The sequence below is a fragment of the Ipomoea nil genome, unplaced genomic scaffold, assembly GCF_001879475.1.
Source record: "Ipomoea nil cultivar Tokyo-kokei standard unplaced genomic scaffold, Asagao_1.1 scaffold2036, whole genome shotgun sequence".
NCBI lineage: Eukaryota > Viridiplantae > Streptophyta > Magnoliopsida > Solanales > Convolvulaceae > Ipomoea > Ipomoea nil.
The window spans coordinates 4,798,481-4,928,905 of NW_017618464.1; the positions used below are offsets into that span (position 1 = coordinate 4,798,481).

General features: G+C 34.5%; 15 protein-coding genes and 2 long non-coding RNA genes across 28 annotated transcripts; 7 read left to right on the top strand and 10 right to left on the bottom strand.

The window, feature by feature from the left end:
• The first annotated feature begins 7,252 nt into the window (after positions 1-7,252).
• Positions 7,253-11,241, top strand: LOC109148168 (mitochondrial substrate carrier family protein B-like). Of its 6 annotated transcripts, XR_002048765.1 has the most exons (10): positions 7,253-7,294; positions 7,331-7,605; positions 8,030-8,206; positions 8,328-8,477; positions 8,588-8,689; positions 8,811-8,881; positions 9,029-9,096; positions 9,731-9,794; positions 9,887-10,009; positions 10,632-10,704. XR_002048765.1 is itself a non-coding variant. In XM_019296001.1 (9 exons), the coding sequence occupies exons 2-9, from the start codon at positions 7,345-7,347 to the stop codon at positions 10,632-10,634; spliced, it is 879 nt and encodes a 292-aa protein (XP_019151546.1). In that variant the 5' UTR covers positions 7,253-7,294; positions 7,331-7,344; the 3' UTR covers positions 10,635-10,737. The 6 variants fall into 6 exon arrangements, 4 of the variants coding, with proteins under 4 accessions (XP_019151546.1, XP_019151547.1, XP_019151544.1 ...); XR_002048764.1 differs by having other exon boundaries at positions 9,731-10,009; XM_019296001.1 differs by lacking the exon at positions 9,731-9,794 and having other exon boundaries at positions 9,963-10,009; positions 10,632-10,737.
• A 365-nt stretch (positions 11,242-11,606) lies between these two features.
• Positions 11,607-15,713, bottom strand: LOC109148166 (protein DA1-related 2-like). 3 transcript variants are annotated; one of them, XM_019295996.1, is made up of 12 exons: positions 15,098-15,712; positions 14,813-14,976; positions 14,093-14,180; positions 13,815-13,953; positions 13,609-13,729; positions 13,444-13,527; positions 13,249-13,368; positions 12,942-13,154; positions 12,800-12,862; positions 12,578-12,696; positions 12,285-12,343; positions 11,607-12,208 (listed from the first exon to the last, which is right to left on the bottom strand). In XM_019295996.1, exons 1-12 carry the CDS (start codon positions 15,150-15,152, stop codon positions 11,874-11,876), a joined length of 1,560 nt encoding a protein of 519 aa, XP_019151541.1. In that variant the 5' UTR covers positions 15,153-15,712; the 3' UTR covers positions 11,607-11,873. The 3 variants fall into 3 exon arrangements, with proteins under 3 accessions (XP_019151541.1, XP_019151543.1, XP_019151542.1); XM_019295998.1 differs by having other exon boundaries at positions 11,874-12,208; positions 14,813-14,949; positions 15,098-15,713; XM_019295997.1 differs by having other exon boundaries at positions 11,874-12,208; positions 14,813-14,973; positions 15,098-15,713.
• A 2,986-nt stretch (positions 15,714-18,699) lies between these two features.
• On the bottom strand, positions 18,700-24,737 carry LOC109148164 (folylpolyglutamate synthase). 2 transcript variants are annotated; one of them, XM_019295993.1, is made up of 17 exons: positions 24,490-24,737; positions 24,360-24,380; positions 24,061-24,200; positions 23,885-23,950; positions 23,582-23,691; positions 23,113-23,173; positions 22,796-22,879; positions 22,658-22,714; positions 22,485-22,545; positions 21,827-21,873; positions 21,590-21,667; positions 20,977-21,141; positions 20,604-20,897; positions 20,320-20,398; positions 19,887-20,036; positions 19,587-19,750; positions 18,700-19,207 (listed from the first exon to the last, which is right to left on the bottom strand). In XM_019295993.1, exons 1-17 carry the CDS (start codon positions 24,698-24,700, stop codon positions 19,148-19,150), a joined length of 1,848 nt encoding a protein of 615 aa, XP_019151538.1. In that variant the 5' UTR covers positions 24,701-24,737; the 3' UTR covers positions 18,700-19,147. The 2 variants fall into 2 exon arrangements, with proteins under 2 accessions (XP_019151538.1, XP_019151539.1); XM_019295994.1 differs by lacking the exon at positions 18,700-19,207 and adding an exon at positions 19,472-19,509 and having other exon boundaries at positions 19,551-19,750.
• Positions 24,738-26,675: 1,938 nt separating this feature from the next.
• Positions 26,676-30,643, top strand: LOC109148165 (protein YIPF1 homolog). The gene is made up of 6 exons (XM_019295995.1): positions 26,676-27,024; positions 27,837-27,876; positions 27,970-28,053; positions 28,931-29,096; positions 29,663-29,936; positions 30,053-30,643. Exons 1-6 carry the CDS (start codon positions 26,971-26,973, stop codon positions 30,245-30,247), a joined length of 813 nt encoding a protein of 270 aa, XP_019151540.1. The 5' UTR covers positions 26,676-26,970; the 3' UTR covers positions 30,248-30,643.
• Positions 30,644-33,421: 2,778 nt separating this feature from the next.
• On the top strand, positions 33,422-36,163 carry LOC109147673 (CASP-like protein 5B3). Its single transcript, XM_019295299.1, has 4 exons — positions 33,422-33,655; positions 33,753-34,003; positions 34,619-34,751; positions 35,728-36,163. Exons 2-4 carry the CDS (start codon positions 33,873-33,875, stop codon positions 35,926-35,928), a joined length of 465 nt encoding a protein of 154 aa, XP_019150844.1. The 5' UTR covers positions 33,422-33,655; positions 33,753-33,872; the 3' UTR covers positions 35,929-36,163.
• A 1,238-nt stretch (positions 36,164-37,401) lies between these two features.
• LOC109148178 (mannose-1-phosphate guanylyltransferase 1) lies at positions 37,402-41,156 on the bottom strand. The gene is made up of 5 exons (XM_019296015.1): positions 40,767-41,156; positions 39,154-39,282; positions 38,961-39,023; positions 38,632-38,871; positions 37,402-38,317 (listed from the first exon to the last, which is right to left on the bottom strand). Exons 2-5 carry the CDS (start codon positions 39,262-39,264, stop codon positions 37,646-37,648), a joined length of 1,086 nt encoding a protein of 361 aa, XP_019151560.1. The 5' UTR covers positions 39,265-39,282; positions 40,767-41,156; the 3' UTR covers positions 37,402-37,645.
• A 7,362-nt stretch (positions 41,157-48,518) lies between these two features.
• On the top strand, positions 48,519-50,356 carry LOC109148228 (eukaryotic translation initiation factor 3 subunit G). Its single transcript, XM_019296100.1, has 2 exons — positions 48,519-48,929; positions 49,604-50,356. Exons 1-2 carry the CDS (start codon positions 48,584-48,586, stop codon positions 50,134-50,136), a joined length of 879 nt encoding a protein of 292 aa, XP_019151645.1. The 5' UTR covers positions 48,519-48,583; the 3' UTR covers positions 50,137-50,356.
• A 634-nt stretch (positions 50,357-50,990) lies between these two features.
• On the bottom strand, positions 50,991-54,041 carry LOC109148270 (BTB/POZ and MATH domain-containing protein 3-like). Of its 2 annotated transcripts, none has more exons than XM_019296153.1 (4): positions 53,506-54,041; positions 52,861-53,209; positions 52,460-52,724; positions 50,991-51,480 (listed from the first exon to the last, which is right to left on the bottom strand). In XM_019296153.1, exons 1-4 carry the CDS (start codon positions 53,874-53,876, stop codon positions 51,263-51,265), a joined length of 1,203 nt encoding a protein of 400 aa, XP_019151698.1. In that variant the 5' UTR covers positions 53,877-54,041; the 3' UTR covers positions 50,991-51,262. The 2 variants fall into 2 exon arrangements, with proteins under 2 accessions (XP_019151698.1, XP_019151699.1); XM_019296154.1 differs by having other exon boundaries at positions 51,317-51,480; positions 52,420-52,724; positions 53,506-54,040.
• Positions 54,042-54,603: 562 nt separating this feature from the next.
• LOC109147971 lies at positions 54,604-66,676 on the bottom strand. Its single transcript, XR_002048740.1, has 3 exons — positions 66,664-66,676; positions 55,834-55,837; positions 54,604-54,733 (listed from the first exon to the last, which is right to left on the bottom strand). It is a non-coding gene; the product is annotated as an uncharacterized LOC109147971 (long non-coding RNA).
• Positions 55,866-60,630, top strand: LOC109147967 (probable methyltransferase PMT11). The gene is made up of 9 exons (XM_019295655.1): positions 55,866-56,803; positions 57,217-57,366; positions 57,457-57,727; positions 58,241-58,351; positions 58,742-58,901; positions 59,087-59,344; positions 59,450-59,572; positions 59,823-59,900; positions 60,108-60,630. Exons 1-9 carry the CDS (start codon positions 56,111-56,113, stop codon positions 60,313-60,315), a joined length of 2,052 nt encoding a protein of 683 aa, XP_019151200.1. The 5' UTR covers positions 55,866-56,110; the 3' UTR covers positions 60,316-60,630.
• Positions 60,906-64,092, bottom strand: LOC109147968 (protein HESO1-like). Its single transcript, XM_019295656.1, has 9 exons — positions 63,918-64,092; positions 63,470-63,713; positions 62,881-63,048; positions 62,603-62,778; positions 62,424-62,519; positions 62,282-62,351; positions 61,873-62,003; positions 61,670-61,780; positions 60,906-61,581 (listed from the first exon to the last, which is right to left on the bottom strand). The coding sequence occupies exons 1-9, from the start codon at positions 64,005-64,007 to the stop codon at positions 61,120-61,122; spliced, it is 1,548 nt and encodes a 515-aa protein (XP_019151201.1). The 5' UTR covers positions 64,008-64,092; the 3' UTR covers positions 60,906-61,119.
• Positions 66,677-72,558: 5,882 nt separating the features above from the next.
• LOC109147972 lies at positions 72,559-81,356 on the bottom strand. The gene is made up of 2 exons (XR_002048741.1): positions 81,315-81,356; positions 72,559-72,785 (listed from the first exon to the last, which is right to left on the bottom strand). It is a non-coding gene; the product is annotated as an uncharacterized LOC109147972 (long non-coding RNA).
• On the bottom strand, positions 72,789-74,336 carry LOC109147969 (protein phosphatase 2C 37-like). The gene is made up of 4 exons (XM_019295658.1): positions 73,855-74,336; positions 73,453-73,761; positions 73,262-73,367; positions 72,789-73,180 (listed from the first exon to the last, which is right to left on the bottom strand). The coding sequence occupies exons 1-4, from the start codon at positions 74,272-74,274 to the stop codon at positions 72,846-72,848; spliced, it is 1,170 nt and encodes a 389-aa protein (XP_019151203.1). The 5' UTR covers positions 74,275-74,336; the 3' UTR covers positions 72,789-72,845.
• A 5,156-nt stretch (positions 81,357-86,512) lies between the features above and the next one.
• LOC109147970 (AT-hook motif nuclear-localized protein 15-like) lies at positions 86,513-89,381 on the top strand. Of its 2 annotated transcripts, none has more exons than XM_019295660.1 (3): positions 86,513-86,923; positions 87,354-88,908; positions 89,022-89,381. In XM_019295660.1, exon 2 carries the CDS (start codon positions 87,659-87,661, stop codon positions 88,562-88,564), a length of 906 nt encoding a protein of 301 aa, XP_019151205.1. In that variant the 5' UTR covers positions 86,513-86,923; positions 87,354-87,658; the 3' UTR covers positions 88,565-88,908; positions 89,022-89,381. The 2 variants fall into 2 exon arrangements, with proteins under 2 accessions (XP_019151205.1, XP_019151204.1); XM_019295659.1 differs by lacking the exon at positions 86,513-86,923 and adding an exon at positions 87,214-87,287.
• Positions 89,382-91,253: 1,872 nt separating this feature from the next.
• On the bottom strand, positions 91,254-95,621 carry LOC109147966. Of its 2 annotated transcripts, none has more exons than XM_019295653.1 (5): positions 95,496-95,621; positions 92,830-95,311; positions 92,047-92,242; positions 91,761-91,957; positions 91,254-91,676 (listed from the first exon to the last, which is right to left on the bottom strand). In XM_019295653.1, the coding sequence occupies exons 2-5, from the start codon at positions 95,243-95,245 to the stop codon at positions 91,645-91,647; spliced, it is 2,841 nt and encodes a 946-aa protein (XP_019151198.1). In that variant the 5' UTR covers positions 95,246-95,311; positions 95,496-95,621; the 3' UTR covers positions 91,254-91,644. The 2 variants fall into 2 exon arrangements, with proteins under 2 accessions (XP_019151198.1, XP_019151199.1); XM_019295654.1 differs by lacking the exon at positions 95,496-95,621 and adding an exon at positions 95,355-95,379 and having other exon boundaries at positions 92,830-95,320.
• Positions 95,622-96,869: 1,248 nt separating this feature from the next.
• Positions 96,870-102,682, bottom strand: LOC109148155 (pumilio homolog 1-like). Its single transcript, XM_019295973.1, has 9 exons — positions 101,699-102,682; positions 99,427-100,787; positions 99,203-99,344; positions 98,895-99,002; positions 98,371-98,583; positions 98,163-98,273; positions 97,690-97,884; positions 97,383-97,557; positions 96,870-97,275 (listed from the first exon to the last, which is right to left on the bottom strand). The coding sequence occupies exons 1-9, from the start codon at positions 102,287-102,289 to the stop codon at positions 97,232-97,234; spliced, it is 2,940 nt and encodes a 979-aa protein (XP_019151518.1). The 5' UTR covers positions 102,290-102,682; the 3' UTR covers positions 96,870-97,231.
• A 7,011-nt stretch (positions 102,683-109,693) lies between these two features.
• LOC109147677 (glycerol-3-phosphate acyltransferase 5-like) lies at positions 109,694-111,599 on the top strand. The gene is made up of 2 exons (XM_019295304.1): positions 109,694-110,265; positions 110,438-111,599. The coding sequence occupies exons 1-2, from the start codon at positions 109,696-109,698 to the stop codon at positions 111,410-111,412; spliced, it is 1,545 nt and encodes a 514-aa protein (XP_019150849.1). The 5' UTR covers positions 109,694-109,695; the 3' UTR covers positions 111,413-111,599.
• The last annotated feature ends 18,826 nt before the right edge of the window (positions 111,600-130,425 follow it).

The following is a 130,425-nucleotide window of genomic DNA, read 5'->3' on the forward strand; positions in this document are numbered from 1 at the left end:
ATCCCTTTTAAGTCCAATTTTGATTGCTGTATTATAACTATATTATCAATCATGCATATTTAATAAAAATTAAAAATTGAAGTAAATAAAAATTAATCAAGTCAAGTCTCAATCCATTCTAATCCAAAATTTTACTTTTCTAATTCAATCATGCAATTATATATATCCTCAAAAATTTTACTTTTCTAATTCAATCATGCAACTATATATATCCTCAAAAATTTTACTTTTCTAATTCAATCATGCAACTATATATATCCTCAACCATGCAAATATTCACGTGCAGTGGTTGAGAGAGGCACACGTTCACGTGGGCAAGAGATTACATACATTAAATTTAATTAGAGAGTTAAAAAAAATTTATGTGGTTTCAGATTCGTCGAATTAATCTTAAATTCACATGACTCCGTCTCTAGAGTTTTTGAGATGGTAAATTACAAGCCGCACAATCACTCCGCGAGTCATATCTTAATTTTCATGTGCGCATAAGGGATCTAATCCAGACCTTCAAGCATCTTTGGACAATTTTTTCCATACTTGTTTCTAGTAAATTTGAACCTCACACTATCGACTCATGTTATGCTTTAAGTCAGGATGCGAACCAATTACGCTAAACTTCGAGGGCAATTAGAGAATTTAATGCTATTCATGGATGTTAATGAAAGAAAAATTACATATTTTTATTTTATTTCTAAACACACACACACACACACACACAAAAAAAAAAAGAATCTATAATTATTATATAAAAATATATATCAAATAAATTTTCTTATGTATAATACTTTGTAAATTACATGAAAATAAAATACAATATTGTATTCTGTACTAAAAATATATTGTGCGATGGGCTCCACCTCACTTATTTTGAGGCAAATTACAGATGTTTTTTTTTTTGAAATACAGATGTTTTAATCACACTACTAAACTAATAAATGAAATTGAGATCGGTACAAAGTCCTTTTCAACCCGCCCGTACCTAAAACATCACAAAAACGTGGGATTTCTTTTCAAAATAATTGAAGAATCATGATTGTATTCAATGGTTAAAGTGCATGCATATTTATAAATCAAAATGCATAACATAAAGACATAAAGTTTTTCCTATTTTTCGCAATAGTCACGATAGATCTTTTCATAAATTAATTTTATTTCATTTTTGACATCTCAATTGTTGTAATATTTTTTACTTTTAATCTTAATTTGTTCCATTTTATTTTTCAAATATTCAGTTTGAAGTCTAAATATTCAAAAATATTATCACATTCGTGTATTTAATTTAATTATATTTTGAACTAACAATTGTACAACTTGATCTAAAAGACGGAAAATAAAATTAAAAATGTTAACATGATTGCAATACTAAAAATAAAAGGAAAAATTATCAAAATCGTTTTTAAAGTTGAACAAATAGTATAATTGCTTCTTGTAACTAACGTAAAGTTTCAACGAACCGCTTTAACTTGATAAAAAAAAATTACAATTGAGTTTAGTTGTTACCTACGGAGTTTATTGGTTGGACTCACATGCGAAAGACCTCATCAAGTCATCAACGTTCCACGAGGAAAATACTGGCACTCCATAGCAGTAAATTATGCTGTGGACATGTGCCCACCTTGCAAGGTGTGCACAGTTACACAACGACGCCATTCTAATTAAAAAAAAAATATTTTTCACTTATCGTTAACGTGTTTCTCTCTTCGCAATCGCACAGTTTAAAAATTATAAATTTACTGTATTTAAATTATGAATCTACAATATAGAATTATGAATCTACAGTATTAAGTTTGTGATAATGTGATAGAACATTATGTTCATAATTTTATAAATATATGTTCATAATTATAGAGCTATATGTTCATAATTTTTTATGTTCATATATCCAATTGTTGGAGTTGCAAAAAGCTAATTAACCAAACATTTATATTGATATTTTAACTAAATCAAACAATTAATAGTGATCAAATAAGTTAAAATTGACCTCTAGGCCATTTTTTTACCAAACAGGGCCTTTATGAATCTACAGTATAGAAATTATGAATCTACAACTGTGCCCACCTTGCAAGGTGGGTACGGTTCCACAGCATAACGCTCCCTCCATGGCAACCAGGTCCGAATTTTGGGCTATGCAACAGCACAGGGTCCCAAATTTTAGAGGGCCCCCAAATTTTAAAGAGCATTTGATCTTGAATGGATCACTAATTACTAATTTTAGTTGAATATTGTGATCGTTTATGGTTTGTGTTGAAGATCATGCATTAAATTTAGTCTTTTCAATAATTATTTCATATTTTCTACTTTACCATGCACATTTTTGCCTTTCCAGAGTTCTAGTGCATATTGTCCCTTCTTCCAGAGCATATTGTTGTGCCTTACAGTGCACATTGTTGTACCTTCAACCTTTAAACCTTACCATACACATTTTTGCCTTTCCAGAGTTCCAGTGCATGTTGTCCATTCTTCCCGTGCACATTGTTGTGCCTTACAAGCATGGTTGCAAAAATCGCGCCTAGGCGCTAGGCGGCTGCCGGCCGCCGCGAGGAAGGCCGGAATCGGCCTCCTCCGCGGCCTGGCGGCTGAACCGACGCTGAAATTTTTTAAATTTTTATTTTTATTTATTTATTTTTTTTTTTTTTTTGCGTTTTCAAGTGGAAAAAGTTCGGGAAGGCATAACTTTTGACTCGGTTGTCCGTTTTGGACAATTTTTTTTTTTTAAATCATGTATTTTTTCGAGATCTATCCACCGAAGGCAGTTTGGTCAACTAATTTCTCCAAAAAATGCTTCTTTTGCTCTTAATTTTAGTTTTTTATGTATTTAAATGGTTTCAATAATCTTTTGAACACTTTTACAACCACTTACGTAAATAGTTTGTAAGAAATAACTATGGAAATCTTATATTTTATTATTAAATTTTTAATTAAAAAAATAAAAAAAATAAAAAATAAATACATAATAAATAAATAAATAAATAAATAAAAATAAATCGGAGCCTAAGCGCCTAATGTTTTTTGCCACATTGCTTACAAGACACATTGTTGCGCCTTCAATCTTTAAGATCGTAGGTATTATATATATATATATATATATATATATATATATATATATATATAGGGAAAATTGCACTTTTTCCCCCTTTGTTATATACTTATAGCACTTTTCCCCCCTAAATTATTTAAGTGGCAGTTTTTTCCCCTTATATATTAAATGGACATATTTACCCTTAAAATAAATATTTCATTTATTTTTCTTCTCCAACAAATTATAACCACGATTTGAAAAAATAAAATACATTAAGTGTTAAATTTAGAATATTTTAAAAATAAAAAAAATAAAATTTTAAAAGAAAGTTTGAACCAACCGTTCAAATTGGATCCAAAATCGTGAACCGACGGTTCAAAATAAAACTCAAATCGCGATTATATATACTTATATGTGAGAGTCAATATAAATGCGGAAAAAAACATGCACTATTTGCAAATATTATAATTCTAATTTAAGCTATTGCTAGTAGTTGTTCCGATTTGAACCTCCGGTTCACGGTTTAGGATCCATTTTTTTCCAGTTCACGATTTTAATAAACGGAAACCCAAATATTGGGTTATGTTATGAATAATAACCGAAATTTTTTAATTTGATTGCTATAGTGTTTGGTTCAGTTCGAACCGAACCGTGGTCATCCCTACGTATAAGCAATAATTTGGTGAAGAAGAGAAATAAATAAAATATTTGTTTTAAGGGTAGAAATGTCCATTTAATATTATCAGGGGGAAAAACCGCCATTTCTATAATAATTGAGGGGGCAAATGTGAATGCATGAATAACTCAGGGGGAAAAAGTGCTATAAGCATATAACACAGGGGGAAAAAGTGTCATTTTCCCTATATATATATATATATATATATATATATATATATATATATATATATATATATATATATATATATATATATATATATATATATATATATATATATATATATATATATATATATATAAGAGCATTTGATCTTGAATAAATCACTAATTATTAATTTTAGTTGAATATTGTAATATTTTATGATTTGTGTTAAAGATCGTGTATTAAATTTAATCTGTCAATAGTTGTTGCATATTTTTGTGCTTTACAATGCACATTGTTCCTCCTTCCAGTGCACATTGTTGTGGCTCGCATGTGACGAAATCTTTCTTTTAAAGATGAGTTAATGAATGATTGATGAACCCCTATATATATATATATATATATATATATATATATATATATATATATATAAAAGTAGTTGCACCAATAGTTATAAATAGTTGCACATATAGTTATAAGCACACCCAGGTGTATGAATGTTAGCGGAAAGTGAATGCTAACAAGGCAAAATTACATGCACTTATAGGTGAAAGTAGGTGCGCCTATAGTTATAAGTAGTTGCACCTATAGTTATAAATAGTTGCACATATAGTTATAAGCACACTCAGGTGCATGAATGTTTGCGGAAAGTGAATGCTAACAAGGCAAAATTACATGCACTTATAGGTGAAAGTAGGTGCACTTGTAAGTGATTTTACTTGCACTTCGATGTTCAATTATTTACGAAAATGTCACCGCGTTTTTTTTTTTAAGTTATTAGATCTGGACACGTGTCGCACGCTGATTCGTTCGCATTTCCCTCCTGAGCACTTATTCGCACCTGAATGCATCCCTATATATATATATATATATATATATATATATATATATATATATATATATATAATTTTATTCTTAAGCTATTGCTGGCTGTAGTCATATTCCAATCTCAAATAAAACAAGTTAGCAAGTGCGTGCTGCATATCTCCACGAATATCCCTATTCCCAAAACCAGATATTCCTTGGCTCAACACTCTAAAGATTCAATTAGCTTGGTTGGGATGAGTGGTCGCTCACTCTCGTTCATTATTAAGAGAGGTCATGAGTTCGAACGCCTTCTCGAATGAAAAAATCAATCTGGCCAACACTTTGTTCTTTAATTGGACCGACCCAGTACGAACGAGGATTAATCTAACTATTGCTAAAACACTTTGTCCCTTAATAAAATTATACGGAGTGTGTATATATATATATATATTGTGTAGGTTTATTATTAATTTAAAATTTTAATTAAAATATAACATATCATTCAATTTTGATCAAAGGCATGTACAAATTATATTTTAAAAAGCATTAAGGTACATTATTTTATAGTATGTAATGCTTCTTCAGTTTTTTTTTTTTTTTTTTTTTTCATATTTAATTTTAAGAGTTTCACATGATTCAATATTGCATTGAAATGAGTAATTATGTGAATAAAACATGATTCTCTTACGAATCATAAATTTGAATTATCACATTCACACCAAAATTGATACTGACGCACTAACGATATGAAATTACCTTGACTCACACAATGGCCACAAAATATTTTATTTGTCCAAACCCATACACATGTTTGATAACATAACATATTTTTGTATTTTCCATATTCAAATTTGTATAAATTTTAAAATTTTAAATAAAATTGAAAATGCATTCAAATTCTATTATTTTAGGTTATAGAATATATATATTTATATCAATCTTTATTGGTTTTGGACCTTTATTTGCCACTTAAATGCATTAGATTTAACTATAAATTTTTTTATTTTTTTTTTTTAGAAAAAAGGAGGGGAACACCCAAGGTCAATATCTGATCCTCACATTGACACTGCTACCAAGAAGCCCAAGCTCGTCCTCACGGATGAAGCGTTGCATGTTCACGGTAGTTTGCTCGTAGACTTGTTCCTCCCGATCATCGTCTAGAGCCATGCTAGAGATGAGGTCCGCCAACCTATTTTGCTCCCTTGGGATATGCCTAAAGATGATTTCCCAGTTCCAAGTTTCTGTATAATTCAACTAAGTTTCTTCCCGGGCCGTTGTATTCATCATCCCTGCTTATAAGATCGATAGCTTTGGCACTGTCAGGTTCTACAACAATTTTGTTGAAACCTTGATCCCTTGCTTGCTTGAGGCCATTATAGATGCCCCAGAGCTCAGCTTCCAGCGGTCCACACAACCCCAGCTGGTTGGAAAAAGCCATTAAGAAGTTAGCTTTCTCGTTTCTGATGACGCCTCCACATGTTGCTTCGTTCTTGCTCCTGCTCCAACTGCCATCCGTATTCATCTTGATCCAGCTAGTAGGTGGTGCAGACCAAAGGTTATGTCTTATGGTTTTCCGATTTTGATTATTCTACCGCGATATCAACTTACTAATAATTAAAATCTCATATTTAGATAAAAATTTAGAAATAATATTACCTTTCTCTATCTGAACAATAAATTATAATTGAATGTGTTGGCCATTATTATAATACTAATTTATCTCTAAATCTCTAATCTCATTTAGTATAATAATACCAATAGAGTCAAATCAAATAACTTCTCTTTTTTTTACTATAATAAGTATCATCATTATTATTGTCGAATATTTTATTATGGTAAACAGATATTTGTACTATTGTAAAATATAAAATATAAAATATAAAATAATAATAATAACAACAACAACAAAAATAATTTTTTTTTATTTCACTACAATATTTTAATTCCATCTCATGTATTTAATTTGGTTTGGTTAATTATATATTTTTTTATAAATTAATATTTATTTAGTATTTGTAAATAAAATTCATATATTTAAAAAAGATATTAAAAACTTATATTAAATACAAAAGACAATTTTATAAATAATAAGAAAATATTAACAAAATAAAAAGAAAAATATACATAATTTTATCTATAATTAAAATTATCATTAATGTATATGAACTTTCGACATATATTCATATATATAAAATTATCATTAATGTATATGAACTTTCGACATATATTCATATACAATTAATTGTAAATCACCTACCTATGTAATTATCTTGTTATCGTTCCCCATAATCACCTTACCTACCTACATTAATATTATTATTGTCTGTATTATAATCACCACAATTATAGATAGATTCGGAGTATTTGTTAATTTTGGAAAAAAAAAATTATTTTGAATTTAAAAGGAATAATATTTTGTAAAAAATTTAAATAAATTCCCATCAGTAAATAGATTCAAACTCTGACTCAGCTGCTACCTAGTGCTGCTCGTTTCAGAGATACGTCGTCGTTACGAGCAATCATCTCCGGCAATTACAAATCCTTAACTGAGAAGACCAAAGAAAACCATTCGGTCCTTTAAAAACCGTGAACGCAACAAAGAAAATTCAATTCAGCTGCAAAGATTTCACCTTTCCCTGAAAAGCGTTATAGAGAGAGAGAGAGAGAGAGAGAGAGAGAGAGAGAGAGAGAGAGAGAGATGCAGACGGAGGCGAGGAGAGCAGGTGTGGCGGTGGAGGGAGGCGGAGGACAGATGGCGCTGAACGCGGGGCATGGGGCGGTGGTGGTGGACGGTGGCGCCGCGCGTAAGCTGATCAAGCAGCACCAACAACAGCAACAGCAGCGGAGAAGCCAGCAATCGCAGATCGGAACCATATCGCAGCTTCTCGCCGGAGGCATAGCCGGCGCCGTGAGCAAGACTTGTACGGCGCCGCTTGCTCGCCTCACTATCCTCTTCCAGGTTCGTAATTTCTCTCTCTTTCTTCTGCTTACCCTTCTGTGTATATGAATTTTATTCATCTATCGTCATTTCTTTGCATTCTTTGAACTGATATCTAGTAATCCTGGGAGGCTATTTGGGCGTCTCGCTATTTATCTCTTCCAGCCCCTCTTGTCAGGGTTTAGGGGCTTAGGATTAGTCTAGTTTAAGCTGGAAACCTAAACCTAATGTATAAAAAAGGGTTTAAATTTGTAAATTAACAACAACATTGTCTTTGTACTCTCAGAATAAGAAAAATGTGTTCTTTAGAAAATATTAATCCTCAATTTTTATTTTCTTCCCTACTTTTGTGTTGATGCAAATATCAATTTCAGTGTTTGGAATTTATGCTGCCACACTACATTCTAGATTATAATGTTAACATCTCTTTGCTCCAATCTAATAGGTGCAAGGAATGCACACGGATGCCTCAAACTTAAAAAAGGCTTGTATATGGAGGGAGGCTTCCCGTATTGTTCGTGAAGAAGGGTTTAGGGCGTTCTGGAAGGGAAATTTGGTCACAATTGCTCATCGGCTTCCTTACTCTTCTATCAGCTTTTATGCGTTTGAGCGTTACAAGAATGTTGGTAGACTTGTCCTATGAACAGTTTATGTTATGGTTTTTGGAAAGACTAACTAATTTATGTTGTACACAGCTTCAAATTTTAAATTTTGACTGTTTTCTTTGATCAATTGTGTCACAGTTGTTGCATTTTATGTTGGGAGTTGAAGGTCAAGGAGAAAGGTTTAGTGCGGATATTTGTGTACGGCTTGTAGGCGGTGGTTTGGCTGGGATTACTGCTGCTTCTGTTACATATCCGCTGGATCTTGTCAGGACACGTCTAGCTGCACAGGTAATAGACTGGTCTTACTCTGCTTAACATATAGTCTCATAGAGCTTTTGTCTGTTTCCTTTCTTTTTGCTATTTTATATATACCCTCATCTTGAAATACTTGACTGCAGACAAGTGTAATATACTATAGAGGTATATGGCATGCCTTACGTACCATAAGAAGGGAAGAAGGTGCCAGAGGCCTTTATAAAGGACTTGGTGCAACTCTATTGGTATCGTTTTGCAACTCTAATTCTTCTTGCTTGTCAAAAAGACTTCATTTCGATAAAATATTTGGCTGCAGAATGCTGCTTTTGTTTTGTTGTTTCCTGATTGAGCTGTGTATTTATGCAGGGTGTTGGTCCTAATTTGGCGATTAGCTTTTCAGTTTATGACACTGCAAGGACCTATTGGCAGGATCATAGGTAATCTTTTCTAAATATGCTTCTGATTTTGAGTGTACTAAGGTGGTTAGTAAATAATTATTTGATGGGCTTACAATTTCTGTTTGTTCATATTTTTTTCTCTTATTCTGTAATGGTAGTGATTTAACACTTACATGTTGATGCCAGGCCGGATGATTCTATGGCTTTGGTCAGCCTTGCTTGTGGTAGTTTGTCAGGTGTTGCATCATCAACAGGTACCAAATCTCATTATCATCAAACAAAGAAAAATATGTTAGAATAGTACTTTGAAATTTAAGCATGTTACACTGATGTTGAAATGTTGAATTAATTTTTGGTTGTTGGAGGACATCTCAATAAGCTCGATAATCATGTTTGTGTGTTCTTAAAAAGAAATCACTGTTTGTTTTTAGTAGTATTGCAATTAGAATTTATGCCAATTTTAGGCTGCCTATACCGATAAACCTCATCTTAAGCCCCTGCTCTGCACAACTCGAATGGCATGATGTTGGCAATATCTTCCTTTTGTTTAACTTTCATTAAAAATTCACAATGCCAAATTGCCTTGCCATCCCTTGATGTCATGGTTTTGAACCACGAACATCACAAAGCAAAGTGGTATCATGCAAAATAGTTCAAACAGCGTGTAAGGAAACTGGCTGTAAAGGTCTATGGACTATTGAGCAGAAATTTTTATTCTTTTGGCAATTTTTTCTGCTTCTGCCATGTATTCTAGTAGTTATCCTTTACCCATAGATTATTCAACAGACGTAAGGTTGTTGCTTTGAATTATTATATTATTGAACAGTTATTAAAGTATTTAATCGTAGATGTTGATGCCTGTAGCTGTCTTCAATGCTTTTGATGCAGAGAAGCAGGTTGAGGTGCAGGCTTGTTACTTAGTATCTAACCCTTAGAGCTAAAGTTACACCGTGTATGTATGGCATACGGGAATTTTAGTAAGAACTGAGAAAGTGCAACTTGCTTCTTGTCTTTCACAAAACTAACTTGTTTTTCAATATCAAGATGTTACTCCTACATATATGGGATAGCTTGGCTCTCCAAACATGCAGTTGGCTCTATTATGATGTGGCTATTTCAGGAGCCTCTATCTGCTGTTGCCAAACCATGAGAGGCGTCCTCTTTGAGGTATGCTTCTCAGTTAGGTTTCACGTGTTATTTCTCCCTAATTAACACTAAAACCTCAAAAGTTGGAAAGCATTTCTGTGACCAGCCTTTTGTTGACAAATTGACGTGTCTGTGAAAAATTAGTCAGAACAACCACCTGTGGTGTATTTCCCAAAATTAAAGGGGAGGGTACCTTCTTAACCCCATGAGCTTATTTGCAGAGTGATATAGAAGGACCTGTTTATAGGAAATGACTGGTAATAGGAATTAAAAATAACAGGGAAATTGAGATGAATGAATGCAATGTGCTGAAACATCTTCCACCGTCCACCAAGAAATGACTCACATCCAATGCAGCCACAGCTATTATATGCTTGTAATACCATCATTTTTTTCTTTTTGTTGCTCTTTTGGCTACTTTGCTCTCTGTACCACCTTGGTACTGGTAAGGCAAAAGTTGTTTGGCATTGTGAAGAAATGCATCTCTAATTTTGGATTTTTTTTTTTTCATAATAGAATTGAGGAAGGATATAAATGGCCAATCGGATTTCCCCCCTGTATTGTATGTTAATAATTAAAATTGCTTCATGTCTGGAGGAGACTCACTTTCGATTTCTTTTCCTGGTTTGTGTACTTTTTGCAGTGACTTTCCCTCTGGATCTTGTTAGGAGAAGGATGCAGTTGGAAGGGGCAGGTGGTCGTGCTCGTGTTTACACGACTGGTCTCTTTGGTGCATTTAGACACATAATCCGCTCAGAAGGGATTCACGGGTTATACAGAGGAATTCTTCCTGAATATTACAAAGTTGTACCGAGCATTGGCATTGTTTTCATGACATATGAGAAAGTGAAGCAACTTCTGTCAGATATACCTTCGTGATGGTAAATCATCAAACAAGGCTGAATATAGGTCGCTTATATATAGAAAAACCCAGGGATATAGTTTAGTCGAAAGAAAGAAAGAAAAGCTTATGATGCACCAGATTCTCGGAATTGCTGGCTAATTTTTGCTCGATTTGCAATTGTTGACCGGAAAGTGTATTATTGCATGTGTATTGTACCTAGAGGAGCACACATTTGATTATAAATCTCAAATGTGTAAACACTGCTATTCACATTAACGATCTTTATAGCATAGCAGGCTATTAGCGATACAGGTCACTGTTGTACTATTTTACATTCTTTTACATCAACATTGTATTTGATTCTTTAAAGCAATTTCAGAAATGGTAACTTGCTTCACAGTTTACAGTTCCTCCTTGCTTCCTCCTTTTGGTGACAACTTTTATGGCTTTTCCAGTTTGCATTTTTGTTGATGACCATGTTCAGGTTGTGTTTACATGAAACAATTCATTGCAACACAAGTTTTGACATCAGAGTAGCTCTGGCTCAGTTGGTTCTTGGGTGACATATTGGGGATAAAGATGTAAGATCGATATCTTGTAGGGGTGGCTCTTTGTGGGCACAGACACTAGTCTTCCCACCTACTGAGCTGTTGAGCCACTGTGATTTACCCCTCCATTCTGAGCGAGGGTTTTCACCTTATGTGGGCAAGAGTAAAGGTTTTTTTTTTTTTTTTTCTTGTAAATCAAGTGGATACTCAAGAAAGTTTCTGCAAATAATGTGTCAAGCTTCTTTTATTGCTGTTGAATATGGCAAACTCTGATACAAGACAACCTCATAAACATGTTTTTTGTTTTCTTGTTTGAAGATTACAGGTCAATTTAGCATGTGTCCTCAAGGACCCCAGGAAAAAGTAGGGGGAGTCAATGTAACTCAGTTCTCAGGAGGAACATTCCATTCCATGTTCTTTGACATGCCAGAAGGAAGCATCAGAGCAGATTTTCAACAGGAGAGAGATCAGGGAGGGTGAATGTAATAGAGGTTTACAAGGGAAAATTTCCTGTGAAATGAATGTGATCCAAGGTGCGTCGTAAACCGTACTTATTCACAGCTTCATTGGCTGCTCTAAACCCTCCTCCATAGGCTGGAGAAGTGTCATGAGCTATCTGGTGCATGAAAAACTCTCCCAACTTGTTTTCGGCCCCAGACCTCCCGCCTTTCTTGGATGACGATGATGGCCATGCCGATGAGGAGGAGGACGAAGCTGCTGATGTGGATGGCATGTTTCTGAACCCAGGCATCACCTCTGACTCGAGCCACATGTGAGACAGCACTTGGCATATTCCTTCCTCCACCTCTGGGCTCAGATTTCTGAAACCTGCAGAATTCAATGTAAGTTCTCCCTTCTCTCGATCTCAAGTTGTTCGAATACACAAATTCTCAAGTATACTTACCTTTCAGGCGCAACCACGCATGCATTAATTCATGCGCTAGAATGGCTCCAGTGAGTAATCTGCATCAAGAACACGACGAAACAGGCTCAGAGAGAGTTGTGTGTTGTGTTGAGCATACAGCCATTAATGTGGAATCCAACTATCAGCTTAGGCTTTTAGTTGAGATGAAGCACATGCTTCAATTTGGTATCAGAGCCAGACCAAAGTTCATGGGTTCAAATCTCAGCGCCACCCATAAGCGACAATTGAAAGGGCATGGTTGCAGACTGGAATTACAAGAAATTAAACACTACCTTGGGAGGCCATATAGAACCAAGATGGCTGTAACCTCACATTTTCGGGTTAGTCTCTGAGGCTGTGTTCTCATTCCTACCAGCCCGCCTCGCCCAGCCATTCTTGGCCTTTTCAGTATCTGGATATTCGAGAACCAAAACCATTCATTCAGATTCTACAGGCAACAAAACCAGTTATATAACAATAGAAAATTCGAGTGATTTTGAGAAAAGCATACATACACTAGTAACAGTCTGCTCCTCAGATAAGCAGAGACCCCTGGTTTCAGGCAAGTGATGGAAGCCCTGGAAGTTTTTCAGAGTTAGAAAACGACAAAAATGGCAGAAAACCGAAGAAAAGAAGAAAGAGAAGCAAGCTATATACGTGTTTCTCCCCTTCGATAGCTTCATTAAGGGCGTGCCTTTCAACGAGAAGCATAGGAATTTGCTGGTCGATTTTCATGTTCATGCCTTCATAATAGTCTCTGATGGCATGGTAAAGCGGTTGGCAGTCCCCGGTGTCCATGATAGCAGATTCCATACACTCCAAGCATAAGCTCCGCCCATCTCCAAGCGATATATATTTCGCATCCCATGACTTGAAAAAAGGTCGGAAAACAACATAAAAACAACCATGAATCTGCAGATCGGGTTTTAATCGAGAGGTAGAAAAGATTTCAGCTTGATCCTACCTCGAGGCGCTCACAACTACAGCATCGTGCAGTGACATCACGCTCGTGTGAAGGGCAATATTTCTGAGACCAAAACGGGTGGCATCTATACTCGATCAAACCAGCGCCATTTGTGGGAATCTGAGGATGTGAAATTGGAATAAAGAATAATTTCGAGTTCAAAAAAACAGCAAAAAAGAAGCAGAATGGTCTTACGAATTGATGGCAGACTTCACATTTGGGATGAGTGAGTTCTTTGAAGCACAACTTATGATACGTCTTGTTCCCTGACAGAGAAAACTTGAATCAACAAAGAAAAACCAATAAGAGCTCGATATATAACAAATTTTACAAAAGTTGTCGTCTTTGGAAACAGATTACCTCATGTTCTGTGATTGGATAACCACAGGCATAACAGCAAAAGCATTCTGGGTGAAAGAAAGTCCCCATGCATCCCAAGTAGTTGCCATAGCCAATTTCTCGGTGGCAGCCACCACATACTCTGAAGTAACACGAAGAATCATCTCTAAGATCACAAATCTGAAAAGTCGTCTACACGACTACACTTATATATATGTCAATATTACCTATAGTCTCTTGGATAATAGTCCCTCGGGACATAGGGAGCAGGAGGAGGAGCGGGAGGAGCATAAGGCGGGAATGATGAAGAACCAAGACCATCATAAAGAGACCTCGCTAGATCATCGTTGTCTGCCCATCTGTATCCTGACAAAGTATGAACCACCGCACATTTTCAGCAAAAAACAGGTAAATCTAAACTCTTGAAGAGAACTACAAAGGACAGAGAGAATTTTTTTTAATTTTAACGCAAAAGAATAGGAAAGCTATGCAGAAACAACGGTACCATTTGGCCTCTTCAAATCTTCAGCTTGAGAGCGTGCAATTGCACGGTCCAGTTCCTCCTTTTCTTTATTGGCTCTAGGGCGATCATCCTAGAATGCGGAATCAATAAAAGAAAAACGCATGTTGTTCTTGAACCTCTAGACATGAGAAATTATATGCTAGACATGGAAAATCATAGGTTATTTTTGCATATATCACCCCATCTTCTACATAGCATTTCACCCTCCTTTTTGCAGGCAATTCAAAAGCAGAAAGCAGGTATTTTTCAACCAAAAATTCACAATGCCTTATTTTTGCCAAAACAACTAAAGATGACCATCTACTCTATCCTGGGGCCCAAGAAGGAAAAGCAAGTCAATTAATGACAAAAGGATAATCTTATCTCTTTAATCATCTCAGTCTCAAGTAAAAAAGGACTTTCTAAGGGACAACTCCAGCCAAATTAGTCAGACTGGTAGATATACACAAGGTCACAAGTTCGACTCTCAGCAAGAGCGGCCTATTGGTCTACTTGGTTTTAGTCGGGGCAACCTAGGCTGATTTAACTCTTTGTGGTTCTTTGACAGCTAGGATCACAAGCCATCTGGTAGTGGCCACGGGGTTTCCCTCGTCACCCGAAAAAGGACTTTCTAACACAAGAAAGGTACTAGGCTACTAGCATGCTCAGGAATGAAAGAAAAGAAGAACTCCAGACAAACAAATCAGAAAATAGAGTGATTACCAAGGATCTAATTGGAGCAGGCAAAGCTATATTTTCATCTCCCAGGAGCTGAGGTTGTCGTCCACCTGGCAATCCCCTACTACTTGAACACCCCTTGAAAATCTTACTCAGCCATTTCATAAACCTTGACTTTCGCTCTGCGTGTGAAGAAACAAAGTGCCCTGCTTAAAATCCCACAACCATATTAAAACTCAAAAAAATTTAAAAATCCAATCTTTACAACTTGAAAGCAACACATTGAAGAAAAGAAAAACAAAAAAGACTTAAACTTTAACCCAAACATACCATAAATGCAAGGCTGAGAGAGATGATTGACGCTAGCTGAAGAAGACATTGGCATGTATAAAAGAGGAGCTTTCTGGGTTGGCGCGGGGACGACGAAAAGGGCGGGCAAGAATGAAAATGACTAATGGAGAGAGAATTTGGAACAGTAGAGGGAAAAGGAAGGGTAGAAGAGAAGAAGAATGGCATCATTGATAAGCTTTAGAGAGAGAAAGAGAGAGAATCTGTGGGAGGGAAAAAGAGATTCTTGGCTTGGGGAGAGAAAGAGAAATGGGGAATCTGCTGAGCCGGATTGAGATGGAAAAGGGGAATGGGGGTAAAAAGGTGAGACTACAGAGTGGATTTCTGGACGGCTCAGAATTGCTGGATTGGGGGATTTGATGGAGAAATCTGATCAGTTATGCAAACATTCAAGAATCAAGAATTTCTTCCTAGCTACAGCTACTATGGCCGTCTGAATATTTTGAAGAGAAAGTTGCCGGGGAAAAGCAAATGGAATTTAACTATTGGCCCTTCTTTTTTTCTTCCAAATTACAACACTCACCCACTTAATTTTTATCCCCCATTTTCGATTTTATTTGGCGATTAGTAGTCAGTAAATAACAAATTGTAATAACTTCGATACAATCAATTCTTGTCATGTCAAGTGAAAATTTAGTTGATAGAGAAGCAAACTTTTGGGCGTGCACTTCTCAAAAACTGAGAAAAATCACTATTGTAGTTGCTCTTACAAGTTTGGAGATAGTGTGTTGATTTTATATCCTATTATTTTTCTCTATAAAATTCTTACAAATAGATTTTAATGTTTACAACGTTTATTATTATGTGACATGATAATGCCACATCTCTATTTTGGTGACTAATATACATACATATACACACATGCATCAATACGTGTGCGCGTGCATATACTCATATAGAGAGTATGTTTGTGTTTTTAAGTGTGCACGTGCATATACTCATATACAGAGAGCATGTTTGTTTCTTTACGATCGATTTTTACATTGATTGATGTATTTTACCGCTTAGAATTATTTATTTATTTATTTATTGAGATTGGGATTAAAAAAAAAACATAATATTGTTATAATTAATTGTGTAATTGGGATGTCATCTTTGATTTCTGTTTATGCAACTTTGGAAGCAACCTATAAATGAGGTTGTAAAGGAAGAATCAGTTGCCTTGAGTGTGGCAACATAGGTCATCTAGCACCACAAGTCTTTGGATCACCTTTCATTTTCATTTTTATTTTTATTTGGAATGACAAGGGAAATTCGTAGTTATAACTCAAAAATATGCATCATGTAAATCTCGTTTCCGTGTAATAGTTCATAAATTACATAATCTAATAATAACTCGCCCCGTAATCTTTGGTTTGCCCCGTCCCACCAACCCGTATTAACAGCTCTAATAATAATAATAATCCGAAAATCACCTTTCATTTTTATTAAAAAAGGAATATAAACTGAAATAACTAGAAGGGCTAGCCAACAATATCATCATCATCATATATTCCACCTTTAACTTTTAGTTTTTTTTTTTTTTTTTGACTTTGTTCAAAAGTCTTCTTTGGCGACTTTCTCCCACCACAAGTTTTCAAAACCTAACCATTTTATTTGTATAAGTAGGTAAATGGCCGAGCATCGAGAAATTTTACAACTTACTCTTAACTCTTCTGAAAAATCTAAGACGTTTTTACTGATGATAAACAATAAGATGTTATCATATTCTATGTAATTTTCTTTTATTCCTCCACCGGTACTCGTGCATACTAGCTTTAAAATCTCTGCCACAAACTTTAATTAACCTTGCAAGTATCTCCAGCGGTTATATGCTTGAATTGGGAAAGTAAAGAGATGAGCTATAGGAATCAATACCCCCTTTTCTTTTGGGTTGTCAATTGCTTATTCTAATATCTGACCAAGCACTGCATTTGCAGATTGAACAACAATTTTAAATAAAAAAAATCATATTTTACATCTTATATTTTGATTAGATTTTCTCTTTATCATGCGAATCGTCTAAGATTTGATAACAAATCTTACATTAACAAACTCGTCTAAGAGAATAATATTTATTCTCTACCAACTAATAAAGAGAAAATATAAATTGTTATTCCTAACCCTGGGATCGGATCTCTCAAAATGGATAACATGCAAACAACACCCTTTCAATTAAGCATGTCGCATTAGGTATTCATTGTACAATTTATATCTCCTATAGTTATATGTGATTTGCAAGTTATTACACAGGATGACATAGCAAGTTTACCCAATGCATATAATTAGGTAGTAGTTGTGTGCTTCCCTCATTAGCAATATATATATATATATATATATATATATATATATATATATATATATATATATATATATATATAATAACAAAAGAAAAAGAAATAAAAAGTTAAAAAAAAAAAAAAATTGTGGTGGAGCATCTTCAACTCAAGCAGTAGATTGTCTGTCACTGAATAAAGCAGTCTGGAAAATATGCTATCCTGCATTTTAGGATGTCCAGAATTATATTCAAAAGTATGATTCTTAATTTTACATTACAAAAATTTAGGACCTGTTATTTAGGGCAATTGACAAACGAAAATTGTAAGATTAAAAAATCGATTTTATATGTATATAGTCCAATTGGCACAAATTATATTGTGGACCTTGATCCAGATTATGTACTTAGAGTTAATATATTATCTAAATGTTCTAATATTGTTCTAAGTCATTATATGTGAACTGTAACTAATTAATATATTATTTACATGTTCTAATATTGTTCTAAATCATTATATGTGAATTGTAACTAAATAAACTGGAAGTACATAATATTTTAACTACATATACATAATCTGAACCAGGATCTACAATACATATGGTGAACCCTCCAGATCCATTGCTATAGTTTCTTGGTCTCAACCCATTCATTTTAGCAGCCTAATTTTATTCCCTTTATGTTCGTTAGAGATTGAACACAACTCTTTTATGTAAATACCAAATTTAAGGATGTGTTATGTCTTAACTACAACGTCAGTAAAATTATACTCGGTACATTTTTATGTTTTATAAAGATGACAGTAAAAGTGTAATTTTTGATCAGTAAAAGTGAAATTTTTGTGGATCTCCATAGTTGAGGCAGGTCAGAGATCTCCTTAAAAGTGGATTTTTGTCAGTGGCAACTGGTGGCAGGGAATAAAGAAGCTTGAAGCTGAATACCTAAACCCATATGCATGTGAAAATGTGAAGCCAACAACAATTAACTACTTTGTGTAAAATTTTCTAATTTTCGGGACAACCCCGATCAAATTGGTAAGACTCTTAATTTAATAACAACAAGATTACAAGTTCAACTTCCAATTAGAGCAGCTTATTAGTCTTCTTGATTTAAACAAACCAACTATATGCAATCTAAACTGGTTTATCTCATTTTAATCTTTTGCTAGCTAAAGTCATAAATCGAGATTTACTCAGTACACACCCTCGAGTAATAGTTACGAGTTTTCCTCCTCCAATGGAAACAGCCAATAGTAATGTACAATATTAAAGAAAGTGAGGAATCCCAAAGTGGAATTTAGGGTGGAGCATAGTCATATGAAGTCACTCAATAAAGCAAAGTCCAGTAATTATGCCTGGAATAAACTATCACCCACTTTTAAACATTACACATTCACAATATTCTTCCTCCACAACTCCACATTTAAAAAAAGAACTACGAGTTTCAGAGACGAAACGTTTTCAAAACAGAAGGAAACGCTACCCTCTAAAAGTTTCCGAGTGTCATAACTCATAACAATTGTGCATAACGTATGTGTGCTTTCAATAATGGAGAATGAGTTAAAAGAGTACATGGATATGAAACCAACGAGTATTCTATTTTCTATAACTCGTGAAAATGTCAGTACTAAAATGGGACGAGTACTTCACATGAACATTTGAAAACGGAAATGTACCTGGATGGAACACGGGAATACATTCTTGCCTTTGGTATTTGCGTAGTATGATCTGTTTGTGAAAAGAATCAAATGGAAAGGACTCCAAACAGCGTTTAGAGCCTCATTTCTTCACTAGTTTCAGAACGTCACCCACGAGGTGTAAAGACCCCGTTACTAGGACCTGCAAAGACATGTGGTAAAGGCTCAGACAGAGAAAACACAACACTATAATGACACGTTTGGTTCACGGAATGAATTTTGAGGGAATAGGAATTTTATTCCATATGGAATGGAATAGGTAAGGAATAGAACAGGAATTGTATTCCATTGTTTGGTTTGAAGTAGGAATGTTATTCCAGTGTTTGGTTGGTTTAAGGAATATCAATGGAATATATATGTTTAAAAGACATAAATACCTTTATACAAAATATATAATAATAATCACCCGTGTTTTGCAACATTGAAATTGGTCATGGTCTAGAGCCTGGCGAAGGCTTTTATGGCTCGTAAAATAAGAACTCATGTGAGGAATAAGCAGGCATAGTTTCAAATGATAGTACCTGGAAGCGAACGGACTGATTCTTTCGAACGTTATCCCTGAGCCAGTTAATTGCAACTGGAAGCGAAGGAAAAACTGTACTGTTTTCACAACTTCGAGTTCCTTTCTCTGTATCATCGGGACCTTCATCACATATTTGATCTGCATTCTTCGCCATGTCTCTGCCTGCAAGTAGACGGTCAGAGCAACATATATCCTCGACTTAAGAGGGAAATTTTACAACGCCGAAAAGGACCCACAGTTGCTACTATAAACGGAAAGGGACATCACAATATAGTCGGGTAATGTAAAAAGGTTATACCTTTCTCACGGACAAGGTTTTCCCAGAATCTTTGAAGAGTCAACTGCCACGAGATATCTACTTGATTATCAGCTGGAATCGTAGAACCGGTACCCACCTTATTATACACTGATATGTTAGGAACAAACAATGCCTTCTTAAAGTAGATTCCTGGAAAAAAAACAAAAACAAAACGGAAATTTTGCGGTTGAGTCAAAATATGTTGACTGTCAAACTCAACGAGGGTCTTGTTTGGCCCCCAACATAATGGAGCTTATTGAGATGCAAAGCATAAGTCGGGCCAAAATATGAATGAGAAAAAGATAAGAGGCAAAAGCCGTTTTTTTTTCAGGAAGCTCCAAAGTTGAAGCTTTTTAAAAACGCCTCTTCTTCAACAACCTTAAATCGAGCCAAAAAATCACTGTTTTAAAGAATAGTGTGTTCAAGTGTTCACCGTGCATTTCACAAGCACTCATCAAGCGCGGAAGGAGCAGTTGAGGATCCCTCACCGACATGCAGTTGAACAACAGAATCTGCATTTACGAGAAATTTTAGTTTGGCAGAAAACATAGGAAATGAGAGATCTGACAAAAGAAAGAGTGTTTCTTCTCGTCCCTTGTAGTATCAGTTATAAACTTAATGTCTTGAACATTTTTAGTAAAAGCTATTATATATTTCGACCGTAATGCCAAACCCTTTCTGGGTTCGTGAATAGAAAAGTAAAATGCAACAGCATACTTGTGTAGAACTTTTCTTCGTCTTCTGGTAATGCTCTGTCTGGGGCGGTCCACAAGAAGCTCCCGTCTCAAGCGCCCGATTTTTAATAGAATTGTGCTGCGGGTAGTCGTCTTTGATGGCGAGAGAAAACCATTTAGCACATACATCCATGCTTTCGGGACTATGAGCACCGTCCAAGTAGAAAACAAGATCCCCCGGACTTTCACATTCTATAACCTTGTCGGGTTCAATTTGAGCCCGTCCTTGTAAACTAGCTGTTGCTAGTCCTTTCAGGAATTGCTCGGGCAGAGAACCCTATGTCCACACAAGAACTAGGAATAAGATTAACGAAACAATAAAACACGGAATTGAGGGTAAAATTGGCGTAACTCACCGTCTCTGTTAGGTAATCAACTTCAGCATGGCCGGTTCTCTTAAGCCAAGTGGAGCATAATGCCATAGCAAGACCGGCATTTGTATATTGGTGTTCACCCTCGAGACCGAGATGAATGCTGCTTTGTAAACTGGCATCCAACGGGGCCGCCACTTTAAGAGTTACCTGTAGATAGCACCAAATCGTCAACCTCAACGAAGGAAAATCCTAAACTTTTTAGTACCAGTGTTGAAAAAGACGCTAGGCGCCTGATTTTTTTTATTTTTTTTATTTTTTTTTTTATTTTTTTAGGGGGTTATTCGTCAACACACACACACAAAAAGGGGGTTATTCGTCAAAAAAAAAAAAACGGGGTTCGGCCGCCTAGGCGCCCGGCTGCGGAGGCCGATTTCGGCGTTCCTCGATGCGGCCGGGCGCCGCCTAGCGTCTAGGCGCGATTTTTGCAACCATGCTTTTTACATCAGCATAAGTAAATGTTGATTAGATCAACTTCTTACTTGGCACAAAATCCTATTAGCACTACTATATTTTAGTTTCGAAAGAAAATAAAATGATTTGGGCAATCAAAGAAAGGGATTGAGTAGCGTGACTAATGAAACAACTCTAAACTTACATCCAACTCAGAAGCCTTCGCTTCAAGCACACGCATAGCTTCATCGGGCTGGGGCACAGTAAAAGCTGGAACTCCACGCTTCGTAAGACGATAAATACTTCTCAGTCCACAGAGAAAGGAATAAAACAAAATAAAAATAGAAAACATAAAACAGAGTTCAGACAAAAAGATACAATTTCATGAAACCATATATAAATGTGTGTGTGTGTGTATGTATGTATATGGTTTCTTAGGAACCTTGAAGATTCCTGCTTTCTCTCCAGCAATTTGCCCAAGAGTATTTCCTGCACAAAGTTAAGAAAGGAACATGATAGGAGTGAGGCAATTATAAATTTTAGGGTACAGTGAAAATCTCACTGAATTTTCAGTTATGATAATTGTAATTCGCAACTAGAGGCGTATCTGATCAAGATTCTATAAAGACAAAAGTGATGGGATTTGGGGGCAACTCCAACCAAATTGGTGAAGCAGTTGACTTGGTAACCACAAGGTTACAAGTTCGACTTCCCGTGGCCAGTAGAGCGGCCTATTGGCCTTCTTGGTTTGAGCCCGTCAGCAATGGGCAACCAAGGCTGGTTTACCTCTTTATGGTCCTTTGCTGACTAGTGTCACAAGGCGGAGTTTACCCAGTGCACACCCTCGGGTAGTCGTTACGGGTTTCCCTCGTCACTCAAAAACTAAAAAGTGATGGAATTTGCATGACAATGTTCAAAGCAGATACCGTAACATTCTCCCTCTCCAATTAATACACAGTATGGTTCTACATCACAAAGTATGTCCTATGATCGAGCACTCATTGTGTTATAACACATTAGCTATGTGTCCGGACAAGAAAATCAACAAAAATAACGGACACCGGGCAGTTCCCTAGTAAGAATAAAGAAGAAGCACTAACCAAGAATTTCCATATGGTCATACCCAAGGGAAGATATTCCACAAACGACAGGTTTCTCAACCTGAAAGGCAATTGAATACATCAACATCTCACAAATCTAGTAGGACTCGTACTTCACGCCCAAATCCATCATTATTGCAAAAAATACTACCGTACTATTTTCAACTACCTACCACATTAGTTGCATCGTATTTTCCTCCTAAGCCAACTTCCAATATAGCAACATCCACCTGCCACAGTTAAACATAATCCAGTTAAAGTAATGGTCCAACTGTAATGCTACTTTTACCAGAAAACTCGCTTAACGATACCTGCTCTGCTGCAAATATCTTGAAGGCAAGCAATGCAAGAAAGCGAAAATACGTAGGCATTGGCACCTCATCAGAGGCACTTTCCTGTGCACACAAAATAGTGGAGTTGCCTGGATAAGACATTTAGTACAAACATAATACTAAAGGAAGAAGATTTTTTTTTTTTTTTTTTAATGGAGATGCCCGTAAATTTAAGTTCATTTTGAATCTTTGAATATAATACCTAAATACATATATGTAATGTAAAATCGTTGCGGGGTAAATGGACTCAGAGCAACTGGAATAGATAAATAATCAGAAGATGTGATCATACATGCCTTAAGTCTATCATAGCACCACCAGAAATATGCCAAAAACTTGTCTTCACAAATGTCTGCTCTGAAAGAACCAAGTGATAGGAGAAGAGTTAAGAGAGCATGTAAACCTTTGTGACCACTGAACTGTCTAAGAAAGTATTACGGGAAAAGGAGACAATAATTCAAGATCTCGGAACACTATTATCACTTCCAATTTGGATAAGAAAGTCAACAAAATTTTAGTTGAAAGATGCATTTCAAGCGGCAAGGATAAGGCTTTAATCAGTTGAAAGCACACAAAGCATTCTATAAACCATCAACAACAGACTAAGCAAGCAGCAATGACAGCCCTCTTCAAGGATATTATAGGAAACGAAAATAGATTTCAGGAACAAAAAATATATATAAGTAAACAATTGAGCCAATATCCTATTTCTACTGATTTACATAAACAGTGTCATTTACACAATTGCAAGACATGCACACTTACCCATCTAATCGGAATCTTTCTCGAACATCAATGAGATGTGGAGACGTGAAAAGCCCGGTGTGGAAACCACAATTACGCAATATAGACTCTGTGAAAGTGCAAGTTGACCCCTTTATCACACAAAAAAATAAATAAATGAAATGAAATTAGCAATGACTAGCAAAAAAAAGGTTGACAATGTTAGTCATAGAGAAGACACATATTAGATCTTCGATACATAACTGAATCTCCAAAACTAAAAAAAATTAAGGCTTCTCAATTTCCAATGCCAACTAGAAACACAGCAAACACTCAAGTTGCTACCTTTCCCTTGGTACCAGCAACATGGATAACCTTCATCTGCTTTATTGGTTCCTCCAGTTCCAGTATCTGCAGTTTATACCATCATATACATACACTATATAAGTACACAACACCTTCTGCACAGTGCACACCATCATATACCAAGATTCCCAAACATATTTTCCCTCAATCTGTACCTTAATATAATCAAACAGTATATCAAATCTATCGCCGCTATTGCTCTTATCAGCACGACTACGTTTTGTTATCAGAGAAGATAAAGCCTCCATTGCCTCCTCATAAGGAGCCAAAGCTGATCTTGCTGGTTTATCTCCACCTACACCACACCATCTTCAACAATCATTCCACACATATTCCACACATGCACAAATGTACAGCATCTAACAACTCACACAGCAAAGCTATCATAAAAGTCATAAAAATTCAATCTTGAATAATGGGCAATCAAACAAATTACAGTTCTAGCAAGACATACCGCGAGACATCTTGATTCGGCCTGAAAAAGGTAACCCGGTATTAAAAAACTGGTTTTTGCTTACACAACTAGCAATCATGTTTATATGTATGAATGTCAAGAGAGAGAGAGAGAGAGAGAGAGATCTCACTGGGAGAACAGCGGCGGCGGAGGGGTGTGGCAGTGAAGCGTGGCTGGGGAAGGCGCAGCAGAGCAGGTTGAACTGGCGGTTGGCGAGAGAAGTTGAGGGATAGACAGCGCTGAGTCTTTAGGAGTTGAAAAGAAAAGGTGAAATCGCAGTTTGATCCCCAGATTTTTGGGCTTAGTTTCGTTTTGACCTCTAACATTTCGGGTAAGCCCATGATGAACACTGCATGTCTGCGCTCTCCAGCAGCACAGATTTTGGGTTATTTATCAGCTCGGAATTTAAGGAATATATGCAATGCTGCGTGGCTGTGTTTTTTTTATCGTAATCAAGAACATGTTCTGCTTAATCCCTATCTTATCCCAAAGTAGAAGTAATAATCTTTATTTAATAGCCCACAAATCACATACTTATATACGGAGTACCTAGTAAAATGAGTCCGACTAAGTAAGTGATGTAAGTAAGAACTGAATTTTCCTCGTGATTTTCATATACGATAATTATGTTTCATTCATTTTTTTGTCTCGTTCAGGATAATTTAGTATTAATTACGGAGTGTTTTAAATAGTACGGATGAATTCGTGTATCACTTACATTTAACTGATAATTTAATATGAAAGAACTAAATTGAAAATAAAAATAAATCTTGAGGGGTATAATTAGATAAAAGTTCTTGCCAAGGATCAAATTGAAAATGACACATCCATGAGAGTTTAAGGAAGTATAATAGAAGTTTGCTTGGGAAGAAGGGTGGTGGGGTTGGTGGATTTATATACTTTGACTGCGAAATATTTGGAGATAATTTAATTAGTGGCGATGTGTGCTTTAAAAAAAAAAAAAAAAAAAAAAAAACCCTTAGAAATCCACCAACCCCAGTGCCCCACCACTAATTATACTTCAACGTAATTATCCCAACAGGAGTGCACATTGAAAGTGCGATTGGTTCACTGTAATTAAATTGTAATTTAGTCGATATCTCAATTATATAATTTTATTTTTTTTTTGAAAGTTCTCAATTATATAATTTAGTTGTCGGTAATCAAAACGATATATTTTTATGTGGGATGCGCATTTTTAGTTAAAACGATGTCGTTTTTGTAATTATGTGCATCATGCATGGTGCACACGGTTGCAAAAACGATGTCGTTTTTACGTTTGACTTTAAAAAAAAATTGATATTTAATTCATTCATTCTGGATATATAGTTCAAATTATGCGCAACATAACGTCGTTAGCGAAAATTGAAATTGATTTTTTTCATTCATTCTGGATATTTAGTTCATTCATTCTGGATATATAGTTCAAATTATACACAACATAACGCCGTTGACAGAAATCGAAACTGATTTTTTTTTTTCATTCATGCTGGATATTTAGCTCATTTATTTTGGATATTCAGTTCATTCATTCTGGATATATAGTTCAAATTATGCACAACATAATATTGTTGACGAGAACTAAAACTGATTTTTTTTTTTTTAAATTAGACGCACGTTATTTTTACAACTGTGTGCACCATTTGCACGGCAGGGGTTCCGGCAATTTATATCCTACACCACGGCGCGCGTTGCACTATGCGCCCAGATGCAAAACGACGTCGTTTTAATTTTTTTTTTTTTTTAATTTCCCGTCCCAGTGAATGGCAGTAGTTTTTGCTTTAAAAAAAAAACCCGATGTTCAAGAATGTACATAATGTTATACTTGAATACACATAATTGTATACATGAATGTACATAATTATATAACAAAATATACATACTCTTTTTAAAAGATAATACACATAATCTAACATAATACTTAATAAACATAAACTTTTAACATAATACACATCAACTCTTAACATAATACACACAAATTTTCTGATTCGGATGTACATAATTGTATAAAAAGAATGTATATAATTGTATAAAAAATACACATAACTGTATGAACCAATACACATAACGTTGTGAATAAATACACATAATATTTTGAACAAACACAGATAATCCCAGCAACTTCCTACCACGCCTCCCAACACGACCCCAAAACGACGTTATTTTGGGAGGCGCATGGCGCACAGTACTATGTGCGCCGTGGGGTAGGATATATAACGATTGCAGGGGTTCCCTAATGGGCTAAATTAATATGTGTTGTGTGCCATAGGCCCATAATCCATAATCCAAAAGCATTAACGACCACGTGATCAGTGATCACTACCTCCGGAATCGCGGCAAATGTTGAGTTACGCGCGTGGCTTCCCCTCGCTCGCTGCTCTGAACGTGCCTGTCAGTTCGTCTTCTTCCATCTCCACCGTAAGCTTCCACGTCAAGCATTCCAACTTGGCAACAAACAAAATCTAGGGCTCTTTTGGGGAACCGGTCCGTTATCTTCCTCAAACCTCCCTCGTAATCGCCGATTAATCCTACGAAACACAGTGAGTTTTCCCGGCCAGCTAAACCGTGCATTGTCTCCTCATCTCGTAGATCTCCGCCCGCCGCTTTCCCGATGGATGACTCTCTCAGCAACATCCCTAGTAGCCACTTGCTCGGCTCAGTTCCGGTGAGTACTCTTCTTCACTTTTACAGTTCTACGCTTAATTTTGTAGCCAAAAGCTCGATTGTGTTATATATTTGTTTTGCCTTCGCTTAGTTACCCTGTGTTTGGTCGCGATTAGTTGAAATTTTTGAAATGTCATCAAGTATTTATTGAATTTCGGTTTAATTAGTCGAGACCTTTGAAATGCCATTAAATTGCATTTTCGTTTAATCAACGGTTATTATGAGTTTGAGACACTTTGTTGTGCTTGGCCACTCAAAAAGTCAGTGATAAACAGAAAATAGCATAATGCAGAGTTTCTTTTTGTAGTTTTCATGTTTAGTGGGTTGGATCTGTGGAGTTGTTCTAGAGTGACTATAGAAATATACAAATGTAGTGTGCTGAAATAGGGTTATATTACTAAGCTCTAATATGAGTTGGGATTCATGATTATTTGATTTTATTTATTCTGAATCTTGAGTTCCATATTTACTTCTGAATTAAACCTTTTACTTTGTAATGCATTTGGTATCTAACTTCTCTTTTATTATCATTGGCTTTGGGCATCATGAGGTGATCAGGGTATGTGCTTGTGGAATTGGTTGGAATGAATGCAATGTTCTTTTTCTAATTTGAAAGTGACAATTTTATGGTGTTGAATGACTGTTAGCTCAAATTAAAATTTATTTTTGATGTAGTAAATGCTAGTGTTAATGAAGAAAAGTCAGTAGCTGCTTAATTATGTATAAAAAAAAATAACAGAAGAAAGAAGCTGCTCAGTTACTGGCTTTTATTAGCAGATTTTGATTTTGTTCATTTTTCAAATGAATGCACAGGCTGTTGTCACTGAAGAAAAAACCAACAGTAATCACAGCGGTACGCTGGGACTATAAATAAATATCTCTTATCTGTTGATGAATTCTCTCTAATAACAAACATTGTTAATTTATTTTGTGTAATAATTTACAGTACCTGAAGCAAAATTGGAGATATTTCCTCCAAATAATGGTGGGAATGCTGGTCAGGGATATCAAACTCTTGGAGGCCCAAGCGGTATGCATCATTTTGGCTTTGTTTTCATATTAAAATCCTAGCAAGATTAAGGAACAAAATAGTCACAAAGTCTAATGTTCCATTTCACTTAAATATCATGAGCAAGCAATTTTTAGCTTGGCATATACTCTGTGTAGCTGTAGAAATACTCCAACTAGCACTTAGGTCAAGAAAAAATTTGATTATATTGTTCACCTGATGCATCTTAGGTCCGGCACATATGATATAACTTGATGGAAATGAAGTTGGGAATCAAAAAGGGTCGAAAGACAATTAATATCTTAGATATGAGGTTCACTTCACTTCCCAAAAATCCAGATCCAGAACATAGTATGATGACTTTTATACTCTGTTGCTGTTTCAAGTTGGGTCCTATTATGTTATTTAGTTTATATTTTGGAGGTGCATTGGGTCCTATTCTGTTTCCAATGCATTCATGTGAAGATTTTATAATAAATTGAATGTCATGTCTTGAATGTAAAATTACTTTAACTCTTCAAGTAACAATGGAGGTTAGGTAGAGTTAGGGGGCCAGTGGGGGGTTCAGAAGGTGGGATAGAGACGGGGGGAGTATCACTTAAAGAACAAATGTATGAGACTATTACCTGAGCCAATTTCTTGCTCAAACCAGTTTAGTTAGTTCACTTTGACCCTTTCAAAACCTATTTATGACCCACCATTATCTGGCCCAACACACCTATGTTCCTATGGCAAGGATTTCTATTCAGAAGTATTATTGGGGATGTTATTCAATATTCAAGTTGCCTTTGGGTGTTGATAAATTTAAAGTGTATTTCCATTTTTAGAAAAGATTATTCCTAAACAGAAGTACCATTTTTGGGAAAGATTTTTCCTAAAACTTGCTTATCTTATGCAGAAGGAGATGGGCAACAATCAACAAACAACTGGAAAGGAGTACTTAGCATCTCATCGTATACCCAATATTTTAATGTAGATACAGACATTGTCATGAACAGATTGATGAGCTCTTTAAATCCTACAACTGGAGATTTCTTCAGCAAAATTGATGCTAACCCTGATCTGTAAGTCATAAATACCTTTACAGATGACTAGTTTTGGTAGGTTTCTTTCCCATCCCTATTGAAGATGTTCTATTAACTTGCATGAGTCAGATTCTGCAAATATGTTCTTATGAAACTGGAAAAGGAAATGGAGATAAAAAAAAAAAAAAGTATATAATAAAATTATCCTTATTAAGTGTTTTATAACTGTATCTTTCTTGCTCCTCAGCTCTATGTAACAATAACAAGAAGTAAACCAATAAATAAAAAAATCAGAGGGCAAAATATGATAAGGAAATTTTTTTTGGTGTAATGGGAATACAGAAACCTTCCCCTTTTGAAGACCCAATCAAGTTGTCTAATACCTTTGTCCCTTTAATGTGATTTTACATGGAACTATGCATACCACATTATCACTATAGGAGTACTTTTAACATTTTTCACATATCTTGTGGTGTTTCGATATGTGTCATAATGGTGCTGCTTTCACTCTTTTGGAATTTCTTTTTCAGCTTTGCTGCCTTTATGTTTCCGTTTCTAAATATCATATACACTCATTTCCTTTTTGTTTTGCATTCTAATTTCAGTTATGGGCTCATCTGGATTTCAACCACATTGGTATTTGTACTTTCCTCCTTTGGAAACTGTGCCACATATTTAATGAATAAAAGGAGTGAAACTATTACTTCTTCGACCTTTGACGTCAACTATGTAAATGTGGCAACATGCACAATATATGGTTATGCATTCATTGTTCCGCTGGGTTTTTACTTCTTGCTGCAATACCTCGGCTTAAATGCTAGCCTCATACGTTTTTGGTGCTTGTGGGGATATTCCTTATTCATCTTTATTCCTACTTCTGTAAGTTTATTGTATATTGCATCTTTATTCATACTCCCTTGATAACAATCTCTGGCAAGAGTTGTTCCCTTCTTTTTGTCAAGGTGTGATCAAGAGATCCTTTTTTTATATTGCAGTTTCTCTTAATGATTCCAGTGGAGTTTCTAAAGTGGATCATCATATTACTCACTGGTGGTGCATCAGGTGGCTTTGTTGCATTAAATCTTAAGAACCACCACATACAGACAAACGATCTTTCTATTGTGCTGGTTGCTGCTTTTGTTCTACAAATGGGTTTGGCAATCTTCATAAAGATGTGGTTTTTCCCTTGAGTTTGGTTTGGTAGCCCAAGGTGTGGTGTGGTTTGTAAGAGAAATTTGGGGTGATGAAGTAAGTCCTCTTTCTTGAATTACAATTTTCAGCAGCTGAGCAGCTTGCATAGTTATGGAGCACTTGGAGTGTGAGGTCTAGAGATGCATTTGGTCTATATGACAGTTGACACTTGCAATGTTTTAGGGTTTGACATGCTTTTTGGTCTACGGCTTTTAGGATATATCCATCGGGAAAGTAATTGTAGTTATAGCCTTGTTTGAGGAACTTCTTTTATTGAAACATCCTTGTAAGATAAAAACTGCTTGTTGAAGACGGTATTTTGCTACACTTGTGATTGTATTACGTGTTGTAACAGTTGTTGCCGTGAGCTTAAAGAAAGTTTTGTTTCATTTATAGACACCGTTTCATGAACATGCATCAATAGGTCTAATTGAACATATTGTCATTGTGTAATCATGTAGCAGGCAGGTCTTTGTAAACCTTTCTATATTGTGGCCACAGTATCTTGACTTGTACTTGTTTCTTATAGCTTCAAGTTTCAACCTAAAATGGTAATAAGTTGAAACTTGAAAGTGTAATTTGGATTTGAAAATACAAACTGGCGTCTGTGTCTTGGTTGTTGGTTTTGTGATTTAGCTCGCTAGTCAACGTCAGAATATACTTGTGAGTTCTGGTCTGTCAATTTGGGTCCAGGTGGAAAATACAGGAATTGTTGTTAGCCTTACCTTAGAGCAAGGCCAATGAGTTTGCTTTTTTATTTGTTTTTATTAATTTTAGTAAAAATAATAATAATCCTCCACTTAAGATTGTAAAAGCTCATGTGTGTGAAAAGAAATAGATAAGAATGGAATGATAATTTTGCTTTTTCTTATTTGGAGTGTCTTCTGGTTTACAAGTCTTTAAATACATGTGATTACAATCCTAGAGTATCGAAAATGACACAATTTGTGGAACTAAGTTCTTTGGTGGGGTGTATTTCATCATCATTCATTATGCTAAATCTAGAAAAATCATTTGACTTAATTGATTATAATAAATATATTTTTAACTTTAAACTTTATAAATGTTGACTGGTAGTGTCTTTAGATTTACAATGTTTCTAAAATAGATTATGATATATGCAAAAATTAAATTTATATGGCTGATGGGGTTATATGTATCAAGAATGGATTATTGTATTAATATAATCATTAATTAATAAAATGAGTTAATACCCAATTTAGTTATCAACTATAGTGGTTTTTCTCGATTTAGTCCTAAACAATTTTTTGTGTTTAATTAGGTCCTCGACTATGATAATTTTACTCAATTGAGTCATCGGTTTTTTTTTTTTTTTTTTTTTAAACCTCAACGGCTATTAGAATTAATGATTAAATTGATAAAAAAATATTATAGTCGATGACTAAATTAAGTAAAATCACTATAGTCGAAGACTAATTAGGGTGAAACTGTTATAGTGGAAGAATAAAATTGATATTAATAAAGGTGAAATTACTAAATTATTTTAACAGGGGACTCAATTGAGAAAATCATTAAAGTCGAGGACTTTATTAAGTACAAAAAGTTATTTAGCACTAAATCGAAAAAATCACTATAGTCAAAGATTAATTTGATATTAACTCTTAATAAAATATATATAACTTTTGCAGTAGTGTAATATAACCATTACAAATTCATGAAAATCAATTGTTACAGAACATTATTATAATAATAGATTCAAAGAAAATACAAGGTAGAAAAAGGTTGATAGGACCCACTAGGATGGATTATAAAAGAAGGCAAAATGAATATGATTGTAAAAGCGACATATTCATTTCCAACTTACAACATTTGGTTAAGCAATCCTTCAAAATCAATTCTATAAGTATACAATATACATGTCCCACCAAATGTCACTATACCCATTTATACAAACATGCTAGTCGTACCATTTACGGAATATACTCCCAGTTACAATTATATTCTTTAATTAGTTTGAGTCAGTCAACCTATACTAATTCACCAAATAGTTGTTAGGAATAAATTATTTCTAACAATCTCCCTCTTGATTTATTAAGGAATTTCTATTTATAAAAGGGAAAAGGGTCAAATAGGTCAACGAACTTTAGTTTAAAAGTCAATTAGGCCCCTAAACTTTTTAAAGGTGCAATTACACCCATCAACAATTCATTTAAGTGCAATGAAGCCCAAAAACAAGTTAATGACCTGCTATCACAGGTCATTAGGGTTCAAGTCACCTTCCGACGAATTTTTCGACAAAAAAATGTGATCAACAACCGACCTAGATTTGCCAAAATTTTGCTGGTTACTTCTTTTGTCGAAAATTTCGCCGGTCACTTTTTTTTTTGCCGAAAAATTCGCCGAAAGGTGGCCTAAACCCTAATGACCTGTGATAGCAGGTCATTAATTTATTTTTGAGCTTCATTGCACTTAAATGAATTGTTGATGGGTGTAATTGCACATTTAAAAAGTTTAGGGGCCTAATTGACTTTTAAGCTAAAGTTCAAGGGTCTATTTGACCCTTTTCCCTTTATAAAATGATATTTCTCATTCCTTTTGATCGAAATGACATGTAATAGTAGATCATTTACCGAGTTTTGGATTTCATTACCTTAATATAACATGTTAAAGTGTGCAATTGCACTTTTTAAAAATTTAGTGATTTAATTGACTTTTCAAGTAAAGTTTAGGATCTTATTTAAACATTTTTTCTAAGTTAAATTAATTTTACATTTTTGTGATTATTTAATATTTACTAGTTAGATTCATAAGACGAACTTTATTTAATGCACATCTTCAAAGACTGTGATTTTCACTAAAATCAAAGAATTTTGTAATGGTGGCGAGCACTTTTGGAAGAGGACAAAGATTTAGTTGATTGATTGTTATAATAAATCTTTTACTATAAAAGGTTTCAAACGTTCCGACGCCCTATTCTCTACGCAATTGTTTCTTTCTCTTCTTAAACCCCTAGCAGAAATGATTTTTCAGAAAGAAAAAAAGAAGAAGTAATTGCCCCGTATTAAATTTTTATATTTATTAATACAATAAATTCACATGATCTAAGAAACATAATTTTTTTTTCCTGCTTGTTTAAAAAAAATATTTTTTTTTTCTGCTGAAAATGTGGCTCCTTTAAACAAGCAAAGACAGGACAAAAAGCGTGGAAATAAGCCTTTTTACTGTTGGCAGTATGAAATGTCTGAATTACATGAATTGATGCAATTACATTCTTGAAAGTTTGAAACTTTGACAAGAGCTGCTTACCTCAGCTTGATTTTATTATTATTCTATGCGGAGTAGTTATTGTCTGGTCTGCAATGCAGTGTTTTCTATTTGTTTCTTAGCTCCATCAAATGTCAATCGTGATCAAGAGATGTCAGGATACGTGGGATAGAACAAAACTGGTACAATATTAATATTAATATGAATTAGATTGTGCAAGAACAGGGTTTATTTCTTATTTTAGGGTTTCTATGTTGTGATTTTGTTGTCAAATCTCAGCCACGGCTTCTGGTGAGGATGATCTGAAGATCTGAGGAAACATTCTGTTTTGTTCTTCTGTGAAAACACTATTCCTTAAAGAAAGATTCGATTTTTACTATTATATATTATAAAGAGAGTATGAAGGTGCTATTTGGGAGCCCAGGGACTGTGAGTGGGCTGTTTCTAAGGATTGGGCAGTCTGTGTTTGCAGCTGTTTCAATTGCGGTGATGGCTTCTGCTCATGGATTCTCTATTGCCACTGCTTTCTGGTAGTATTTCTTCTTCTTTTACTTATTCTATTTTGTTTTCCTAATTTCTCTTTTTTCTTTCCCTGCCATTACTTGTGCTACTCACTTTGATTCCATATTTTGACATGGTGGGGTATTTGAAGTTTTCTTTTTTTGGTTATTATATTGCTATGAAAGAAATACTATACTCTATTAGAGTTTTGATTGATTGCCCACTGGAGTATAGAAGCATTAAGTTGGGCTGGGAAGTGATTGGCAAGAAAGTGTGGGCATTGTGAACTGGGACAATTTGTAAATTTCTGGACTAAACTAACTCTCTAAGCTTGTCTTTGTGAACAGATTATCTACTTCTATTATCCATTCTTGTTGTTCTTTCCTCAGAATCTTCTAGTCTGGTTTTGATGCTTCTTGATCTTATGTTTGCCCTGCCTTGTAGCTGTGTTTAAACGTTAAAACAGTCAATCTAAACCACCTTGTAGACTTGAAGCAGACATATTAGTATATGAAATAACTGTCTTCTAATGCCCGAGGCATTGCTTTGAAATTCTTGATTGTTGATGCTGTGTTGGGAGTTGGGACCGTATCCTATATGGCTCTACTGTTTGCTTATGCGATTGCGTGTGTCTTTTGGCTCAGTTATTTAATTGCGTCAATGGGGCTTCAACTTTTGTGGAGCTTCACACTTGCTTGCCTTGATGCTCATGCTTTGAGGGTGAAAAGAGACATGCACAATCACGTCTTAGTGAGCCTGTTCGTCGTTGGTGATTGGGTACATACCTTCTGCTTTCTCTACTCTTTTTTTTTTTTTTTTTTTATATCTTGAACTTCACATGTTTTTCGGTGTTTATATTTTAAGGTTCAGAATGATATTCTGGATAACATATCAACAATTGAGGGAAAATGAAGTGATTGATTCGTTATATATGTGTTCTGGTTTCTGTGCACTCTCATCCCTTAAGAGAGGTCGGGAGTTCGAACTCCCTCTCGTATGAAAAAACCAATCTGGCAAGCACTTTGCCCCTTAATTGGGCCGGCCTGGTGCGAATAGGGATTAGTCTGAGTATGGTACGGGCTTAAAGGTGCCTCCTACAGTTAGGGCCTACTCAGGAGTCAGGACACCTCATGGCCTGACCAAAAAAATATATTTCTTAATTTAACTTATCAACAAAAACGAAAAACTACAATGCCCCTTGATTTATATCTTGTCACATCAGCAAACAACAAAACGAAACCACTGCTATGGTCTTGGTCCTGCATAGCAGGACACTTTAGGTTAAAACTATTGTTGTATGGTGGCAATATCTAATTCCTGACAGTTTGAAATGGTAGTTGATGGTTGGAGTCGTTGGGCTTAGAGATCTATATTATAGTACATACATACATACACGATAATCCTTTGTTCCTCTTGGTTTATCAGATAAATAAGTCGCTCAATAACAACCTATTTCTGCTGTCTTTGGTTATACATGTCAGGTTTTCGTGAAAAAGTTGATCTAATTCTTTTTAAAGTTACGTGAACACAACGCGTTTGCTTTCTCATTATACTAAATAAATTAGACTTCTATCCACTGTTGCAAAAATCGCGCCTAGGCGGCCTAGGCGCCCGCCTAGGCGCTCTAGGCACCCTAGGCGGTCCCCTGGCACCTAGAGGGCGCCTAGCGATTTTTTCAACATTGCTTCTATCAGTGCTCGTTTTGTGATTGGCGGTTTAATCAAATGTTGGTGTATGTATGTTCATAATACAGGTGACAGCCACTTTGTCCCTAGCTGCTGCGTGCTCGTCAGCTGGCGTGATGGTTTTGTTCGGCAGGGACACAACGATTTGCGAGAGAATGGAGGGCCTATCGTGCTCCATGTATCAAGTCTCGATCACGCTGGCTTTCTTGTCCTGGTTTCTCCTCGCCTTCTCTTCTTGCGTCATGTTTTTGCTCGCTGCCTCGAATTAGGTACACTGCGGTTAGCTCCTCCACGCACCATATTGATTGTTCAACCGCGGGTTGTGAATATTTACCGATTTTGGCAACCTCTATATAGGTATAGAGACCAAAGTTTCAAGCTTGTTTTATGAAGCTTTTTGATCCCTTCTCATTGTTGATCTATGACAGACAATCATGTACAGATACCACAATAGTTCATTTCAAGTCTTTTCTCATATATGCATATATTATTGTCTTTAGATTACAGATGCTGCTGTTATGGTCTAGCCTTGTCACTATTCAAATGAGCCCACCTCTTCCCATGAATCCGTGTGGACAGATCTGGTCCATTAAAAGCTAGAGACAAATGGTCAGATTTGGTTCATTATCAACTGTGCAACTGTGATCTCTAGTTGCACAGTTAATAATGAACCAGATCTGACCATTGATCTCTAGTTTTTAATGGACCAGATTTGTCCATACGGACTCATTGGAAGTGGTGGACTCATTTGATCATGAGTTTATATATATATATATATATATATATATATATATATATAAGGCTAGGATCAGGTGAGAACTAGCAATCTCGTGCGGACTAATCTCATCATTTCATTGAAGATGATCAATGGCAGAAAATTAAGGAAAAAACGCAGTGTCATTTTTGTAATTATGACGGTGCATTTGGAAACACTTGATGGTGCATCCAAGAATAACTACAATTGCATTTAGGATCTATAATAGTGTACTTAGTTTGTGCACTATTAGTTATCCGTGGATGCACTATCAAACATTTTCAAATGCACCATCGTAATTACGGAAATGCCATCACGGTTTTTCCTTAATTTTGAGCTATTGATCATTTTAGATAGATGGATGAGATTAGTCTGCACTTTCTATCAATACTACCCGTTTTCATTTAAACCTAGTTCTATATATATGGCTCACAAGCAGCTCGTCGAGCCCCGAACCAAATGTTTTAGATTATATAACAATATATGAATAACCTTGGATTATATATTGAATCTTAGATATATATATCAAATGTTTTATCACACATGACTTATATGGCATGCCAATGATTGAGGTGAGAAGTGAGCTACAGTGCTATAGAGTACAGACATGTCCACTCCACTCAATAATGTAAGACAAATAATGATATATGCTGGGCTACTTTTGTGAATTTGACAGTTAACCAAACCAAAAATCCAGAACAGCTTGTCACATAAAGACTTAACACATTAGATCCCACAAGATTCCATCTTATCTTATCCACTTCAGTGATGATGAAACTTCATGGAATATTAACTTAAATCCCATTATTTTGATCTCTTATAGATCACATTATACACCCACTACATGGTTATATGATTATTATATAAAATTTTTAGGAATTTTTTATGATCGATATAATCATATAGTCTGTTAACTGAGTCTGAGACTAATAGTACCAACCAAGATACAAGATCAAGACCTGACTCCCACAGTATGATAATGTTTATGTACACAGAGTAGATTGGTTGCACCATTTTTTGGTGGTGAAGATGTTTCATACATTTAACCACACAGCAAGCCTATAAAGAACAGTATAAGTGAACACAAATTCAACTTACAAGAAGGGACTTTTACAAGGGAAAACAAGAAATCAAACAGGGAAAGGAAATTACATGAAAAGAACAGAGACACATTCTGAGACAAATCGACACATAAACTTACTTTTGACTCCTAGTATTATTGAATTCACAATTCACATCACTATCTCCGGCTTCAGGATGCTGGATTTGATCTCTTTGTGGGGCAAAACCACGCCCCCGTTGCTGTAAATTTCATCGCAGACATGAACATCCTCCCCGAGGATGGTCATGTTCTCCACGCGGGCCCATTGCCCGACAGTGGAGTGCCACCCGATAATGCTGCTTGAGACGCAAGCATGCTTCTTGATGCGCACTCCACGCATGACAGTGCAGCGGGAGAGCCTGACCCCCGCCTCGATCGTGCAGCCCGGCCCGATTGCGACATCTGGCCCGATCAAACACCCGTCGCCAACTTTGGCAGTCTCGTCCACGATTACATTTCCTACGATGTGGGGTCCGGAAGCCAGTTTAGTCGAGGATTTCTTCCTTAAAGAGTCGAGGTAGAGTCTCAAGCCAGTGATGTAGTCCTTCGGCTGCCCTATGTCCATCCAGAAACCCGGGAGGACCATGGCGTAGAGCTTTTGCTCCGCTGCAATCTTTGGGAACACCTCTTTCTCAATCGAGGTGGGTTTTAATTCGATCCGGTCTAGCACCGAAGGGTTAAGCAGATAAATCCCAGCATTAATCTTATTACCAACAAAGGTCTTCGGCTTCTCCACAAATCTCTCTACTTGCCCGGTCGATTCTTCCATGATAACAACACCATACTTCGAAGGTTCATCAACCTGTATCAACCAACCGGTGAACATTGGTAATTTTTTTTGGTCAGACTATGAGGTGTCCTGAGCAGGCCCTAACTGTAGGAGGCACCTTTAAGCCCGTACCATACTCAGACTAATCTCCATTCGCACTAAGCCGGCCCAATTAAGGGGCAAAGTGCTGGCCAGATTGGTTTTTCCATACGAGAGGGGGTTCAAACTCCCGACCTCTCTTAAGGGATGAGAGTGCACGGCCACTCACGCCAACCAAGCTGGTTTGTGAAATCTCAACAACCCTAATAAAATAAAAATTTCAACGGGAAGAGTAATTGGTGATTTACCTTAGTAACCAGTATGGAAGCCTCTCCTCCGTGAGCTTTGTGAAATTCAATCATCTCTTTGAAAGGATATTCACTGATAACATCACTGTTGAGAACGAAAAACGGCTCACCAGAATCATCTATCAGTTTGTCCCTGGCCAGGGCAAGCGGACCTGCAGTCCCAAGCGGTTCAGTCTCTTGTGAACAGGAAATCTTGATCCCGAGCTTCGATTCGAAATCTTTCAAGAAGTTCAGCATCACCTGCGTATAAAGACGCTCTTCTTATTAACGATTCTGAATAATATCGCATTATCGCTACACATTAAAGATAATTAACACAGGGAATCAACCTCGGGCTGGTAGTTAATAGCCAGGACGACTTCAGTTACTCCAACAGCTTTAAGCGCCTCAATCTGAAAAAGATACGATTCAACTAACCAGAATTAAAAATCGAAAGCAGAAGTAAAAGAATAATACAGATGGCTTCGTTTACAAATTAGAATGTTTTAGAACGAAAGTATGATTATAGATGAACGGGTGTACCTGATGCAAAATCATAGGTTTATTTGCAAATTCAACAAGCGGCTTGGGGGCGCTGAGAGTCAATGGCCTCAGTCGAGTGCCAAAGCCTCCAACAAGAATAAGTGCCTTCATACTGAGAATGCGATGTTCCTGCAGAAAGTATCGACTAGAATCTCAGTAGAACTTATTATATCCTATTGAAGAACGAAATCAAATGCAGATATCAAAATGGGCTCAGTCCATCCGTATTTATCCTAGTGAAAAAGGAAGAAACGTGCACGACTATGAACTCTGTATGGACATCTTTAAGTGGGAGACGATAATCAACAGCTCATATTCACTTGAAAACGCCATAATCAACAGCTCATATTCACTTGAAAACGGCAAAATGACAGTCATTTATGACGTGGAATACGCTGAGATTGACACGAATGAACCGGGTTTTTTTTTTTTTTAATGTAGATTAAGCAGTCTATTACAGTGGACTGCAACAGAAATAGTCTCAAAGTTTAACGATGGGGGTGGAAAAGACGTCCAAGCAACAAAAACAGTTTACTCCAAATGGAAAAGGAAACAAATTCTAGCGATTCCACAGGCTGGAGCCTTTAATGGAAACGACAACCGCATGATGCTTGGGTGAAGAGTCAAATATCAAATTGAACAATGATTTGCTAAAAATAGAGAAGAAAAGTTATACAGATACAGATATCTCTATATCAGGCGCAAAGCATTACTTGTGAATTGAATCTTGCTAAACACAGTAGACAAATTGCAGCAAATCTAGATCCCCAAAATTATCAAAAAGTACATCTTTAAGATATACAATTATAAACTTTCCTCTAATCATCTAAATTTCGCTCAGATTACACTTACCCCCCTCACTAATCAGGTTCTTGTATGCAGGACACAATGACAAATACTAAAGAACTAACTCCTCTCTGCCAAAAAACCAATACGGAGGATTCAAGTTTACATCTTACTAGTCAGGACTAAACTTAACTCTCTGCCATACAGATGAAATGTTATTCTCTTAGGGGTGAAAATTAAAGAAAACATAACCAAGAAATGCATAGAAGATTACTTCCCCTTAACACAAGGGAAATAAGGCTAAACCAAAACTTTCACAACCTCACCAAATCCAGCTAGCACACATCTTTTGTTGCAAAGTTTAAGCCTTTTTTGCAAATTCATTAAGTGAGAATTACAAGATTTCCAGATTCTTAGACACAGAACAACTTGATTCCACAAAACATGACAACAGCAGTTTCCCACAGCTGGAAAAAAGACAAAATCTTGATGACATAAGTTCTTTCCTGCTTTATTTCTTTTCATTACAGAAAACCACACCAAATCATTATCTAATGGAAGAAAGAACCACAAATTGAATTGAGCACATGAAGCCAAAAGCCTTGCAGCACCAGATCCAATGACACAACATCAAAATCACAAATTCAATGAAACCCACAGCAAAACCAAGCCCACATTGTTAAATTCTCCAAAGAAACAAAAATCACAGCCAAACAACACAGAAACCAATGATTCCCAATTCTGCCAATGCTCAATTCTTCAGATCCAAACACAATTACACAAAACCAAGAAAAAGTAAGATGCAAGAAATAATTCAGGGAATTCACCTCTAATCACGGGTAGATCAAGTGTATAAGGACGAGTTGAAGCGCGAGTCGACCCGAGTCAGGGGCGAGTCAATATGCTTTTTTTCCCTCCCTTTTTGACAGACCCCCGCAAAAGACGAATTGGGGTGTTGTCACCCCCCCTTGTATGCTTATGTGGTGCTTTTAGAGAAGCTTTGGCAGATAAAAAGATTTCAGCTTTTGGATATATATACATATACACACATAGAAGCGTGTGTGTATGCACAGGAAAATGAGGAAATTTTTACAGAACGTAGTAGATTGACTTCGCGCATGGCGGATTCCAAACCGGGTTTCTTCTTTTACCGGGACAAAAGAACCGGTTCGCGTCGGCCTGTATTCTATTCCTTTTACAGATTATTACTTGCAAAATGATGGTGAGTTTTTTAATAGTAAAATGATTATGATGTCAATTTATATGGACATTTTTTTAATATATTTAAAGTCATAACAGAAATTGGTAAACACTATCTAAGAGTATAAACTGGATAAATTTTATTTTTGTGTAATAATTCACAAATCACATCGAATAGATAAAATTACACTAAGAAGACCTATTCATGGTTCATGACTTTTTGGTATAAGAATCATGTTTCACACACTTTACGTGTTTTTATTTATTTATTAACTAGGTATCCATTAATCTTCTGTAACGAAATTAATCAAATTAAATAACATTGGAAGCAATCATAGTCAAGTTGGTCATTGACTTGATAATTACAAAATTACAAATTCAACTCCTAACAGAAGTGCCTTATTGGCTTTCTTGATTTAAACCGACAGTCAACTATGGGTAACCATGATGGTTTAAATCCTTGTGATTTGAGTTTACCATGTGCACATCCTTGGATAGTAACAACAAACTTTCTATTCATAATACGAGATTTACCAAGTGTGTACTCTCAAATAGTGACTGCAAGGTTCTCTTGTTACTCAAAAAATTAAACAATATTATAATTCACAATTAAAAATTTTAATTTTACAATAATAATAATAATAATAATAATAATAATATTATTAGGATTATTTACGTTGACTTTTTTAAATGAAGATCTTGAACTTGAAACTAGCAAGAGGTTTGTTAAAAATTAAATTAAATTTAAAAAAAAAAAAAAAAAAAAAAAAAAAAAAAAAAACCTAGCATGAGGTTTTGCACCAAAGCCGTGTGCTATGTTTTATGTATGTATAGTTGTATACATACATTAACATAAAAGTCTTCGAAATCAAGCAATTAAAAAAATCAAAACATTATTTATTACCTTCAAAATTAATAATCTCTCTAATATTCAGCACTTGATATCTTTACTATTATGAAATTAATTTATATTTAATTCAAAATGCACCCACGTACTTTACTTCATCACTCTGAAATTAATTCAGTTTTAATTAGAAATGTACACATAAAATTTGACTTTATTGATCTACCGTCGTAATTTGTTAGGTTTACTTAACATAAAATTTAATGAAAATATGTCAATTTCAATAAAACTTGAATGATAACTAAGTACAATAATTCTTACATAAAAATTGAGGGAGAATAACAAATTAAACACTATACGCCAATTAAATTATGGTTTATATTTATTCAAAAAAAATTATGATTTTTATTGATATATACACTAACATGTATAGTTTGCGTTGACGCTTAGTGTCGGTGGCTTCTTTTAATGTTTTGCACGCCAAGGTTTATCATATATATACATATACATACGAGCATTTCTTTATTGTCTGTCCATTAAAAGAAATTAAAATTTTAAAAAGACGTTAGATTTTCATCACTTTTTTTTTTAATAAATCCTATTCTTATTTAATATTCAGAATTAAATTGTTTTGAGTGAAGCTTGTAATCATAATCAACTAAAAAGATTAATAAACATTTTTTATCGGAATTGAATTTGAAACATTATAGTTACTAAATTAAAAGTCTGACTAATTTGGTTGGAGATATTTTTTTTGACGCCCAATAAGCATATGAGACTAATATTTTGAATTAAAAGTATAATATTTTAAAGTTAAAGATTAAAAACTAAAACAAATTGAAAACCATTAATAAAATGCAACTATAACCCAAAAGTATAATCATATGCTACGAAATATGAATCACGTGGGATGGGATTCATATTTTATGTTCGGAAGAAATGCTGATAAAGTGACACCGTGGAAAACTCTACATGAAAGCGACTTGTCTGCTAAGGGGTTAGGTAATTCTAATTAATTTGTTTAATATAAATATTTTGAGATTTTTTTATAAGATCCAATGTCAATTTTACATTGATTTAATCAAGATAATGTTACTAAGAATTAAACTTGTGATCAGACATATATATAGATTGAGATGACTACATCCATTACTTAACTCATAACGGGACCACGTCTCATAACGGGTGAATTTTTTTACTGTCCACTCCTGTCCCAACCTGACGCGTATATCACTATGACTCTATGAGTACCGATCGCTTATTAATTATTTTAATTTTTTTTAAAAAAAAAAACAATAATAATATTTACATTATTTTAAATAAGATTATAGGTATGTTTTGTATATAAAATTCGTACCCACCATGACATGTTTAATTTTTTAAGACGCATTCTTGATCCACCATTTGTTATCATAGAATAATTCAAAAATTTGAAGAACAGATTAAAATTAGGATCCTTACATGTAAATATTAAAATAATGTTTCATCTACTCAACTACTCATATCGAGTCAATTTGGATTACTTTTCCCTTCTTGAAGATTGATAACTATAATCAGCTCTTTTTGTTGAAACATAAGTATAGTTACCTAAGACTTGTAACCTTTACACATTTTAGAGGAAACTTCTAGTAATGGACATTATTGGCAGCTCTGCAGTTCTGCAAATTTCACATGCTCAAACATCATTTGCAATGACACCAGAAACAAACATTTCTTATCTTAAAAACAAAAAGAAAGATCATAGGGAAAGAGAATCGATTCAAGGATAAAGCAGCTGAAAGGAAACCTGCACAAGTTATTATGTTTCCTAAAAATGGTACCTTTAATGTGTACAAAAAGGAAGAAGTTTCCAAAGGGAGAAGCTTTCAAGCATTTGCACCTTCTTCCCAAAGAGAAATTAATATTCAAGTTTTGCGGCTTAGCTCAATGGTTCGGTAAATAATATTTAGGAGTAGAGATCAATGTTCGAACCTCGACGTTAGTAGTGTGAAGATTATGTCTAAAGTTGACAGATCTTACTTGACTATGACCGTTGAGCCATTAGATCACTGTGATTTATATTTTTACAAATGCTCAATTTGGTTACATCCTAATTAATATATTTATTTAAAGAAGAGTCAAATAATCCTCTTCAAAACCAACAATTAGGCAGTAGGTAAGTGAAATTCATTAATGTTGAAGCAAAAATGAGAAAAGCTGAATGCCAGCAGAATTGGGCACATGGTGGACCTGGTCAAATTAAAATTAGTTGAAGAGACAATATCAGAGATCAGATTCCCCAAACTAGGTACACTTCCATAACACCTAATTTATGAGTTAAAAAATGGAAACATCTACATCTAAGGGGTCCAACCATGATTTTTTTTTTTTTTTTAATATATATATAACAATGTTTTATGGCTTCGTGATATTATATTTTAGATCTCATAAATTAACTCTAGACTCATAGGAGCAACCACAATAAAATGATTTTTAATGTTTTTTCAGTTTCTTTTGCCATGTGAAATAGAGATAAGGTCAAGGTTACCCTGCAAGTAGGGGTGTAAACAAATCGAATTGAGTTGACATATCTAATTATTCGATTCGAATTCAACTATATATTCAAATATTCGTATTCGTTTAATATTCGAAACTCAAATTTGATTTGTATTCGATTCGACCAGTTTATTCGAATAGATTCGATTCAACTCGAATATTCGAATTCGAAAGGCTTAACTTAATTTTTTATAAAATTCTCCAATAAATATAATAAAAATTTATATTTAAATAACATAAAATATTTGAATATATTCGAATACTATTTGAATCGAATACACTCTAATTCGTATTCGTATTCGTATTCGAAAAATATTCGAATCGAATACACTTTAATTCGTATTCGTATTCGAATCGAAAAAAGTATTCGAATTCGAATTCGGATTCGGATTCGAAATATTCAAATTCGAATCACGAATCGAATTTTTTTTATTTGATTTGTTTACACCCCTACCTGCAAGATATTGGTTTTTGGTGGGTCCCGCAGGAGAGAGAAATGTAGTAGAAAGGCGCAATTTTGTGCATTAACTGCACAGACAGTGCCCAGCGGGGCGCATGTAATGTACGCGGGCTGGCGCGCTAACTGCTTTTTTTTTTTTTTTTTTTCTATTTCCTATTTGTGTGAGACATGTTTTTTTTTTTTTTTTACATCTTTTTCCTTATTCTCTTTCCCCCTTTCTCTCCTCGGCTCAAAATCACCCAAAAAAAAAAAAATTACTATTGAGGTTGTCCTAAGGAGGTAAAATGATTCTGAGGAGGAGGGGGAGGATATCCAGTAGTCAGTATCTGACTCTCACAACATTCGTTTGGCCAAGTAAGCGGAGCTCATCTTCCCGCAGGGTTCTTTGGATTTCTCTCGGAGGGCTCTCAAACCATGTGATGGTGTCGTCTTTATCATATGCTCGCCTACTCAGTATGTCAGCTGCTCTATTTTGTTCCCGGGGAACATGTTTTAGATGGATTTCCCATTGCCGATTTCTTATTTCCTTGTACCAGGATACTAGGTTGCTTGCAGGGCCCTCGTATTCTTCAGTGCTGTTGATCAGGGAAACTGCTCTCATGCAGTCTGTCTCCACGATCACCTTTCGGTACCCCAGCTCCCATGCTTTATTTACACCAATGTATATCCCCCATAGTTCAGCTTCCACCGCCCCACAGGCTCCTACCTTCTTGGAGAAGGCACCTACGAAATCAGCTTCTGCATTTCTTAGAATACCGCCGCACACAGCATCATTATTTCTTCCTGTTCCTCCATCTGTGTTTAACTTTATCCACCCTGGTTCAGGAGGTTGCCATGGCTGACAACGACGACTCTCGCCACCTTGCCGTCTTCCCGGTCCTGAGCTCTTGTCCATAGCTGTTTCAATCAAGGAGGTAAAATGATTTAACTCCAAAATTTAACATCAAATTATGCACTTGCGCACAAAGAGTCCAACTCAAACTCAAATTCTCATTGTTTGTAGCATGAATTAGATTCCCACCATGCCACAAACCAATGTCATGGGGGCAAGAATTTTACACACACACATATATATATATACACGCACTAGAATGACATGAGTTTTATTCTTGTCAACACCCTCTCAATTAAATTTACTATTCATGATCTTTCTAGTATAGTTTACAAGTTTAAAATTTATACAGTACATACACTACTATAGATATATATCTTCGTAAAACGAACGATTGTTCTATTTTTTTAAAAAAAATTGTCATGATATATTAAATATTGGCTATTTATCAACACTTTTGTAACAGTGAACCTATAATGAAAGCCCTACTCATTACAGAAGTGGGCATGCATATTGATGGCATGATGACCTGTATATACTTTTTTTTTTTTTAATTGAAACTTTTAAAAATTTAATTCAACTATATTTTAGTCCATGCAATATAAAATTGTTTGAAATTTGATTATCTTTTTTCAAGCAAAGTTTATATGTTATGATAAAGGGTAAGTACATGAAGTTAAATAGGTACATAGCGATCATGTGGTATATAAATTAGGAAAAATAGTCAAATACACTCTCGGACTTCGGCTCTGTTTGGCAAATCTAGCTAAAAAGCTATAACCTAGGAGCGGAAAGCTGAAAAAGAACTGAAAGCTGAAAAGCTATAAGCTCGGAGCTGAAAATTGAAGAGCTGTTAAGCTAGCTGTTATGATTGAAAGTGTTTGGTAAAATTAATTTTTTGATAAGCTGATAAATGTAAAAAGACTAAAAATGACATCTTCATAAAATTTAAATTAGTTTGTTTACATATTAAAATTTAACATTTTATCTTGAAAAAAAAATAACATTTTGAAATAAAACTATTAGCATAATCATGATCTAGCATCTCATAATGAAGTAGCAATATTGTTGCAAATATAATAATAATAATAATAATAATAATAATAATAATAATAATAATAATAATAATATTTGCGGTGAAAGTTGCGGATAAAGAAGAAGAGAAAATGATTTTAATTGGGAAGGGTAAATTATGTCATTACTTTAAAATAATAAGGATAAAAATGGAAAAAAAGTTAGGAAGCTAGGAGCTTATTTTGAGAACGTTACCAAACAGAGCTTATAGCTTATTAGTAGCTTAAAATAAGCTATAAGCTCCTAAATAAGCTCTACCAAACAGAACCTTCATAAGAGAAGTCAAATAAACTTTTGATTTTTAAAAGTTGCAATTAAATACATTAACATTTAATTTATTCTATTGAAGTCCAAAAATCATATAATGACTTGTAATAACAGGTCGTTAGAATTCCGGCGATGTTCCAGTAACCTTCAGAGGAAAAATCAGCGACCGACAACGGCTCGTTGGTTGTCGATTTTCTCTCGCAGGTTATTAGAACATCACCGGAACCTTTACAACCTGCTATTATAGGTCACTATTCAATTTTTGGACTTTAATGAATTAAATTAACATATTAATGTGCTTAATTGTAATATTTAAAAATTCAAGAGACTAATTAATTTCTAGCATAGAGTTTAGGAATATATTTAATCATTTTTCCTACAAATTATAATCAACATACAATCGTTATGCACTGGACCCGTGTCCAGCTTGCAAGCTGGACACGGGTAACAGTGCTAACGGCACTGTTAACTTTTTTTTTTTTTTTTTTTTTTTTTTTTTCAATTTCAGACTGTTTTGTTATAGGAGTATATATTCATAATTTTATTACTATATGTTAATAATTATACATTCATAACTCCATAACTGTACATTCATAACTCTATAACTGTACATTCATAACTCTATAACTGTACATTCATAACGTCATAACTGTACATTCATAACTCCATAATTGTACATTCATAATTTTCGAAGCTCTATGTTCACAATTTTAGAGCTCTATGTTCATAATTTTATCACTATATGTTCATAATTGTAAGTTCATAATGTTAGAGCTCTTTGTTCATAATTCGATCAATAACTGTACATTCATAATTCCATAATTGTAGATTCATAATCTCATAACTGTAGATTCATAACTCCATAACTGTAGATTCATAACTCTATAACTGTACATTCATAATCTTCGAAGCTCTATATTCACAATTTTAAAGCTCAATGGTCATAATTTTATCACTATATATGTTCATAATTGTAAGTTCATAATGTTAGAGCTCTGTGTTCATAATTTCATAATTGCATAACTGTACATTCATAACGGCATAACTGTACATTCATAACGGCATAACTGTACATTCATAATCAAAAAAAAAAAATAACGCCGTTAACGCCGTTAACGGCAAAACACGCGCGAATTTTTTTTTTTTAACTAAATGACGCGTTTTTTTAAAAAAACGGCGTCGTTTTGGGCCCGTGTCCACAATTCAATGTGGACACGGGTCCAGAGCATAATTTGCCATCAACATAGGACTAGGACTTAGGACGGGCTGGTTGACCTTAAACCAACCCATATATATGGGCCAGCCCATTAAGTTGAGCCCATAGCGCAGATATAAGTATTCAAAACCTACGTTCTCTATCTCATTCTTCCCAATACGTTCTCTATCTCATACTCAGCCAGTTGAATACCAGATTTCTATAGCTCCGGCGGCCATGACTACCGATTCCCTTTCGAAGCCGGCGAGCAAGCTCCGATGGGGGGAGCTGGAGGAAGACGACGCCGAGGACCTCGATTTTCTCCTCCCGCCGAAGCAGATCATCGGCCCGGACGAGAACGGCGTCAAGAAGGTGATTGAGTACAAGTTCAGCGACGATGGCAATAAGGTTAAGATCACCACCACGACCCGTGTGCGAAAGCTCGCCAAGGCGCGCCTCAGTAAACGGGCGATCGAGCGCCGCTCCTGGCCCAAGTTCGGCGATGCTGTTCGTGAGGACGTCGGAAGCAGACTCACCATGGTCTCCACCGAAGAGATCTTGCTTGAAAGGCCCCGAGCCCCTGGTAATCTCTCGTTTTCCTCGACGTGTTTTTCTCTCTGTGTGTATATATTGATGCTTTTCTGGTGTATTCATTATCATATATGTGGTTTTTGTATACATCAAAGGGGAAAAAGTTGTATTTTTATTGCGATTGGTCTGGTGTAGTGTAGGTTATGATTATTTTGAACAATGTTTTGATGAATTATCCTTTTTATTGAAGTATAAATTAAAATTACCAATAATTTTAAGAGTAATAGAACCAAGGTTTTGTATCGAAAAAACTACTAAATTGCTCTGCGGTTTCAGTTTCAACAATCCAAATTCATCAGTTTAATATAAAAGAGTATTGATTTTCATTATCCTAAGGGTTTAGGGTTCTTTGATCCTGAGACATTGTGTTTCCTCTCAACAGTTAGGGTTTCAAAGGATTAATGTTAATCATACTGTTGATACATGGTGCTATGCTGTACATAACTATTAGTAATAGAAAGTAGCTAATCTAGTTGATTTGTGCAATAATAATGCCCTAAATTTGTGGGGAGTGATTAATTGAAGTGGTAACTGTGTTCTTTCCCTTGAGAACATATCATTTAGTGTATCGTTTTGCAATGATTTGCAGTTCATTTGTATGGTGTATTTACTTTGGATGTTGTCTAGTGTCTATGCTAACTAACAAAATCCTGGTGCTGATGACAGGTTCCAAAGCTGAAGAGGCCAAGACTGCGGATGCACTGGCTGCTCTTAATAAACCGGGTGCTGTTTTGATGGTTTGTAGAACTTGTGGCAAGAAAGGCGATCACTGGACATCTAAGTGCCCTTACAAGGATCTTGCTGTACAGACTGACACCTTTGTTGACAAACCGCCAATGTCTGATGCTAGCTTGCCTCCTGGTGCAACTAAAGGAGCTTACGTTCCACCAAGCATGAGGTCGGGTGCAGAGAGACCAGCTGGAACAGACATGAGACGCAGGAATGATGAGAACTCGGTCCGTGTGACCAACCTATCGGAGGACACCCGAGAACCTGACTTGATGGAGCTTTTCAGACCTTTTGGTGCTGTGACTCGAGTCTATGTTGCTATAGATCAGAAGACTGGAGTGAGCAGAGGTTTTGGATTTGTCAATTTTGTAAACAAAGAAGATGCTCAGAGGGCAATCAACAAACTCAATGGTTATGGGTATGATAATCTTATTCTTCGAGTTGAGTGGGCCACTCCTAGAGCAAACTAGGGCAATTTCTCCAGGAAAATCTCCAGTGCTTGAAGTTTTGCTCATAGTTACCATCCTAGGTGGTTCTTGCAAAGGACAGAATTTGCTGTGTTAATTTTCTTCAAGTAGTTTATGTTGTTTGTACTTTTCTGGGCTTGTGGATAAGTTGTATTCATGACCCCAGCTAAAGATTTTATGCCTTATAAATTTTTCATTATTGCTATTATTCTACATTTCAATTGATTTAGAGTAATTCATATTTGACATTATGCCAATAATATAGTAACTTTAATAACTTTAAGCAACTATTAGGACATGAAGTTAGGGCATCCACATTTGTAAATTTTGTTGGGGTTTTTTTAAGGGAAAAACTGGTGGATCTTTTTCTCTTGCAAATACATAGTGCATGTGTTCTCCATGCACCCATTGGGGCGCACTTGGCGGCCACTATGACATTTTACATTGATTTTTCTTTTAAAAAAAATTGTCATAATTTTTTTAACCAAACAATGGGAGATGCTCTTGAAAAAATTTTGACTTAACTTATTCATACCGAATATAATTTAAAAATTAGTACAACTTACATGGTTATACCAAGTATAGAGTATAGACATTCATTTTTTGTTGAACTTAGTGGCTCTATAAGATTTTTTCAAATTATGACAAGTTCTCCTAAGCAAAATATTAGTAACATTATTATATATGTCTAAAACATAACAGCATTTGTTAAAAATTTAAACAGGTTTACCTTATTGTAATCGTTTATTAACTAAGGTCAAAAAGTGAGTTTCATTCAGAGCTCACATTCGCACAACGGTTGTTGACTTTTTATAAATCAAAGCATTGTTAACAATGCTAGAAACCTGAAACATCAATGAGTATATAACACAATTCTAAAATCATATTTCCATGTAATAGTAACATGTTTTTTTAACTAATTAAAGTGATTCTATCAGAAACAATTGCATGAGAGACTGCATATAAATATACATTGACAAACATGATCTTGAAGCCTAGCCTAGATTATAGCATAACTTGACAACCATACAATCACTATTAAAGCTTTCATCTTGCCATACAAATAAACAGGAAAATGACATTATGTGCAGCTTGTAAGAGCCAGATTTCACTGAAACATAACGGGCAATCACGTCCGCCTTCGCAAGTGCCTAAAATTACGACTAACAGATTCCGCTGCATCACCATTGGCTATTAGATCTATTCCAAATACACTACCGCTATTCCTCTTCTTACTAGATATCAGAACCGCCTTTTCATCAACTGATGCAACGGTTTCCAACAGTTCAGATAAGAGTGAGGAGCGGCTCTCCTCCAAATGCCTGAACCCTTCTGATTGCATAACAACTGTCGATCAAGAATTCAAGATTTAATACATGGAACGTGAGATGAATGAAAAAGTAAATGAGAACCTAAACCAATGACAAGCAACCGGACTCCAAATGCATGCAATTGATTTTAAAATTTATTTATTTTATTCGGTTGTTTTCGGTTTATCACTTAAAGCACTACAGGATGAAAAGCCTTTTGTGATCTAATAATTAGTACCTGGAGAAGTACGCCATGTAATTCATAGTCTAAGTGACAGCAGTCCATTCTGCACCTAAGGTACAACCCAGAGTATTTTTCTCGAAAGAAATAACCCCCCTTTAAACCAAGAAAGAGCCATTTATAAACCATGGGGACATAAACCCAATAGCACGGGCTCAGCTATCATACCTTCCAATATAAATGCAGATATCAAATGGATAATAGAGCAAGCATAATGCCACCACAAACAAGTAGAGTTTTAGATTCGAGTTACATAGTGGTTGCCCATCCGATTTAATTAAGAAACTCCAAAATCTGATGCCCTTTTTTAAACATTAACAAGCAAGCAAATTACAGAAGTCTTTTCCTGCGTTACCTCAAATCTTTATCAACACAATACACCAACTGACTATCATACTGACATCATAGGATTCATAGTGCATATATGACAATACCAGATTACCATATGTGATCGGTTAATGTCTCAATAGCTAGACTCCAAGCTGTTTATCAAATGAAGTTGTGCAATTACAGAGTAATCAATGTAAGGTCTAACCCAATTATCAGGGTTTAGCCCATTCAAATTGGTAGTTAAAATGATCCTGTTTTTGGTTAAATTGGATCACAGTCATCTCAACTGCATTTATGAGTTCTTAAGAACAATTTTTTTTTTTAATTGCAAATGTCATACAAGTACTAAATTTAATGTCAGCGAAGAAACAGATTTAAAAAAACATAAAATAAAAATTACATAACCTGAAACATTGGACTGCTCACATCAACAGATTTCACCCACCTCCCAAGTTTGTAGCTGCAAATTTCAAACAGATGGCCTTGAGTTGTGAACATCCGTGCTGGTCAGCCAATGAAAGAGTTGTTGCCACTGTATCTGCAGTTACTCCCTCACACAATTTTGCCTCGCATAATTGTTTCAACCTATCTAAACCAAATTGGTCAGCTGCAGCCAACAGATGCTGCAACATGATTGTTGATGTCCAAGTTGAGCAAGTAATTTCAAGTAAATCAGGAAGCTGATCAGAGTAGACAAACTGAAGCATTGCCTGCAAATAGATAAAAGTATACCTAAATATTTGATTCCTGATGACCATCATGCAAAGAAAACCCAAATGGATAGTAGAATGACACTATTAAAAATAGAGGAGAAGATACATAATATACTAAGAAAAACATGATCACCTTAAATATAGACGGTTCAATATCCTGAATTTCTACTTCCTCTGTATTAGGATTTCCAATAAGGCCAAAAAATTGGGCTCTAAATACAGGAGAACGAGCAGCAAGGACCAGCTTGTGAGCCTTAAATGTCTCTTTTCCAACCTGGAAAACTATATCACAGCCAATTTCTGAATCCATCAAGTATTTCAGATTTTGGCCCATGTCAGAAGCAGGAACAGAAACTCTATATTTCTTTGGCCCTTCAACACGAGTTCTGACAACTCCAACAGTACAGTCCATGGCAAGGCAATCATCCTTCAGATAGTCAGAGCTTTCTAAGCTTGTTCTCTTGAAAAAACGTTTGTAGCCCCTGCAATACAAGGAATTAGATAATCTTATGAGTGATAAGTGGAATAGGTCAAAGGGTATTCTTTCTAAATACAGTATGCCTGGGGCATTTAGTCTTAAGCTTTCCCAAACTCTATTGGTTTTTCTCCATTTTTCTTCTACAAGATCAATGTGTGATCAGACCTAATTTCCTGAGGGAAGAACCCAATGTAAAATTTTGCCTTTTGTGGGCAAAAACTCCATTGTAAAACCCTAATTTGACCCACAGGAATACAATCAACAATTACACATGGAGAAAGCATGAAGAAGTAGGCATACCACATGCTTCCTTTGTATTTCAAACTGTAAGGTCCGCCCTCGAGAGAGCGGTCAAAATGGGAATGCACTTTGTGTTTCCCTTTCCCGGACTGATCCAACAGTGTGAGTTCGAACAGAGCCCTCACGTCGGCGCCGTCGCTAGCGAGCGCGATGAAGGCGGAGACGTAGACGGAAGAATCCTCGGCGTTCTTGCCGTCGGGGTAAAAGTAAACGGCCCAATCGTAGCCGCCGACGCTGAAGGTATCGCTGGCGATATACTTCCCGGGGCCCATGCCCTTGGCCAGGGAGTAACCCCGGATTGTGAAACGGTGGGACCCATTCACCGTCTCGTTGATCGACCTGGAGCACGATTCGTCGTAATTCACGGTCATCTCATTGCCGGAACTCCAACTGGAGTTGAAACCGAAGCGTCACTCACGGAATTCCGGTGACGGAAGATGAATAGATATTTATACGGCGAGTGGAGGAGAGGTTGAGGTGGCAGAGTCGGCCGCTGAAGAAAAACAAGTGGAGATTGCGGTGGTAAACGACAGTGACACTTCATTTTAGACGTTATTTGTATGGGTAATTTATTTGTTTAAATGATTCTACAAAGTTTTTACTCCTAACGTTTATTTTATACACAAAATTTTAATGTAAATGTTTATTTTAAAACTCACATAAAACAAAGTAATTTATTAATATTTACCATATCAAAGAAGAATTTATGAAGTAAGATTTGAGAATCGATGTAATAAGGGGCTAGTAATTAGCATTATAGATCGTTGAGGAGTCGAAAAATTTTTATGAGTAAGTAAATTTGGGGGCTGAAGGCCGTTCTCAGTGCATAGGACACGTAAATTAATTAGTTGCAACAAGAATGAGAATGCATGCTATGAAGTTAGGGTCAAGTTTGATACAAAAAATGTTTACTTAATATTATTGTACAAGTCAACAATCACTATAAGAGATGAACCTTAGTTTGGTGAATTTAAGTTGGTCTTAGGTGTAATGATTCCTAGTTACTTTGTGCGATCATAAATTAAAGTGCTTCTTGCCGGTTATTAGAATAACACGAGCTGAGCTAGGTCTCGATTAAAAAAGATGAACAGTCCAAAAGTCTAAATGGGAGTTACAAATTTCCCCATATCTTTGTGAGTGAAATCGTCGAAAACGAATTGAAATCTCAACGTGATATAACCCTTTTATATTTTAGTTGGGAAAAAATGGCGAAGTTCATCCGAACCGTCTACTAACCTTTACAAGTCTAGTTAGCACATTACATGATTAAAGGAGCAGAAGGGATGGTCATAATTGAGTTCTACTACATGCACTTCATATTTTTATTCAATCAGTTCTACATGTATTCCATATTTTTACTCAATCACTTTTACTCCGGATGTGGTCAGTGTTGCAAAAATCTCACCTAGACACCGATTAATCGGTGCATAGCGTATCATCGTAATCAGTGGTCTAGGCGGCCGCCTAGGTGCCGATTAGGCCTCATGGGCACCTACTAGGCTGTCTAGGCACCAACTAGGTTGCCTAGTCGGCCAATTGGATATTGTTCCTTTAAAAAAAATGCTATTTCACTCAAACCAATAACATTTTGAGCAAAATAATCCTAAATTGTTCAAATTTTAAATGTTTTTAGGTTAATATTTTATATTTTAGTATTAACCATTAAAATATTAAATAATTTATAATTAGTAACTCTTAAAAGTTAAAAAATGTTAAAAAAATTTAAAATTAAAAATAAAATAAAATATACATGGTGCCTAAACTGCGATTAATTGACGCCTAGTGATTTTTTCAACCATGAATATGACAATTGATGATTAGTTATCTTCATCACGTCAGTCACAATAAAAACGTTGGGAGCAGGAGTAGTACTTTCTATGATCGTAATTAGTGTAATATATCATAATTAGTGTAACATGATTCCAGTATTTAAATATTACGAGTTTAATATTTAATTATTTTAATTAATTGAGTCACTATGATTTACCTTTTTACAAATTGTATTCGGGTGGACAATTTCGTCTTTTATTACAAGAGTTTAATTCTTATTAACACTCTTAATTGAAGAGATCATAAATTTAAATTTTGTTAATGCTTACCAGTTTAATTTTTTTCATAAGGTTGAACCCCAACCATAAGGTCCTCACATCCCGGCTCGACAAAGAATTTAAAATAATGTAAATTCTTTCTAACTTTCAACTTTATAAACAGTTGAGCTGCCCATGCAGGTTCAGAAGTTTAATTTTTAGATTCATGGCCTCATGGATTTCCATGGTAAATAAAGGGAAAAAATTTAAAAAATTTCCATGTTCATCTACGCATAAAAACCCAACTTCCATCGTCTCTCTACTAATCTCAATCCAACCTTAAATCATCTTTTAATATTCAATCCAATCATCTATTCATAGCTCGCTGTTAAAACTTAAAAAAGTATTCCCCCGTCTCCTCTAAAAACTGTAATAAAGCTCCAGAGCACCGTCTACGCCACTTCACAAACTCTGTGGAGTAAAGGCGTCTTCTTTATCCAAATTCTTCCAGACCCAGATCTACACAAGAGCAGCTCGCGAGAGATTGAGTGTGTATGTGGACTCGAATTTGAGGAGAGATGACGGGGATGGGCAATGGGGATCTATTCAAATCCACGACGCTCATAAGAATCGCGGCCTTCACATTCTTAGCCGTCGTTTTCTTCTACTTCGGCAAGCACTGGTCCGACGCCCAGCAGCAGCCGCTCGTCTTCTTCGATTCCCGCCAAGGCCATTATTCTTCTCCTTCCGCCGCCGATGTCGGTGCGGCCGTTTCGCTCTCCCCTAATGCCAATAAAACTTTCGATTTAGCGTCCATGATAAACGACACCGTTTTAGACAACGGTCAGGAACGCAAAGACGACGGGAAACAACAGCAGCAGCAGAGGGATGCAGTTCCGCAGCCTCCGCCGCCTCCTGCGTTACAGAGGATGGGGGTGGTGGATGAGAATGGAGTAATGGCGTCGGAATTTGAGGTGGGAGAGTTTGATCCGGACGTGGTGGACAATTGGGGGCAAGATAACGAGACGGATGCGGAGGAAGGTGGCGGAGCTAGGAGTATTAGGGTTAAGAAGTTCGCGCTGTGCTCCAATAGCTTCAGAGAGTATATTCCTTGCTTGGACAATGCGGAGGCGATCAAGCAATTGAAATCCACCGAGAAAGGAGAGAAATTCGAGCGGCATTGCCCTGAAAAGGATAAGGGCTTGAATTGCTTGGTTCCTGCTCCTAGAGGTTACCGAACTCCAATTCCATGGCCCAGAAGTCGCGATGAGGTGTTATACTTCTACCAGAAAAAAATAAATCTAGTGCCTTTATTTTTATTTATTCATTTTGAGTGACGAGGAAAACTGCAATTGGTAAATCTCGTCTTGTGATCCTAGCTGGCAAAGTACCACAAGGACTAGGTTGTCTATAGTTGTTAGGCTCTAATCACGGGAGTTGAACTTATAACCTTGTCGTTAAGGAGTTAATAGTCTGACTAACTTGGCTGGAGTTGCTCCCATCTAGTGCCTTTATTGTTGGTATATATGATTGTTTTCAAGTTCTTTGTTACTGTATTAAGTAATGTATAGTGGCAGATGGCTGATAGAAATGGTTAATTGTATAGTTGGGAGGATTTGTTACTAAAGAAAACAATTCCTCAAGGCATATGTTTGATACACTCTACTTCTGTGCTACAATGCAGGTTTGGTTCAGCAATGTTCCACATGCACGCCTAGTTGAAGATAAAGGAGGTCAGAATTGGATTACAATAGACAAGGATAAGTTCAAGTTTCCTGGAGGTGGCACTCAGTTCATCCACGGGGCAGATCAGTACTTGAATCAGATTGAAGAGGTGATAAATAGGTTTCTGAATTTCTGCAAGCGGTTTGAAAGAAGTTGATATTTAATATTCTTGATGTTTTATTTGGGATCTGTGTTCTAGATGGTCCCTGAAATTGCATTTGGTCGTCATACACGAGTTGCTTTGGATGTTGGTTGTGGCGTGGCAAGCTTTGGTGCTTATCTGCTATCACGGAATGTGCTCACCCTCTCAGTTGCCCCAAAAGATGTTCATGAAAATCAGATTCAGTTTGCACTTGAGCGTGGTGTACCTGCCATGGTGTCTGCTTTTGCAACAAAGCGATTATTATATCCGAGTCAGTCATTTGAGTTGATTCATTGTTCAAGGTGCAGGATAAATTGGACTCGTGATGGTATGTTTCTAAGTTATGCGTTTCTGATTAATGCTAATCTTTTAGCAATGACTATGAGTTATATACTTCTATATTTTGCGGAGAATTGTGACGAGAAGTGCATGGTAGTGGATATTTTATTTATTTAATATATAATATAATGATCAGCCAACTCCCTGCATTTGTGTGTGCAATACAAGTTTATTGGTTTTCGTGTGAAGAATGATAGTTTTGGTCTCCACCTTCTGAGACTAGTATTCTGAAGTCTCTTAGCTTTGTTACTAGCAACAGTACAACATTTATAGTGCTGAGGTCCTCAAATAAGAAAGAATTTATATCAGAAGTTGCTATGTACTTAATTGATTACCCTATAAATTTGAAATTATGTGCCAGCTTTAGAATATTACGCAGCTCTATATGTCTTCATTTCCCTTTTTCATTTTCTTTTTTTATTTTAAGGCCATGAACATAGGATGGGGGGAATTTTTTCTTGTCATGAACTAATCCCTTCCTTTGCTGCATTTTCATGAAAAGATGGTATTTTGCTACTTGAGGTCAACCGGTTGCTTCGCGGAGGAGGCTATTTTGTTTGGGCTGCACAGCCTGTTTATAAACATGAGCCGATCTTAGAAGAGCAATGGGAAGGTAAACTGCCCGAATCTGCATTTCTCATGTTCAGCTCTTTCTTTATGAAAAAGAAAACACACCAAAAAAAAAAGAGAAAAAAGATAAATTCTTCTCTGTTGGGAGTTATGGGGAGTCATTTCAATATGCTTCACCTATTCTAATTCTGCCTCTTTGCTTTTGTACACTTCTACAACAATTGCTAACCTGAGTTTGCAATTATCTCCTTATTTGGCATCAAATATATAGTTATATACAGTAAAATATAACTAAAATGATTGCCATTTGAAAGTTTAAAACTCGACTCCTTGCAGTGGGAAAGCTAGAGTTATTGATACTTGGGGAAAGTGCTCTGAGAAATTGCCAAATTGAATTTTGACATTTGATTTTTTTTTTTTTTTGAATACCCAGAGATGGTTAATCTTACGAATAGTCTTTGCTGGAAACTTGTAAAGAAGGAGGGTTATATCGCAATATGGCAGAAACCCTTAAACAACAGCTGCTATTTAAACCGGGAGGAAGGGAGCAAACCACCATTATGTGATCCAGATGATGATCCGGACAATGTCTGGTATACTTCTCCGCCAAGCTCACTAGCTTAAGTTGATTTCTGATAATTAGCATAATTCATTTGCATTACACGTCATGTTTTATTGCAATAAGATTTCTGTTTCAATATCATTAAGTGACGTACATATTGTTTGTAAAGTTCTATAGTTTAGGTCATTGAGATTTCTGTTTCATGTTCATTTTTAGGTATGTTGATTTGAAAGCTTGTATTACACGATTGCCCGAGGATGGAGGTGGTACAAATGTAACCGATTGGCCTGCACGCCTTCAAAATCCCCCAGATAGGCTGCAAAGTTTAAAACTTGATGCCTATATATCTAGAAAAGAGCTTTTCAGCGCAGAATTGAAATACTGGGTTGAAATAATTGAAAGCTATGTCCGCGCAATGCATTGGAAGAAATTCAAACTTAGAAATGTGTTGGACATGAGAGCTGGCTTTGGAGGGTAATTCTTCGCCTCTTTACATTCTCCCGTTTCACCTCATCAGTCATAGTTCCTCTGATGAGAAATAAGCTTAAGAGAATGCCGCTTTAATTTCTCTTCCAACAGATTTGCTGCAGCACTGATTGAAAACAAGTTTGATTGCTGGGTTCTCAATGTCGTTCCAGTGAGTGGACCAAACACTTTACCTGTTATATATGACCGTGGACTTCTTGGAGTTATGCATGACTGGTAAGAATTTAAGAGCTGTATACCTGCCAGGGGGTGGAGGGCACTTGGCTGGCAGTATTTTTGTTAATGGTCTTATTTGCATCCACCATCATTTCAAATGCTGAAATGTTGAAAGTAGACAATGTGAAGCGATATTTTTTGGGTGCAATAGCAGTGATAATTTTAAATCTGTAGTTCTGTACATATGCTAGTGACATTTGAGTAACTACCTTTGATGCTGCCTTTATAACAAAGATGTATTGTCTTCCAGGTGCGAACCATTTGATACATACCCAAGAACATATGATTTGTTGCATGCTAATGGTCTCTTTTCCATCGAACAAAAAAGGTAATCTTTACTTTGCCTTTACTTGCAACAGAGAAGATACTGTTTAATTAGTTAGAAGATTTAAGTTTAGAGTGTAATATAAGGACTGGGAACTGATGAATGAATGGTACATGCGCAACATAGAAAGTAATATGTTAAAGGTTGTTATACCCGTTGTAGGGTGTAAGTCCTATAGTTTGATGTCATCTTCTTTGATTTCCTTATCAGATGCAACATATCCACCATCATGCTGGAAATGGATCGGATATTGAGGCCTGGCGGACGAGTATATATCCGCGACTCTCTCACGGTCATGGGTGAACTTCAGGAGGTTGGGAAGGCTATGGGTTGGCGAGTAACACTACGAGACACAGCAGAAGGTCCTCATGCAAACTATAGGATCTTGACATGTGAAAAACGCCTTTTGAGAGCCTAAAGTACAGAGTATATTGGACAGTGAAATCTCGAAGAAGAAGAAGAAACTAACAACCATTATACTATTGCCTGATCAGTTGTTGATAGTTCCATATGCAGTTAGTCAACAGAAGGCAATTGCTAAAGTAAGATAATCTTACGCATTACATTCCTTGGTTCAATTGTGTTGGCTCTTGTTCACTTTTGCTGCATAGGATATAGTCCATTGTAGATGTCTACGGTAATTTTTTTTCATCATGCAACGTATAAGATAGTTTCTTGCCTGTATCCAGATTTTCTATAAAAGCGATCTATAAAGGTTTTTTTTTTTTTTTTTTTTTATTGTGCTATCCTCTTTCAGTTGCTTTGCTGCTTTTAAAATTCTCGGGACTTATGTCTGCTCTTGAGGTTTTGAAATTCATAACAAAATGTTAGGTGTACCCAGTACCCCAAAAGTTCTTCATGCGTAAATGCTCATTGTGAAGTCCCTTGAAATTGTAATTTGGATTTCATTATGCATTTGTGCAGTAATTCTTCATTTTGCTGTACATAAATACATTTTTTCAATTTGAAAAACTGGAAATGGAGAATGAAGAATGGAAAACTGGAGAATTGAAATAAATGCATTTGTCATTCCCCACAAGAGAGTGCACATAAAGGGAAAACGGAACTTCACACATAAAAACGTAGACTACAAAATCATCCATTTGGTTTTAGCTAAAAGTTTAAACCGATAGTGAGATTGTAGATTTATATTTTATATATTATATATGCTCAACACACCCTTCAAAGATATAGAGTGTAGGCCAGAGAACCATTCTGTGTTTCATTTGTCAGATTTTGGCTTCTGTACTGGGTGCACACTAGCACAAGGAGCCTTGGCATGTCTAGGCTTTACACTGTTTGGCTGCCTATCAAACTGGCGCTGTTTTCCTGCCTGCACACGAGCAGGAGGAGCCTGGGCAAGTCTGGGCATTATGCCATCCTGCTTGTTGAGCCTCCTGCATTCAAACTGAGGCTGTGAGGAACCGAGGATGGCTGCATTGCCCTCTGAACTTGTCTGAACCTTGATGACCTCTCTGCCATGGTTGCCATGGCTTCTGGTATGCATTTTCGCCAAGGATCTTGACACCCGTGGTCTCACAAGAGTAGAAATGTGTAAACTTGGATCTTGATTGGGAGATGAAAGCTTATTGCAGGTTGTCTGGAAAGTTTCTGATATCCTTGCGAGCTGTTTGCTGCTCACCCCCCTTGCTGTATTAACTGGCTGCTCAAAGGGATCTTCAATCTGTAAGATATAAATATGCATCGTCCACGCTATCAGTTCAAACTTTTAGTTGAAACAAAGACGGGATCAAGAAAGAAGATTATATTACAATGAGTGAATATTTATTAGGCTGCCATCTCATGTTGCCTTCAAGGTCTTCCCACTGTCCAGTGTATGGATTGATGCATTGCTTAGAGGCCTTTGAACTTATGTCAGAAAACTGCAGTCCCAAAGCATTAGTAAGCTCTCATCACCATTCTCAGAACAACAAATTCTTCAGATGCTTACAGTATGACTGTATTCAAGTGTTACCTTAGTAAGGAAAGAGATGAAAAGTTCAGAAAGAGAACTTTGGTTATGAACTCTGAGCCTATCAGACACAAATTGGTTGATGTTTACTGCACATCTTTCTTCAATATTCTTCTCTGCAATGTCCCTCACACCTGCAAAAGAATTCTCCAAGTGATGAACAGATGAAACTCGCAGCCACTACTCGATGGCGCATTGAGTAAACCCCGCCTTGTGATATAAGCCGACAAAGGATCACAAGGAGGTAAACCAGTCTAGATTATCCATAATTGATCAGATCAAACCAAGAAAATCACTTGGAACATTGTGGTTATCAAACCAACAGACTGATCAACTTGGTTGGGGTTATCCCCTAAAACATCAACTTTTATTACTAGGAAAAGATGAAAAAGCACATTAATTCTACACATACCATCAAGATCATCCACCATATTCCCCGGGTATATTTCTTCCATTGGAGGTAGAATAAGAGGCTCACATGTCTGCACAAAGTATATATACTCCATGCTCAGATCAGATAGCAGATGAATATAATGCAGTGAAAGCAAAATGACCTGAAAATGGAAGATGACAAGCAGGCAGAGAGAATATGAGTTGAGAGTTCCACGTTTCGAGTCGTTAATGTTGTGCGTCTTTGCCCATTCCTTGACCTGCACGACGAGCATAATATATATAAATAATGGTTAGTTGTGGGTTCACGTGAGGGGGCGTGTCGAGAACTGAACCAACGTACCAGCAAAACCAAGTCACGAAACCGTCTATCAATCAAGCTGATCCAGTACAGCAGTTTGGACTTCATCTGACCAACCAAATTGTTTACAGATAAATCACAGGAGATGTTGTACTTCCCATAAAACATCAAGATTGGGACTCTTGCATTGGAGATCAACTTCAGTTTCTTGTATCCACCTATAAGATTTGACAATGCCATGAGAGGTGTATATACATATCAAAATTAGCAGTTCTTTTTTTAGTTAAGATGAAACGCATCATTTAATTGGCAGATTATACCTGTACTTCTCAATGCGTTTAGTACATTTTGAAGTAAAATTTCCTTGAGCTTCTTCATGGCAGTTGGTGAGATATCTGCAGCATTGGCCAACTCAATGGATATATCAAGATCTCCCCATCTTGTGAAGAGATCAGATACAAAAGATCCATAGGGTTCCACAGTTGCATCTGCTTTAACAGTACAAAAATAAAACATCCTCAACCACAACAAAGAATGTTCACAGACAAAACAAGCAGCCCTAATCAAGTTGGTCGGACTATTGACTTGAAAACTACTCTGTACAAAGTTACTATACAAGTTTGACTCCTATTGGGGAGTGGGGGTGGCCTTTTGGCCTTTTTGTTTAGAGTCAGTCAGCTATGAACAACCTATGTCAGTTTAATTACCTTTTGTGGTCCTTAAAAACATCCTCAACCGCAACAAAGAATGTCCACAACAACTCCAGCAAAGTTGGTCGGATTACAACAAAGTTACAAGTTCAACTCCTAGTGCCGAGTAAGAGCGGCCTATTGGCCTTCTTGGTTTTAGCCAATCAGTAATAGGCCTTCAAAAAAAAAAAAAAAAACAGAGAGAACATGTTTTGAATACCTCTGAGGCTTTCCATGCTCTGGACAACAGCTCGAAGATCATCAATGACTTGAAACCTCTTAGACCAATCCTCTTTCAAGGGATTGATGGTGGAAAGAATGTTTTGGAGAGTAACCTCAAACACAGCAGCACTCCTGTTCATTTTCAAGAATCCTATACTAGGTTGTCTGCTCGCTGATTCAAAACCAATCTCAGAACTGGACAGCAACGTAACGAACGCTGAATGAGTATATATGTAATCGACCTGCAAATGAGAAGTGAAGTGCAAGCTAAGGGATAAGCAAAGATATAACAACGATAGGATGCATGAGCCAATGGAATCTAGGAGCAGAAAAGCGTCGTCCAAAATGACACAGATCAGACGGCAAATAGGCGTTTAAAGCACTGACAATAAAAAGTTCTCTGCAACTATAAAAAGATGGAAGAAAAGGTTGGATCACTCTGCCACCTTTTCGCATTCGCCTTTTAATGGTGAGAGGCCATTGGGCGATATGATGATTGTAGTAATTAAGTGTACAGCCTCACCGAAAGCAGCCATACACAAAAAAGTGGAGCTTTGCTTAGCGGGAAGGGTCGCCCTTTCCCGCTGCCTGCTCGTACCATTTTCGATGAAACCCACGTACGAAGTATAGCCTGATACACCTACTATACAACACTGTCGTCCTAGGAACTGTACTGTACTATTCGGTATATATATATATATATACACACATGATTCATCGTACTGTATGATTCCATGAAGACATTAAAGTAGTTGTACTGTGTCAGCAAATAGTAGTTCACTTCTTTCCTAGTAGATTGTGGGTAAGAATATGTAATCAAATTTCGGCATTCTTTCACTGGCAAATTATACCATGGATCATGGTCTAGCTTGCAAATTCTGATCCAAAATAACCTTGAGATTATGTGTCTGCATTGAAAATTCTATACAGTTAACAATTTAGGTGTCTTCAGTCAACTGTTTATGTGTTTACAGTTAACATTTAATTTATTCAGAGATGCATATATAAACGATTAATTGCAAGTATAAAATATGTGAACGGTCAACATATAATTTTTGAACTATTGTCTCTCACCTAATGAGCCACTAATTCATCATGATTTATAAGTGTAGAGTGTGGGGATCTTGATGCGGTCCTTGCGGATATATAACTAAGTTAATTTCTCATCAGTAAAAAATTATACTGAAGATTGAATCCCAGACGCATGAGTTACTTCACGGTTGCCTATGGTTTCGCAGATGCATGCATGAAAATCATAAAATGTCTTTTGGAATTCTTAGTATTAATGTCTAGCTCTTTTCCCAAACAGTCGTCACCCTGTGAATTGCTGGATTTTTTTTTTTTTTTTTGAAAGCAATAATCAATGGTATTATTAATTCATCAAAATAGACGAGATGCATGCAGGAGGTACACCTTCCCACACTCTACAATGAAAGGCCCGAGCTCAGGTATGAGTTACATGATTCGCTGAACGTTTTGTGGTGCATTAGTGTATTTCTTTGTTAGTTGTGTGTTTTCTATCGTGCGGTCAGTGCGGCATATACCATTAGGTATACATAAATGCATCATACAGTGTTCGAGAATACACCAGAATGAAATGCCAAAAAATGCATCACACACAAAAAAATACACCACACATAATAGTGTATTTTCGAACACTGTGTGATGCATTTATGCATACCTAATGGTGTATGCCGCACTGACCGCACGGGAAGACATGTTCTCACAGAACCTGACACTATATATATATAGTTAAGGGTAAAATTGTCATATTAGTTTTCCATGGAAAACAAAATACCTAACATGAGCTAGGAATTTGTTTTCCTCATTCTCAATGGAAAATGTTTTCCATCCAACCAAACAACATAAAACATCATTTTTTATGTTTTAAGGGAAGTGGAATTGGAATTCCATGGAAAAACAATTACTAGGAAGATGAATTTCATTGTTTGGTTGGTGGAAAAAGAATTACTAGGAATACTAATTCTATTGTTTGGTTAGATTTGGAATTGTAAGGAATAATGAGTATAAAGACCTATATGCCCCTACAAATTAATAAAAGTAATATAATTAAAAAAGAAAACAAGGGTAAAATAGGCAATCTATTCACTTTTTCTTCCCATCTTCTATGGAAAACAAAATCCTTGGTCCAACCAAGGATTTTGTTTTCCTCAAATTTGAGGAATTCATTTTCCATTGGAAAATGAATTCCATGAACCAAACACTAGAAAACAACACCCCCTTAGTGATAGGGAGGTATATGGTGTATTTTTTTTGGGTGTGTTGTGTATTTTTGCATTTCATTGTTGTTTGTTTCTCTTACACTATTGGTGTATTCTATAAACCGCCGCACGGGAGGACCTCGCCGGATATGAACTTTTTCATATATATATATATATATATATATATATATATATATATATGGTTGAGTTCAAATGAGGACAACAATATATAGAGGACTGTGAGGACATATAATGGGCACACAACAAATTAATATCAGGCACACAACTTAATACATAATGGCATACAAGAATAAATGTAAACATCAGGTTTCGAACCCAGGCTCTATAAATTAACAAATCTAGCACGCGACATACAAACTGTGGCACACGACTACATTCGGTCATGCACACGATATACCGACTAATGACACACACTATATCTGTCCTCACAGTCCTATAATATACTTGTCATCATTTGAATACACACACACACACACACACACATATATATATATACACACACATATATATATACACACCCAAATGTTTGTAAATAAATGTTTTTATATTTACAAATTTACTCAAATATATATACTAAATCCCCAATTTCCTAACCTAAACTTTCACAATTGTTCTTTGTTCCCAATTTTTCTCTGCGAGTCTGTGATGTCATTGTCAAACGGTAAACACATGTGAAGAGGTCGGTTTTGTTTGACTTATTTTAGATTGAGAAATTTAAAATATGCATTGTGTACTTCTTGTTTAGATTTTTAAATTTAAATTATTAGTAAAAATAAATATATAATTATAGAAGAGAACTATGTAATGTTTGAATTCTGAAACGAACCAAATTCGAGCCGAAATTGAACTATTTTAAAATTTAAATCGAACTGAACCAAAATCAAACCAAACTAAAATTTGAAATTGGATAATTTCATTATTTATTCTTGCAAAACGGAGCCCAAAATACTGAAAAATAAAAAATAAAATCAAAATGCTCACCCCCTAATTGAAGTTTCATTTTTACACTCGTTTAAATCTCTAAATTCGTTCATTTTTACTTTTGTTTCATATACTATTACTTCGAATTTCAATCATTATTGTATGGACCATGGTCCACACAAGTTGTGTGGACCATATTTTGTCTACAGTAAAATAATGTACATTTAGTATAAAAATAATGTACATTCAGTACAAAAATAATGTACATTATATTCAGAGAATGTACATTATTTTTGTTCTGAGTGTACATTATATTGTATAATGTACATTCAGTACAAAAATAATGTACATTTAGTATATTAAAAATGTACATTTTATTATGGTCCACATAACATTGTGTGGACCATGGTCCATACAATAATTTGCCTTCGAATTTGAGGTGGGCCAAAACATTGGTAAATTCTAACATATATAATATGATCCACAAAGTAATGTATTGACGAGGATAGAAATGATGGATGACTGGGCGCTGACAAAGATATAAATAATGGGTGTTTGATCCATTATATCGGCATTCCTAATTTTTATTTTCACATTACATATATATAATAATGTGTTTTGTATATTCTAATTTAAATTTATTTTATTTTTAGTATTTCAATTATTGTTACACATATTTCATTTTTAGTTTTCAATTATTAATACAATCATGTTCAATTTTTATCATTATTTTTAAATAAACCAAGTTTATTCTAAAATGTCTATGATACCCTCTGATGGATATATTATGCTCGGAGCTAACCGACTCGGAGAGGTGGAGCAAACTGACCCGTAGAGGTGGAACAAGACCCGGGGCACCGACCCATAGGGCCTCGGCCTCGTAGGGCCTCGGCAAGAGCAGCTGCCGACCTCAACCTGGAGACGTCGACCGTGGAGAGGTCGACCATAAAAAGGCCCGACCTGAAACCGGTCAAAGGGACGCGGTCAACGCGGATCCAACCACCTCCCGCCTTAGGGGGTAGCGGTTAGGGTAGGGGTTGTATAAAAAATCTCCACCTTGTCTCATTAAGACATGTTCTATACACTCTATTTAATCATTATCCTACACATTTTGTAATAAACAAATCATTGTAATAGCCTATTTACGACAATTAATACAACATACGGTCCCTGCGATCCTTACGACACCGTTTCGTTTTATCTATTTATTTATTACTCATATTCTTATCCGGATTGAGTGATTCGGGTCCATCCCGGTAATTAAATCGATCACCCTCATACTGAGAAGCGTGAATTTTGGTGAAAGTAAGAATATTGTCTAATTTGGTGGTGGATGGAAAGGAGAAAAAAAGATGAAATTACAACTTTACCCTTGATTATTATTATTTGAAACCAAAAAAAAAAAAAAAAAAAAACATTAACAATTAACCTACCTTCAAAAAAAAAAACAAAAAACAATTAACCAAACAATTAACAGACACCCATGACCCTAGGACAGACAAAGAATCAGTCGCTTTGTCAAAACATGAGCTACATGATTCGCTGACTTTTTGAGGGCATTTTAATCTTTTCCTTTCAATCCCCATAAATTCTAATCTTGTCTATTAAAGAATGTAATTTGAATTCAAAACTTTATTTCCACCTTATTCATTTCTTAGGAATTGCAATTCATTTTATCCTTAATTTCTTCATTCCAACCATGCTGTTAGATTAAACTTTATTCTTGGGGTAAGATTAAACTTTATTGAATTATAGCATGTGTAGATGGTTATGGTGGAAGTGGAACCATAAGATAGATGCTCATTGATGAGCAATTTGTTTAGCTAATGGATAGTGGACAATTAAGTGGTTTAGTTTGAAGCAAACGTAACGAATCTTGATCAACAACGTTTGAATCAAGAGATTCGATCTGGTTTATTGGAGGAATTCAATTGCCTACTCAACAATAAAGGTGAATGGAGATGTGAGTGCATTAGGCTACCTTAGAAGGGTGGCAGTTAGAAGAGGAATTTTGTGCAATAACCAAGGACTAAGATTAGTGGATTCTAACCCAATGAGGTAGCTTAAGTGTAAATAGAGTAGCAAAGAGGGGAAATAATAGAGTAATGCGGATGGGAAACGTTCCTGAATTATTTGGGCCGGTCCTATGACGGGCTTAACTTTGGTCGGTCCCGGGCTTGAGTCCGTGCCTCTCGTGAGTTGATCCGGGGCTAGGCTCAAATTTATTATTATTTTTTTAATATAAATTAATTGTACTTAAAAAAAAAAAAAGATTTGACCCTCTAACATCATCGTTAAAAATCAAAGTTACATCTAATTGGGGGCATTCTAACTTTTTGATTCAATAATGCTAAAGATTTATACGTATCATCATCAATAATGTAGAGGAATCAAAACTCACATAATTATAATTATGTTAGCGTCACTAGTTTGATTACTATTATACAAAATAATTATTACCTCATGATATAGAGAAATTTCACATAACAATTTACATATAAAATTTTATTGAGTAGATGTATATAAACTATAATATCCTTTCAAAAAAAAAAAAAACTATAATGTCTTTATAAATTTAAAAAAAAAAAAAAAAACCATATGCGCACAATATTCTAAAATCAATTTTTTCTATTTTATCTAAGTCATTTAGTGCATTTTCTAATTGGTTCAACAAAATCACTCAAACTTTGATTAGTTTGATGTCCTTATTGGACACATAAATTTAGAACATAACTATAACAATTGACCATTAACAAGTAAGGGGTCGTTTGGTTCACGGAATGTCAGATTACCTTAGGGAATGTTAGATTCCTGTGTTTGGTTAAAATTGAGGTATGTAATATAATCATGTTTGGTTTAGGGTTATCTTTTATACACACTATAATATCCTTAACATATTTTCATATATTTTAATAAATTTAAAAATTAAAATAAATAAATAAGATAACGGTATCATATATAATTACATGATTTTAAAATATTAACTAAAATCTTAAACTTGAGAAACAAAATTATTTTATATGCTAACATAACATAATAAAAATAAAAATATATATATAATTACAAAAATAATTATATATATATATATATATATATATATATATATATATATATATATATATTATAATAAACTAACATAACCAAGGTTATCTTACATTACCTAAGATTTTGAAGGGAATCACATTCCCTTCAAAATCCTATTTGGAGGGAATGTGACATTCCTTGGGAATGTTAGATTCCCTAAGATAATATGAACCAAACACCGGAATGTGAACTTTGGAATGTCACATTTCCTTAGTTATGTTATATAACCAAGGTTGCAAAACTCGGCCGCCTAGGCGCTAGGCGGCCCCGAGCCTTGGAGTTTTGGCCAAAACTCGGCCAAAACTCGGCCGGCCGCCTAGGCGGCCTGGGCGGCCAAACTCGGCCGAGTCGGTCAACTCGGCCGAGTCGACCGATTTTGTCCGATTTTGACCGTTTTTGACCGATTTTGACCGATGTCGTCTTTCATTAATTATTGATTTTAATATTATTATGACATTATGACTTATAAATTATCATTATTTCATTTATTTAGATGTGTTATTTGAGTGAACGTTGAAAACAACCTCATTAAAATTGTCGAACTACAAGTCTGTTACTATTTTTTTTAATTTTTTTGGTGCCCGCCTAGCGCCGCATAGAATCCGCCTAGGCGCTAGGCGCTGCCCGGCCGCCCGACTAGCGCCTAGCGCCTAGCGCCTACTGCAACCATGTATATAACCGAACCAAACGCCCCCTAAATGTAATGTTTTAAGTAACTGATCTATAGATCTAGTATTGAAAGAAGCATTATCTTAAAAAAAAAAAAAACACTTTATTTATTAATTCAAACACATCCGTGTCAAAGTTTGAGCCTAAATTGTGCCTGCACCGTTACGGGCCTGGGTCGTGCCTAGACTCGGTCTTGGGCCAGTTTCGAGCTGTGGCCTGAGTTTTTTTAATAAGATCTGAATCAACCCTTTACTAGCTGATCCCGGTCCTAGCTAGGCTCGATGAAGCCCAGGCCCAACTTTTTCCGAGTTGATTCAGGGTTGGTTCGGTCTTGAATCGGCTCTCTAAGCCCAACACACTTATTGAAGAAACATTAGTTATGGAGGGCAAAGACACTTATGAACGAGAGCGTCACAATTATTTATATGTCATTATACTTATTATGTAACCGTTATGCATGTTTTTTTTTGTAGTATAAAAGCCAAGCTCCTGTAATAGTACAACAAACACGCTCTTAATCTTGTACTAAAAGACAATTAGCAATACAATTAAAAGACAATTACTCTATTTTTTTTTTTTGAATGTTACTGGTCCTATACATTGTAGTATCTGTTCATATACTTTCTCAACCTACTGAAACACAAAGAACCAATAACGCCTCTACTGAGGCTCGAACTCATAATCTTCCAAATGGAAGTCCAACCCAGATACAATTACTCTATTTAATTATTTCTTTTCATAATACATTGCGATAAGTTTTATTACCGTCACCACTATTATTGCACAAAAGTGCATTAAAAATTAATGCACAATTTTTATTCTGCACCAAATTATAAATGGAATGACGAAAAAAATTATAAATCACTAGCGGTTGGAAAAAAATATTAAGAGTTAATAATTAAAATGGTCCATCGATTATGTCATAATTACTAATTTGGTTCTTGACTATCATTTTTATCCAATTAAATCCTTAACTATGCAATTTTTACCTAATTTAGTCCTCTGTTAATTTGGAACAATAAGCTCCGATCGACTTCCAAACCATGCAACAATAAGCTCCGATCGACTTCCAAACCTGTCAATGTCGAAAGCAGTAGTTGTGCATCGGAGAACTGAAGGATTAGATTTTCAGTGACTTTTTGACGGTCGGAAGTTGATTGGAGCATATTGATGCATGATTTGGCAATACTAAATGGAAAGGAAAGAAAAAGTTTGTAAAATTATAATTTTATCCATAATTTTGACAGTCAACAAACAGTCAAATTAACAGAGAACTAAATTGGGTAAAAATTACATAATTGAAAACTTGATTGGATAAAAATAATAGTCAAAAATCAAATTAATAATTACGGCGTAATCAATGAACCATTTTAATTATTAAGTCAAATATTAATAATAATCAAACTCCCAACTTCTAATACACAAATTATAATTCACAATTCACACACTCAACTACCTAGACACCACCAAATTATAATTATTCGACCAAAAAAGTAGTTCTCTCTCAACTATAAGTCCGCCACGCCACAAAACCTTTTACGCAGAAACCAGACACGCACCAAAAGATGCCTACTCACCGGATTAAACAAAGTCAACCACTTCTTTCTCTCGTTACATTTGTCGCCTTTCTATACGAATTATCTCAATATCCATTAAACTAATCAAACCTATAATAATTTTGTAATCAAATTTTAAAAGCCTAATCGCGTGGATAGAAGCTTTATTTGACCAAGGATAAGATAATTATTTGTCTAATAACAATATTACACTCAAAAAATATCTTATATAAAGTCTAATCTAATTTCTAAAAAGAGTTAATTTCACCAGAGGTCCTTTCTATTTGATCCTTTGTATTTGATGACAATTCTAAATTTAATCTCAAATTATTATTTTTGTCATTTAAAATTGTAGAGAATTCATATTATCTAGACTATTATTGAATTTATATTATCTAAGTCAAATTTGTAAGAACATTGAATCCGAACGATCTAAGTCGAATCTAATTTGTAAGAACATTGAGTCCAAACTATTTAAGTTAAATCTAATTTGTAAAAACATTAAATCCGAACTATCTAAGTTGAATTTAATTAAGGACATTAAGTCTGAGCTATTTAAGTTGAATCTAATTTATAGAACTTGAATCTGAACTGAATCTAAATTGGTCTCAAAATGATACAAATATATTGAATATCATAGGTAAAATTAAGAAAAAAAATACTGAAAAGCTAGAAATTACAATTTTATCTATACAAATTAGGGAATTGAGAAAATTTTTGTGTGGGAGTAGGCTCTATACAATTATTAAGCCAAAGCTCAAATCAATTTTCTCACCCCCATCCTATTCAATATCTCACACTTTTTAGAAAATTTAGATTAAAAAAAAAAAAAAAAAAAAAACTATACATACACTAATTATGATGATAGTATTATTAACTAATTAATTAATTAAGTAATAATTTATACATGTCTCCGTAAATCGACGACCACGACACTAACGTTATCGGTGCTATGCCGGGCCAAAGCCAGTTTAGTCAACAGGATCGAGGCATCGGAGCACGCGTCGTCGGAGCTGTCGCCGGTGGCCGTGACGGTGACGTCACTCCCCGGCGATCGTGACGGCGACGGAGGTTTCGCGTTTTTCAAGCACATGCGGGCCACGTTGCAGGCTGTCTCATTCGACACGACATCCCATAGTCCGTCGCTTGCTAAGATTAAACATTCGTCGTCCCCTGTCCTCTCCGTCACTGTCACCTCCGGCTCCGATGTAACGTACGGTTTTAAATAACTGTCGCCTGCAAAAAAGGGGGAAATAAATTTAGTTTTTCTGATCGAATCCATGGAGTAAGGAATGTTTCTGAGGGAATTTGGCGTACCAATGGCGCGAGACATTGCGAGTAATCCGCCGACTCTGGGGACGTCCCAATTGATGACGTAACCGCCGGCGTCTTGGATCCGTTTCAGTTCATCGGGTCGATCCGGCTGCAACCAAAACCCTAGTTTAGTTTCAGAGTTCAAATTAACTATGCGATGAAATGATTTAGAAGTTTCCGCCTCGTGGATTTACCTTGTGGTCGACGGAGAGGGGGACGGCGACGCCGTTGCGGCAAAGCACGGCGCGTGAATCGCCGCAGTTTGATACGACAATGTTCTCCGGAGTTACGACGGCGACGACGGCAGTGGACCCCGCGTCGCAGTGGAGACTTTTGAGCTCACACCGGCAGCTAGAGCGCGCTGCGCCGGTCGGCAAGTCGGCGACTTCTTGATCCATTTTAGAGAAGCTCCGGGACATCGTTTCCTGCCACGTAGACTCGCCGCCGCGCTCGAGCTCCCCTTTCACAATCTCGTGCATTCGATCCCTGCATTTCACGGCAACCTGGGAGGGAAAGGCATCGAAGCCACAAAGATCAGTGAACGCTACAGACTCACACAATTTCAATTTCATCTCTAATTTCGCGAAATAACTTACATGTGAGCAGCCGTGGCCGTCGTACACGCCGAAGAAATGCAAGTCGTTTGAATTCCCGTCGGGTTTCCGGCTAAAAAACGGGCGAATCGCCACCGCATCTTCCATCTCTCTCCTCCTCCCACAAACAGACGTTATACCGAATCTCGCCTCATCCGTAACACCACCAAAAACCACCGATTCCGGACTACCGGAATCTTTGTTCTTCTTCACTACCTTTTTCTCTTCACTCTCCCCTTCCGCATAAACCGGCGAAACCTCAACCCGCTTCCTCTTCCGTCCATTCTCCGACGGCGGAGCAACCGTGACATCCGCCGCGACGAACCTAAACTGATGAATTTCCATCCGGCGCCGTCTAGCCCCCTCGGAGCTGGGCTCAACTGGAGTACTAGTCTCCGTTTCACCTCCACATTTCGTCGCCATTAACAGAAGAAACAAAAATCTCTTAGAGAAACGAAATATCTTGAGAGCATGTAACAATGGAGGCGTTTTGTATAGACAGGGGGAAGGGGCGCATTATAGGGTGGGGGACTCATCTTCGGTCAACTGACCGTCACCGTCCGGGCAGCATGGGACACGTACATAAACTGTGACGTATGATCTTGACCGTCCAAATGTTTTTAGCGATATTCCTGTCGATAAGAAAACAGGGACGCGTGGAAAGCAGATCGGGGAGCGGGACGTGGACCAATCAGAAGCCAACACGCCCGGTGAGTCTACCTTCCGCATGTGGGGTTCGAACGGTAGAAGATTATTTGCCTTTTCCCAAGTCCCGCCCCGATTAAAAATGTGTGTTTCGTGGGCTCATTACGCCACGTGGCTTCATCGTGAAATACGAGATTGTTCTTGGATTTCCTGTCCACACACCTATAGTCGCGTCTGGGAAACATCTTCTCTTCATCCATGCCTCACCTGGAACTTCTATTAATTTTTCTTTTTTCTTTACACTAAATAATGTCAAATAAACAAGTTAGGATATTAATTGATGAGGATGCTCTAAGTTCCATTTGTACTTTTATTCATATGTGTGGTGACTTGACTCCACATATTAGGATATTATATAATTTTGTTTACAATTTGTATAAGACATAAGGATGAAATAGATTATAAAACTACAGACAAAATTGTAATTGGGTCGTTGAACACCAAAACTGCAATTAGGTCTTTCAAAATTATAATTGGGTCTCTAGACAAAAGATAGATGTATAAATAACACCACGAGACAACTATGACTTGCATAAGAGTCATGATCTAAACCTTTAAACTTGGACTTTGAGATGAAGATCATCATTTTCGTACTTTGTCTCAAATACGATGAAAATAACTATATATGGTCGATCACCCCCTCAATTTAGAGTTTAGATATAGAATCAATAAGACAACAATGAGTATTGCAAAACAAGCATGGGTATTCTAGGGTGATTATCCAATTCATCTTGAAACATTAGATTAAGTTATTGTCACATTTGAATAAAAGTATTATTGATTTTATAACTTTAAGGTTGATAATTGACCATCATAAATTGTAGAATAACAAAGTGTGTAAATCAGGAAAACAAAAAATCAATAGCAAAGTGCATATTGTGCTGTGTAATGAAATTGTGAATCCCTTACAATTCATTTGTTAGAGTTTATATACAAGCAAGAGCATTGAATATCTTCGACTAAATTATAATTAAGAAAATTGGATTCCTAAAGATATGCACTATAACTATAATTTGGTTTGGTCTAAACATAAGAGTATCTCCATCAATGAACTTTTAGTGGTTTTTGAAATAGTGAAAAGATTGTGAGATGGTTTTTAACTAATGATTCTATTATAATATAACATATGTTCATAAATTACTTTCTCAACCTAATAAAGCACAAAGAGTCAATGTCGCCTCTACTAAGGTTTGAACCCACAACCTCCCATATAGAAGTTTAAATAGTGCAAAATTCATAATAATTTGATAAATATATAACATTTGAATTGAATTATATTTTTTTTAACCAAATTTAAAAGGGCTTGATTGATTTTTTTAGTTAAAAAAATGAAAAAGAAAAAGAAAAAGAACTCAATTGCATTGTTTGAGTTTTATTTTTCTTTTTGAATTAAAATTTTAGTTTGTTGTAGATTGAACTAATGGGGTGGTGGTTGGCATGAATTGCATTGGTATTGAATTGCAATTTAATAAAATGATAAACTACATTGTCTGGTTGGAGGGAATTGTAATTCCCTTAAAATTCATCAGTTGTAATATTTCTGGACTTCTAAACACGGCAATAATATTGTTCCCAAAAGGTTGAATTCCTAACCACAAGAGCCTCCACGTCCCGGTTCGATAAAACATCTTAGATGATAGAAATCATGATAACTCAGTTGAATGCAGATGCTAGACTGTTACTTTTTACCAGGGTTGTAAAAATCGATCTAGGCGCCCGCCTAGCGCCTAACTCGGCCGATTTGGCCGCCTAGCGTCTAAGTTAGTCGAGTTAACTCGTCTATTTCGGTCAAGTTAACCCGATCGGCTCGGCCAATTTTTTTTTTTTTTTATTATATATATGTGTGTGCGTGCGCGCATACATATATATAATATGACATATATATGCTCGTAGACTAGTTTGATACTTTTAATCTTTAGATGATTGAAGTATTTGAGTATTTCATATTTGAGTATTTTTAATTTTTAATATTGTTTTGATGTTATGACTTATGAATTATGATTAATTCATTTATTTGGATGTGTTATTTGATTCAATGTTGAAAATAACCTCATTAAAATTGTCAAACTGCAAGTCTACCACTGTTTTTTTGGCGCCTGCCGGGCCGCCTAGATTTCGCCTAGACCGCCTAGGCGCTAGGCGCTGTCCGGGAGCCCGACTAGCGTCTAGCGCCTACTGCAATCATGCTTTTTACACATAAGAAGGGCACTCTTATACTGTTACTAGTGAGACTCGATATGAAATGATGGTCAGATGGAGTAGTCTAACACGCGCGTGGGAACACGTCCATGGCATAATGTAAGGCAAATGAAGTTTTTTTGGAAAATTGCTATGAAAGCGTTTACGCAACAATGGCAGATCGCGACACGTCTGCCAAAGCACGTCAACGTCCATTGACGCTTGCGGAATATCTCGGCAGTTCGGTCGTCCCTCCCTCTGGACACGTGTTTCCATCTGACGTGGAGCCAAAGGGGCACACCCCTCTATTCCTGTCAATCTTAGATTTAATACCAACGCTTTATTTGTCACACCTAATTGAAAGCTAAAAGATTAATAGTTAATAAGCTAAATGATCGAAATTAAAATGTTTTGTAAAATTAACTTATGAATAAGAAAATAAGTGTATAAAAACATATTTATAAATTTATAAATTTAAATGTAAATAATGATATATATTGCAACATATATGTATTCATATATATTATGTAATCATTCAATACACACACACATTACTCTGATAAATAATAATAAATGGAGATTTGATTACCGTGGATGATTACAGCGCAAGGGTAATGAGTGTTGTTTGTCTCTCACATTGATGAACACGTACGGTAAAAAATTCTGAAGAGATGAATGTTTAGGAAAAATACATGATAAAGAACTAGGAGAAGAGTTTTTAGAAAAAAAAAAATAGATATTAGAGTTTTGATTAAAAAAGGGTAAATGATGTCATTTTTGTAAATTAATAAAAATATAAAAGGAAAAAATGTTAAAGCCTATAGCTTATTTTGAACGCTATTTGGAGAGCATTTTAAAATAAACTATTATTTTAAGCTCCACATATTTTAGCAAACAAAGCTATTGCTTATTTGTAGCTTAAAATAAGCTATAAACTAAAAAAAAAAAAAAAATTCTACCAAACAGAGCCTAAAATGTTCACTTTTGTTTATAAAAAATTCAATCTAAACGTAAATCCCAAATTGAACCTCCACTATATCATTGAAAGATGGTCTCAACTCTTCACTGATAGCAATCCCTACTAAGTTGGTAGGTCGTCGACTTAGTAAGTATAATGTTACAAGTTTAACTAACAGTATGTAGAAGTGACCTATTAGTCTTTTTCATTTGACTCGTTTAGCTATTAACCTAGGTTAGTTTATCTCATTATGATAATTTGTTAACTAGTGTCACAATAAGACGGTTTATCCATCACACATTTTTAGGTAGTAGTCGCTAATTTCTTTCATCATTTCAAAAAAAAAAAAAAAAGATTGTCTTAAGTATAGTTTCTCACCTACTAAATCAATATATGTACAAAATCGAATTAAATTATTTTATTATGATCTAGTGGTATCAAGTTGCTCTTGAGAAATTGTAGAATATATTTTTCAATTTGGTATTAGAGGCAATGTTATGATTTTAGTAATTTGTACAATTGTACCACACGTATTGAAATTGTCAACATGGTGGAAATTATAGAAAGAAAATGTGAATCGTGGCAAGGTGATGGAAAAGTGGCAGGGATGTGGGGCTCAAATAGTTGTTAAGCCGCCAAAGGCACTAAAGCGAGGAGAGTTGAGAAAAGGGCACGTAAGGGAATCATGGCTAGCAAGCACCAACAGTTTTGGTTACAGAAATTACAAGGAAGCTAAGCCCACGACGTGACACACTATATATATCTTCACCTCACCGCACCGCACCGAACCACCTCCCGACTCGTCGCTTTCATTGCATCTGCCATACCGTTCCGTTCCGTCCGGCGCTCTCCCACGCCTGATAATTATGTATGCTGGTTATGTTCAACTAATTCTTGGACTTCATGAATGCAACTCTCATAGCTTATACTAAATGTTTGTTTTTAGTGTACTGAAAGTTTATTCTGACCGATCGGCTCACATGGATTAGGAAAAAGGTCCGTGACTGATGATGCTGGTTCGGACTTGTTGACCTACCTGTAAGTCCGTAACTGTGTCAGGCCGACACCTATGAATTATGGGTCTCTATCACATATTTAACTCATCGCGTCAGATTTGGACACTTTGCACCAACCTGCATAAGGAATCTTTATACACTCGACTCCATTGATCTGAGTGAAAGAGGAAAACGAAAAGATATTCGAGTAGGGACTATTCTTTTCGAATACTGTATACTTATATTTACTCATTTATACGATCATTGCAATTTACTTTATCATGTTGTATACTTAAAAATGAACATTCAATTTCAAATTTTCATAAGATACTAGTAATTAAGTCAAGTGTGGATGGAATATGTTGAGTAAGATGTGAAGTATAACACTAAAAAAGTAAAACCTACCAACATAATATAAAACGTGTATTGTGAGGAGAAGCTAAGGAGTGTCTTGTGGGCTTTGTTTTGGACCCTACTTAGTTAGCTGTGGCATAAGTGATCAATTTTTGCTTCTTTACTTTTTGTTATTATAATGCGTTATATTCGGAGATATTTTTCCGTGAGGGAATTGATATCAATTGCTTATTTGGACCGATAGTTCGATAAAGTCTACGTAAACACTTCACACAATAATAATGCTTCATAATAACTTAGGAATTTAGTTTTATTTTTTTATTTGTTATTTATTAAAAAAAAAGATCGAAATACCCAAAATCTTATAGGCACCTTTATGGGTTTAGAACCAACACATGAAACAATCTTTCAACAAAACCAAACGATGAAATGACTATGGAGAATCAATGTTGAAAAAGACGTTAAGCGCCGATTAATCGACGCCTAGGCGTTCGTTTTTATTTTTTATTTTTAATTTTTAAGGGGTTATTCACCAAAAATAAAAAATAAAAAATCGGGGTTCGGCCGCTTAGACCGCTTAGGCGCCTGGCTGCGGAGGAGGCCGATTTCGTTGTTCCTTGATGCGGCTAGGCTCCGCCTAGCACCTAGGCATCCGTTTTTTTTTTTTAAAAATTTTAGGGGATTATTCCCTCAAAAATTTAAAAAAAAAAAAATTCAGGATTCGACCGCAGACGAGGCCGATTTTGACATATCTTGACGTGACCGGACGCCGAATAATTGGCGTCTAGGCGCGATTTTTGCAAGCATGTGGAGAATCCAAACACTTCAACATTCGATCATGATGAGTGAGGAGCAAACTAGTAAGATAATCTACGACCATATCAATGGACTTAAATTATAGTTTGTATAAATAATTGTTTAATCAATAAATCAATTTGTTGGAAGCTTGGAAATGATAGTTGGGCCAAGAATTAAAGGTTTATGTTTACTGGAAACAAAATAGAGTTATAAATGTCTTTTAGCTAATGGTTCAATCGAGTTAAACCAAGATCAATTATTTTTAATCAGTGTTGTAAAAATTGCACCTAGGCGTTCTAACTTCTAAGCGCCTAGCGATTTTTTCAACATTGTTTTCAATGATTTAAAAATTCTTGTGCGAGTCTTTAGTGTGTGTGTTGAGAGACATGCTATGGATTATGGGTGCCTTGTGGCGGAGAAGGATGTCTTTCTTGACATAGTTTTAGAGTCTTTTGAATGTTCCTTTCCTCTTGATAAAAAAGATATTTGTTTAATATACGGAGTATATATATATATATATATATATATATATATATATATATAATATGTTCAACCTAAATAAACTATGATTTAATATATTATTGGAATAAGGGTCAAATAGGCCATCGAACTGCACACAATAATGCAATTAGGCCACTGAACTTAAAAAAACAATAATTAGGTCCCTAAACTAACCAATTTCATTCAATTGGTCTAATTTACAGGTTTTGCAAGTTAGTAACAGGTCACCCAAAATTTAAAACATTTTTTAAAAAATTATTATTTAAAAATAATAATTAAAAAAAAAACTGTTTCCGTTTCCATGGCCCGGTAGAGACGGGGAATCTTTTTTTTTTTTTTTTTTTTTTTTTTTTTTTTTTTAATTTTACTAGCCCGATTGCTGGGAAATCCGGTCCACTAAAAGCAGGGGAGAAAAGTTGCTAATCTAGATGACTCTCATCTGGAATTGAAGGAGACGGAGTCTCCAATTGTTGAAAATCAAGGAAATTCGTCTAGAATTTCTGTCTCCTTACAAGGTCGCAGAAGTCCGCCCAATTGGATCGGATTGCAATACGCAAGAAGATTTAATTGCTATGGCGATTGAAGATCGTCAAAAGCAGTCTCCAATCCGAGGAATTGTGCGATCTCCAGTGAAGGTGCGATCTCCAATCGCAAGTCAATCGACTGTCCGTTTGATTGATTTTAAAAATTGTGAAAGGTCGGAGGTGGTGATCGATCGCAAAATGCGATCGACAATGGTTCGCCCAATTGATCTAGAAATTGTTGATCGCGAACTGCAATCGCCAATTACTCTGTCTAAAGCGAAGACAGTTGCTCAGAATAGGAGATTGGAGAGCATCTCTCCTCAATCCCAATCCAGTACATCCTGGGATGAAGTTGCAATTCGGATTGCAAACATAGAAGTTGTGATGGACAGTGGAGTTTAAAAAAAAAAGTTTAAAAAAAAATATTTTAAATTTTGAGTGACCTGTTACTAACCTACAAAACCTGTAAATTGACTTAATTGTATAAAATTAGTAGGTTTAGGGACCCAATTGTTGTTTTTTTAAGTTCAGTGGCCTAATTGCATTATTGTGTGCAGTTCGATGGCCTATTTGACCCTTATTCCTATATTATTGGATGAACCAAATCCTCATGAAATCTTATTTTTCCGAAATACAACAAATTTATATAAACTATTTTAATAATAAATTTAGAAGAGATTATACACTATAATTGCTTACAGAAAATCCATTGATGATTATTTTGTCACCTGCCTACCCCCACTATTATATTGTTGCCGATTTCATGTGTTGATGACATCTGTGACAAATATATGATTTGAATATATTTTTATATTTTACATAGCACAATCTAAAAAAATAATACAACCAAAGACTTCAACTCCAAGTACAAGTTATCTGAATCATTTAAACAAAAAAATCAGGAGTATATACATTTAAAAAAAAAAAAAAAAACACACACACACACATACTTACACACAAATTTTTCTTATGTTTTGAGAAAATGGAATAAATGTGCTGATTTTTTGACAAATTTTGATCATAATGTGCATCGGAAATTTTTTGTGTTTAACCCCATTCAGATAACACGAATGCACTAGCTACTCGGTTTGGATGCCTTGAGTGTCTTGACTTAATGAGGTGTTTGGTTGGCATGAATTGCAATTCAATGTCAATACAATTTCATGAAAGGAGAAACTGCATTGTTTGGTTGAAGGAAATTGCAATTCATCCATGCAAAGGAAATGGAAAAGGAAGAAAATAATATTTGCCCTTGAATATTATTATTAATATTATTACACAAGGCTAATTTAGTCTTTATATCACTTCCTCACATTCTCTTCCCAATAATTATATTCATCCCTATCAAACAATGTAATTTGAATTTCTACTTTATCTCACCTTATTCTTTTTCACCAAATTATAACTTTTTTCTTTTTTAATTTCTTCCTTCCAACCGAACATCATATGAAGAGCAAGATGGTAGATTTCTTTCTGTAGGATTTCTCAGATGTACCAAAACTAATTGAGAGTACAATTATTTGGATTTATTGTATTTTGTGCGATTTGGATACCAATGTAGTACATTAAAAAAAAAATTGTGTGAGACTACCTCACACAAAATAAAGCGTTTAAAAAATAAAATCGCCGCACAACATTAGATAAACACATCTCTTGTATAATAGTCAACTTACCACATAAGAGAGGTGAACCGCATAAAGGCAAAAAGCTTGATCGAGAGAGTGCTAATAAGAATCGAACTCGTGATCTTTTAATTAATACGATAATCATCTATTCAACCACCTTTTTAGACCGATAAAAATGTTTGTTTGTTTTGTTTTTGTTTTTGTTTTTGTTTTTATTTTTTGTTTTTTTTTTTTTTTTTTTTTTTTCATTACTACCATAGTGCCTATGTTTCCCAAATACCACTGATAGCCCAAAATGCAGCTACCATTGGATTATAGCATTCTTCACCCAGGTAAAATAGATCCAAAAGAAGTTGATGTTTAGGCCCGAAACCAAAAGAGCAAATTAAACGTGACTCAAACAATTATTGTACATCAATAATTAGAAAAATAATACTCCGTATAAAAAGTACATTACCAATGATAAAAATTTCATTTCTTAACATTAAAATGTGATGAGTATATTTATAATTCTAATAAGAAACGTAATTAGGTGAACATGCACCATTTTATATTTTTTCAATAATTATAAGCAGAAATTTATCACATTTATTGAGACTCGAACCCACAACTTCCCATATGAGAAAACAACTTAGTAGTTAATACCACTAGACCACAAGGTCCTTGGCATAATTGGCCTTGTACTTATATTAAGAGAAATTCAATTATTATTATTTTTATTTAATTTGCTCTCATAGGCGATGGGAGAAAATTCAACCCTTAGATATTTAATAAGTAAAAATACGTTTTTAGTCCCTTAATTAGTTTTTATTATTTGTTTTAATTTTAAATTTTTTACCATTGTAACCTATCCCCTAATCTTCTAAACAAGTTGTTGTTTTGGTCCATAAAGTAACAAATCTATTAAACTTCATTAGAGTTTTACTTTTTACATGAGTATTTGAGTAATTTTTATGTTTATTTTGTTTTTTAATTATAATAACCCTTTCCCATCTCAATATTTCTAATGGATAATATATATGGAATTTGATTTTAACATGTATGTGTAGAAAAAAAATAGGGACGATGTATTGTAATTGCATGATGAAATTTTAGGGGATAAGGTTCCAGTGAATTTTGCATATTAAATAGTGAAACTGAAAAAGTTATAAATAATAAATATAATATTACTAAAATACATATAATACTAAGCAAAACCCTAATGTAATTTAATAGTTTTTTTTTTATTAGAAGATGTAATTTAATAGTTTTGTTCCTTCAAGAATTAAAACTATTATTTCTTTTTTGAAAAATTTAAAAGTATATTGGAATAATAACAAGTGAGAAATCAAAATGAATAGTAAAAAAATAAAAGATCAAAAATGTAATTTTTACTACATTTACTAATGTGCAATTAATACTCGACTTTAAAGAAAAATGACAATAATTTTATTATATATAAATACAAGTTTCAAGGAAAAATGTTCAACTAAATCATTGAACTAGTAGCAATAGTGCAATTAAACCTTTGAAGTAAAAAATTTCAATTAGATGAACTTGCAAAAAAATAAAAATAATTAACACCTTTAGCAGGTTATCATCTAGTAATATGCATGTTGACCGAACATGCCATGTAAGCTTTTTAGGTGATTAATTTGGAGCTAAGTTGTATATTTCTAAAATTGATGTGGCGTAGTAGTAGTAATTATAATAAAGTTGATGTGGTAATTAATACATTTGGATCTACGAATACACCTACGTATAGTTCGCTGGGTATGTTAGTGAGCTCGGGTAACTTAAACAGTGGGTCGGATATTTCCGAGCTTAGATATGCTATTAGTGAGAAATTCTCAAAGTCCCCTCCACATGCATTAAATGCGTTATTTATAGGGGTTGGGAGGGAGCACATGTCGGGTGTTCGGCATGTTCGCCACATGTTTCACATGCACTGGTGTGGTCGGCGGCTCATCCAGTAAGTCCACGTGGGGAATGATTCATGACGAGTCCAATATAATTAGGAGGTCGTCAGGCAAAGCGGCATCAAAGGTGCAGTGCTTGGCTCTTTAGTGTAGGGGAATTCTAGTAGTGGTGCCCAGTTTGGTCGCTAAGGTCGAAACCGAGCTCGGAAGACGTTGCGAAATAACTAATAATCTGAAAGGACGAATTCGTAGCTCTGCTCGGGTCGGGGTAAACCCTTACAGGGTCAGTTAAGATCGGAAAGTATTCCTCAGGGGATACATAGTACGTATCGAGTGAATATACGGTCATATACCAGAGCGTTATTCCATATCAAAAGTTATTATTATTACACCACATTAATTCTAAAAATTTATAGCTTAGCCTTAAATTACTTTAAAAAAAAAAAAAAAAAAAGAAGAAGAAGAAGAAGAAGAAGAAAGCACATGTCATGTATTATCAATAGTTTACCTGATGATATCTTGTTAAAAATGTTAATTAGGGTGTGTTTGGTTCACACATGAGAATCAGAATCGAAATGAGTATCAAATACTTGGTAATGGTAATGGTTTTTGGTGAAAGTATTTTGCATGTTTGGTAGTAGGGTGGAATGGGAATGATTATCAATATTGTTGTTTGATTATGTATGATGAGGAATAATGGAATGAAACCCTTATTTTATTAGGGAATGAGTTTTTTTTTTTTTTTTTTTTTTTTTTTTTTTTTTTTAAATTAAGTGGGTAATCAAAACTCATACTAGTGTTCTACAAACCTGTCAACCAAGCAATAACAATGATTTTGATATCCATTCCTGAATCCTGATAGATAAACATGTCAACCAAACACACCCTTATATTTTTTTCCAATTTCAATTGTCTAATTAATATTTTGTTATGTTGAGACCTAATTTCAATATTGCCCTTAGTTGGAGGGCTTGTTTTACAATTTTTCTAAAATTCTATACGACCATGGTATTGTGGATGGGTTTAGGGGCGATGAATTATGTTTGATTGACATCTCTTAATGCCACCATAATGTGTTTTAAATGCCCATTGACTTCAAAAATTTTATTACCTATTTCATTTAATTTAATACTTCATTGGTCATAAACCAATTAACTTGTCAATTTAATAACTTTACCTCGTATATTCATGTTACATCAATAATAATATTTAAAATTTACACATAATCAATCTCACTAAGCTAAAAAAAAAAAAATATATTGCCAATAAAATAAAAATTAGAACGTGAAATCAGGAGCGAAATATATCCTATATATTTAATATTTTTTAGGTGAAGAGATAAATTTACAATTTTTATGTGGTAGGGGTATGCACTAGGTAAATTCCAAACACCGCTCCTATGTAATAACCAGCAAAATCTATGTAAATGCTCTGATAGGAAATATCCTCGGTTACACTTGTAGCGACCTGATCAGTATCGGATCCACCCACCCCGGGCAAGGCCGCATCTGACCATGGCCAAGCTTATCCCGTGCTTGACCGACCTGAATCTCAGACCAAGTGCCGCTTCATTGGTCAGGCAGAGTTCAGTATCACTTAATTAGGCCGGGACTGAACACCCGATCGACGATACTTAGTGCCTTTTGCCTAGGTCTTTTAGCCGAATTCGTTGGCAGCGAACCCCATATTACTCATGAATATATGGACACGTGGCCGGACTATGAAGGACCCAACCTTACCCAGTGCATTCGATCCACATGCCACACATGCCGAAAAACCGGTAGATGTCCCTTTGCTTCCTATAAATACCGCATTAAATGCAAAGATGAGAGATCTTTGGCGATTTCTAGACTCTTAAGCCCGAGAATCTCTAACCAACTATCACGTAATTCGAGTTAAAGGACTTAAATCAACAAGCAGACTAACATAAGATCTCCGCCGAATCAGTAGGAACCCCGTATTTACTATATCAGGCTCCATCAAAAAAGTGTTGACAAAAACTAGTACGAGAATTATGTTTCGCTTACTTGGTCCTCGCTTTCGGAGCTCCATTTTAATATTTTAAATGTATATATGGGTAGTTGTATGCAACAAATAGCATTTATGATTGTTTACTTGAATTAAAGAGAGTGACGAAGAGAGTGGGAGTTTTGTTTGTAGTTGTGCATGTTGGGTGGAGGGAAAATGACGACATTATTAAACAAACCCCGTTGAACAACAGGGATGGCTGACTGCTAATTTGCTAAATCTTCTAAACCAAGTCAAAATGGGCAGAAAAAAGTATACGTGCATGGTGAGGATAGGGATACAAAGCCATGTGTCCGAACTTCCGGAACAATCATAGACAAACGGACGGCGGGAGATGAAACCTCTGACACCCAAAAGCCGGAAGCTCCTCCTCGCAAAACCGCGTCTATGGCTAAATCTTTAGATATATTATGCTCTGTAACCGTACACCACCTGCTCGATGAAAGGAGAGAAAGAAAACACCCTGACCCATAAAAACCGAAGCCCGTACCAACTGAATCTGATAGAGGTACTCCCACTCATCTCTTGTTATTCTGTCTTTATACTTTATTGCTCCGAAAGATTTAAGAGAAGTACGAGTTATTTGGCCTTCACAGTTGGGTTGTTGAGTTTTTGTTTTCTTGGGAACTGTGGCGTGGGCCTGGGGACGATGAAATGAAGTTTAAGCTAAGATTTCTTTCTCTCGTTGGAAAGGTTTCAGCTTTCGAGTATGGTTTGCTCTCAGATCTCAATGGGGTCTTGCTTTGTTTCTCTGGTAAAAGCTTGCAGTACGTGGAGATCTGAGTATTTCTCGTGTTTCTGAGAATTTGCTGGTAATAGGGTTTCTTTAGCTTCTGGGTTCGAGTGTGATTTGGGGACGGTTTCGAGTTAAGGTTTTTTCTTGTCTACTTGTTGATTTTCTAGGGTGTTCTTGGCTGAATCTTGTTTCAAAATATCAGAAAACTGGAAAAGAAGAAAACTTGGAGACTGGAGTGGAGAGGCTTAGCTTGTAGTGGAATTCTCTCCCTCTCTATATTACTTAGGTGTGACGGAAGAGAGGTGGTTGGTGGTTTCAGGAGAATAATTTGGCTGTATCTTTTTAATATAGTAGTGATTATGTTATAATTCATACATGTATATTAGAGAGAGAAAGGCATAGTACTGTAGTAGTAGTTCTTGAGCTGGTAGAGTGCAGGTTGCTTGTTTCTGGTGAGATCTTCAGTGTGAGGAGAAAGGTATTTTGCTGAAGTGTGAAGAAAAAGCTATGGCTAATAGGTGGTGGACTGGAAATGTAGCAATGAATCAGATGGGGTCAGCTGGTGGGGGTCCAGAGCTTCATCTTACAAGAAACAGTGGTGAAGAAGAGAAGGTTACTGGGTTGAATAACCATGGGCTGATGAGAAGGGAGCAAGATTTCATGGCTGATACCACCACTAACAGCAGTGATGGGAATGAAGGCCACGCTGAGGAGGTGAGCAGGGGCGAGCAGGAGCAGGAGCAGAACCCTGATCCAGGGGCTCCCAGCAGCTCTGGGCGCCGCCGGCCTAGGGGGAGGCCGCCAGGGTCGAAGAACAAGCCTAAGCCTCCAGTTGTGATAACCAAGGAAAGCCCAAACTCACTCCATAGCCATGTGCTGGAAATCAGCAGTGGGAGTGACATAGTGGACTGCATTGCCACCTTTGCGCAGCGCTGCCACCGCGGTGTCTCTGTTTTGAGTGGCAGCGGCACTGTCACTGATGTAACCCTGCACCAACCGACCGCCCCGGATGGAGTGGTTACACTACAGGGAAGATTCGAGATATTATCGTTATCGGGCGCGTTTTTGCCAGCTCCATCGCCTCTGAGAACAACAGGACTGACAATTTACTTGGCTGGTGGGCAGGGACAAGTGCTGGGTGGGAATGTGATGGGAACCCTGGTGGCTTCAGGGCCAGTGATAGTGATTGCTGCGACATACATGAATGCAGCTTACCAAAGGTTGCCATTGGAGGAAGAGCCAACCGACGAAGGGATGGTGGATGCTGGTTCTTCAGCAGCACATTCGCATGGCTTGGCCGATTCTTCATCGTCTATACCTTTATACAACTTACCTCCTAACGTATTGCCCAACGCCCAACATCCTCACGAAGCCCTTTGGCCTCCTGCTCCTCGTCCTCCATCCTCTTATTAAGCATTAATGGGAGGAAAATAGGAGGCAGGTGAAAGAGAGGGACTTCACTGCTGTCCTTGTTGAAAACCGCTAGTTTCTCATATTAGCATGGCAAAGAGGAACAACTTTAACTTTTCTTCTTTTACCCTTTTCCCCCTATAATCCCTTGTGAATCACCTAATGTTTTCTTTTCGCCTGTTTGGTTCTTGTTGTATAAGATGGCACAATGTATCAATTTTCTTTTCCTCTTTAAGCTATGCCTTTTTGTTCAAGTGTTTCTTCACCTTGATGTTATATTGTGGCAATGAGGAACAGTCAGAGATGACGAAGAAGCAATTGAAATTGAAATATTTTCTTCAAACAAGGTACTACGCCATATATTTTGACGATTTTACTGTTTCCTAACTTGTGATTTCATGCAATATGCTATAAGGATTAACTTGATATTTTCTGTTTAACGGCTTTAAATGTCTTCTAGGTTGGTGAACAAACGATATAAATGTTTTCTTCCAATCAACCTGTCCTAGAGATGGGCTGGAAGTACGGGTGGGGGAAGGTTCATCTGTATCTATGCTTGCTACCACTTGGAACGTTTTAGTCCATCTCGGTAGGCCAGTCTCTGAATTTAAGTGCATTGATATGCTGGAGGATTTTAGTCCATTTTGGCGGGCCAATCTCTGATTTTAAGTGCATTTGGTATGATGATAACTTCTTTTTTGCTCGTATCTAGCTAGTCAAATGCTATTCTATGACCTTGAAAGCATTTCATTATGTCCTTGTCTAAATATCCATGTTAATGGTCATTAGAATGAAGATTGATGTTCCCATTAGCTATAAATACATTGTTGATATTGATAAACTGGGCAAAAATATTTAGCTAAGTTCAAATTATGTCTTTGGAAGCTTAATATGCATAAGTTTTGTAAACATGGACAAAATCTCTGCCATTGAACTTAACATCATATTGCTAGGTGGTCCATGAACTGTATTGTTAAAACTAGTGCTGACTGAGCGGTCAGCTATGGACAACCTAGGATGGGTTACCTTCTTGTGATTCTTTGCCAGCTAAGATCACAAGGCGGAGTTTATCTAGTGCATACCCTTGGGTAGTGGGTGTGGGTTTCCTGTTCACCCAAAAAACTAGCGATGGATCATAGTATAAGTTTAGTATTTCCTTTTTACTAGGGAGTGTTATTATGTTTGCTTCATTTGTCAACCAAGTCATGTCTCACATGATCATCATCATTGATCGATTGAAACATGAGATGCATGTTTTTAGGCTTTTATGGGCGGCAAGGTGAAATAGGAACTGATAATTGCATATAGCTTTTGTATAGTGTTTAAAGAACTTTTACCATGATTTCTATGCATTGTACTTTACTATGGTTTACACAACTTCTTTAGGAATGTGCTTATTTGTGGCTTAATGACTAATGAGAGATATGATCCATAAGAAAATGGATAGAGCATTTAGTTCCATCATTTATTTTAGGTGACGAAGGAAACTCACAGCCAATATTTAAATGGTGCGTATTGGTTAAATACTTCCTATGTAATAATTCTCATATTACACATGAGAGGTTTTTTGGTATCATCAGATCAACTCAATACTTTTGTGCGAGGGGTTTCTTTTAATAAAAATTTTTTATTTATTTAATATAAGAGTGATATATGAGCAGGTTGAAATGTTGCACTGTTAAGGCATGAGGCAACACCAAAGGTCAATAAAGATTGTTGTGTTATTTGAAAGATAAGGACAAAAGTTTAGGTGGAGAATAATGTTTTGTCTTTGAGCAAGGGTGCGTGTATCACACATACAAACAAACAAAAAAGAGAGAGAAGAAGAAGAAGAAAAGGACTTGCTATTTCATTTGGGAAAATGACATGGATTATCTCTAAAACGTTCAATTGTGATTTGATTGGTAGAAGAGAAAAGGGTAGTAAAAATGAGTTTTTTTTTTTTTTTTTTTTTTTTGATTAAAAAAAAAAAAAAAAAGAGTTTTACTACATGTACTTCAAATCTTATTATTTCAATTTTACTTCATGATGTGGTGAGCTTTGATAAGCTATTTTTCATGTGAGTCATAATATAAGTGTATTATATTAAATTTTGTGTGGGAGAATAAAAGCTGTGAGTATAAAATGAAAGTACAGATGACATTTTTCAGTAAAAGTTGTGGTTCACCACTAAAACCAATTTTTCTGAGCAAATCAAAATATAGTAATATACCACGCAAGTAAAAGAGTAAAAATAATAGTACTGTATATATTACTCTGTAATCCGTATATATTATTATTCTTTCATTTGTGGGGCAGGCTACAACTTGATTTTAAAAAATAATAATAAATTTACTCCAAACTTATGAGTTTTTACCAAACTATCTTAGTAGAGGAGTAAAGTGTGAATGTATTTTAATGGCATTTGCAATGGAACAGATACACACCATATTTGAACAACTAGAAGTTAGAACTCCAAATTTGAGAGTTCGTATTTACTGTCTTTTTTTGGGTGTACTTAGAGTGTCAAACATAGTAACTAATTCCTTCGCTGAATTGTAAGCACCGCTTCATCGTCAAACATAGTAACTAATTCCTTCGTTGAATTGTAGGCACCGCTTTTGAGTGGGACAACCTTTAACCTTTGATTAAAGATGGATAAGTTCATTCCACTCAAAAATCTGACAAAACTCTCCCAAAACCTATAATATCGTTGCTCTAAAGACTTGTGCCGTTTGACCATAAGAATAACTTTACATTTCAAATTGTCTCGACTAGAAAATTTTACAATACAAAACGAGTTCATACTATATAATATTCTTTTTATGCATCTAATAATACTCTGTACAAAAATGGTATGGGTAAACCCACTCTTCCAATGCCTTACTCGCCAGGGCACTCAATATGGCATTATTCTCTCTGCTCTATAATGTTACTTTTCCTTTTTTTAGTTTCTCGGCTTTGCCAGAATATATCTTGAACCCCATGAGAAAGTAAATCAAGCCAATGGTGTACACTTTTACGCACAAATAGCTCATGCCAGACCCAAACTCCCAATGTTCGTGGCAGGGAGTGAACCCCTTCCTTGCCGCTCTTTCACCCCATCAAAAATCGAGAACTTCATGATCGTTAAACCCTGAGAGCATTACAGATGAAAAAAACTAACATTCGTCAACCCAATTTGCTTGTTCACCTATAGTGTTGAAAAATGCATTTTTACCTGAGCCCAATGCTTCAGCGTCGTCGATTTCTGGGCCCGAGAGCACCCCGTTGCCCAATGGCGGATCGACCACGGCCCAATCTGTACACCCCGATTCCCCTGGGAATAGCTCCCTCCCTGAAACCCAGTCTCCTGCAAGTGCTATGTTTTCATATGCAATGGGATCCATATGACTCTGTGTTCTGTTCATTTCTCCCCTGGAAAAGAAAGAAAAAAGCTCATAGCTCCTCCAAACTTCATCTTCGAGAGACTTTATAGGAAGGTTTACTGCTCTACTCATGTTTACCTCAGGCGTAAATTGGACCGTACAAGAACAAGATCGTTGAGCCTTCGATGCTCTAAGCAGTTCATTGTTCGGTTTATCCACTCAGAAAGATCCCTGCTTGGCTTCCCGCTTATCAAACTACACGTCTGACTGAGAATTCGGGTGGCAAACTGAGCCAAATTCGGGCAGCCTCCACCAAACGCTGACCACCACTCACCTATGATTAACGTACAAGGATTAGAATTTCGAAGAACAAATACAACAATTTGATGATCGCACTAAACTATGAAGTTTGCAGCATTCTAATATCCTCGCATAATAAGAAAAATTATCAGTGCAGTTATGAACATTATATTAACCGGTGGGAAGCATACTGTTATCTAGTCTGCTCATTGACCGACATTGTAAGAAGCATAGATTGCATTAAGATAGCATATATAGACCATTCCTCCACTGTGAATTTTCTTGAAAAGATATTATATCAGTATATCACCCTGGACATTTCATAATATATATTTTTTTGGTCAGACCATGAGGTGTCCTGAGCAGACCCTAATTATAGGAGGCACTTTTAAGCCCGTACCATACTCAGACTAATCCCTGTTCACACCGGGCCGGGCCAATTAAGGGGCAAAGTGCTGGCCAGATTGGTTTTTATATACGAGAGGGGACATTTCATAATATTCAAATAAAGAACAACCTCCATCGCCCAAAGATGTGAAACCAGGTGACTGGTTAAGTGGTTATCAGTGTCTAATGAAATCGAGAGAGCAAGAACACGTTTTTTGCAAAAAGTATACTCACCAGGAAGTAGAGTCTCTCTAGCACGAACTGCCATATCCCGTCCAAACTCTCCAGCAGCTTTTTTGTAAGCAGTAGTCTCTATAACAATTTTGTCCTGAACATTTGGGTCGGGAACCAATTTCTCTACACAATCATATACTAGTGACCTAATACGATGTTGCACATCTTCCTCGGTGCTATAGAAGAACCTGGGATTGAGGTAAAATCCTGCAGCATGAAGAGGATGGCGCCGAAGATGTCTCCACCTGTGGTCTATAATATTCCAGTACACCAAGTACTCCTTGTCAATAAGTTCTTTCTTAATAGTTTCTTTTGCTCGGTAAAGAGCTGCATAAACATACCCCATAGCCGGCTTCTTTGCACTACCAACTATCCTCGAGAGTCGCAAGAGGGGGTCTGTCAAACGGGTAATCAAGGTGCAACTGGACCAAAAGTGCTGATTGCTTATAAAATCTGGCACCTCAGATCCCTTTGGTTTCTTTGTATATGGGCTCTCCATCCATTCCTCTGAAGTAACCATTGACTGCAAATTGTGTTTCATATTTACCATTCTTTTTATCGTCAAAAAATCAGTTGCAGAGCGAGTAGCCCCCAAGTCGACTAAATCAACTCCAAAAGTGTACCGCCTCATCATATTTAAAATAAAACTATGATTGTAGATAAAGATTGATATAGCTTTGGCTTGCTCAAGTACTACATTTACCCATTCAAGCCTTTTGATATCCTCGAGCATCAAATCTATACACTGTGAAGCACAAGGAGTCCAGAAAATTGTAGGGTAAGCATCAGTAAGTCTTTTACCAGCATCGACATATCTATCTTCACAGCCGGTAACTACTTGCAATAAGTTTGTAACACCAACTTCTTCCACCACCTCCTTAAGCAATTGAAAAAGAGCACCATCAGAGTTGATGGTGTTAGATACATCCACAGATCTCAAGAAGATTGTCCTTTCCGGGCAGTAAACTGAGAAGTTTATAAACGATTTGCCCTTCTCGGTTTCCCACTCATCGACTAAAACAGAACAGCCAGTTGTTGCCCATGTGCCTGTGCATTGGCCAATTTCATTCTTGAGCTCTTGAACTGAATTGTTTAAAATCCAGCTTCTCAGTTCATGGTAAGAGGGGCCAGCAACCCCGACTCCTTGGGAAGCAATTGCATCGATCATAGGTTGGAAATAAGCCGAATTTACAGCCTCAAAGGGCACCCCGGCATCAAGCAGGAACCAAGCTATTGCCATATGAACTTCATTGTTTATCCTTTTTGAATTCACGGCCTGGTTACTAGGTCGAGCCAACAGGGTCGCATCTCCAGACGGAGACACATTCCTAATCTTCCCCGTCTTCCTACCTGGCAGCTTACTGTTCTTTCCTTCTTCTCGACTAACAAACATACTGCCATTTTGTTCAAGCGTATCTGGCACTTGAAGTGATTCCACTTCCACGTTCAACCAACATTGATTAGTAGCATCATCAATATTTATCTTGTCAGCAAGTTTTTGCTTCTTACTCTTCGTTACAACCTCGTTCAACCTCTCTAACATTGAAACCCGAACATCAGGCTGAACTCTCAAACAAGTTGAACCGTTACCCTTCTGACCAGCCAAATGTTCTTTAACCCTGTAAATCCCACCTCCTTTAAATACCTTCCCACAGTATATACACTTGAGATAAACCTTATCCCCATCTTTATACATTTGACAATGCTTCCAAGCTGGATCACGTTTTTGTGGACTTATTGAAGACCATTCAGCTTCTGTGTTCAATCCACATTGCTCACTCGAAACATCAATTTCACTAGTGCCAGCACCAAGAGTTTTTATCTCCTCAGCGTGTTTATGCTTCTTACTCCAGCACTCTTGCATTGCAAGCCGAACATCAGGCTGAACTCTCAAACAAGTCGAGCCATTACCCTTCTTACCAGCCAAATGTTCTTTAACCCTGTAAATCCCACCTCCTTTAAAAACCTTCCCACAGTATATACACTCGAGATAAACCTTATCCCCATCTTTACACATCCGACAATGCTTCCAAGCCGGATTACGCTTTTGAGAACACATCGGAGACAATTCAATTTCTGTATTCAATCCACATTGGTCACTCCCAATTTCACTAGTACTGGGATCAACTGTATCTAACTCCTCACCATGTTTGTGCTTCTTAGACTTCACCACTGCACTCAAGCACTCCTGCATTGCAAGCCGAACATCAGGCGCAACTCTGGAACAAGTTGAGCCATTACCCTTCTGACCAGCCAGATGTTCTTTAACCCTGTGAATCCCACCCCCACTAAATATCTTCCCACAGTATATGCACACGAGATGAACATTATCCCCGTTCTTATAAACTTGGCAATGCTTCCAAGCTGGATCACGTTTTCGTGGTTTTGCTGGTACAGCCTCCAAATTCAAAGCCATTCTTACACACTATCATCAGATACAACAACTCAACAAGATTCCTCAGTCCCAAACTAGAATTTCAGTCTATCTCGCAAAAAAAGAAAAAAAAAAACATGACTTTCAGAAGCTAAACGGCTCAATGATACTACACGCTATAAAAAAAAAGTTTATAATTTGCATAAATTTGCTTGAAATTAACAGTAAAGAACGTAAATTTAAAGGGTAAATAGATAAGGGTTGTAGAAATTGTCCAAAAAATGAAACTTACTCGGGTTTGATTCGTGCGCAGAGTACTTTGAAGAAAAGAGAAGAAAGACCGAGTTTTTTTAGGGTTGATGAGTGTGAGAAGCTGATTCGATGGAGAACCGGTTTAGCGGTTTAGGAAAGCGGGTTGGTTGGTTTGATTATGCTTTAGATCGGACCAATATAGGGACGTAATAATTATACTAAAAAAATATAATACTAATTCTGGATAAAGTATTCGTTATTAATATTTTTGAAGAAAAATGTAATACTTTTATATTTTAATATAAAAATATTATATTTTTTATCAAAAAAGTTATACTTTTCTTTATAAGTAATATTGACAAATATTTGTTATTTAAAAAAAAATGTAATACATTTAAATCAAAATGTAAAAATATTATTTCAAAAAAGTATTACATTTTTTCATATGAGTAATAAACACTTTATTTCTAATTAGTATTACATTTTTTTTTATAAATATTATATTTTCATCTTGACCTACCTTATGCAAGTTTTGTTGTTCTGTTTATGAGCTTCTAGAGCATAACTTAGTAGTTTGAAATGTTAAATATGGATGTTGTGACAATAAATATTTAATTTGAATCTTTAAAGAGGGAAGATTTCAACTTTAGAACAAAAAAACAGACACCCAAATCTTACGTTATGAAGCAAATTTCACAATTTACCTCAGCCTATTGTCTCCTGAGCAGGGTGAAAAGCCTTTAAATTTAGAGTTCAAAATTAATTGTATTTATGATTAATTTGTTGTAATAATAATAATAATTAATAATTAATAATATATTATATAAAAAAAATTAAAAATATTCTTTGTTAGTTTATCACCAAATATGTATAAAATTATGTATAATTTGACTTGACCAACAAAATATTAACAGGAATTAAATTAATTTTTTAATACAAAAATCATATTTTACCTATTCAATCACTCCTCAATAAAATTATTTTAATTTCTTTCGTATCTCACCTCTTCCTCGATTAATCATTTATCTTGTTATTATTTTAATTCATTTCGTATCTCACCTCTTCCTCGATATATAATATTTTGTTTGTTTTGTTTTTGTTATTTTTTTTTAACAGAAAAAACTCACAATTACTATTAAAAATTGAATAAACCTGATCATTTCATAAATCATACACAAATAAATCATATATTTATTAAATTTTTTTAGTAATACTAAAAATGCCTTTATATATAAATATCAATAGACCCACATTTGTTTATTTATGCATTTATTATAATTCTACTCACTTAATTTCATTCCCATTACCGTAATCCCACTTCATCAAAAAAGAAAAGAATGAAGAAAAAGTACCTCAACAATAAACTTGTTGAAAAAAAAGTTCCTACAACAAAGGATACAAAAGGTAAAGTCCCTTTCCGTACATTAGAAAACATGTCCTATAAAACTCTGGCTCTTCACAAGACAACTTTTTTTTTTTTTTTTTTTTTTTTACAGTCATGGCTTTCCTCTTTACAATCTTAAAACTTGTACAGTACCTGTGATCTCCTTCCTGTAGGGGCATCAGGCATGTTCACCATCTGGGCTATGGCTAAATCTCATTCTAACTCTATCCTCAATCTAACAATGTACAACTCACAAGTTCTATTCTAACGGGCGCTAAACGCCCATATTTAACCGATACAGCTAAGAGCCTAAGATCGAGCTAAAGCAGGATACGAGAAGAAACAAGAGAGAAACGCATACTGGTGTTGTCGTTAGTTCTGCAATTCCCTTCCTACATCTGTGCAGAATTCAATGACAGGATCATGATCCTCCTCTCTGCAAAGGAAAGGATCAAGCTTGCGAGATTAGACTTCCATCTCGACGAATTTCAGTTATTCAATTCAAGATTGTAAATAAAAATGGGAAGGGAAGAAAGAATATACCCCCAGCAGCAACAAGTTTCTCGACCCGGGCAACTATATGTTTTCCGTAGGTATATTTCTTCAGAGCATTCAAGTGAACCTTTATTCGGTTGAGGATAAGTTCAAGCTGCTGGTCATCGCAAGTCTCCAGCACCTTTTGTACGACATAGTTTGCAAATTGATCTTTCATCATCGCCTGTGCAAAATCATATAAAACTCGTTGGTATAGAGAAGTTCATGCAGTCGTACTCTAAGCATACATCCAGTCTTGGCGAGTATAGATCCCGTTTACTGTAACAAACGAGCAAACATTCAGAAATCAATATACCTGAAGTGGTTCATTCTCGTCATTGGAGCCAAGCATCTCATTTACCAAGGTTTGACGCTCTTCGGGTGTTCCAAAAGTTAAGCACTTCTCCACAACATTAGAGGCAAATTTTTGCTGGCTCATATGAACTATTTGTCCTATTAGCTGACAAATTATAGCCGACCGTTCATCTGGCTTTCCATGTTCTAATACATGCTGTGATGCCAAAAGGTACATACACTGGTGCTTAGATTTAACCGCTAAGTTAAATTAACAAAATATGGGGAAAGTGGATGTTAATTTAACGTGGAAAGCAAAAATTAGCACAAAAGAGTTATAATAGTAGCACGGAGTACACCCCGACCTAAGAATGGTATAGTACAAAAAAAGGTGTTTAAGTATTTCGTTAGTTATTTCTTCATAAGAGTAACTATTTGAAGAATGGGGCAAAAAACCGACAATGATGCATAAGCTTCTGAGAAAAAGAGCAAAACCTGAATGACATAATTTCCATATTGATCCTGTGCCAACATGCATACGGACTGCAAAATCTCATTCATCACTATACTCTGGGTTTTGGCACTATGGCAATGTTCCAGGACTCTCTGTTATGGAAAGGCAATCCATAAAAAGTCATTTACGTTTGAACCATAATACCATTGACAACATAGTCCATACAGATGGGATTAGAATTTTGTTTACCTGGATGACCCGACACCCATATGGGTGGGTGGATAACATCACAACTTGATCGTAAAATGTGGTAACAATAAACTGGATGGCCTCTTCTGGAACACATTCAATGCACTTCTGGATTACATGATTTCCATTCTGGTCACGAACACAGCGCATAATGTGGCCATCAAGCTCTATAACCATTTTTGTCTTTTGGTCCAGATCAACAACCTCTAATGCCTGGTTTATTCAGAATACATATCAAGCCACAGAACTTATGACCCATACAACATGTTTAACAGATTTTACAGACTAATACCAATCCCGGTCAAGTGAGCATTCAATTATACGTGAAGTATACAATATCACCCAAAATCAAATGCTATCATATTAAAAAATAGAACCAAAGGAAGGGATTTGGTTATGGTAGGTTATGAACCAGGACAGATTGAACGCCCCAGACATTCTAAACAGTTAAAATAGAAAGGCATTTAAGTATAGCATATTATTGCATTAAGTTCAGTGAACAAAGGGATAGAGGATTACGATACCTTTTGGATAACTCGGCATCCATACATTTGAAGGCTAAGGGTGAGAACATGTCCATCGAGCTGGTCAGCCAATTCTCTAATCTGCGATGCACTTCCATGTTCAAAAAACTGAGAAAAGAGAGACAGGGAAGAGAGAGTTTGTAAGCCACTTGAATGTGCTACCTAAACTAAAAAAAAAGAAGATATGTGCAGTCAATGTGTACATATCACATATATAGCTTCTCTATTACTAATTTTATTCACAAGAAAGCACGAAGCTGGTGTTGGACGAGTTTTGCAAAGGGTCAGTTGTTCGTCGATTAACTTACCTTCTGGATCACATAATTACCAAACACATCAGTCATTAAGGATAGAGCCTGAGGCATAATTTCATGGAAGACCATATTCTTCTCTTCAATAGTAGCTGTCTCAAGTTTCTGTTGAATGAACCGACTTCCATACTGATCCGCGCTGCAGAGGCAAAGTTCTCAGTAACTTAGTTTTCAGAGGTCCAAGTGAGACAGAATGGATAATGTGCAAACAGAAAATATACCTGAACTCAACAACATGACCGTCAATCTCTGATAGCTCAAAACATTTAGTTTTATTGTGTTTAAACTCATCTATTAGTGAGGAAGTAAAGCTTCCCCCAAGGTTGGACAGTGGATCAGAGTGCCATGCCCCTGGGATGCAATTAGCAAAGCTCCTCATCCCTGATGAAAAGCACAAGTCCCTTTCACCATACCTGACAGGACTACCAGGTCCATACGGGGAATTTGGAAGGATTGGGCTTCCAGGGCCGTGAAAATAACCATGATTTAAGCTGTCAGCTTTGCTAAAGCAAGGAAGTCCATACTGTGATTTCTGGGATGCAATCAATTTTCCTAAGTAAGCTTTCTGAAGTTCAAGCAAATCCATGTACACGTCACAAAGAGATCCATTGTTAACTGCTGGATCATTAAGAGCTGTGAGTTGAGCAGCACCATACTCAGTCGATTGCAAGTACTGAAGATAAAGAGGGTCCAAAAAGGGCTTTTGCATAGAACTCCCTATGTTCTGATTCCTATGTCTATAGAGGTTCTGCAATTCTTCCCCAGCATTATTAGATAAATAAGCCAAATTACCATTGCTCGAGGGCATGCCACCTCCCATTGCTCGAGAATCAAGTCCAAATGCACCCGCATTATTATTAGATAAATAAGCCAAATTACTACCCTCAAACTGTGATGCATTCATGCTGAAACCTGGAAACACTGAATCAGGACTATGACCATTTAGATACTGAGATGGTGGTGATCTTCCTGCACTATTTAGAGTCGGAGTGGAATGCCCTTTCAAGAATGAGCCACCATGGAGAACAGCAGACTTATTCAAGTGAGAGAATTGCCTAATATGGTTCTGCTGATTCTGCACATTTAAGAAGTCTTGGTTATTACCACTCTCCTGATGCACCTGAGGTTTTGGGCAATTCCCGTCATCTACAATGTTATCCACCGACAGGTTCATGCCAGAAAATGCGGCAACCAAATCTGCAGACTCCAATGTATAAGGTGAAGCATCATGTAATGAATTGGAGGTATTTAAACTTATTTTATCAGCAGAGCTTTCTCTTCCTCCTCCAATGGGAGGAATTTGTGGACTTGGAGCTCTAGCAATACGTTGAGGATCAGGTGTGGAACTTCTTGACAGTGAAGCACCCAAAGCAGAAGCATACGTATGAGAAGCAGATGAACCAATGTTTGGAAGTGAAGACACGTCTGGAATATTTGCACGAGAATGCAATGCCTCCAAAGGTGATAATTCAGTCCGGAAATGATCAAATTGAGACTCGGGAGACTCAATGATAGCATCCACCGCGTGGCTGGCAGGATGAGATGGATGTCTTGAAGTAGGTATCGTGTGGCTTATATCATCCTAAAATTAGCAAAAGGAGTGCTTAGAACCTAGAAAGAAATGCCTATGCATAAATAAAAGGCAATAAACAGGCATTTAAAATATGTCAGACAAGCAACCCACTTTAAATGTGAAGCATTAGCTGAAGACATAACAAAAATCAATTTTCAACTGAAAAGAACTCCCAAAATTCCAAGTCTCATAATTAGCATAGTACAATTGCTCCAAAAGGTAACAGCATGAAGAGGACACCAAATTTGAGATTTTTGCAGCTCTACTACTCGTTTCATGAAATTTTAAAAAAAAATCATGGAATAATTACGTTTTCTTTTTTGTTAGGTTAATTAGTAATGCAGCCATACAACTAAACACCACTTGATGTGATTAAGGAAATCCCGAAATCAACAATCATGACCAGCACTCGAAAAATGACGTAATTAAAAAGTAATAATTCTTATCAGCAGATCTAGCACAAAACAACAAACTCGAACTGGACACAATGTATGATACACTCAACAAATGGAACAAAACATAGAGCAACTTTCCTGAAAATAACAATATGCATCCTTAAATTACAGAATACACGCTATTCAAATAACAGGTAACACTCGAGAACTAAAAGTAACATAGGGACGGATTTTACATAAAGGTTACCACAGACACATTGAACTGACCAGAGGTACGCACATTCCAATTAGTATTCCATCGAGTGTCAGATGATGAGCAACACTCTCGAGTGATTCACAATTACTATCCCCTCGTAACCACAAATAACTAAAATTTTCAGAATAAAGAAAACGATTTTATGCATATTTAATGACTAATCTGGGAGAATCATGGTCAAGGATATGACTATCAATAGCAAGCAGTTCAAAATTTTGAAGTTTTCAAGCCAAAATTAGGACTTCAAATAATTTAAACATCCTTTTCACCTGAACAATCTCTGCTATGCTCTTCTGCTGACTTCCTAAACCCAGTCCTGGCAATCCAATAAGTCCACTGCCTCCCCAGTCCTTCTGTGCCTCACTTCCATTTTCTAGATTCTTCCCAGAAAATCCCATTCCCATTGAAATTTGGGACGTTTCAACCCCTCTACTCACTTTCCTTCTGTCTCCAATTCCCCCGAGCCTCACGTGACTCCCACTACCGCCGCCGCCGCCATTAATACCTCCACCGCCGCCGCCCTGCAGCCTCTGCGCCGACCGCCAGTCCTCCTTGGACAAAAGAGGCGGCGGGAGCCGAGGGTTCACGTTCCCGTTAGAATAGTAATACGAAACATACGCCGCATTAGACCTCATCTCCTCCTCCGAAACTCCATTCAAATCACCGCCGCCGAGAGCCTCCGGCGATCCTTTGATCGTCGGCGGAGCTGAGCCACTCCGGAAAATGCTCAGTTCCCCCTCCCGATTGCCCGCCTCCTCCAGCTGCCTCCTCTGCTCTCTTAGCAGCACCTCTAGCTCTTCCCCAAAATCGCTGCTCCCTCCCATCACCGATCGCATTCTCCGATTTTCATCAGTAATCATTGCAAAAATATACACACACGCGAACTACAAAAAGCATCGACAAACATTAAGCTCAGAAAGCAACAATATTAACTTAATTCCCCGTAAGTTCTCTCAGACAACTAAAAAAAAGGTGGAGAAACTGTTAAAGATTCCATTTTTTTCGCATAAGTTCAAACATTTAGCTAAAATTATAGCTCCGACAATGCCATTTTACAGTTGATCGTTATGAGATGGACCATTTTCAAGAGAGAGAAAGTGATGAAGTGCAGGGGGATTGATAAGCATGGAGCGTGGAGAGGGTTTTAGCCGTTGGATGAAGATGTTGACGGCTGAGATTGAGAGATGATGTAAGATTTGCTCTTATAGTCAGTAGGAGGGTTTCCTCCCGGTTAGGGTTTTTGTAGAATCCGGTTGCCTAATTTGGATAAATTTATTATTATTAATATTTTCAGTCTTTTTTTTTTTTTTTCTCAAATGGATAAGATTAATTTGATTGTCTAGCTTGTGAGTTGTGCCTTATAGATGACTTCAATATGGCACTCACCCATATGGTTCTTTAGTATTTAATACTAAAAGAAATAGGGTGTTTCATAAAAGTTATTAGCTGATTGGGTGGGTTAGTGGATTAGTGAGTTTGATTAATTAATAATAATTAATAAAAATTAATAAATTAATTATTAACTGATTATTTATAAAATGATTTTTTGAAAAAAATTATCGAAAAAATATTTTTAATAATTTTTTAAATTTTAATGTTTGGAGTAATAAATTATTATAAAAAATTTTAAATAATCATATGTTGATTATTTAACTTAATGAAACAGATAATAGTGATTAAATAAGTTAAAATTAACTGATAATTTAGATTATTTTGCTTCTTTATATTAAAAATATGACAAAAATATATATACAAATAATTAAAATATCACATTTTTAAAAAAATTATACTCCGGAATAATATACATGATTGTTTTCATGTACTATAAAAAAAGCAAATAATTGTTGTGGAAGGATTTGGTACTATATAGAATAGTTTTTGGTGAGATTCAATGAGGACGGAGACGTGGATGGTGATTTTAGAAGGATTAGTGTTGGTTTACGTGGCGGATGACGGTGGCAGGGGCGGCGAAAGGCGGCAATGCGGTGGTTACGGCGGAAGACTCTGCTTGGTTTTATATATGGATTCTTAATTATTTGCTTGTAGGGCTTTCTATTTTTAGTTACTGATATATTTGGTGCTTGGATTTGATAATTAAATTGTTAATTGTTTTTATTCTTGATAAATAAATATAACTCATCGTTTTGATATAAAAATTTAAGCAAAATTAGTTTATATGGTTAAATTTAACATTATTTTAAAATTTTGAGTGACAATTAAATGTTTAAATGAATGATGTTATACACTTCTCATATGTTTTTCATTCAAATTTCACTCATGGTATTGTTTGATTAGACAATTAACAGCTCGTTTGGTTTGAGTGAATTAGGATTTCATTTTTACCTAATTTTGAAAGTAATAAAATTTGTTCGATTGGTTAGAGGAATCACAATTTCCTCATTTTCACGGAATTATAATATTATGCCTCTCCTTGATATTTTTAAAATTATGCGGGTTTTGAGAATAAAAAATTACCATTGAGATAGAATTAATATTTTATTTTCTAATCTAAAATTGGTGTTTCATTTGTCCAGTATGACATTTTGAGTACTACTTATTCTCTTTCAACTCACATGGACAGCTAACATTGGAATTAAAATTCTCAATAATTATATTCTTGTAAATGAAACATTTAAATTTAAATTTACACTTTATTTCCATGTTATTCTTCACCCGTGAAATGATAATTTATTTTCCTCTTAATTCCCTCATTGCAACTAAACACTCATTAAATTCTTCTTTTTTTTTTAATTATCAATGTGTCAGCTAATTCATGAACACCTCATAAATAAAAGTCACATAAATAACAGATTGTTTTTTTTTTTTAAATCAATAATTAAAGAAGAAGAAGAAGAATCCCTTAAAAAAAAAAAAAGGAGAATAATAATAAAAGTCACATCAAAGCAGGATATAATAGAATAGTTATGCTGTGCATCTGTATGCACCATGCATGGTGCATACAGATGCAAAAACGACGTCGTTTTATTAAAAACACGCGTCTCCCCTTTAAAAAAAAAATTCATGTTCGATTCCTAGTAACAACATTATTTTGTTCATTCATTATGGAATTTTAGTTCATGGATTATGGAATTATAGTTCATCGATTATGGAAATATAGTTCATCGATTCTGGAATTATAGTTCATCGATTCTGAAATTTTAGTTCATAGATTCTGGAATTTTAGTTCATTCATTCTGAAAATTTTAGTTCATAGATTAGATTATGGAATTATAGTTCATCAATTATGGAATTATAGTTCATCGATTATGGAATTATAGTTCATTGATTATGGAATTATAGTTTCGAACCTAATTTTTTTATTTTAAAGGGGAGACGCGCGTTTTATAAAAACGACGTCGTTTTTGCATCCGTATGCACCATGCTTGGTGCATATGGATGCACACCATAATTTGCCGATATAATATGCTCACGTTGGGCTAAGCCTATCCCCTTAGGCAATGTATTGGCCCAATTCAAATATTCAAAGGTTGTTGAGAATTAATTCAAAAATTTTAATTGTATAGTTGCCAAAAAAATTGCTAGGCGTCCTCTAGGTGTCTGGGGATCGTCTAGGGCGCCTAGAGCGATTAATCGACGCCTAGAGCGCCTAGGTGGGCACCTAGAGCATTTAGGTGGCCGACCGCCTAACGCCTAGGCGCCGATTAATCGGCGCTTAGGTCCGATTTTTGCAACACTTAGTTGCATTAGAGACTTGCTTAATAACTGTACTAAACTATTGTGTTAAGTTTTTTTTTTTTTTTTTGGTACATTCAAAATATAGATAAATGTTACAATGTTATGTATTACTCCGTATAATTCTGTGTGCTTTGTAAAGTTTTATTTTGTATTTTGTTAAAAGTACATAAAGGGAGAGTATGGCATGTAAAGCGTAAAGCGTAAAGTGTAATACAATTACAACATTGTAAACTTTTCTATAAAAAAATAATTAGGAGTAATCCATACACTTTGAAATTTAGCACTTGAAACATCCAAGGATTTGAGTTGTTTAAATTTATTGGAAATCAAAGTTCTGACATTAGATATCACAAATCTTGATTACTAGTCTTTCAAGTATCCTTTAGATATTAGAACCGGAAAGTATGTTAGAAATACCATTTATGACCCCCCCCCCCCCCCCCCCCACCACACACACACACAAAAAAAAGAGTTTGAAGTTTAAACTCATGTGTATGCAATAATGTCCTTGGAAGATTTACCCTCAATAGAATTTATATCATTATTATGTGAGACACAAATAGTAAACTTTGTCAGTTATTTTTAAAATGACAAAAAGTCAATAATTTTATAATCTAATTGGGTAAATTTATAATTTTACGTAAAAAGTGTTAGGTTTTAATATCAATTCCTGGTATGAATTGAATTTCAAACCTTGAATCACATACCTTCATAATAGAATCTAGGGGTCAGCTTGAGGTAGAAGAAAAAGTCATATACTAATGTAACCTTGTTTACAAGGTTTCGTGTTGATTAAATTATTTGATCGTTTACATTACAATTAGCAATAGTAAGTGATGGAGAAATTTAAGTTCGTCGGTCAAAGAAAATATTGAATGATATAAAGTGTTTACATGTGATAAATAAATAATCATGACACAAAGATTTAACGTGAAAACCATAATGGTAAAAATCACAGATATTTTAGGTTAAGTCAAGTCGAAATTCACTATGTATAATGTGTAGTACATATACAAAAGCAATCATGGTCATGGAGCAAAAACTATTATTATTGATAAATGATTGACAGGGCCAAATGTCGATGTGCACAAGGGATCACATAATTGCCAAGGTTTGGACCTTGGTCTTTTCTCTCAAATATTGTCTATTAAACTAGTGAGTTAAATCTGTGCGGGTCACTTAGATATCATTAGCTTAGTCAATTAAACGCTGAAGAGTCATCAAAATTCAAAAGTTACTCCAACTTATCTTATTGGCAAGCTAAGCCAAGTCCAACCTAATATATACATATATAATGCACCCATGTGGACAACTTGCCTAATAATAAAACTCAATAAATACAAAATACAAAAAAGAATATATTTGTACGGAGTGTTAGAAAAAAATGCTTGTATTCTGTAATACATTTGATACAATAAAAAAATAAAGAAGACAACAGGGAACAAAAACTGGATCATTTGATATCTTCAGGCGTGTAATCACTTTCCTATAAGCTTTAAATCATCCTCTATAAAAGCAACAAGGTTCAAGATTTAATCTTATGAGATACAAGAAGATGAATGAAACTCTCAAGTTGCTTTGTTTGAGAATTTCCTGTAAAATTGTAAGCCTGTGAAATATCATGGTGTCTTGCAAGTTGATTACCTCCATCAATTGCTTGTTTTCTTTTTCCTGTATTCCTCATATGTCTTTCCAAGTATTTATAGATGTAAAAATCTAACTGTTAGGAGATGTTACATGGAAGTTACAGAGGTTTAAAAGTCCAACTTCCATAAGATATATCTAAAAAGATATATGGGAAAATATAAATATGTAACTCATATGTTTTTAATATATGTACTGCATACGTATTAATGAAGTAATATATATATATATATATATATATATATTAATAACTTATGCATGTCACATGCAAAAGCAAATAATATATATTAATATATATGCATTTCACACCTCATGCATGAAGCAAACCGGCAAAGCCGAATTGAACATTCAATTCTTCATCCGAAGTCAACAACCCTTTAAGCAAAAACTTATACAAAAAGGCATCAACTTGTTAAACAATGTATTGATCTACACGAATCCATCGATTCGTTTAATTCTTTCAGCCGAAACCATCAATTATTTAACGAATTGTGAATCAATAATTCGCATTTAACGAATTGTACATCAATTCATCAAGCCTCTATTCGAAACCACTGAAAAGATCAATGCATTGATTCATTAACACCAACGATTCGATAAAATCAACGACTCATGCATATCAATCTAAGAACTATTCAATTTCAATCGTACGCAATATTCATATTTTCCCAACTTACTTTCTACCAAATTAAAATAATATTTATAACTCCACAACTCCAAATATTATTTAAGCTTCCATGATAATCCACCCGAAACATTAATATCTATTACTATATAAATTTCCAACACGGAGTGACAACAATACTTCAATTTGAAATAATGTTACTGAATTGAAAACTAATAGTAATCTCGCTAGACCAGACTCATCGACTCCAAGTCATTGGGATATGATGAGGTCAAGTTATCCCGCCCAAGTCTTCTGATCTACACCTCTAAGATGACTACTTCAATACATGTACAACTGACAAGTTCAATTTTGTGACTTTTTCGACGTTGAACCGGTCCATTATCTTAATTCATACTGCCCCTAAGAATCCTTGAACTGTTTTATTTATTTACTTATTTACTTAAACAATGTAAATTCATAGTCAATATTTGAAGGTATTCACTGAGTAAATTGTACTTTTGTGACGATTTAGCTTGCAAACCACACCTGAAATAAATCGTACTACAAAAATCTTGTATGATGGGCTCGACCGAAAAAAGTGTTAACAAAAATCTAACTCACGATGATTTTTTAGTACAAGAATCATGCTCCACCACTCGGATACTCATTTCAGGATCATAAATTGGTTTAATTTGCATTTTTATGACTGTTTTGACGTTGAACGTAACTGGTTTGCAAGCAGGGTCAAACACGAAATACATAGTTTATAATATAATTAAAATGTTGTAAAAAAAAAGAGTGTATTAATTAATGAAATTAGCCATTGAATTATCTGCGAAATTACAATATGGTCATACAACTCAAAGTAATTTAATTATTGAAGGCAGTTAGGCAGTACAGTACGTAGGGTTGCATGCATGCATGAGCCACCTGGCCTGTTGTTCCACAGGCCAGGTTTTCTAATTTTATTTAAAATTAGAGTATTTGGATATCCTAATCATATAATTAATGATGGTTTACCAGTAAACTAAACATAACACTGTTACTAATTACTATACCAATGGCGGCTAAAGGCGACGGTGTAATATAAGTCACCTAAACACGAACGAGGATGACTTACGTTTCGATTGACACATGGACGTACGCCAAATGACATCCATACCCCCCAAAAACATTAATCCATCCAAATCGCGATTTGTTAATAACTACATGGACTTAATCCAACTAATTTAACTCAACAATGTTACAAAACACGGTGGTCATAATGTCTTTAGGAGACATCAATCACGTGAAGACTAAAAATGAAATAATCATGATGGATTATCGTTTAATCTGCGTACTAAATCATGATTTAGCACAGTTAAAAAAATTCAAGATTTCATACTATATCTGAAAATAGTAAGAAATTTACTATAGTTTTAAGTTAGAAATGACATTCCATCCCAACCACTCTATAGCAATTTGAAAAATTCTCTATTACTATTACTAACCATCTAGCAAAAATGATTAGTAATATAACATTGATCCCAACAAATATCGTGAGATAACTCGATCTATATATTAGGTTGTCACTGTATTCTCCTAATTTCTAATGCATTATCATTTAATCTATGTTGGCCGGTCATAATGTCTTTAGGGGTTCGGAGCATCAAACACATGAAGACTAAAAGCGAGGTAATCATGATAGATTATCACTTAGTCCGGTCTTACGAGAAATCATCATTTAACACAGTTAAAAATTCTAAATTTTCATCTTATCTAAAAGTAGTAGGAAATTTATGATAGTTTTCGGTTAGATATATATAATTCCCGAGTATCCTAACATTTTGAAAATTTTTCTATTGCTATTACTGACCTTAAAAGTGGATGGCAACATTGACCCAACAAAAATGGTGAGAAAACTTACTTTAATTTTTTATCTGACCACTAGTCGAAAAATTGTTAGTTGGACATCTAAAATTTACCAATTCAAATATAGTAATATTTGATGAATTAAAGTAAAAGAATGAAGAGATAAACACTACTAGTCCTTAATTAATTAGTTGAATTGGTAGAGTTAAGTGACCAATCTTGGGAAATGGCGTGCATTGTTGCATTCCATGCAGATGTATCCACCTCAAGAAAACATGCAAATAAACTTTCAACTTGGAATATAAATATATGGATTATCCATGTTAGGTGCAGACCGCTAGGAACCTTCATTCTTCCATTACACCAGAGTCAATCTACCTTCATCTTACGCCCCTTTAATTTCTTTACAACCCAAATTCAAGAAAACCCACAACATCAAATTAATACCAAGGACTCATCGATTCATCAATGGAGTCGCCGCCGCCGTCGTCTGTGGTTTCCGAGCTCGAAGGGACTCTCTTGAAAGACCCCTCTCCCTTCTGCTACTTCATGCTGGTGGCGTTTGAGGCCTCTGGGATAATCCGGTTTGCTTTGTTGCTAATTTTGTGGCCCGTCGTGAGGTTTCTGGAGCTCTGCGGCCGAGGGGACGCCGGGCTGAAGGTGGCGATTTTTGTGGCGACGGCCGGCGTGAAGGTGGCGGAGATTGAGGCGGTGGCGAGGGCGGTTCTGCCCAAATTCTACTTCGACGATGTTGACTTGGAGGCTTGGGGGAGTTTCTGCTTGTTTCGGAGGCGGGTTGTGGTTTCGAGGATGCCGAGGATTATGGTGGAGAGGTTTGCTAAGGAGCACTTGCAGGCCGATGATGTCGTCGGGAGTGAACTCGCCGTCAACCGGTTTGGATTCGCCACCGGATTTGTTAAAGAGGATTTCGGTGTCTCCATTTGTAGAGATGTTTCTAGCTTGTTTGCAGATGATGATCAACCCTGCTTGGGTATGGGAAGACCTCAATCTTCTACTTCATTCCTTCCATTATGCAAGGTACACATGCATCTGATACTAAATTGAAGTATGTGTTCCATTTCAATTAAAAGCTTAAGTTGATAGTTGGATTGCACATTAATGGTTATATACTCAACATGAGCTAGTCGGATACTCAGATATAAGCAATCTAGACTGATTTATATATTATTTGTGTAATTATGATGAGCAGGAAGAGTTGCATCCGCCATTTATGAGTGGCAAGAAGAATGGCGGGGAATTAATAAAGCCGCTACCGGTGATCTTCCACGACGGCCGCCTGGCAAAGCGGCCGACACCGGGGACGGCGCTGATGATCCTAGTATGGATACCGATTGGGATTCTACTGGCGGCTGTTCGTATTGGATTAGGGCTACTTCTCCCCATATGGATCATGCCTATCATAGCTCCGTTGTTAGGAGGCGAAGTCATAGTGAAAGGCAAGCCGCCGCTGCCGGCGGTGGCGGCCGGCTCCGGCTCCGGATCCGGCGTGCTCTTCGTCTGCACCCACCGAACACTAATGGATCCCGTGGTTCTCTCCGCCGTTCTCCAGCGCAAAATCCCGGCCGTGACCTACTCCATTTCGCGATTATCCGAAATCCTCTCGCCGATCCCCACTCTCCGGCTGACGCGCAGCCGCGACCTCGACGCCGAGATGATCACGCACGAGCTCGAGAAAGGAGACGTCGTCGTTTGCCCCGAAGGGACCACTTGCAGAGAACCGTTTCTGTTACGATTCAGCGCACTTTTCGCCGAATTAACCGACCGGATCGTCCCCGTCGCCATGAACACTCGGGTCGGGTTCTTCCACGCAACCACCGCGAGGGGATGGAAAGGCATGGACCCCATCTTCTTCTTCATGAACCCTAGACCGGTTTACGAGGTCACGTTTTTGAACCAGTTGCCGGCGGAAGCCACGTGCTCGTCGGGGAAAAGCCCCTACGATGTCGCTAACTACGTGCAGATGATCTTGGCCGCCACGTTAGGGTTCGAGTGCACTAATTTTACGAGGAAAGACAAGTACAGGGTTCTCGCCGGAAATGATGGAACGGTGTTTTCCGGTAATTCCGCCGCCAGCAACGGCGTTGAAAGACTGGCTTGCGCTTTCAAGAAGGTGGTGGGTACTTTCAAGCCTTTTATTATATATTCACTGAAACAAGTAAAATGAACTTATAGGAGGACCATACTTTTTAAATATTATTATATGTATTATACTTTTTGTGTAAGCGGACAAGGTTTGTATTTTTTATTAGCGAGTTTTTTTTTTTTTTTTTAGTTTGAATTTTTTTTAATGAAGTGTTGAATAATGTATTTAAATAGAATCAACACTCGACAGTGTTGTTAACGTGACTTTATTATTTTTTTACTAATTATTAACTTATAGTTTACACGGGTTAAAAAGAAAATTCAAATTTTGTTTATTACTGTTCGCTACTTCGTTATGGAGATTAAAAAATAAAATAAAATAAATCAATAATTTAGAGTGATGATTTGTAAGAGAATTTTGGTAGTGGGTTGAGTATGAGAATATCATATATTAGATTATTGTATTCGATGTTTTAAGCATGTTAATGTGGTGATGTTGTGTAAATATAGTGAAAATATGATTTCTGCCATGGAAATGGATAAAGGAAGGTGTTTATTAAAGAAGGACTGTTATAATAATAATAATAATATTATTATTATTATTATTATTATTAGTAGTAATATTAAACCAAGTAGTTAGTTAATTGGTTAAAAATAATGGGAGTAATTATAGGTGCAGTACATGGCCATGATGTTAGCTTTACATGGAGCATTAACTCCTTTATTTTAGCATTTGAATTATCTTATATAGTATAAATAGATTTGTTATTCAAGCATTTCTAATCATCAATCAAGTTATCTATTCCTCTCTCTTTCTCTTCTCAATATATAAATATAATATATAGATATATTATATTTAATATATATTATAGATATATTATATTATATTTAATATATATTATATTAAATATATTATATTTAATATATCTAACATTTGGTATCAAAGCCAGTCAACCTTTCAACCCCGAGATATTGTTCGTAGTGAAATATGGCTGCAAATTTCAATATTATATGGACGGGTCCCAAATTGGACGAGAAACTCGATTACAATTATTGGCAAATTATGATGTCCACACATTTGCAAGCTCAAAATCTTTGGAGCTTTGTTGATCCCGGTCTACCCGAAGGAGCTGAAGCAGGTGCTATACGGCGAGATAAATTGGCCTTGGGTCAGATTCACCAAGGTGTTCATTATTCCATTTTTGGGCAATTAGCTCGTGCTCAAACAGCAAAACAAGCTTGGGACATCTTAAAGGTGTCACACAAAGGAGTCGATCGGGCACAGAAGTCTAAGTTGCAGTCGTTGAGAAGGTTGTACGATAATTGTGAGATGACCTCTACAGAAACAGTAGATGCGTATTTCACTCGTCTTATTGATATGGTGAATAAGATGAGGCTATATGGAGATACGATTGAAGATGGTGCAGTGGTTGAAAAAGTTCTTCGAACTATGCCATGAAGTATGACCATGTGGTGGCTTCAATAACATAGTCACACAAAACTGAGCTCTTATCAATTGCAGAGCTGAAAGGTATGGTAGAAAGTCATATTGACAGGATTGCGTCAAAATCGGAACCACTAGCAGAAGAAGCTTTGAAGAGTCAAGTCACCCTTAATTTGGCTGGCACTAATCAAAGAGGTGGAGGATCTGGTAGAGGTCGTGGAAGAGGAAGAGGAGGTTCTAGTGGAAGAGGTCGTGGTAACTTCAACCAAGGAGGAGGACGTGGTAACTCCAACCAAGGAAGAGGTGGAGGTAATACCAAACAAGGTAAATTTCCATTTCATTGCTACAATTGTGGCAAGTATGGGCACAAGATTGCAGATTGTTGGTATAATGAGGACAACAATCGTGGAAATCAAGCAAACATTGCTGAAAATACTGCTGAAAAGTCTGGTGAAAATTCTGAAACCTTACTTTTGGCCAGTGATAGTTTTTCTGCTGATAAGAACATATGGTTCTTGGATACTGGGTGTAGTAACCATATGTGTGGGAAGAAAGAATTGTTTTCCGAACTAGATGAATCAGTCCGGTCTGAAGTAACGTTTGGCAATAAGTCAAAGGTGCAAATTTTGGGAAAAGGTAAAATCTCTATTCAGTTGAAGGATGGTACTCACAATTTTATATCCGATGTGTTCTATGTTCCTGAACTACACCAAAATTTGTTGAGTATGGGTCAGTTGTCAGAAAAAGGATATAAGATACATATTGCTCAGGGGTGTTGTACCATTGAAGATGCCAAAGGAGTTTTGATTGCAAAGGTAAATATGTCCCAAAATCGACTATTTCCTTTGAAAATTAAGCATACTCTCCTTGATTGCTTTAATTCTGAAGTTTGTGATGATAATTGGTTATGGCATATGCGGTTTGGGCATTTTCATTTCTCTGGATTAAACTATCTTGCGAGAAAGGAACTTGTTTCTGATTTACCTGTTGTGAATGTCCCTGATCGTATCTGTGAGATTTGTGTGATTGGGAAGAAGCATAGAGATCCCTTTCCCGTGGGCAAGTCAAGGAGAGCTACAAAACAGTTGGAGATTATTCACTCAGACCTATGTTCGTTGGAGGTTCCCTCACATGGAGGTTGTAAGTACTTTATTACTTTCATTGATGATTTCAGTAGGAAAACATGGGTTTACTTTCTGAAGCGAAAGTCTGAAGCATGTGATGTTTTCAAACAATTTAAGGCTTTTGTTGAAAAGCAAAGTGGTTATGAGATTAAAATCTTGAGAACTGATAGAGGTACAGAATATATTGCTTGTGATAATTTTCTGAAAGAAAAGGGTATTCAGCACCAAATGACAGCTAGATACACTCCACAACAAAACGGAGTGGCTGAGAGGAAGAATAGGTCTATCATGGATATGGTAAGGTGCATGTTGAAATCCAAGGATCTGCCTAAACCTTTTTGGGCAGAAGCTGTTGCTTGTGCTGTCTATGTGTTGAATAGGTGTCCAACTAAAAGTGTCCGTGATAAGACGCCCGAAGAAGCTTGGAGTGGGAGAAAACCCTCTATCAAATATCTCAAGGTTTTTGGATGTTTGGCATATGCACATGTGCCAGATCCATTGAGAAAGAAGTTGGATGATAAAGGTGAGAAATGCATATTCATTGGTTATAGTGACGCTTCAAAGGCTTATAAACTATACAATCCTGAAACTAAAAAGGTTGTTATAAGTCGTGATGTCACTTTTGATGAATATAGTGCTTGGGATTGGTTAGCTAAAGATGAAAGTTCAGTTGTTATTCCTGTTGTTGAAAATATTGTTGAAGAGCAACCGATTCCAGATAATGTCCAGTCTCCTTCACAGCCAGAATCGTCAGTTCGGCGATCTCAGCGCGAGCGCCACTTACCAGCTCGCTTGCAAGATTATGTTTTGGGTCATGATAATGACCTGTCTGATGAAGAGATTGTTCAATTTGCTCTCTTTGCAGATTGTGATCCTTTAACTTTTGAGGAGGCTGCTACAGAAACTCATTGGCTTAAGGCGATGGATGAGGAGATACGTGCCATTGAGAAGAATGGTACCTGGGAGTTAACAGATTTACCTCCTGGAAAGAAGCCAATTGGAGTGAAGTGGGTTTACAGAACGAAGTACAAGTCAAATGGAGAGATTGACCGTTTTAAGGCACGGTTAGTAGCAAAGGGTTACAAGCAAAAACCAGGTATTGATTATTTTGAGGTTTTTGCTCCTGTAAGTAGACTTGATACAGTTCGAATGGTTATTTCTCTTGCTGCTCAAAATGATTGGAAATTGCATCAAATGGATGTCAAGTCTGCTTTTTTGAATGGTTTTCTTGAAGAAGAAATATATGTTGAACAACCTGCAGGATTTCTGAAGAAAGGGGAGGAAAATAAAGTGTACAGGTTGAGAAAAGCTTTGTATGGCTTAAAGCAAGCGCCTAGGGCGTGGTATGGTTGCATTGATTCATATTTTGTTGAAAGTGGTTTTATGAGATGTCCTCATGAACACACTTTGTATGTCAAATGCACGGATTCTGGTGATATTGTTCTAATCTGTCTGTATGTTGATGATCTGGTTTTTACTGGAAATAACTTGAAGTTAATCTCAGAATTCAGGGAGGCACTCATTAAGAGGTTTGAAATGACCGATATGGGCCTTATGTCTTACTTTCTTGGCCTTGAGGTTGTTCAGATGGATGGTGGAATCTTTATTTCACAAAAGAAGTATGCTGCTGATATTTTGAAAAAGTTCAAAATGGAAAACTCCAAACCAGCTTCAACTCCGGTAGCTGAAAAGTTAAAGGTGTCCAAAGATGAGTGTGGTAAGAATGTGAATGTTACGTCTTATAAAAGCTTAATTGGAAGTCTGAGGTATCTGGTGGCAACAAGGCCAGATATTTCTTTTGGAGTTGGGATACTTGATACTTAGCAGATTCATGGAGGAACCAAAAGAATCACATTGGGCTGCAGCAAAGCGAATTCTGAGATATGTCAAAGGTACGAGTAATGATGGAATTTTTTACTCTACTAATGAAGTAGTGGAACTTGTTGGGTATACAGACAATGATTGGGCTGGAGATATTGAGACCAGAAAAAGCACATCAGGATATGCCTTCTATCTTGGTTCAGCCATATTTTCTTGGTCTTCAAAGAAGCAGCAGATTGTAGCACTTTCAACCGCAGAAGCAGAATATATTGCAGCAGCAAACTGTGCTACTCAAGCAGTTTGGTTGAGGAGAATTTTGGAGTTCTTACAACACAAGCAGGAAGCACCAACAACTATTTTTTGTGACAACAAGTCAGCAATTTCGTTGTCCAAGAATCCTGTCTTTCATGGTCGCAGTAAACACATTGATATCAAGTATCACAAAATCAGAGAACTGGTTGCTGAAAAATAAATCAACATTGAGTATTGTTCGAGTGAGTGTCAAGTTGCAGATATTTTTACGAAGCCGTTGAAGACAGAGACATTTTTTAAATTGAAGAAGGATATTGGGATGACCAATATATTCAACTTGGTTTAAAGGAGGCAATGTTATAATAATAATAATAATATTATTATTATTATTAGTAGTAATATTAAACCAAGTAGTTAGTTAATTGGTTAAAAATAATGGGAGTAATTATAGGTGCAGTACATGGCCATGATGTTAGCTTTACATGGAGCATTAACTCCTTTATTTTAGCATTTGAATTATCTTATCTAGTATAAATAGATTTGTTATTCAAACATTTCTAATCATCAATCAAGTTATCTATTCCTCTCTCTTTCTCTTCTCAATATATAAATATAATATATAGATATATTATATTTAATATATATTATATTATATTTAATATATATTATATTAAATATATTATATTTAATATATCTAACAAGGACGTTTCAAGTGTACAACGTAATGTTGCAATTAGAGAGGTTGGATTGACAGATGTAGCTAAAGAAGTTGTTTTTGATTCCAATGTTGCATTTTATGGAGGTAATAAATATGAGAGAAAAATTTTAGGGTGAGACCTTAATTAAAGTATAGTTCTCATACCAATAAGTTTTGTCCGATTGGGTCAAATATTTACAAAATAATAATAATAATAATAATAATAATAATAATAATAATAATAATCTATATCTATCTATATATCTATAAAAGTAAAATCTTCCTAACAAATTTTCCCCCCAAAACTTTTGTAGTAAAACTTATTTGGTAAGTAAATGTCAAATGTAAATTAAAATAAATAAATAAATAATAATAATAATAATAATTTTATTACCTTAAATAAATAAATTATTATACTTTCCTTTTGAATTAGTATTTTCTACCTATAAATACAAGGGCTTCTTCAATCAAAGAATCTCAGACTCATCTCTCAGCTTTCTTTTTGTATGAATTTTTTACATTTTTCTAACTATATTCTCACGTACTTCAATATGTTTTGCAGTTTATATCGTCTGGTATGAGTTTGAAGATATTTAAGAAGGCTCTGCTTCAACAAAAGGAAATTGAGGAGGAAGAGCATTTGTAATAGAACCATATTGGTTTAGTTTTTATGGAAGATTGTAGAGATGCGATCGAGGATGATAAAGACGGTAATTTTGATGATTTTGTAAGATTTTCTGAAACTTAGAGTTAGTATGTTAATTTTGAGATTTGTACATGCCATTCAAGTTTCTATATTTTTATTAACAAGCATAATTCATTTTACAGTATTTTTATAATTAATATATATATATATATATATATATATATATATATATCCGTAGTGTAATACAATATAATAATAATAATAATGTTATTAACTTAAATAAATAAATAAATTATTATTTTTTCCTTTTAAATTAGTATTTTCTACCTATAAATATAAATTAGTATTTTCTACCTTAAATAAATAAATTATTTTGCCTAATTTATATTATATTCTTTAAGCTAAAATTTTGACATGATATCTTCGTAGCCCATTTTATTATATTGAGCCTTGGTACACAAGTCCAAATCAAATATATGTATGTACACGCATAACAATAATCCTAATCTATAAATTTTTCCCTCAAAACTTAGAGGCATTTATGTAATATCATCCATTATGTATATATAGATATTATTATATGCCATTATATTCAAATCAAATTATAGTAATTTTATATTCATCTCCATTTACATCCTAATAGTATTCCACTATTTCTATTTTCGTGTATTATAGGACTTCAATATATTAGGCATAATTAGACATACCTAATAACATTTACCGTGCAGAATATATTATTAAATTGGTTAAATTTAATTATGGTGAATATTTAATTTTAATTATGACCATTAACATTCAATATATTAGGCATAATTAGACATGCCTAATTTTAATTGTGGGGATGACAACTCAAAAGAGTGCGGATCGTAAATATATGTGTATTAATTTTTTTTTCATGTTTATATTCACTACCATTATATTTTTAAGATTTATATATATATATATATATATATATATATATCATATTAATACTGTATTTTTTTTCCTGAATAATTTTAGGCTTAGTTTGTTGATGTATCAATAACATTGTTCAATCTTTGTGAATAAGGATTATTCCTTTATTGTGTACTACCATACAGAATTTACTATACAATCATGTAAATGAAAATTAAAAGTTTCACATTTAGTTCTTATTAATATACATGCAATTGCATATATTGAAAAAGTAGTATATAAATTTAATAAAGTATATTTTATTGGTAGTTTTATTTTTTTAAAAATGCAATATTTCGCAACTATTTCAGGTAAGCACTTTAGCAAGTTGTTTGTATATTATATTTATTATTATTATTTTTTTTGTGAATATATTTCATGCATGAAAATTGAATTGTAGATGTATCATATCCAATTCTTTATCATAATATTCTTTTTTATTTTATGGTGATGAAGATTGTATTTATGAGTTTAGACATGGGATGGATTAACAACTATCATATTCTTTTTAATTTAATTGTGATGAAGATTATACAGATGAGTCATGAGTTTAGACATTGGACAAATTAACATGGATGTTAGTAAAGGATGTGGCAACACCTAACTTGCACAATTAATATATAGATTAATTAGTCTTGGTGTAATCAGAATTACTGATAAATGAGAATATAGATTTTCTTTTGTTGTTTACTAAGATATTTGTAATAATTTGTTATTTTAAAACAGTGTATTAAAAGTTTATTATTTTAGCTAATTACCCATTTTAAATATCAAATCTTATTTAATTGATAGTATGTTTTTGAAAATCAATAAAATAATACTATTTTTTTTTCAATTGTAATATCGCAATGTTTCCTATATAGTTATTACACAACAAAACTTTAAAATGAATAAAGGTTACATATCGTATTTACACATGAAACTTATTTACAATAATAGTTGTTAGTATCATAAAATCACTTCAACATAGAAATATTAAAAAAAAATTGTTATTGATAATTAACTAATTAATATGTATTTAAAAGAATCATTGACTGAGAATAAAAATGGCATGAAAAGTAGATCAATTTGAAAAGGAAATGATAATTAATACTTGATTAAAAATGACACAGAATATATTACTGGAAATAAAAATATATATAAATATGTTATTAATAATTAACTAATTAATATGTATTAAAAAATCATTGACTGAGAATAAAAATGGCATGCAAATTAGACCAATTGAAAAAGAAAACGATAATTAATATTTGATTAAAAATGGCATAAAATATATAAATTCTAAATATATATCGACAATTATCTTAATAATTATAGTATAAATTAATTGATATGTACCAAGACTATGTGGTCTAATGGTATCTGGGTTGGATTTCCATTTGGAAGGTTGTAAGTTCGAGCCTTAATGGAGGTGTTATTGGTTCTTTGTGTTTCAATAAGTTGAGAAAGTATAAAATAATTCATTGAGATTAAAAATGACACGAAATATACAAATTATGATATATTTTTTAAAAAAGATCTCCAAATTAACAATGTCGAAAATGAAACGGATTAACAATAGTATATGTAAATTGAAAATAATAATTAATAATTTACTGGAAATAAAAAAAAAATATTAATAATTATCTAATTAATATGTATTAAAAAAGAATTATTGATTGGTAATAAAAATGACATGAAAATTAGGCCAATTGGAAAAGGAAATGATAATTAATACTTGATTAAAATGGTTTACAATATATTACTGAAAATAAAGAAATACGTTATTAATAAATAACTAATTAATATGCAATAAAAAAGAATCATTGATTGAAAATAAAAATGGAATGAAAATTACTCCAATTAGAAAAGAAAATAATAATTAATATTTGATTGAAAATGACATGAAATATTTATAGTATAAACTAAATGATATGTATTAAAATAATATTTGTCTAAGAATAGAAATGACATGAAAATTAGCACAATTGGAAAATGTAATGATTATTAATACTTAATTAAAAATTAAAAATAATTTCAAATTAACTCAAATGAAAAAGAAAAATGGCTAAACAGCCCAAACAATAGTATAGGTAAATTGAAAAAATAATTGACTGTGATTAAAAATGCCACAAAATACATAAATTATGGTATAATATATATTTAAGAAAAAAAACGATCCCCATATTAACTATGTAGGAAAGGAAACGGATTAACTATTGTATATGTAAATTGGAAAAGATATTTGTTATTAATAATTTACTAGAAATATTAAAAAAAATCTGTTATAAATAATTAACTAATTATTAATATGTATAAAAAAAGAATCATTGAATGAGAAAAAAATGGCATGGTTGGAAAAGGAAATGAGATATATATATATATATATATATATATATATATATATATATATATATATTTGAAAACACGAAATGATAATTAATACTTAATTAAAAATAGCATATAATATATTACAGGAAGTTTAATGATAAAAATAATTGACTGAGATTAAAAATGAATCGAAATATACAAATTATGGTATAATATTTTATATATTAAAAAATATCCAAATTAACAATGCCGAAAATGAAACACATTAACAATAGTATATGTAAATTAGAAAAAAGTATCTGTTATTAATAATTTAATGGAAATAAAAAATATTATATTAATAATTATCTAATATAATTAATAATATTAAAAAGAATTATTCGTTGGTAATAAAAATGACATGAAAATTAGGCTAATTAAAAAACAAAATGATAATTAATACTTGATTAAAATAGATCAGAATATATTACTGAAAATAAAGAAATGTGTTATTAATAAATAACTACTTAATATGTAATAAAAAAAAAAAAGAATCATTGATTGAAAATAAAAATGGAATGAAAATTAGTCCAATTACAAAAAGAAATAATAATTAATATTTGATTGGAAATGTCATGAAATATATAAATTATAAATATATATCGGTAATTTTATTAATATTTATAGTATAAACTAATTGATATGTATAAAAATAATATTTGACTAAGAATATAAATGACATGGAAATTAGCACAATTGAAAAATGTATTTGTTAATTAGAAAAATAATTCACTGATATTAAAAATGACACAGAATACATAAATTATGGTATAATATATTTTAAGAAAAAAATGATCCCCATATTAACTATGTAGAAAAATATTAAAAAATCTGTTATAAATAATTAACTAATTAATATGTATCAAAAAAAAATCTTTGAATGAGAAAAAATGGCATGATTGGAAAAGGAAATGATATATATATATATATATATATATATATATATATATATATATATATATATATATTGAAAACAGGAAATGATAATTAATACTTGATTAAAAATGATACAGAATATATTACTGGAAATATATAAAATATTTTATTAATAATTAACTAATTATTATATATTAGAAAAGTATCATTGATTGAAAATAAAAAAGGAATGAAAGTTAGGCTAATTGAAAAAATAAATGATAGTTAATACTTGATTGAAAATGGCACGAAAGAATTAAAGAGAGAGCTCATCTATATAAAAGGAACAATGATCCTCTTATAAACATAATTGCTTGCCCATCACTGTAGGCAAGTATTGAGAAGTCAAAAGGTTCTTATTTAAGAAGCTTTAACTTTGTCTTCTTATTTTAGTTTTTATTTATTTATTTATTATTAGTGGGGGTTGTGAAAAATTAACCCAAAATGTATGTGTTGTATTAATTTTTAGCAGTTTGGAGCAAATTACTGAGTTATTATATAATATATTTTGGTGTTTCGATTAAAGCTAAAATGTTAAAATGACTGAATTTATTAAAATTTTGGCGAATTAATCAATAATCAAATAATAATAATAATAATAATAATAATAATAACAACAACAACAACAACAACAACAACAACAACAACAACAACAACCACCACCACCACCACCACCACCACCACCATCCAAACAAAACGATATACAAAATAAAATTACAATTAATAAGAAGAAGACAAAAGGGAGCCACGGACTCCCTTTGTAAATGATGTTGGATCATTTTGATCCCACATTGAAAATGTTTGGAAAGAGCTGATGAGCTCTTGAGTTCCTCTATATAATAGGAGTAGTGCTCCTCTTACAAACATAATTGTTTGACCATCAATGTGGGCAAGTATTAAGAAGTCCAAAGGTTCCTATTTTATTTTTGAGTACTATTGACCTGGCAAATTATGTTGTGAAACTGTGTCTACCTTGCATGGTAGATACGGTTCCAAAATTGTTCATAATTATGAATATATAGTTCTATAATTATGAACATAGTGTTGTGAACATAATTATGAACATATAGTTATGTAATTATGAATATAGAGATTCAATAATTGTGAATATGAAGTTCAAAAATTATGAATATATAGCTTTATAATTATTAACATATAATTCAGTAATTATGAACATATAGTTTTGTAATTGTGAATATAGAGTTCAATAATTATAAATATGAGGTTCAAAGATTATGAATATATAGCTTTATAATTATGAACATATAGTTCAGTAATTATTAACATAGAATTGTGTCCACCTTGCAAGGTGGACACAGTTCCACAGCATGACTATTCGATTGACCCTGTTACATATAATATCTGTTCATATAAACTTTCTCAACCTATTGAGCTCAGCGAGTCAAAAGGCTCTTATTTAATGAAACTTATCTTAGTGGTTTGTTATTTTAGTTTTTTTTTTTAAATTGTTTTAATTTATTAGGGGGTTTGGGAAATATTAACCCAAAATGTATATGTATTGTTTTAGTTTTTAAGAGGTTGAAGCAAATTGCTAAGTTATTAAATAATATTTTTGGTGTTTTGATTAAATATAAAATATTAAACATGCGAATTTGTTAAAATTTTATCAAATTTGCCAAATAATCAAATTACAACCACACGACAACAACAACAACAACAACAACAACAATAATAATAATCCAAACAAAACTATATACAAAATAAAATTAAAATTAACAAAAAATAAATAAATAAAAGAAGACAAAGGGGTTCCACATGCTCCCTTTGTAAATGATATGAGATTATTTTGATCCCACATTGAAAATGTTTGAAAAGATGTGCTCTTGAGCTCCTCTATATAAGAGGTACAAACATAATTGTTTGCCAATCAATGTTGCAAGTATTGAGAAGTCAAAAGGTTCTTATTTAAGAAACCTTAGCTTTGTCTTCTTATTTTAGTTTTTATTCATTACTAGTATTTGCACCCGTGCGATGCACGGAATGAATTTGTTGTAATATAGTAAAAATATATGAATCGATATATAATTATTAAATTAGAACATCACATATTATATAGTTCAATTAAAGATATTATTTGCATCGTTTATATATTTTGATGTTAGTATTGCGTGAATTTGTGCAAATAATTGCTCAAATTAATAGCTAATGTCTAGATGTACACATACGGTGCTATAACTTTGAAGATTTATTTATCATTATTTAGTATTTTCATAAATTAGGCAAATGTGCTCGTTCTCTAACAACTCAGTTATAGAAATGAATTGGTATCCTTATTCATTTGTATGGAAGATATATTTTTTTTTTGTCAATTCATTTAAAAAAAAAAAACTTAATATCACCGATTATATTTACACATTATTGAAACCTCTTTGTAGACGACATTGGTAGTGACAACGCAATCTTGTTCATCTTCGTCTAGAGCTAACACCTTCAATCGATCAGGACGGGTTACTTGGGTTAAAATATATAATGGTAGAATATTACTCAATTAGTTATCCTTTTATATTTTCAGTCAATTAGGGATATCAGATTCATTTTCAGCAAATTATTCTTTTTTATTTTCAGTCAATTAGTCAATTAGAATATCAAATGCAGTGATATTTTTACCTAATTTTCGTTCCATTTTTAATTGATGATGTAGATATTATTATTGAAATATTTCGATTCCATTTTTAATTTACCTTTACTATTATTTAAAATATGCATTTACTATTGATAATGTAGAATATTATTATTGTAATATTTTTTCCTCAAATTTTTAATTTTCATTCCATTTTTAATTAAAATGCAATGATTTGACCATTTATTTATTTATTTTTTAGTCAATTATGGATCATTTTTTATTTGCAGTCAATTATTAATATTCATTTCATTTTATATTTTCAGTCAATTAGTAATATTATATTTAGTTTCAGTCAATTATTTTTTTTATTTTCAGTCAATTGGAATATAGATGTAGTGATATTTTTACCTAATTTTCGTTACATTTTAATTTGATGATTTTTAATTTACATTTACTATTTTTTAAAATATGTCTTTACTACTTGATGATGTAAAATATTATTACTGAAATATTTCCTTTCCATTTTTAATTTTCTTTTACTTCTAAAAAAAAAAAAAAAACTTTGGACTTCTCACTACTTGTCCACAGTGATGGGCAAGCAATTATGTTTGTAAACATTTTCAAGAGCTCCTATTTCCAAACATTTTTAATGTGAGATTAAAATGATTCCACATCATTCTTCTTATTTTTTTCTAATTTTAATTTTAGTTTGTATATCGTTTTGTTTGGATGATGATGATGATGATGATTATTATTATTATTATTATTATTATTTGATTATTGACGATTTTAAAAAAAAAATGAGATTGACAAATTCACCAAAATTTTAACAAATTCGCCATTTTAACAATTTATCTTTAAACAAAACACCAAAAATGTTATTTAATAACTCAATATATTTGCTCTAAACTGCTAAAAACTAAAACAACACATACATTTTGGGTTAATCTTTCCCAACACCCACTAATAATAAATAATAAATAAATAATATATATATAAATAATAAATAATAAATAATGAATAAAAACTAAAATAAGAAGACAAAGCTAAGGTTTCTTAAATAAGAACTTTTTGACTTCTCAATACTTGCAACATTGATGGACAAACAATTATGTTTGTACCTCTTATATAGAGGAGCTCAAGAGCACATCTTTTCAAACATTTTCAATGTGGGATCAAAATAATCTCATATCATTTACAAAGGGAGCATGTGGCTCCCCTTTGTCTTATTTTTTTTCTTTTTTCTTTTTGTTAATTTTAATTTTATTTTGTATATAGTTTTGTTTGGATTATTATTATTAATATTACTATTATTATTATTATTATTATTATTATTATTGTTGTTGTTGTTGTTGTTGTTGTTGTTGTTGTTGTTGTTGTTGTCGTGTGGTTGTAATTTGATTATTTGGCAAATTCAATAAAATTTTAACAAATTCGCATGTTTAACATTTTATATTTAATCAAAATACCAAAAATATTATTTAATAACTTAGCAATTTGCTTCAAACTGTTAAAAACTAAAACAATACATATATATTTTGGGTTAATCTTTCCCAAACGTCCTAATAAAATAAAACAATTAAAAAAAAAAACTAAAATAAGAAACCACTAAGATAAGGTTCATTAAATAAGAGCCTTTTGACTCGTTGGACTCAATAGGTTGAGAAAGTTTATATGAACAGATATTATATGTAACAGGGTCAATCGAATAGTTATGCTGTGGAACTGTGTCCACATTGCAAGATGGACACAATTCTATGTTAATAATTACTGAACTATATGTTCATAATTATAGAGCTATATATTCATAATCTTTGAATCTCATATTTATAATTATTGAACTCTATATTCACAATTACAAAACTATATGTTCATAATTACTGAATTATATGTTAATAATTATAAAGCTATATATTCATAATTTTTGAACTTCATATTCACAATTATTGAATATCTATATTCATAATTACATAACTATATGTTCATAATTATGTTCACAACACTATGTTCGTAATTATAGAACTATATATATATATATATATATATATATATATATATATATATATATATATATATATATATTCATAATTATGAACAATTTTGGAACCGTGTATACCATGCAAAGTAGGCACAGTTTCACAGCATAATTTGCCGGGTCAATAGTACTCAAAAATAAAATAGGAGCCTTTGGACTTCTCAATACTTGCCTACATTGATGGTTAAACAATTATGTTTGTAAGAGGAGCATTGCTCCTATTATATAGAGGAGCTCAAGAGCTCATCTTTCCAAACATTTTCAATGTGGGATCAAAATGATCCAACATCATTTATAAAGGGAGCCCGTGGCTCCCTTTTGTCTTCTTCTTATTAATTTTAATTTTATTTTGTATATCGTTTTGTTTGGATGATGATGATGATGATTATTATTATTATTATTATTATTATTATTATTATTATTATTATTATTATTATTATTATTATTATTATTATTATTATTAGATTATTGATCAATTCGCCAAAATTTTTATAAATTCGTCATTTAATAACTCAGTAATTTGCTCCAAACTGCTAAAAATTAATACAACACATACATTTTGGGTTAATTTTCCACAACCCCACTAATAATAAATAAATAAATAAATAAAAACTAAAATAAGAAGACAAAGTTAAAGCTTCTTAAATAAGAACCTTTTGACTTCTCAATACTTGCCCGCATACCACATTGATGAGCAAGCAATTATGTTTATAAGAGGATCATTGTTCCTCTTATATAGAGGAGCTCTCTCTTTTCAAACATTTTCAATGTGGGATCAAATTTTGATCCCACGTCATTTACAAAGGGAGTCGGTGGCTCGCCTTTGTCTTCTTTTTTTTTTTTTTTTTTTTGTTAATTTTAATTTTATTTTGTATATAGTTTTGTTTGGATTATTATTGTTGTTGTTGTTGTTATTGTAATTTGATTATTTGGCAAATTCGTCAAAATGTTAAGAAATTCGTCTGTTTAACACTTTATTATTAATCAAAACACCAAAAATATTATTTAATAACTTAGCAATTTGCTCCAAACTACTAAAAACTAAAACAACTCATATACATTTTGGGTTAATCTTCCTCAAACCCCCTAATAAATTAAAAAAAAAAAAAAACTAAACTAAAATAAGAAGGCATTAAGATAAGGTTTCTTATATAAGAGCCTTTTGACACGTTGAGCTTCAATAGGTTTGAGAAAGTTTACATGTAATAGGGTCAATCGAATAGTTATGCTGTGGAACCGTGTCCACCTTACACAGTTCTATGTTTATTATTACTGAACTATATGTTCATTATTATAAAGCTATATATTCATAATTTTTGAACTTCATATTCATAAGTATTGAACTCTATATTCATAATTGCAGAACTCTATGTTCATAGTTACTCAACTATATGTTCATAATTATAAATATATATATATATATATATATATATATATATATATATGCATAATTTTTTAACTTCATATTCACAATTATTGAATCACAATATTCATAATTACATAACTATATGTTCATAATTATGTTCACAACACCATGTTCATAATTATTAATTATTAATTTTTATTGCCTAATACAAATTGTCAATTATAAAATATTATTTATTGTAATTATTGTATTCCATGTAATACTAAAGTTGTTAAGTAGAATTTTTATAATTAAAATATAATATTATTAAATTAAAAGTATGAAAAATATATAGATCCACATTAAGAAAACCTTATTAATTTCGGATATTAAAAATATATATTTAAATCCATATATTTAGATTAAAGTTGAAGTTATAAATAATTAAGTTTCAATAAGTTTATTTATTCCCTAAATTATATATGAGTAATAATGAATATTTTTCTATATTAGATTATGCTTATATATGATTTACCCGTATTAACGATCACTATATTAGATTAATATATAATTCTTTTAATATATAATATACTATATTATTAAATCTAAACATATGGTTAATATTTATTCAATATTATTACGAAAGTATTACAATTATAAATTTTATTATATTTTAAATGGCTTAGCATATCGAAGCAAACATGGTAAGTCAATAACATTATTTCACATTAGAAAAGTAATATGTATATATGTATATAATTTACCATATTAAAAATATTTTTTTATTCAGTTGACTCATTTGTGAATTTGTTTAAAATAAAAACCGTGTAATAATTAGCATATGTATTAGCATAATTAATTATTCCATAGACTAAATATTTTTAAACCATTTGACTCATTAAGAATTATCCAGTATTACATACTTATAATTAGAATATTCATTACCATATTTTAAATATTTTTTATTCAATTGACTCATTAATGAATTGGTTCCAAAAATTCCATTTAATATTACCATAATAATATGTCCATAATTAAATAGTATATATTGTGCATTATTCTTCTCCATTTTGTATTACCATAATTAATTATTTTAGAGTGTAATTATTTTTTACTCAACTGACTCATTTAAAATTATCCGGTGCTACATACTTATAATTAAAATAGCTATTACCGTATTAAAAATGTTTTTTATTAAATTGACTCATTTATGAATTAGATAAAAAATTCCATGTAATATTAGCGTATTTCAATTTTCAAAATTAATTAGTCTATATCCTACCATATTCTTCTACAATGTCTATTAGTATAATTAATTATTCAATAATCTTAATATTTTTTATTCAATTGAGTCCTTTTAAATTATCCAAAACTACATACTTATAATTAGAATATATATTACCTAAATTAAAGTATTTTTTTATTCAATTCTTAGTACATACTTCAATCTCAATATCTCATTGTCTACATATTTATTTGTATATTGATAAAATTACAAAAGTGCTAGTACATACTTCTTCCCGTGTATATATATATATATATATATATATATATATATATATATATATATAATGGATGATATTATAGAAATGTCTCTAAGTTTTTGGGGGGGGGGGGGGGGGGGGGGGGCGGGAATTTGGCTAGGAGGATTTACTTTTAACTATATATAGATATAGATTTTTATTGCCTAATAGAATTTGTCAATTATTAAAGATTGTTTATGGTAATTATTGTATGACATTTAATACTAAAATTATTAGGTAAAATTTTTATAATTATAGTATAATATTATTAAATTAAAATTATTAAAAATAATGTATCCACAATATAATATAATATAAAATAAATTATATTTATCTTAATAATCTTTTTTTAATGCTACTGACTTTATTACATTGTATTAATATAAATTTACAATAATAAATTATTAATATAAATTTACAATTATAAATTTGTATAAGGAAAACATATAAAATTCTGGTAAATAAAAATAAAAATCTCTCCATTACCTAAATTAAAATATTTTTTTATTCAATTCCTAGTACGTACTTCAATCTCAATATCTCATTGCCTACATCTTTATTTGTATATTGGTAAAATTACAAAAGTGCTAGTACGTACTTCTTCTTATATATATAATGGATGATATTATAGAAATTTCTTTAAGTTTTGGGGGAAAAATTTGGCTAGAAGGATTTACTTTTAACTATATATAGATATAGATTTTTATTGCCTACACTTCTTCCGTCCCTCTCCAAACTTTATACACTTGATGAGCAACGAACTCTATTGCTTCCCGATCAATCTTTCTAGATCTGTATCTTCTCCACAAAAAATAAACAAAAAAAATATCAACATTTTTATTACAAACCACTTTTCTTATTTAAATATCGGAAAATCCGAAACAAAACAAAACAAAACCCAAAAAGAAAAAATAAAACTAAGATAATGAAAACCTCACCTTATCACGTATCAGCCTCAACTGTGGAAGATCACAGGATGATTAACAAAAGTCAATGAAATGATAGAGAAGATACGGGGTGGAGAAGCCTTACCGATGTGGAGAAAGAAATGATGGGAATGCTAGGAATTATAAAGTTGTATTTATAAGTAGAAAATATTAATTCAAAAGGAAAGTATAATAATTTATTTATTTAAGGTATTATTATTATTATTATTATTATTATTATTATTATTATTATTATTATTATTAGATTACAGAAATGTCCCTAATTTTTGGGGGGAAAACTTGTTAGGAGGATTTTACTTTTATATATATATAGATTATTATTATTATTATTATTATTATTATTATTATTATTATTATTATTATTATTATTATTATTATTATTAGATTACAGAAATGTCCCTAATTTTTGGGGGGAAAACTTGTTAGGAGGATTTTACTTTTATATATATATAGATTATTATTATTAGATTACAGAAATGT

What these genes read in the sequence shown, in the direction of transcription:
- LOC109148168 (XM_019295999.1), top strand. Translation starts at nt 7,345, where the DNA reads ATGCAGACGGAGGCGAGGAGAGCAGGTGTGGCGGTGGAGGGAGGCGGA. An exon ending in CGTTTGAGCGTTACAAGAAT is followed by an intron (nt 8,207 to 8,327) that starts GTTGGTAGACTT and finishes ATTGTGTCACAG; the next exon opens with TTGTTGCATTTTATGTTGGG. An exon ending in GACTTGGTGCAACTCTATTG is followed by an intron (nt 8,690 to 8,810) that starts GTATCGTTTTGC and finishes GTATTTATGCAG; the next exon opens with GGTGTTGGTCCTAATTTGGC.
- LOC109148166 (XM_019295996.1), bottom strand. Translation starts at nt 15,152, where the DNA reads ATGCCAATGTCTTCTTCAGCTAGCGTCAATCATCTCTCTCAGCCTTGC. An exon ending in ATCCAATCACAGAACATGAG is followed by an intron (nt 13,528 to 13,608) that starts GTAATCTGTTTC and finishes TGTTGATTCAAG; the next exon opens with TTTTCTCTGTCAGGGAACAA. An exon ending in TGCGTGGTTGCGCCTGAAAG is followed by an intron (nt 12,209 to 12,284) that starts GTAAGTATACTT and finishes TGAATTCTGCAG; the next exon opens with GTTTCAGAAATCTGAGCCCA.
- LOC109148164 (XM_019295993.1), bottom strand. Translation starts at nt 24,700, where the DNA reads ATGGGCTTACCCGAAATGTTAGAGGTCAAAACGAAACTAAGCCCAAAA. An exon ending in TACTGTTTGATTATATTAAG is followed by an intron (nt 23,951 to 24,060) that starts GTACAGATTGAG and finishes TATAAACTGCAG; the next exon opens with ATACTGGAACTGGAGGAACC. An exon ending in CGAAGGCTTCTGAGTTGGAT is followed by an intron (nt 21,142 to 21,589) that starts GTAAGTTTAGAG and finishes TGCTATCTACAG; the next exon opens with GTAACTCTTAAAGTGGCGGC.
- LOC109148165 (XM_019295995.1), top strand. Translation starts at nt 26,971, where the DNA reads ATGGATGACTCTCTCAGCAACATCCCTAGTAGCCACTTGCTCGGCTCA. An exon ending in AACCAACAGTAATCACAGCG is followed by an intron (nt 27,877 to 27,969) that starts GTACGCTGGGAC and finishes AATAATTTACAG; the next exon opens with TACCTGAAGCAAAATTGGAG. An exon ending in AACTCTTGGAGGCCCAAGCG is followed by an intron (nt 28,054 to 28,930) that starts GTATGCATCATT and finishes TATCTTATGCAG; the next exon opens with AAGGAGATGGGCAACAATCA.
- LOC109147673 (XM_019295299.1), top strand. Translation starts at nt 33,873, where the DNA reads ATGAAGGTGCTATTTGGGAGCCCAGGGACTGTGAGTGGGCTGTTTCTA. An exon ending in TCTATTGCCACTGCTTTCTG is followed by an intron (nt 34,004 to 34,618) that starts GTAGTATTTCTT and finishes CTTTTGGCTCAG; the next exon opens with TTATTTAATTGCGTCAATGG. An exon ending in TGTTCGTCGTTGGTGATTGG is followed by an intron (nt 34,752 to 35,727) that starts GTACATACCTTC and finishes TTCATAATACAG; the next exon opens with GTGACAGCCACTTTGTCCCT.
- LOC109148178 (XM_019296015.1), bottom strand. Translation starts at nt 39,264, where the DNA reads ATGAAGGCACTTATTCTTGTTGGAGGCTTTGGCACTCGACTGAGGCCA. An exon ending in CTATTAACTACCAGCCCGAG is followed by an intron (nt 38,872 to 38,960) that starts GTTGATTCCCTG and finishes CTTTATACGCAG; the next exon opens with GTGATGCTGAACTTCTTGAA. An exon ending in CTTCCATACTGGTTACTAAG is followed by an intron (nt 38,318 to 38,631) that starts GTAAATCACCAA and finishes TGGTTGATACAG; the next exon opens with GTTGATGAACCTTCGAAGTA.
- LOC109148228 (XM_019296100.1), top strand. Translation starts at nt 48,584, where the DNA reads ATGACTACCGATTCCCTTTCGAAGCCGGCGAGCAAGCTCCGATGGGGG. An exon ending in TGAAAGGCCCCGAGCCCCTG is followed by an intron (nt 48,930 to 49,603) that starts GTAATCTCTCGT and finishes TGCTGATGACAG; the next exon opens with GTTCCAAAGCTGAAGAGGCC.
- LOC109148270 (XM_019296153.1), bottom strand. Translation starts at nt 53,876, where the DNA reads ATGACCGTGAATTACGACGAATCGTGCTCCAGGTCGATCAACGAGACG. An exon ending in TTGAACCGTCTATATTTAAG is followed by an intron (nt 52,725 to 52,860) that starts GTGATCATGTTT and finishes ATCTATTTGCAG; the next exon opens with GCAATGCTTCAGTTTGTCTA. An exon ending in TGCAGCTACAAACTTGGGAG is followed by an intron (nt 51,481 to 52,459) that starts GTGGGTGAAATC and finishes CTTGATCGACAG; the next exon opens with TTGTTATGCAATCAGAAGGG.
- LOC109147967 (XM_019295655.1), top strand. Translation starts at nt 56,111, where the DNA reads ATGACGGGGATGGGCAATGGGGATCTATTCAAATCCACGACGCTCATA. An exon ending in GGCCCAGAAGTCGCGATGAG is followed by an intron (nt 56,804 to 57,216) that starts GTGTTATACTTC and finishes GCTACAATGCAG; the next exon opens with GTTTGGTTCAGCAATGTTCC. An exon ending in ACTTGAATCAGATTGAAGAG is followed by an intron (nt 57,367 to 57,456) that starts GTGATAAATAGG and finishes TCTGTGTTCTAG; the next exon opens with ATGGTCCCTGAAATTGCATT.
- LOC109147968 (XM_019295656.1), bottom strand. Translation starts at nt 64,007, where the DNA reads ATGGCTGCTTTCGGTGAGGCTGTACACTTAATTACTACAATCATCATA. An exon ending in GAGCATGGAAAGCCTCAGAG is followed by an intron (nt 63,049 to 63,469) that starts GTATTCAAAACA and finishes CTGTTAAAGCAG; the next exon opens with ATGCAACTGTGGAACCCTAT. An exon ending in AAACGCATTGAGAAGTACAG is followed by an intron (nt 62,779 to 62,880) that starts GTATAATCTGCC and finishes CAAATCTTATAG; the next exon opens with GTGGATACAAGAAACTGAAG.
- LOC109147969 (XM_019295658.1), bottom strand. Translation starts at nt 74,274, where the DNA reads ATGGCGACGAAATGTGGAGGTGAAACGGAGACTAGTACTCCAGTTGAG. An exon ending in ACGGCCACGGCTGCTCACAT is followed by an intron (nt 73,762 to 73,854) that starts GTAAGTTATTTC and finishes TTTCCCTCCCAG; the next exon opens with GTTGCCGTGAAATGCAGGGA. An exon ending in CGCAATGTCTCGCGCCATTG is followed by an intron (nt 73,181 to 73,261) that starts GTACGCCAAATT and finishes CCTTTTTTGCAG; the next exon opens with GCGACAGTTATTTAAAACCG.
- LOC109147970 (XM_019295660.1), top strand. Translation starts at nt 87,659, where the DNA reads ATGGCTAATAGGTGGTGGACTGGAAATGTAGCAATGAATCAGATGGGG.
- LOC109147966 (XM_019295653.1), bottom strand. Translation starts at nt 95,245, where the DNA reads ATGGCTTTGAATTTGGAGGCTGTACCAGCAAAACCACGAAAACGTGAT. An exon ending in TAGAGAGACTCTACTTCCTG is followed by an intron (nt 92,243 to 92,829) that starts GTGAGTATACTT and finishes CGTTAATCATAG; the next exon opens with GTGAGTGGTGGTCAGCGTTT. An exon ending in CGGTCCAATTTACGCCTGAG is followed by an intron (nt 91,958 to 92,046) that starts GTAAACATGAGT and finishes TTTCTTTTCCAG; the next exon opens with GGGAGAAATGAACAGAACAC.
- LOC109148155 (XM_019295973.1), bottom strand. Translation starts at nt 102,289, where the DNA reads ATGATTACTGATGAAAATCGGAGAATGCGATCGGTGATGGGAGGGAGC. An exon ending in GGTCATGTTGTTGAGTTCAG is followed by an intron (nt 99,345 to 99,426) that starts GTATATTTTCTG and finishes TTGCCTCTGCAG; the next exon opens with CGCGGATCAGTATGGAAGTC. An exon ending in GTAATTATGTGATCCAGAAG is followed by an intron (nt 99,003 to 99,202) that starts GTAAGTTAATCG and finishes CTCTTTTCTCAG; the next exon opens with TTTTTTGAACATGGAAGTGC.
- LOC109147677 (XM_019295304.1), top strand. Translation starts at nt 109,696, where the DNA reads ATGGAGTCGCCGCCGCCGTCGTCTGTGGTTTCCGAGCTCGAAGGGACT. An exon ending in CATTCCTTCCATTATGCAAG is followed by an intron (nt 110,266 to 110,437) that starts GTACACATGCAT and finishes TATGATGAGCAG; the next exon opens with GAAGAGTTGCATCCGCCATT.